Here is a 144,179-nt window from a genome sequence, read left to right as displayed (position 1 = left end):
CTGTATAAAGTTCACCTTCGGACTTACAAACATACCACGGGAAATCATGTCGCTTCCCGTTTCTGATTTAAAAAATTAAAGCTGATTTGGCGCCCGACGTTTCACTAGCTCTGGATAAAGCCCACTCCAATGGTTGTAGTCCATCCGTGAGCTGATGATTTCGCCGTGCACCAAATCATCAAGTAGGTTTGGATTTTTTACTCTTAGCAGTAGAGAATCTGTGTCCCCGTAGCAGACCTCTACTTGCCTCTTCTCCGGCCACTTTACCCTAGCCACATTGTAGTAGAACTCCAACAAGAGCTTTTTATAGATCTCCAAGATTGCACTGCCTGCAGCAATATTTTTATTCAGGACAATGCTTCTTTTTTTCTATTCAACAGTACCATGTCCGGGCCAATGATAGTAAAGGAAGTGTAATTTGGATCGGCAATAATTCGAGCACATTGTTCGGGGTCTGTCACGACGTCACAACGATTCCTATTGCGAACAGTTTCACACATTTTACCAAAAGCCGAATTTAAAATGAGCTTATAGATTTCTTTTTCGGCTGTTGTCTGCGCTTCAGAATGTTTCTTGACAAAAGTGTCAACAAACGTTTTCAGATAGGATTTCTTACTAAAATGGAGGGCTCTATGAACCTTTGTGACGTTGAAACCGTTGTTGCACATCCATTTTAAAGCCACATGATGTACAACAATATTTTTCTTCGGCAGAAGGTCGGCAATAAGTTTTTGTTTTGAAGGTGACCAATGCAATCCGTCCACCTCGACCAAACGTCTGTTGCGAGGACTCAAAGCGTCCCTAGACACCGGTCTATTGATGCATGGAAAAACTAAATCCTTTACCGAATCGTGAAGCTCAACTGGTATCTCCTAATCAATTTAAAAAAACCATCCAACCGGCCAATTCTCCTCAACACTGTCAATGTTGGGGAAATGGGGGCTTGAGGGTCATTGAGCCATTTATAGTCATCGCAGGGTAGCGCATAATGAGACATTGCCGAGGGGTAGAGGGAATTAATATCAAGGAAAACTGCATCTGATTTTGTCCCCGTCTTCTCTCCAGTTGGATCAGTTTCCAAGATACGACCCCCGTGAAAAACGTATCTACCCCTCATTTACCTCTCGATGAACAGGTGCTGATCGATGTCGGTGATCAGCCCGATATTTTCCCCGCTAATTCTTACGATGAGGTTTATTACCAGATGAGGATATGAAAAATAATATCCTTACTCAAGATTAAATTCCCCATAGAATTTGTCTGTATTTTTACACATAATGTCTAACAAAGTTAAGAAATTACTCGATAAATACAGCTTGCAGTAGTCAAACCCATTTTTACACCCTTCATCTGCCCACACTTTTTTAGCAAAACTGTATTCATCAGGTGTGCACTTACGATCGTGTAGACTGTCGTTAAACGATTCGATCGAGGGAATAGTTACCTCGGCAAATCTCGACATGGAACAGTAATAATAATAAGGATATATGCCCTTGACCGTCAACAAATCATACAAATCATTTGGAAATTGTTGCTGGAGAAGGGGGAAAGCGTTGCAGCCGTCATCGTTTTTCTGCACTTGAATTAATTCGCTCAATGGTTTAGGGAAAAAACTGCAGGAATCTAAAAAGCGAATTTTATTCGTGTACTCCATGTCGTCTTCAACATATCTCCACATAAATTCCAAAACAAGCAACTTTTCCGATGATTTAGGAATGATTTTGTAGGAAAAGCTGTCTGATTTTGTAGTTACAATTATGTATAAAAACCGGAAGAAAGAGTTTCTGTTTAATTTTTAAATTACATGAATTGTGAGCCCACCCCCGAAAGTTACTTTTGCCCGTTGAATTGGGGTCAATAAGAAGATTGTGATCCTGAACAGCGTCTTTTGGGGCAAGGGCACCCCTACAAACCCAACAAATTGTCCCCTTTTCTAGTGCCCGTTTCTCCTTATCTGATAATGACATTGGGTAATTGGTGTGACGCAATCGTAGAATTTCACCGTTAGCTGTTTTTATTAAACACACCAATAACTTTTCCATGCCACCCTCCTCATCTATAGTAAAAAAAAACTCTTCCAGTTGCATTTTATTGTCGGAACCGTGACGGGCATGCGCATAGGAACACGCAACTAGTTTGTGTTCCTTGACTATATTTGGCCTTGGTGGGTCCGATTCCTCCACCAGTCTTGATTCACAATCTAAAGATACTTTATCAACCTGTAGCAGGGAATTTTGGAAATTTTTAAATTGTAAAGTATCTTTGCCTTCTGCCGGCATTTCTATTCTTTGATTGCCATGAATTTTTCAATATCTCATGTGATCCGTGACTGTTTGTTCAGTTCTAAATGGGGAAAGACACATGGGGCAATAGTGACGTTCCCCTTTCTTCACACCTTGAGATAAGAGTCGACTTATTGCCGTAACGGGGAAAAAATGACCATAGGAATTTACATCTTTGGGAGGCTCATAGATAATCCAAACCTGATTTTTAACATTATCTACCGACGGTGTCCTAACTGAATATAAAACCCCTTTTTTATTCGGTTTCTTTCCTACATTTACAAATTCTGTGTCATACTGGAGAACAACCACCCCCATCCCGAGATTTTCGTTTGCTTTTTCAAATATGGTTATTTCTTTTAAGGACACCGGATACTTTCCCTCTAAACAATAAAATTTATTTTAGGGTATTGTTTCCACCATTACGTTCAAGTCTGTCGAGATTTTTTATTGCTGAATCTTTTTTTAATGTTTTATGGGCTGCTGCTAAAAATGCATATTTAAAGCATTGCAGCCCTGTGTCAAAATTGAAACCCTGAGCCCCCCCTGTAGCCGACAAATCTGGGTGGCATTTTATTCGTCGAATTCTACCCGCCCCTCCCCCCTTAAACTAAAGTTTTTTTTAAATCTACTGAGATTCAGGTCCATATTTTCAATGTATAAAATTGTGGACCCGCTTCCCCTCTCGTTAAATGTGTCCAAAGTTGATATTAATTTATTGAACCAATTGAAAAAGTTACCCTCAAATTCATTTAGACCAGGGTAAAAAGTTTGGTTGCCAGTTGAAAAATGAACATAAAAATTTCCCCAGATGTCTCCTTTTGTAACTAAACTTTTTGATTGACTGATGCCTTAATCCCTCCCTGCTCCCCCCCCCCAATTCTGAATCTGAATCTCAATAAGTTTTCGAATTCTGTTGATGTAGGTATGAAGAACATTTACATGGTCTGTTAAAATGACCTCCCCGTCAACCAGGTTTTCCTCGGGGGGATTAAAATCTATCCTATGTGTTTGCAAGTGACATAGAGCAGATTCCAGCAAATAAAATTCACGTAGTTGGCGACGCTATTTTCATGTCCTGCACCTATTTGCACAGGACCCAATTCACTAATAATAAAGTCATCGTCAAAAATGTCCCCAGAAACATTAGATCCAACAATTTCCATAAGGCTATTCATTTCTTCCATTGTAAACTGAAAATCCAGGGGGACAGAAAACAACGTACCTTCACTAACATCATCCGATTGTTTTGGCGACAGTGGACAATTACCAATGATATTTTGTAGTCCTGGGCCAGGGAAGGCAGTTGTTGTTGTAGCTTCCCCCTGAAATTAAAATGAATGGATTGAGTTTTTTTTTTCTTTGAGGAAAGTTGTATCACAATTATATCACATTATTTATTTTTTTCTTAGTCAGATATGTATTCATATTAATTATCAAACAAATGTTTTTTTTTCTTAATTGGATTCGTATTTAACGAACAAATGCATAATAAATTACAAATTTTTGCTTATAGCATTATTTATAAGACAATTGCATAATAAATTACAAATTTTGTTAATAGCACACACGCACACACACACACACGCACACACACATACGCACACACACACACGCACACGCACACGTTCACACACACAGACACGCGCACACACACACTCACACACACGTACACGCTCACACACACACTCACACACACATCGCAACGTTTGACTAATAGCAATAAAATACAGTAAAAAAAATCAACTCAATAATTGTCTTAATATCTCATTAAAAAACTGAATCTTTTTCCTACGAATCTAACCATTCATAAAACATAGCGATCAGACTAGAAGTAGATTTCTTTTCCTAAAAATCTACCCGTTTACAAATCTACTATTTGTAATAGCAATCACCTAAAGTACATTATAAAAATATTCGACAAGGAACTGTGATTAGTTCAGAAAGAAGCAATAGCCTTATTTCTCCTGAAGCATTTTAAGCCAGATGTTTACCGGGGGTATTAAATAAGTATCATTTTTACACCCCACCCTCAAAACTCAATTTTCCCCTCCTAGCATTATTTTAACTAAATACTTGCCTCCACTCCCAGAAAGTTCAGAAAGAAGCAATGCCCTATTTATCCTTAAACACTTATAGTCGTATGTTTACCGGGATATTAAATAAGTAGCATTTTTTACATCTCCCTCAAAAATTAATTTCCCCCTCCTAGCTTTATTTTAACTAAATACTTGCCTCTACACTTCATATAAAGAAGCCAAATAGAGCTTAGTTAATTTTTTTTTAATTACACTGAAAAAAAAATTTAACGCCTAAAAAGTTCCCCCCCCCCGATAAATATTCGCTAGTTTGGTGTGGCATAGAAAATGCAATGTTTTGACTAATAGCAAAAGAGTGGTTTCTTTGACAAGCAAAAAAATTACACTATATTTAGGTATCTCTGAGGGGAGCAGAGAAATTTAAAACAATGGTTGGGGCAGGGGATTAATATTATAGCGAAAATAATATTTTAATATCTCTGACACACACGTTTAAAGTGTTGAAATAATGGCGAAAAGAAAAGGCTAAAAAAAAAGTTGGAAAGAAATAGGTAGATATTTCTAAAACCAGGTAGAAGGTAGAGGTAAAAATGCTTACATTTCCAAATTCAGACTGCACTTGTGTGCCTGAAGGACCTGGCAAAGCATGAAGGGGGGCAACCTAACGATCTGGAGTAGACGGGGCTGATGCATTATGAGAAGCCATCCACTCTCTTTTCAATTTTCTGCCAGGTTGCATAGAGGTTTGCGCAGGTAGCGCAGAGCTGGCACTGGCGTGAGAGGCTCCGGGCATTAAAAGTTGAGTGGTCAATGGGTGGCCCAGAGCATGTGTAAAGGAACCGGCACATCTTATGATGGAAGGCCTTGCAGCTTGCATCGTTGTGGAATCGTCCCCTCTTGCTCTCTTTTCAGGGGGAGAGTATTTGTCGGAATCCTTAAAAAAGAAGAAAAATTTAGTATGAAATAATGATCCCACTTTTACAGAAGAAAAATTAGTACCCCCCACCCCATAACCAGAATTTCGTCTAGAAAGTATTTATCGCAAAGAAGCCTCTCCCTTCTTTTCAGCAAAACAAAAAGTAAAAATTTGCAAGAAATATACTAGGCTTAGAAATCAAACGTTTTATTGCACGACTTGTGAAAAAATAAATCTTGACAAACAGTAGTCCGTAGTCTTAGGATAGAAATCAATGTTTCTATTTTTTACCATTTAGGAAATTTTTTTTAATGTTCCAGTCTATAGGCTTTAAATAAGATAAAAGATTGTTAACACACAGCTTACAGGCCTAAAATTTGCGATCATAGGTAAAAAATGCTATTCAATTTACGCATAATAAAGCTATGTATCTTTTTCTTAAACCCCCTCCCCCTTACTTTTCATGCGAAGAAACAGTTTGTTTTCACCTTACAACGAAGGTGTTAGAATTGATACATTGCCCCTTCCCCGCCTTATATTTTTATAAAAGCCTCTTAGTCATCTATGAAATCTTTGAATACGAAAATAAGAGCATTTAAAATGCCCCAACCCTTCCTTTCCAAGAAGGTGAAACTTTGAAGATTTAACTGAAATATTATTTGCTTTCATCAAATACATTTGAAAATAGAATATCTCGTTTAATTTTACAATAATTCATCCCTTTTTCAAACCGTCTAGTATTACGCAAAAGCATGTGGCATTAATCATTTCCGATAACACGCCTGTGAAGTTTGTTTTATGAAAATCACCCTCTTGTATGAAGATCAAACACACATGGTTTTATCTAGACTGCAAAGAAAGCACATTTTAAATGCATAATGGGAAAATAACCTTTTTGAGCGAGATAATTATTTCTAATGAATGAATTAAACTCGTAAACAGAGGGGGGGGGCAAGGAAGATGGGGTTTACGTAATGGAAAAAAGAGCTTTCTATTTTACGCTTTCTATTGAATATACACATTATATAGTAGAGTTTGTATTGTGGGGGGAGGGGTATGCCCTGAATTTGAATTTACTGGAGGGGTGACTATGTAAAATGATTTTATTTGGAAATAAATTAAGAAAATTTACTAAACTGAACTCACATTATAAATCGCTGTAGCCAAAGCTTCCAAGTCAATAATATCAAATGCATTATCCATGGTGTCTTAGAACTTACTGAAAGTTTAATCGTAACGCATGTCCGTTATATACAAAATCTCAAAGCCGAATGCAAATCACTCCTTTTATTTGAATCCAATTACTAATCAAGTTATCGTATATGGAGTAACCTCCGCTCTCTCTGATTGGCTTTAAAAAATGGGTGTTGCCTCAAAAACCAGTCTGGTTGTGTTATACAACCTCGACTATAGTTTCAAAACGTGTTTGACCACTTTATAGGTAAAGGTTTGCTCGCTTTTTGCCATGTGCACGACAAACTACACTGCATATTCCTGTAGGCATGAATGTAGGCGTGAAACCTTATACACTATCATGATGAACGAAGCTGCTAAAGACATGTCTTTTTTATCACTTTGTTTGGAAAGGTACCAAGAAAGTATAGGTGTGAGAGGATACTCACTCTCTTTGAAAAGGTGTAGAGCTTCAAGCAAATAGCAGGGGAAGGAACGTAAGCCAATCAAATAGCACGGGGAGGAACATAAGCCAAGCAAATAGCATGGGAAGGAACATAAGCCAAGAAAATAACACAGGAAGGGACATAAGCCAAGCAAATAGCATGGGAAGGAACGTAAGCCAAGCAAATAGCACAGGAAGGAACATAAGCCAAGCAAATAGCATGGGAAGGAACGTAAGCCAAGCAAATAGCACAGGGAGGAACGTAAGCCAAGCAAATAGCATGGGAAGGAACTTAAGCCAAGCAAATAGCACAGGAAGGAACATAAGCCAAGCAAATAGCATGGGAAGGAATATAAGCCAAGCAAAGTATAAGTTAGCACTCTACTAATAAGAAGTTCCAGTGCCCTTTTTAAGAGTCAAAGTGATCGGAGGGTAGCCAAACCCCCCCCCCCGTCATATTTTTCCCCAAATGAATTTAATGGTTCATGTAAGGTTCTGATGGAACGGGTGTTCGTATAAACTTTGGATCGGATGGAACTCATTTAATTGGAAGTCGGAAGCTTTAGTGCCGTTTTTAAGAGTCAAAAGTGAATGGAGGGCAATCAACCCCCCCCCACCATACCTCTCACTCCCCAAAACACATCTACTCGACCTATTAAGAAGGCTATACTGTGCAGTATTGGTGAAAGGTCCAGTAATTATGTCTTAGAGGGTGTCAACCTCCCTACAGTTCTCAGAGTAAGGGTTGTAAGTTAGACAATTCGTTCATTACTTATATATAGTATATGTTATTGAGAAAGGTATGCTTGTTTGAACTTTACTTTCCAAAAAGACGAAGGGCACTCAGGTGAGCCTTTCAGAGAATGTTGAGGAGAGTGTTGAACTAAATCAAAAGACGTTATGTGTATAAGGATTGCCAAAGGGCATAATTCAAGAACAACTGAATATATTAATTTGGAAAATTCAGGAAATGATAAGGAAGATGATCAAAAAGGCAATATTCGTATGCTGCCGAAATTACTACAACTACCCTTGTTTAAGAAACCAAAGATGCTATGCACATACTACTACTAATGCTGCTACAACTATTCCTACTACGCAAGCTAAGGGTATTAAGGTGAAGGTTTCAAGGAATGTTTAGGCGAATATTGAACTAAATCATAACAAGCTTTGAGCATGTAGACTCTCAAAAACGTGACAAAGTAATATCTCAAGAACAATTTATATTGTTAAGTTAGACCTTTAAGGGTAAGTTGTGGGGGATTTTGAACTAACCAGACAGCACTATGTGTATACGTTTAATACTGCCACCACAGTTACTGTAACTAATGACGCTAAGGGTATTAGGGCGAAACTTTTAGGTAACGTTTAGGGGGAGTTTCAATTAAACGAAAAAACTGTATGCATGCATGTTTTCAAAAGGGCATATAAGCAATGTCATACGCAGGACCACTCTATAATTACTTGAAATATCATTGAAATTTCTAAAGAAGCTAATTCGATTCAAAATACATCTGATAGATATTTTGAGATGGCCATTTGTTGTCGTAGAAACTTCAAAAAGAGCTCATTCAATTGGAAATGGAAAAAGTGGGTGCCCTTTTTAATAGTCGAAACTGATTTGAGGGCAACTAACTCCTCCTCCCACGGCCACTTTTTCCCCAAGCACATCCAATCCAAAGTCTGAGATAGCCAATTTGTTCAACGTAATTGAAAGGTCCGGATATCATGTCATTGTAAATAATTTCTGAGACCACACTGGCTAATCATGATAAACAAAAAATCGCGAAGAAAGGAAGAAAACGAGGACAATTAACAGCCAGTGAAAAAATTGAAAAATTATGCAAATATTTCGGTCAAGACCTCCGCTTGACCGTCCTCAGTGCAGAATAAAACTGATAAAAATATAAAAACCAAACCTTAAAATAAAAACACCAAACTAAAATTGGACGACCCTTTCCTAGTAACGGTGAAAGGGTAACTGAATAAAAAACACAAGTCTAAATGGCATTTCAGAATTTCATTTTGCGTAAAGCACTTTTAAAGGCTGATCGCTTTCCAGTTTGATTGTTATCGGAGACTCTATTCGATTGCACAATATAACTTTGTGGATGTATGTAAAAACGATCAGAATTAATAATTTTGTCATAAATGGGACTTAGAAAAATTACTCCAGTGTCTCTATTGAGAGCTACCTTTTGGTGAATGTGCTTTTTTATTTCAACTGCATCCCTGAAAACTTGCGTGAGACCTTTAAAGGGGGCAACGATAGAGGCCTCGTCAAACAAAATGAAATGGTGTGGATTCTCGTACACATGTTGTGCCAAGGCGGAACCAAAAACCTCAGGCCTGTGGCGTAACCTCATTGCCTTGTCGATTGAGGACTTGTGCTCAGATAACCTCTCCCCCAATTGCTGTTGGGTTCTACCAACATAAAAACAGCCACAAGAACAAGGAATTCTATGAACACCACTACCCAGAATGGGGCTGGTTTTATCTTTGCCGTTGTTAAAAAATTTCTGTGTAATATTTGAATTTTTAAAGGCGACGCTAAGTTTATGTTTTTTAAGGATTCTTTTCAATTTGTCACTCAATTTTGGAATGTAGGGTAGAACAGGGAAAAGTTTCTTATCATCCACCAATGTGACGGTATCTGTTGGGGCTTGTGGACCTGATGCACTCCCCTCTGCCTTTTTTCGTCTTCTGTCTATAATGGTCTCAAGTAATTTTATAGGGTAGCCATTGCAAAATAAAATGTCCTTAATATAGTTCAATTCTGAGTCTATGTGAGGCTCTGAGCATATTCTTATTACTCGGTCAACCAAAGAAATAAACAACTCCTCTTTTTATGCAGGGAGAGTGGTTGGAGGAAAAATGCAAATACCTATCGTTATGCGTAGGCTTTCTATAAATAGAAAATTCAAGGCCAGGAGACTTATTGAAAATTAAAACATCTAGGAAAGGAAGTTTGTGGTTCTGCTCTAGTTCTAAAGTAAACTGAAGGTTAGAGTCCAAAGTGTTTAGATGAGTTAAGAAGGAGTTAAATGACTCTCCTCCATGCTCCCACAGAGAAATAACATCATCCACAAACCTACCCCAGAAATGGTGTTTCATGGGAAAATTTTCCAGAGCAGAGATTTCTATGAATTCCATATAAAAAGTTGCCAAAAATGGTGAAAGACTTGTACCAATGGGTAAACCCCTAATTTGGGTGAAAAATTCAGTTATTCAGTTACCCTTTCACCGTTACTAAGAAAGGGTCGTCCAATTTTAGTTTGGTGTTTTTATATTAAGGTTTGGATTTTTTATATTTTTATCAGTTTTATTCTGCACTGAGGACGGTCAAGCAAAGGTCTTGACCGAAATATTTGCATAATTTTTCAATTTTTTCACTGGCTGTTAATTGTCCTCGTTTTCTTCCTTTCTTCGCGATTTTTTGTTTATCATGTCATTGACCATGACAATCCCCCCACAGCCCTCATTGCAAGGGTTGTAAGCTATGCCCTGGGGGCATATAAGGTTTATATAAGTAGGGGGATCGTAGAAACTTGGGAGGCGGGTTATTGGATTGCTAATCAGAAGTTTTAGTGTCCTTTTTGAGATTCAAAGTGATGGAAAGATGGATACGCCTACGCCTCGTATTTTCCCGAAATGCATCTGATAGAAATTTTGAGATGGCCAATTGTTGTCGTAGAAACTTCAAAAAAGGCTCATTCGATTGGAGATTGAAAGTTCTAGTGCCCTTTTTAATTGTCAAAAGTGAGTGGAGGGCAGCTAACCCCCATCCCAAGCCCATCATTTTCCGAAACACATTTAATCAAAAATTTTGAGAAAGTCATTTTGTTCAACGTAAACGAAAGGTCCGAAAATTATGTCGTTAAGGATGGCAAGCCTCCCAGAGCCCTCAAGGCAAGGGTTATAAGTTATGCCCTGGGGGCACATAAGGTATATATACAGAGGATGATCATATAAACTTTGAATCTGGCTCATTGGAATGGTAATCAGAAGTTCTAGTGTCCTTTTTAAGATTCAGAGTAATCGGAGGGTGGATACCCCCCCCCCAAACTTCATATATTCCCAAAATGCATCTGATAGCAATTTTGAGATGGCCATCTGTTGTCGTAGAAACTTCGAAACGAGCTCATTTGATTGAAATTGAAAGGCCTAGTGCCCTTTTTAATAGTTGAAAGTGATTGTAGGGCAACTAACTCCTCCTCCCACGCGTACCATTTCCCCGAACACATCCAATCAAAATTTTGAAATAGCCAGTTTGTTCAAAATTTGATTGGAAATTGAAAGGGCAAGTACTCTTTTTAGTGGTCGAAAGTGATTGGAGGGCAACTAAACCCCTCCCACGTTCACCATTCCCCAAACACGTCCAATCAAAATTTTGAGATAGCCATTTGGTTCAACGTAATTGAAAGGTTAAAAAATTATGTCTCTTAGGATGACACCCCCCCCTCAAGAGCCCTCAGGGCAAGGGTTGTAAGTTATGCCTTTGGGGCATATAAGGTTTATATAGAAAGGGTGATCGTATAAATTGTGGAAGGGGCTCATTGGATTGATAATTAAATGGTCTAGTGTTCTTTTTAAAATTGAGAATGATCGAAGGGTAGATACCACCCCTCCCCCCAAACCTCGTATTCTACCGAAATGTATCTGATAAAAAATTTGAGATGGCCATTTGTTGCCGTAGAAACTTCAAAAAAGGCTCATTCGATTGGAAATTGAAATGGCTAGTGCTCTTTTTATTGGTCAAAAGTGATAGGAGGGCAACAAGTCTCCCCCCCCCCCGACACCCATCGATTCTAAAAGCACAACAAATCAAAATCTTAAGATAGCCATTTTGTTCAACGTAGTTGATAGGTCGGAAAATTATTTCTTCGAGAACCCCATACCTTCTCAAGACCAGAACATAATTTGTATTTTACTGAAAAAAAAATGGCTGTGGATGGTTAGTTTAGTATACATATACTGATATTTATTCCTTAAAGTTTTAGTATTTTTGTATTTATTAAAGTTAAAACATTTAAACGTAATTAAGAGCCAATTTTAAGAGCCAAAAGTGAATGGAGGTACGTCAGTGCCGCCCCCCCCCCAAGCCGTTCCTTCCCCAAAACATATCGAATCGAAATTTTAAGAGAAATATTTTGCTCAACGTGGTTTAAAGGTCCAGTATTGGGGATGTCAACCTCCCCACAGTCCTCAGGACAAGGGCTGTAAGTTAGGCAACTCATTTATTGCTTACCCATACTTGGCTATTGCTTTATATTGCTTATTGCTTTCATTATTATGAAAGGTATGCATGTTTGAACTTTACTTTCGATGAAGAAGAAGGGTATTCAGGTGAGTTTTTCAGGGAATGTTTAGGGGAGTGTTGAACTAAATCAAATTACGTTATGTTTGAAGCATATAAACATACAGGCTATCAAAAGGACATATCAGCAATGTCATGTCAAAGGCTAATTGTATTAAGTGGAAACTTCCAGGAGTTGATGACAGGGATGTTCAATTTCAAACTGACCAAAAGTCAATAAGTTAATACTACTGCTGCTAGTAGTAACATCGCTTATTCAATACTATTACTAGTAATATCAATACTACTACTGTGATTACTATTACAACTACGCCTAAGGGTGTGAAGGGGAAATTTTCAAGAAATTTTGAGGGGGAAGATGATGTGAATCAGAACAAGCCCTCTGTATGCAGGTTGTCAAAAGGGTGTAGCAGCAATATCTTAGGAACACCTTGGTGTGTGAAGTTGAAACTAACACGGCTTGTTGTGCAAGATGTTGAACTAATCAAAATAAAATATTTGCATCCTAATGCTTCTGCTTCTACTCGCGCTATTATTACTGTTACTAGTATTACTACCTCTATTACTGCTACTGCCACTAAAGCTTAGGCTACTACAGTTAATTCTACAGCTACTACTATTAATACTGCAATTAAAACCTAGGATATTAAGGTGATAAATTTGGGATATATAGAAACTGTATGGAACTAAATTGAAACACACTATGCCCGCACAGGTTTTCAAGCGGACGTATCAGAAATGCTTCAGGAATGGTTGTTGGTGTGCATTAAGCTGAAACTTTCAGCGAGTGTTGAAGGGGATGTTGAAGAAACCAAGGGTGCTATGCCCATACTGCCACTAATGCTGCTACAACTATGCTACAGTGCAAACTAAGGGTATTAAGATGAAGCTTTTAAGGAATATTTCGGCGGATGTTGAACTAAATAAATAAAAAAAGAAAAACTATGAGCATGTGGACTTTCAAAAAGGAGACAATGCTATATCTGAAGAACAACTTATATTATTAATTTAGACCTTCAAGTGTTAGTTGGGGGAGGGATTTTGAACTAGACAGAAGGCACTACATGTATACTTTTAATACTACCACTACAGTTAACGTAACTAATGACACTAAAGGTATTAAGATGAAACTCTTAGGGAACGTTCAGGAATTTCAATCAAAGGAAAAAACTGTTGACATGCAGGTTTTCAAAGGAGAATATAAGCAATATCATAGACAGCACCACTTTATAATAGCTAGATATATCATTGAAACTTTAAAAGAGCTAATTCGATTCAAAATTAAAAGTTCTGGTGCGCTTTTTAAAAGTAACGAGAGATTGGAGGGCAAGCAGCCCTTCTCTCAAGCTCCTAATCACATAAATTTATTATGTAAGGGTATTAATCAGTGGTGGATCCACGGGGACGAGACCCCCCCCCTCCGTAACGTAGTCTAAAGTAGTGTAATTTACTTAATTAATGCAATGTGGCGTTAATTAAACTTGCTCTTAACGCAAGTTTATCAGATCAACCTATTTTGTGCCCCCCCATAAAAAAAAGTCCTGGATCCGCCCTTACTATTAATTACAATAAATAGTCAAGTCAAACTGGCAAAAATAAACATGAGCAGGGCTGATAACCCCCATGCCTTCTCAAGACCAGAACACAATTTGCACTTTACTGAGAAACACGTTTAAAATAATTTCACTTTTCTTTTACTTTCATAAATAAAAAAAATATCAAAACTTTTCAGGAATAAATATGAGTATATGTCAATTAACTGAAAATCCACGGTCATTTGATTTCTATTTTTTTTTTTTTTTCAGTAAAGTGCAAATTGTGTTCTGGTCTTGAGAAGGTATGGGGTTATCAGCCTACTCTTGTTAAAATTTTCTTGCTTTGAGTTTGACTTGGCTATTTATTTTAATTTTGTTCGTTTTGAGTTTCATTTATTTATTGATAGTAATTTGTGGTAGTTTTACGCTTGGAAGATTATTTGACTTTATTTCTGCTCATTCTTGGCTTAATGGAGCTCTTTACTTTTCTTTGAAAAACTTATTTTGTGGAAAAAATTTTATAGATTAATTAAGAGTGAAAAAATATTGAAGGGCAAGCAACCCTTCTCTCAAGCCCATTCATTTTCTAAACACATTCATTCAAAATTTTGAGACAGCTATTTTGTTCAGCATAATAGAACGGTCTAGCAACTATATCTTTAGAGATATTGGCCATGTCAACCCCCATAATTATGGAATTAGCCCATTATGCTTTAAAAATAAATGCTGCTTTAAAACTAAATCAAAACGCATTGTGTTTATGGTGGCAAATAAGTTACCTCAGTAATATATTGAGAACGACTTTTTGCTCATACTATTACTACTTTTGCTCTTACAATTTAAATAAACAGAAAGAGTGCAAGTGTATCCACAATGTCAAAAATCATAGATTGACAGTTTTGGAAATGATATTAAGTTCTATTTTTCAGGTCTACTTGGGGAGGTATAAAATTAAATTCAAAAAAATACTATTTGTGTCAGGATTAAAAATTAATGAAAGTGTTTCCCAAGTATACAAATAGCAAGCCAAGCTATGAATTCTCATAGAAAAAAACCGAAAAGATATAAAAATTTAATTTTCCATGAAAAAGAGTTTGTCAATAAAAAAACGAACAGAAATTAATTAAAAAACTTTTTCCACAAAACAAGTTTTTCAAAAAAATTAAATAGCTCCATTAAGCCAAAAAGAAGCAGAAATAAAGTCAAATAAACTTCAAAGCGTAAAACTATCTCATATCATTATCAATAACTAAATGAAACTCAAAACGAACATAAAGTACAATAAATAACCGAGTCAAATTCAAAATGAGCAAAAATTAACATGAGTAGGGCTGAAAACCCAATGCCTTCTCTCCACTAGAAATAATTTACACTTTACCGAAAACAAAATATGTTTTAAATGTTTTCACTTTAATAAATATGCCATTTTGTGGTAAAGTGGTTTCTATGGTATTAAGGTGAAGCTGTAGTTGTTGCCTTTATTTCTTTCTTTATAGGGGAAATAAGCTATGGCCCTAAGGTAATTAAAATTTGGTAGCGTGCCTTAGGCTATGATCTGACTAATGAGGCGTACCAGCTGGGTATATTCGAGGGACTAAATGTACATTGTAGAGAGGTTGGCTATAATACAATACTTTTATTCAGTTAAGATCCACTAGTACAGGTATTGATAATAGATATATATTCTGCTGGGACTGGTTGTCCCAGAGAGATCACAAGTATCATAAATCTACAGTAATATATAATCCAATAGGATACTAAGACACTTACAATAATCCGACAATATTACAAGGTATTTCTAAATCAACGGACTAAAGGTCAGTCCGACATAAGATTAGTACCATGCTGGCCCTTCCCATAAAATGTATCTTTTATACATTTCCTCAACCACACCAGGACCCACTGACGCACATAGCTATGAAGTGGTAATTTCTCAATTTCCTGTTAAGCATACACCTGCCAGGATATGTTCCTTATCTTAATAAAAAAGTGGTATTTCTAAACTTTTGCATTTGGGTCTTAATATTTTACTAAATTCCAAATTGACTTAATTAGAAAGCGTCACCACAATACTCACTATTTTGAGAAGAGTTGCCTTCAACTATCGATATTTTACTTTTAAAACAACTTATTTTTGTACATAGTTCTTATGCTGCCATCTTTGGGTCATCTGTGCATATACCCTCAATGGGCTTCTGTAGGGTCATATTTATGGCCAAATATATTCCATGGTCTTTGTTCCAAGGATTTCAATTTTTGGAATTTATCTTTGTTCCTCTTTTTTTCTGTCTTTAAGACTGTAAAATTTTCTTTTCACTCTCATCCTAATCTGCATCTTCTGTTTTAGTTTGACCCCAGTGGCTTAAGCATTATATTAGTGGTTCTGCTTAAATTAGATTTCAAGTTATATTAGAAACTATTTGATTAATTTTTTTAGTTTAAATTTAATTTCCATTAATTTTTAATTTATCTGGGTGATTTAATTTATCTGGTTTAACCTCGCCTGCGTATGCAGCCTGTCCCAAGCCAGGATAAAGAGGGAGGGTTGGGCTGTGGGCTTGCGACCCACACCTAGGAACTGAGGAACCTGCTGTCGGGGATAATTCTAACTGAAACCGAAACATCAAGTTTAAGCCTCAGATTTTCGAACCCCCTTTTGATGACGACATCTGCTTGCCCATGGACAAGATTTGTGAATGTAAAACAGTTATTCAAATTTGGTTTCCGGAACGTCTGCAAAACGGCTCAAGACTCCAAGACTGAACAAGTACTGAGAGCACTGGAAAAATATCACCTTAACCTTCTGGCTCTGTCGGAAGTTTGATTGCTAGGGTCTCGATCAAATAAACTGGATGGAGGTGTGACCATTATACACAGAGGATCGCAGCAAAAGCGTGAATACGGAGTAGCCCTAATGATGACAAAACAGACTTCCCAAGCTCTACTACAGTGGACACCGTTGTCACCTAGAATCCTGAAAGCCCGCTTCATCGGCGCGCATGTGAAACTGTCAGTAATAGTATGCTACACACCCACCAATGACGCCACCGACGAAGCAAAAGACGAATTTTACAGAGCTCTCAACTCCATGGCAAACGACATACCACGGCATGACATGGCATGTTTTCTGAGAGACTTTAACGCGAAAGTAGGAAACGACCGATCGTTTTCCCCTGAGGTTTTCCCCTGAGGGCCAGCGAAACGAAAACGGAGAACTACTTATCGACTTCGCGCTCCTTAACGACCTAGTAATTGGAGGTACCCTATTTTCTCATGGGGATGATGGGGAGCAGGAAGTGGAGATTAAGCCTACTTGATATAAGGGGATGTAGAGTAGCTGACGTTGGCTCAGATCATAATCTGATGGCAGCAAAAATCCGCCTCAAATTGAAAAGAAATAGAAAAGCAAATAAGGCTCCCTTAAACCCAGCCTTTGACTCGGAGAAAATGAGGTTGAGAGAATTCAACCAAGCCTTTAAACTAGAGATGCGGGATAGATTTGAAGCCTTGTCTTTACTAGATGATGCTGATAGCAATCAATACTGGGAAAGCATAAAGTTGTGCTTTCTCAATGCCACGAAAGCCACCATTGGGTACCGCAAGAGCCCAAAAGACCAGTGGCTATCCGACCAAACATGGGAACTCATTAAGATAAGGAAAAAAGTAAAAGCATCACTTATCCAAAGACAAACCCCCGACCAACAGATCCTCAGAAACGATGAATACAGAGCCGCGGATAAAGAGGTAAAGAAGAGTGCCAGAAAAGACCAGAGAAACCTGCTGGAGCGAAAAGCAGCGCAGGCAGAAGAAGCGTTGGAGCGAGGTGATTCAAGAGCCGTCTGTAAAATCACTAATGAGATTATTGGAAAGAAATCCTCTATTCAACATGGACCAGTAACAGACCCCTGGGGCATCCTGATAACCCAGCAGTCTGACGTAAGCGAAATTTGGGCCAGTCACTTCAAGAAGCTGTTGAAAAGACCTCCACCAGAGGATCCCCCAGAGATCCCAGCAACAACACTGTTTTGCTTAGATATCAGCACGGATCCGCCGTCATCCACTGAAATTATAGCAGCAGAAAAGACGCTGAAAATTGGGAAGTCGCCTGGCGAAGACAGGATATCCGCGGAAATGATCAAAGCGACTGTTATGACCTGCCTCAAGTTCTGGACAGCGTTGTTCGCAGTAATCTGGATGACCGCCAAAATACCTTCAGATTGGAAACGCAGCACGCTTGTGAGGATCTTTAAGAAAGGCGATACGTCCTTCCCAGGCAACTGGCGAGGAATCTGCATGCCTTCCATACCTAGCGAATTGCTGACGCACATTTTACTGCAGAGAATCAGCTCGCAGCTCAACAGACACCTTCGCGACGAGCAACTTGGATTCAGACCGAACCGTTCATGTGCAGACTTGATATTCACCCTACGGCTACTGACAGAAGAAAGCAGAGAATGGCGCTCCAAAATCAATATGATATTCATCAATTTCGAGAAGGCATTTGACTCAGTAGACCGCCAAAGTCTGTGGAAGATCCTACTGCATTACGGAATCCCTGAAAAGATAGTTTCACTGATTGTTGCGTTTTATGAAGATAGCGAGTGCTGTGTAAAGACACCAGATGGCCAAACCCGTTTCTTCCGCATTATGTCAGGAGTTAAGCAAGGTTGCGTCTTGTCACCGCTACTTTTCGTAATTGTCATTGATTACATACTGTGAAGAACAAGCACAGACGGAATCCAGCTGAATCCAGAAACACGCCTAAGTGATATAGACTTCGCTGACAACATCGCCGTCCTAGAATCATGCAAGCAAAGACTCCAAGAACTCCTTGACAAAGTGAGGGAGAGAGGCGGCCATGTCGGCCTAAAAATAAATAATGAGAAAAAAAAATGCATGGCTACCACAGATTCACCCCTGAGCATCACTTGCGGAGACCAACACATAGAGCAAGTTGTCCATTTCAAATACTTGGGAAGCATAATAGGAATTACCGGATCGACCACAAAAGATGTGCTGACAAGCATCGACCAAGCCGATGAGGCCTTAATAGATTACGGAAAGTAAGGTGGTCCCAAAGCTTATCTATATGGCTAAAGTTATGACTCCTCAATAGCAATGTTATGCCAGTGCAGCTTTATGCAGCCGAAACCTGGCACCTGAACCTGGAACAAGAGCGAAGAATACTTGCTTTTGAAAACACATGTCTAAGAAGAATTCTCAACATCCGTTGGCAGCAGAGAATAACAAACCAATCCATCCGTGACAAGACTGACCAGCCTTTTGTGACACATATCATAAGAGTCCGCCGATCGAGATACCTTGGCTATGTACTACGTATGGACAATCTCCGACTACCAAATACAGTGTTCCATTGGTAACCATTGGATCCACGCCACAGGGACAGACCCAGAAACACCCTGCGTCAAACGTACCAGACAGATCTCCGTAACCTTGACACATCAATCCAACCTCAGTGGGAGGACATACTTGCAGCAGCAAACCGGCGTGAATATTGGCGGCTCCTTCTTGATGCCCTGGGTGCCTCTGGAGGCACAGGCGGATCTAAGGGCTAAGGTAAGGGTGATGTGGTTGATTTACCGTTTATTTTCCGGGATTAGAAATGTCTTGGATAAATTATATATTACAATTTTGGTTTTTAAATTTTCACATATTTTTCCAGCACAAAGCATTTTCACATTCTTTCAATAATATAAAGCCATCTAGGGTACCTAGCACTTTCTTTGATATTTTCTAGGCCTAATTTCAAGTTCTTATTTTATCACCCTGTAGGATGAACTTGTAGAAGTGTTCTGTAAAACTGTATACATTTTCTAAAATATCAGTTGGCCAGTTATGGTTTGGTGTCTGATGGTATGAGCTGTTACAATCAGGATACAATTGATCTGGCTTTGAAATTTGTTACTTCCCAAAAATGCACCAAAGAAATTGATTGAAAAATATGGATCCGAAAGGATGTTACGAAAAATTTCATTTCCAAAAAAAACTAAGGCTGTATCTAAAATCAACATTCACATTAGAATGCAAATAAAGCATAAAGTTTTACATATTATATAAATGAATATTCACATTAGAATGCAAATAAAGCATGGAGTTTTATATATAAAGTTTTTAAAGTAAAAAAAAAACACTCAATTTTGTACATATCACTGCATTCTTTTTTTTTAAGCGAGAGGTTAATTATTTTTAATTACTTTTCTCTCTGGTTGCTCTAAATACAATATGCCGTTTAAATATAAACAATCTGTTCCTTCCCGGCTATTTATTGCATCCTTCTCTACAAACTTAATATAGAATTATTAATCACTTAAAGGATTATTTCACAAGAAAAATATTTATACGTTGACTCGAAGTCAAAAATTTATATATAACATTAAATCACTAGTTAAAACTTAAAGTTATTTCTAAAAATAAAAAGACATAGTATATACACAAGCCTTGTTTAATAAAATTACACGAGCATTGTGAGGTCACAAAACTTAGATAGAACATTCAACTACTGGTTAAAACTTAAAACATTTAAAAAAATAAATCACGGTACAGACTAGCATTGGAATTCATTCCAATTATTGTTTTGTTAATTGCTTATAAAATGTTAATGTAGAATACTTCTTGAATGATACAAAAAGCAAAATAAAAAAACAAAAATACTCAACATATTAATTCACTATATTTACTTGTTTAAACACAAACAATAATTATGTACCCTTACAATTTATTTAGTCACTGCAATATTTGTTATTTGAACAACTTTTGAATAAGTCCGTCAAGACTTTTATCTGATAGGTCTTAACTGCAATTAAAATATTTAACTTCAAAAAACAGATTTATACATTGTAATTGAGAACTGTGATTAGCCTCCATATAAGTGCTTAGCAATATTTCATATAATCATGACTTTGAAGCAATATATCATGAAGCAATATATCATGACTTTGCTATTAACATTTCTATATTTACAATTTTTTTACGATAACAATTCTATATTTATTAAAGGTTTTCAAAATAACTTAATGACTGTATATATTTTCTCAATAACATTTGTTACCGATATATATATCTTCAACATACGATTATAAGTAATTTTTTTTTGCTTCTTTTTCTTATCTGTGACTTACAACCTTGGTTCTATATCGAAACAACTTGAGTCCGTTACTGATTTAGCTTACTCCATATTTGTCTATTTATTCAAGCTTTTGAGCTTTTTAATTCTTTTCGAAATTCAGGTACTTGAGACAGTTTTATAAAATTTTCGCCTTAAATCTCTTTTTTCCGCTTTAAAGTTAGTAGAAATGACCCTATTGATATGGAATGAACACCCTGCTGCCATCTACAATTTAGTTTAATACTGACAGTACCACTTGTTTTATGGTTTTATCACTGAGAATGAAAAAAACAGGAATTTTATCACTTTTAAAAACAGGAACTTTGTTACATTTATGTCTGTTTTCATGGACGGTAATGTGGCTTGTTAGATGTATTTGATGTTTCTCTGGTTTTTGTCGGTGAGAATGGAAATACAGAAACTTTGTCTTGTTCATGGATTATTGAGTCTCCTGGGGGCAGGCCAATGACACTTCCTTCTTATTGTTGTTCGAGTCAAATGTCATGGTGTCCAGAAATAGTATTTGTTGTTGTGGATAAAATTGTTCAATGTTATGAGTTTCCCGGAAACAGTTAGATCACGTGTTTCCTTCTCAGCCAATCAGAGGGCTTGTTTACATATTAGCGGCGGAGGGAATATAAAGAAAGGATTTTTGCTAGAGTTTTATTAGTCTGTGAATAGAATTCAAGGAGTGAGAAGAAGAAGAACAGTTTGACTTTACTCATTTGGATATATATTTGTGTGTGTTGACGAGTGGAATGTTTACCCTATTAGGAGTTGGTAGTGGAGTTGATGATAATAATACAAGAGCACCAAGCATTGCGGTGGAAATCACAAAAGATTCACGGCTCTGTCTGGAATGGGATGAAGTATACGCAAGATATGTGATATCCTTAAGAAAATTCAAAATGTAGGATCAATTATGTTTCACCGCTAAAGTTGATATAGCACATGTGAATAGACTTCAATGTGCTTTAAGTGCATTGGTGAAACATATTGAAGACAATAAACAGTATCGCTAATTCTACATGCTCTGTATTATTGATGTTGTTGTAATTATTCAATAAAATTGTTTCGAAATCGAAAATGTTTTCTTTCTTTTCTGGTTAGGGCTAACGAATCAGGCTCAGTCTAGAGTCAGCAGTCGGAGTGGAAGGATTGAAAAATGAATAGATTTGAGAAAGAGAAAATTAGATCAAATCTAGTGTTTATGGAAAAACATTTTGATTTTAGATGATGATTTTCTCAAGTTATCTCTTAAACACAGGATATTCTCTTGTCAGGAAATTAATGACAATATAATGAGGAGTGATTCCCCCTCAATGGACTATTGTATGAAACTTTTAAAATGCGATTCAAATGAATATAGTCAATTTATTTATATATTAATTGGAAAAACGTAGAATCATATTGTGGACATACTTTTGGAAACATTGCCAGTGGATTCACTGTAGATGGCTCCCCCATCATTCGAAGGAGCTAACGTCACAGATCTACTCATCTCTCCCACATTTAAATCTCATTGAATTTATCAAACGGCGAGGATCAGTTTCGTTTTAGCTGTGAGTGAATTGACGTCAAAAACCGAAAAATTTTTTATTTATGCCCATTTTGCGTGTACACTCTTGGCAGTTAGACTCAATGTGAGAATTGTACAATTATTGATGACTATAGTGAAAAGTGCAAATTATTTAATCCATGTAAATTATATAGAGGATATACAGTACAAATTCAAGGATGTAGTTCATGTTTTGAAGAGGTTTGTGACTCTCAACTTAGCGGACCTCTGTGCACCAATTACCATTACGATCAATTTGATCAGTGGGAGAATACTTACCCCATTATGATTGGAAAAAAAGCCAAACATTATTTTAGTTTATTTCTACGAGATTGGTATCGTCGTGGCTTTAAATTATTCTGGGAGGAGGAATCTGGTCTACGATTAAACTGTTGGGCTAAAAACACAATCTGGTTTATACGTCATCGTTGTGATGACACCACCAACAAAGACTATAAACCAAGTGATTTTTATTTGGCTGTGACAGAATGTGATTCACCATTTGAAAACATTGTATGTGATATTGCTTCAAATAGACAGATTGAAACTCGTGAATTTCATAATATGAATGAAAATAGTATAATTGACTATACAAAGAGATATGTCAAGAATGAAGTTACATTGTACTGTAGAAAATGTGACACTGAATTTTCAATCAATCAAGATCAATATACAGTGAATCCAAATGATTTACCAGCATTAGTGGTTCACGACAGTTGCCTATACATCGAAGATGAAGAAATCTAAAGTGAAGATTTAAAGACATTGTTGTATATATATACATATGCATTTTATTAATAAACAAATTCACAAACATTTTTTAAGCACTTTACTCTTAGGGCACTGAAATCAATACTATATAGGTATGAGAGGATATTTTCCACTAGAAAGTCATTCAGACGTGGATTGTCAACATAAATGTGAAGAAACTGCTTGTAAGTATAGCCGCGACATCGGAAAACAAAATATAGTAGCGTAGGAAAGACACAGCTTTTAGTTGTCAGATCCTGCACCTTCTTTTGATTTTAAATTATATTTTTGTGACTGATCTCACGATCATTAAGTATGTTAGGCACTTAATATTTAGAGTGTTAGCAAAAAGGGTCAAAAATTTCAATCGTCTTCTTTGTTTGAAAGATGCAAAACCAGTAACCTGTCAGCTAAATCATTGGATTGTGATAGACGATGACAAGAGTCTTGTTCACACGTTGAATTTTTCCAAGATAGTCTGAGGGCAGAAAATAGGACTTGTACTGAGACATGTAGGGGTACATATTAAATACATTGATTATTTGACTGGTGTTCATGGTACCAAGTCTAGTAGAACACTGCCTTTGGGAGTGATCTCCCAATATGTTTTATATTGATTTAGTGAGATTAGGGCAATACTTTCAGCCAATGGGTCGGTAAATGTACACTCTAAACGCACACTCCCCGTACGTACTATACTCATATCCTGTGTACCCGACAAATCCAATACAATGATACCATGTGTTTTAGCAAACATATCTTTGGTTATACCATTTTCAAATAGTTGAGAGTCATGATCTAGGGTTTGCATGGTCAACTCGTCCAATGTTCTATAGGATTTATCAAAAGATAGATTGTAGAGTGGGATACCGTTTACTTTGCACACAAGAGATGAAAGCCCAAACATCTCGAATTTATGTGGGCATTCAGTCCATGATCCTATTGCACTGGCGCTTTTTACAAATGCCAAAGCCAATTTCGAGGGGATTTCACCAGTGATAAAGGATGAATCGGTGAAGGTGCGTGACCCCATTGCAATATGACGCTGATTGGTGATTGTATGAGGAACAAGTAGTTTAATATTGTTGCCATTGGCTCTCAGTTTTTCCACAGCCAAAGCAACAGAACTCATGACCTGTTGTTTGCGTACATGAAGTATTGCCGAGGTGAGGGAGAGAGTTACATCTGGATTGGCAGCAAGTTCTTTTATCAATATGAAATTGGATGGTGCAAGAGTTAGTTTTATATCCACTTTAACATTGGGCGGCAGCCAGTGGGGTATATTAAATATTTCATGATATATTTTTCCAACTAGATGTAATTCGCTAGTTGTAGCATTTTTAAGTGCATCTGTACTATCAGTATTAGTAATATATTCATAACCATTGGAGATGCCTCTCAATTCCTTGTATGACTTGGGTGTCATCAGCATAAGTTGCATATAGCTTGTATAATTTGAGAGATCGTTGCTTGTGCTCACCAGAGTGCCATTGATATAGACACTAATTTGACGAAATAAATTATGTAATATACAATTTTCATAGGATATTCCATCGGCCCGAATTGGCATTGTATTATCGGATTTCCGGACTTTCATTTGCAAATCTATAAATGTCGAAGAAATGTCCATAAAGTAGTCTTCATTGGAGTAAATTTGAAAGTGGATATTATCTTAGAGTGGTTGTTGTGGATAGAATTGTTCATAGTATCAATGCTTTACACTCACATCAACATTTTCAGCATTGAATAGATTCAATGAGGAGGTGATTGAAGGTTGAGAATCCTTATGTGGTAGGTAGGACATTTTAGGAGATGAAATCTAGTTTCGATCTGATAATTCTATTCTTCCTGGGACTTCTGTTTACAGCACGTGTCGGCTTTTTCCTTCTTTTCTTTGACAAGAGGGATGATGTCTTTTGTTTCAGACCTGAGTGGAGACTGATGAGTGATGCATTGTTTCTCGACCTTTTTAAGCCTTTACCATTTTGTTTTAATCTCTCGCCAAGGGTTCGCGCACTGGACCTAAGATTTTCCGAAGCATTTTTTTAAAATCCTTGCCAGAGCCCCAATCGTATAGTGTAGAGGATGCAAAATCTGTCGCAGCCGGTACAAGATATTTTCTAGCCAGTGGTAGTGAAGAGCGAAACAGCTTAGCAAACCAACTGCCAAGACCGTAGCCAGACTTGTTCAACAAGAACAGTTGACAAAATTTCTCCGGTGGTCAACATGAAAACTCTATTTGTTCAACATGAACTGCTCGGCGGCAATGATAACACTTCAATAAAAAAAAACACTTTTGTCCATCATCAGCACTTATTGTCTTTTTAAAAACAATTTTCTTTAAAACAATTTTCTTTGAAAAATATTTTAAATCAATTATTTAAAAATTAAACACTTTTCTGTACAAAAAAAAAACAAAAAAAAAAACACTTTTCTATACAACAACAACAAAACAGAAAACACACTTGGAAATTGCTAGTAGCACAGTTGAAAACATTATAGTGAATTTAAAGGTGTGGTGTCCCCCCCCCACCCCCCAGGAACCGCGGGGCCGAAGGCCGGCCGGCCGCGGGCGGGACCCCCCCCCTGGGCGGCCACGGGAAGCCCCCCCTCCCCCGGGGGGGGGGGGGTCCCGCCCGCGGCCGGCCGGCCTTCGGCCCCGCGGGCCCCGGGGGGTGGGGGGACCCGAACCTTTAAATTCACTATAATGTTTTCAACTGTGCTACTAGCAATTTCCAAGTGTGTTTTCTGTTTTGTCGTGGTTGTATAGAAAAGTGTTTTTTTTTTTTTTTTTTTTGTACAGAAAATTTTTTAATTTTACAATAAGTGCTTTAAAATATTTTTTAAATAAAAGTGTTGTACCGAAAAGTGTTTTTAAAAAGACAATAAGTGCTGATGATGGACAAAAGTGTTTTTTTTTTTATTGTAGTGTTATCATTGCCGAGCAGTTCATGTTGAACAAATAGAGTTTTCATGTTGACCACCGGAGAAATTTTGTCAACTGTTCTTGTTGAACAAGTCTGGCTACGGTCTTGGCAGTTGGTTTGCTAAGCTGTTTCGCTCTTCACTACCACTGGCTAGAAAATATCTTGTACCGGCTGTGACAGATTTTGCATCCTCTGCACTATACGATTGGGGCTCTGGCAAAGGTTTTAAAAAAAGTGCTACGGAAAATCTTAGATCCAGTACGCGAACCCTTGGCGAGAGATTAAAACAAAATGGTAAAGGCTTAAAAAGGTCAAGAAACAATGCATCACTCATCAGTCTCCACTCAGGTCGGAAACGAAAGACATCATCCCTCTTGTCAAAGAAAAGAAGGAAAAAGCCGACACGTGCTGTAAACAGAAGTCCCAGGAAGAATAGAATTATCAGATCGAAACTAGATTTCTTCTCATAAATTGTCCTACCTACCTCATAAGGATTCTCAACCTTCAATTACCACCTCATTGAATCTATTCAATGCAGAAAATGTCAATATGAGTTTCAAGCATGGATACTCTGAACAATTTTATCATCAACAACCCCTCTCCGATAATATTCACTTTCAAATTTATTCCAATAAAGACTACTTTATGGACATGTCTTCAACATTTATAGATTTGCAAATGAAAGTCCGGAAATCCGATAATAAAATGCCAATTCGGGCCGATGGAATATCCTATGAAAATTGTATATTACATAATTTATTTCGTCAAATTAGTGTCTATATCAATGGCACGCTGGTGAGCACAAGCAACAATCTCTCAAATTATACAAGCTATATGCAATTCATGCTGATGACACCCAAGTCATACAAGGAATTGAGAGGCATCTCCCATGGATATGAATATATTACTAATACTGATAGTACAGATGCACTTAAAATGATACAACTAGTGAAATACGTCTAGTTGGAAAAATATATCATGAAATATTTAATATACCCCAATGGCTGCCGCCCAATGTTAAATTGGATATAAAATTAACGCTTGCACCCTCCAATTTCATATTGAGAAAAGAACGTGCTGCCAATCCTGATGTAAGTCTCTCCCTCACCTCGGCAATACTTCATGTACGCAAACAACAGGTCATGAGTTCTGTTGCTTTGGCTGTGGAAAAACTGAGAGCCAATGGCAATAATATTAAACTACTTGTTCCTCATACAATCACCAATCAACGTCATATCGCAATGGGGTCACGCACCTTCACCGATTCATCCTTTATCAATGGCGAAATACCGTCGAAATTGGCTTTGGCATTTGTAAAAAGCGCCTGTGCAATTGGATCATGGACTGAATGCCCACATAAATTCGAGATGTTTGGACTTTCATCTCTTGTGTGCAAAGTAAACGGTATCCCACTCTACAATCTATCTTTTGATAAATCCTATAGAATATTGTACGAGTTGACCATGCAAACCCTAGACCATGACTCTCAACTATTTGAAAATGGTATAACCGAAGATATGTTTGCTAAAACACATGGTATCATTGTACTGGATTTGTCGGGTACACAGGATATGAGTATAGTACGTACGGGGAGTGTGCGTTTAGAGTGTACATTTGCCGACCCATTGACTGAGAGTATTGCACTAATCTCACTAAATCAATATGAAACCTATTGGGAAATCACTCCCGAAAGCAGTGTTCTACTAGACTTGGCGCCATGAACACCATTAAATAATCAATGTATTTAATAGGGACCCCTACATGTCCCAGTACAAATCCTATTGTCTACCCTCAGACTATCTTGGAAAAATTCAAAGTGTCAACAATACCTTGATTATTGTTAATAGCAGTCCATCGACTGTGCTGACGGGTCATTGGCTGTGCATCTTTCAAACAATGAAGACGATTGAATTTTTTGATCCTCTTGGTCTACACTATACATTCTACACACCTCACATCAGCAACTATATTGAGAGCAGTGGGAAAACTATTATTCAAAATCGGAAGAGGGTGCAGGATCTAACGACTAAAAGCTGTGGCTTCCATGCACTACTATATTTTGTGTTCCGATGTCGCGGCTATACTTACAAGCAGTTTCTTCACATTTATGTCGACAATCCACGTCTGAATGACTTTCTAGTGGAAAATATCCTCTCATACCTATATACTATTGATTTCAGTGCCCTAAGAGTAAAGTGCTTAAAAAATGTTTGTGAATTTGTTTAATAATAAAATGCATATGTATATATACAACAATGTCTTTAAATCTTCACTTTAGATTTCTTCATCTTCGATGTATAGGCAACTGTCGTGAACCACTAATGCTGGTAAATCATTTGGATTCACTGTATATTGATCTTGATTGATTGAAAAGTCAGGGTCACATTTTCTACAGTACAATGTAACTTCACTCTTGTCATATCTCTTTGTATAGTCAATGATACTATTTGCATTCATATCATGAAATTCACGAGTTTCAATCCGTCTATTTGAAGCAATATCACATACAATGTTTTCAAATGGTGAATCACATTCCGTCATAGCCAAATAAAAATCACTTGGTTTATAGTCATAGTAGGTGGTGTCATCACAACGATGACGTAGAAACCAGATTGTCTTGTTACCCCACCAGTTAAATCGTAGACCAGATTCCTCTTCCCATAATAATTTAAATCCATGACGATACCAATCTCGTAGAAATAAACTGAAATCACGTTTAGGATTCTTTCCAATCATAGCGGTGTAAGTATTCTCCAACTTAACTCAGTTACCATAGTGAAAATTGGAGCACAGGAGCCCTCTAGGATGAGAGTCACACACATCCTCAAGACTTGAATTACATCATTTAATTTGTACTGCATAGCCGCTATGTAATTTACAAGGATTATATAATTTACACTTTTCGCTCTGGTCATCAGTAATGGTACAATTCTCACATTGAGTCCAACTGCCAAGAGTGTACATGCACAATGGACATATATAGAACATTTTTCGGTTTCCAATGTCAACTCACTCACAGCTAAAACGAAACTGATCCTCTTCGTTCGATAAATTCAACGAGAGGGAAATGGCGGGAGAGAGGAGTAGCTCTGTGACGTTACCTCTTTCGAGTGATGGGGGAGCCATCTACATTGAATCCATTGGCAATATTTTCAAAAGTATATCCACAATATGATTCTGCTTTGTTCCAATTAATATATCAATAAATTGACTATAAGCATTTGAATCACATTTTAAAAGTTTCATACAATAGTCCAATGGTGGAGAATCACTCCTCATTATATTGTCAAGTGTTCCCTGACAAGACAATATCCTGCGTTTAAGAGATAACTCGAGAAAATCATCATCCAAAATCAAATGTTTTTCCATAAACACTAGATTTGATCTAATTCTCTCTTTCTCAAATTTATTCATTTTTCAGACCTTTCACTTTGACTGCTGACTCTATACTGACCCTGATGCGTTAGCCCTAACAAGAACAGAAAGACAACATTTTAGACTTAGAAACAATTTTATTGAATAATTACAACAACAACGTCAATAATATATAGCATGTACAATCAGAGATAATGTTTCTTGTCTTCAATATGTTTCACCAATGCACTTAAAGCACATTGAAGTCTATTCACTTGTGCTTTATCAACTTTAGCGGCGAAACATAATTGATCCTACATTTTAAATTTTCTCAAGGATATCACATATCTTGCATATACTGCATCTCATTCCAGTCAAAGCCGTGATCCTTTCGTGATTTCCACCGCAATGCTTGGTGCTCTTGTATTATTATCATCAACTCCACTATCAACTTCTAATAGGGTAAACATTCCACTCATCAACACACACAAATATATATCCAAATGAGTAAAGTCAAACTGTTCTTCTTCTTCTCACTCCTTGAATTCTATTCACAGACTAATAAACCTATAGCAAAAATCCTTTCCTTATATTCCCCCCACCGCTACTATGTAAACAAGCCCTCTGATTGGCTGAGAAGGAAACACGTGATCTAACTGTTTCCGGGAAACTCATAACATTGAACAGTTTTATCCACAACAACAAATACTATTTCTGGACACCATGACATTTGCCTCGAACAACAACAAGAAGGAAGTGTCATTGGCCTGCCCCCATTAGACTCAATAATCCATGAACAAGACAAAGTTTCTGTTTTTTCATTCTCACTGACAAAAACCATAGAAACATCAAATAAATCGATCAACACACATAACCGTCCATGAAAACAGACATAAATGTGAGAAAATTCCTGTTTTTCCAAGTGAGAAAATTCCTGTTTTTTCATTCTCACTGAGAAAACCATAAACCACGTGGTGCTGTCAGTATTAAACTAAATTGTAGATGGCAGCAGGGTGTTCGTTCCATATCAATAGGGTCATTTCTACTAATGTTCCTTTTGGGACATGGCCCTGTTTCAGTTTTGGCTAAATAGATTAAAACTTTTTCTTTTTACCTTTTTAACTGTTACGCTATTTTCAATAGACTCGTGCCTGGACTCTGAAAGTTTGCTTATCACAAGTTTTTTTCCGGTAGCACTATAGAACATTTCAACTTCAACTTAGGTCCTTTCGGATTTTAATGGGCATTTTTTTATTTGTTATGCTTACCATTTATCCGGAAACAACTCCCACATAAGAGAGCATAATTTTTCTTGTCTACATTGAGCATATCTCCAATATTTATATTAACCTCGGCCAGAGTTACACCACTGTCACAGTGGCTTTCTAGTATTAATGCTACTTATTTTGTACTTATTAGTACACATATTTCGTACTAGTCTCTTTCGGTCAGTTCAATATGCACGTCTAAAAGTTGAACTGACTCCATTCAATTTCTTTTCCTTCTATTTCCTCTGGCATTATTTTCAACTTGAACCCTTCTTTTTTTCCTTCTTTTTTGAATATTTACTTCAATGAAGCCTAAGGGGTTCTTTTCTTCAATTGTTTTTCGCTTTTTCAGTACTATAGATCTTTTCTAAGCCTATATTTATATGTTTCCTGTTTTATTCAATAAATTTTACAAGTTTTTATGCCGGTTACCATTCTATGGTCAAATTCATTATCTCCTTATTTTTGAGGAGGGGGCTGTCTATTTTCGCAACCTGTTTTTTTGAAGATTATTTAAATTTCTCCGTCCAAAAATGTTTGTGTTCTAAAAGTACTGTATTCTTCAGTTGTATTTTAGAGCACTTTTAGATAAGTTTGCGCCATATTCTCTAGCCCTCATATCTTCATAAAAATGCAATTTTCACGACATACAGGTTACAGATTTTATTTTGTTTTAAATTATGATCTTATTTTATTTGCCAAAGAAAGAGAGACAACAATTCCCTTGGCAAGGCTAAATTACTTTGAATTCGGTGTTCATTATCTGTGGTTTATTGATAAGCTTTAATCTGAGAGACATATATGAATGAATTTCTGTTTATTACTGCGAGTTTTTCCGTTGTGTAATGTAATGTTTTATTTTCAAAGAAAAAGTGGATACGTTTAGTTTGTGCTAGGGTTCAACGGATTGTGATTTGGGTGTTTGGGTTGGCACAGGTTACAACTAGCTGTTTAAACTAGGAATCTCCTGTGCCAGTTCGTTTTCTCAGATCTAATACATCGCTAGAGTTATAATTATAACCTTGAACTACTGTGGTTTGCTTCTGACGATTGGGTTTATTTTTGGCTTTTTTTAATGGATTTTGTCGTTGGCCCTTATCTGCTGGGTAAGTTTTTAGGTTATAACTTACCTTAAATCGCACTTGCTAGCGATATGGACGAGTTCCAGTGTAACTTATTTTTATATTGCTTTCGGTTCCTTTTACCAAGCACCCTTTTTTCTTTCTAAGCTTATTCTAAGTTTCGCTTTAATCTTTATAGTGCTTAATTATTGTCTTTATTTTTTTCTTTTTACCTTTTGTAACTAATAAGATAAACTATTATATTAGACTATAACTAATAATTAAAAGATTACAACCAGCTTATACATGTAGTGCACTTAATGTAAACTCCCGCTGCCTTTCCTATTATTATTTTTAATTCCCGTCAAATTGTTTTTTAAATTCGACTGGGGATTCTACATCAGAGATCAAAGGTCAGTAGATGTATTGCACGTACTTAACAACGAGAGACCAACAGTGATTGAGCTACTCCCAATTTGCTAGCTTCCAATGACCCTATTTCCGTAGTCTGCCCTCCTTGGTTTTTTTCAACAACCCAAAAAAAAAATTTAATATACTTATCAAAAGAATTGCCTTTTAATGCTGATTCTAAATATATAATGTTTATTAAGTTTGCCTTAACCCGTATAAAGTTAGGAATTTGAGCATTAATTATTGTAATATAAACTGTAACGTCCTGTGTAATTGTTTCCGTAATATTATTTCTATTTGGTTCCTGGATACAATCTACTTGTAGGCTAATTTGAATATAAGGGATTAGTGGCTTCACTCTATTTGATTTGTAGTATCAGACCGTGTTTTATGTGATGTAGACTCTATCTGGTATTCAACTAAACTGTACTGATTTATAATTAGACTAGACTTGAGGAGGGTTCGTCATTTAGTAACTGTAAGAGCGGACCAGAATTATCAATATTAGCTATCCCAAAAGGATGCATTGCCTTCTCTGTTTGTCCTAATGTGGGCTTATATTTTATGTAAGCAAGCATAACAGTTTTCAAACACTGGCTTGTTTTACATCTACAGTGCTCAAAAGCAGCCATGGTTTAAAATTCAAATTTGAACTTTCTTCTGACGCATTTTGTGCGGCTCATTCAGAATTTGAACTTTTTATAATACCATTATTTAGATAAAGGTCCTCTATGTAGGGAAAGGAGGCCCTTTTAAGACCCATCCCCGTGCAAGCATTTTCTGTGATTATCTGTTTCTCTCACCGAATTTTTTGCCTTATGCAGACTTCCCATCATAGCTGGGTAACAATTCTTTTTTTTTCGCTTCCTTCAGCGACTTTTGCTAAGCTTCCACATTTGTTTTCTTACTTATAAGGTTACTTTTCTCTTTTTTTTCATCCCTTTCCTCATGTACTTTTTTTACATATTTATATATCTTTATCTTCCCTTTGGTTGTGATGTTACACAACTAACCAAGTATACGGGTTAGCTTTAACAAAGGTAATTCTACTGCTTACTACGTCATAAAATGCCATATTTTCGAAGCGTCTTTGCTCCTAAAAACACTCGGAAATGGTAGCTTCTAACCTATAATTGTTCGGACCACAATTTATGTGCTTCCTTTGCTAAATTATAGCAGTGTTATCCTTGAACAATAATTATATAGTCTGTACCTATAGTAAGGCTGAATTAGGACCCTATTTGCTACTATTCTGCCTCAAATTCTTCTGTTTCTACCCACGTTTCATCGGTCCAGCTAGATTTTTTTTTCTTTACGTATTTTCTTTTATTTTATTCTTTTTATTCGCAATACAAATACTTTATTATTTAGTGATATACGGCACTATTACATTGCACTTATTACTAACACTAAGAAAACTACTAATTATACACTTACTTTTACTTGCTAAAATCTAGATACTGTATTTTTTTTTCATTTTACAATTCTTAATTGAGCTTTTTTTCGTTTTGGTCCATCTGCAATAGCCAAAGTTAGAGCACAGCTACGCGAAGTTTTGCTAATGCGAGCGACTCTAAAAGCGAAGTCCATTTACTTTCCCTTTTTGACAAAGCCATTTCTATTTCAGTATACAATTTTTATTCAGTCAACTTGACCCAGTTGTTCCAACTTCCACCAGCTGTGGTAAAGTGGTTTTATGGTTGTTGCATGAAGTTGTAGTTGCTGCCTTTATTTCTCCCTTTATAGGGGAGATAAACTATGACCCTAAGGTAATTAAACTTTCTTAGCGTGCCTTAGGCCATGACCTGACTAATGAGGCGTACCAGCTGGGTATATTCGAGGGACTACATGTAGATTGTAGAGAGGTTGGCTATAATACAATAATTTTATTCAGTTAACATCCACTAGTACAGGTATTGATAATAGATATATATTCTGCTGGGACTGGTTGTCCCAAAAATACCACAAGTATTATAAATCTACAATAATATATAGTACAGTAGGATGCTTAGACACTTACAATAATCCGACAACATTCCCAGGTATTTCTAAATCAACGGACCCGAGGTCAGTCCGACATAAGATTAGTATCAGGCTGCTCCTTCCCAGAAAATTTATCTTTTATACATTTTCTCAACCACACCTTATCAGGACCCACTGACGCACATAGCTAGGAAGTGGTAATTTCTCAATTTCCTCTTAAGTATACAACTGCCAGGATATGTTCCTTATCTTAATAAAAAGTGGTATTTCTAAACTTTTATGTTTGCGTCTTAATATTTCACTAAATTCCAAACTGACTTAATTAGAAAGCGTCACCACAATTTTTAAAATAAGTAAATGTTAGTATATGTAAATTAAAATGAAAATCCACGATCATTTGTTTTTTTTCAGTAAAGTACAAATTATGTATTGGCCTTGAGAAGACATGGGGATTATCAGACCTACTCATTTTAATTTTTGTTCGTTTTGAGTTTGACTCAGCTATTTATTATAATTTTTTTTCGTTTTGAGTTTCATTTATTTATTAGTACGGATTTGTGGTAGTTTTACGCTTGGAAAATAATTTTATTTTATTTCTGTTCTTTTTTGGCTTATTGGAGCTCTTTTACTTTTTTTTTAAAAATTTGTTTTATTGAAAAAGTTTTTAAACTAATAACATATAAGTAGGGGTGAATTTCCAGCATTTTTTACTGAAAGGGGGACAAGAGGGGCTCATATCCAAATAGTCAATGGACACTGGCTGTATAACATTACCCCCCCCACCCAAATTATTGGGGGGAGGGGCAATTGTCCCCTTCCCCCTCCAAACAACACCCCTGAATACAAGGATAAGATATTCAGTAAAGCCCCTTCTATCAGCCAAATCAAACGCTTGCTCATAATCTATAAAATTGAAGACTAAAGGAATTTGATGACTCTGACACTTCTCAATTATTAAGCTAAAAATGAATATTTGGTCTAACCATCCATGAACCTTCCTAAGACTGAACTGTTCTTCTCTTAATACTTTGTCTGCGGCATCTCTAAATCTAAAAAGTATTATCATGCTAAGTAATTTGCTACCTAGAGAAACCAGGCTAATGCCTCTATAATTACCAAACTCAATTCTATCATCGATTTTTTCTATAGGTGTTTAAATAAGGTTTTCCTAAAATCTATTCATATTTAAGAAACTCATTTACCAAAATCTCAAAACCTGGGGCCTTAATATTTTTAATCCTTGTAGTACTTTCACTAATTCTTCCTCACAAAATAGATCTTCCTTTGCATCCAAGGTGTCACAACTCACAAATTCATAACTCATTCTCCTCTAAACCTTTTCCTGTAACTCTGTCTTGGTTTAGCACATTCTCAAAATTTTCTGGCCATCTTTCTTTAACTCTATTCTTATTCCTAATTATGGGTCTGTTCCCAACTTCAACTGGGACAAGCCCAGGTTGACAACTTCCTCTCAATTCATTAACATTCCATTACAATATTTTACCATTGTGCCGTCTAGACGCATATCCCACCAATTTTAACCATGGTTAAAATTCCATGGTAAACTCCATTTTAAACTTTCTTAGTTTATATTTTCGTGCTTCACCCCATTCTTTATACTAATCTTGTTTTCAAATGATCTATCACTCAGATAATTGTTATACAAGCCCCTTTTCCCTTTCTATTAAACTTAAAGAATTTTCACTAATATTCTTGGCTGCGCACCTAGTCAGCAATCAGCAACTTCAAAAATTATTTTCTTAAAATTATTCCATCCATCTTCTGCATTGTCAATATCTAAACTCTTTAGTTTAGTATTCAACTGTTCCTGGCAAGTTTCTCTTGAATTCTCATCCTGAAGTCTACCAACGTCATAGCTTCCAAGAAAGTTCTTCCCCTTCCGAAATTTCAGCTTTAAACTAACCCTAGATACTACTTGATGGTGATCTTTACTTTTAACATCAATAACAACACTCCTATATACCCTAGTACCTTGTATTGATGCTGTCAGTCTTCAGTTTACAATTAAATAAAAAAAACAAGTTTTTTTTAACTGAAAGTAAGGAGCGACATTAAAAGTTAAAACGAACAGAAATTATTCTGTATATGAAAAGGGGCTGTCCCCTCCTCACCGCCTCGCTCTTTACGATAAAGTTTTTTTTGGTTTAAAAAATAGAGTTATGAGAAAGAGTCTAACTTTAGCGTAAAGAGCGAGGCGTTTAGGAGGGGACAGCCCCTTTCATATACGGAATAATTTCTGTTCGTTTTAAGTTTTAATGTTGCTCCTTACTTTCAGTTAAAAAAACTTGCTTTTTTTATTTGATTTTTGAACGTTTTTGAATTAATGCAGGTTTTGATTATGGCTCAAGGTACAAGAATTATTAAAACAAATTTTGCATATTCATTTTACTTTTATTTGGTTAAATGGCTTTCTCGAAAGTTGTTCAATTATATTTACAAACGTTTTTATTAGTAATAAATTTACTTAACTTAAGAATTAACTTACGTAACGAAATTCTATATCAATATATTTTTAATATATTACGGGGTCACCATCTAGTCAATACTAAGCTCTTTACGCTAAAGTTCGAATTTTGTTCCAATTCCTTAAAAATGACCCCTTAATCACAAAGGCCGTTAGTTAGAATAAATAGATCTTATGAAAGTACTAAAAAACCTTTGGCTTAAAGAGATGAGGCATTGACTAGGGGGTGAACTCAATCATATACGTATTAATTTCTATTCGTTTTAAGTTCTGGTGTTGCTCCTTACTTTCAGTTGAAAACTTGTCGTTTTTTTTTTTAGTTTCTGATCGTTTTTTAAATAATGCTGGAAAATCCAGCGCCCCCTTCATAGCAATGTCCCTTCCGCCATGAAAACTTCCTCCTTTAAAAATCCTCCGACATAACCCCCGACCCATCCCCCTCCCCATTACAAGAAAAAATCCTCCTGAAAATGTCTGTATACTTCCCAATAACCAATACTATATGTAAACATTGGGTATAGTTCATAATTTTCACCTCTCCCCCAGGGACTTTGGGGGATTAAGTCATCCTAAAAGACATAGCTATTATATTTTTGACCATGCTGAACAAAATGGCTATCTCAAAATTTTGATAGGCTGACTTTGGGGAAAAATGAGCATGGGAGGGGGCCTAGTTGCCCTCCATTTTTTATCACTTAAGAAGGGCACTAGAAATTTTAATTTCCGTTCAAATAAGCCCTCTCACGATATTCTAGGACCACTGAGTCAATACGATCACCCCTGGGGAAAAAAACAGCAAAAAAAAACAACAAATTAACACGCATCAGTGATCTTTCTTTTGGCAAAAAATACAAATTCCACATTTTTGCAGTGTGGAGCTTGAGACCTCTAAAGTAGGGTTCTCTGATACGCTAAATTTGATGGTGTGATTTTCATTAAGATTCTATATCTTTTAGGGGTGTTTCACCCTCTTTCGAAAATAAGGCAAATTTTCTCAGGGGCGTAACTTTTGGTAAGACTCATATATTTGATCGGTAAGACTTATGTATTTGAAATAAGCATTAAAATCTGATTCTTTTGATGTATCTATTCGATGTAAGCCAATTGTTTTGATATATTAACGGCTATCTAGCTTCTTTTTTTTATAGATTTGGTTACTATTAGTCCGAGTAGCTCCTGACATGCAGTTCGTTACGACGAATTGATTCATTCTACACCGTATTTTCTACATGTACCTCGGTCCGTTTTTATAGTTTTGGTTACTATTGAGTCGGTTCACTCCTTACTTAAAGGTCCTTACCACCACTGTATAAAGATAATTAACAGTAAGTTCACCGCAGACGGTTTCTGGCTCTTAATTCTCGGTACGCACAAACAGCTCCTCCAACATACTCTTTCATTAGCGGGTTACTAATGTTAGTATATGTCAGCGGTCCAATTACCCTGGAACACGTATTTTGGCTGAAACTTTCTCAAAATGAGTTTGAAACCAACTCAAGACTTCGAAACCTACTTGTAATTTCTAAAAACATCAAATAATAACATTGCCCTTCTAACTACCGATTTTCATATATGTATTGAAATATATTAATTTAAAATTAGTTTCTTTAAAATTTAGTGTTCCAACGTTGAAGCCAAGTTTCGCGTTCAAGAGATATCTGACTTGTCTACACGTGAAAAGATCTTATGTCGCTTATTTTTTTACGTTCTCCGGAGCACTCGCACCTCGGTCTGGCTTTTTATAATGGCTGAGATAGGGAACAATCATACTGTCTATTATTTACATACTGTGATTACCACGAACTGTTTAATAACTTAATCAATAAAAGTAGGGGGAGAGGTATTATTCCCGTACGAGATGCTGTACGAAATTTAATGTCCATAGTAAAAGTTTGTACGAGATTTAATGTCCTTGGTAAAAGCCTGTACGAGATTTGATGTTGTTGGTAAAAGTGTTATTTCTAGACCAATCAGAAGACTACAATCCGTGTACGAACAAGACCACGTGCCTCTTTCTAGACCAATCATAGGAGTCGGAAATACTAACGGGAAGTGACGCAGACTAGATTTCTTGGAAATTGATTTGCATAACCGACAACGATGAAAATCTGACGGGGAATTCTAATGTGTCATAAGGGGAATTAAGAAACTAAAATGCTTCTCTACTTTAGTGTCAGAGATAAATTCTGGACTTAATATTCTTTCGAAGCCTTTATAACGCGTCTTGGCTCTTGAATTCATCTCTTTGCTAACCTAGATTTAAGATGTTTCTAAGTGCAACAGATACAGAGGGGAATGATTATGGCTTCACTTGGGGAAGAGATGAAGCATTTAGTTTGCAGTGTATATGCGATATGTAATTTAAAATTCTATAGGCTTAGAAATACATTCTGGAATTATTATTATTTCAGCCTTTATAACGTAACATGGTATAAATGTTAGAATAACAACACAAGTATCAATCTTAGGAAACGGTTAACGATGACAAGAAGACTTTGTGACTTAACTTGGCTTTACTTCACGATTGTGTTCTGTATAATAGACATGTAACAAGTCAACAGTGTTGCCAATATAAAATGTGGTTTAGCATTGGGGTATGCTAAAAGTTGAAACTAATAGAGTCATAGGTGCCAAAATGACCTTATGCCTTGACCTAGCTTTACTCCTCGACTGTGTTCTGTATAATGCACAAGTACTATTTGAGTAGTGCTATCAATATAAAATATGCCTTTACATTCGGTTATACTAAAAAGTTGAAACTAATAAAGATGTAGATGCCAAGAAAAGAATTTTAATAGAGAAATTCAGAACAATCCTTAGAAATCCTTAGAAATCAAGTAGTGAGGTCATTATGAGTATGACCCATTAAGGACCGTAAGCACCAATGACCCTAACCACCAAGGACCTCAACCTTAGAAGCCCCCCTACCCCCAACCTCCAGGGGATCCCTTCCCCCCAACGTTTTGGCCTCCTCCTCCCAGTTTTTTATACTTTTTTTAAAGTTTTTTTTGAAGTTTTTTTAACTCTTTTTTCATGTTTTTATGAACTTGATATATTTCTTTCAAAATTTTTTACATATCTTAGAATGACATGAAACATACTTCATGTACATTTTTTAACATAAAAAAATACATTTTTAAACATAAAAAAATCCCATTTAATATTTTCCAAATTCAAAATGAGAATGATATAGAACTGTTAGTCGTGACTTTTACTATAAGAAAAATAATGATTGTAGTAGAAGTTTTTTTATGGACTGAATTTTTTGGACTGAACTTTTGGACTTTGAAATTATTCAACTTTTTTTACGTATCTTAAAATGATATAAAATATGCTTGCGGCTCTACCAATCGCACTCTATGCTTGATCGTAGACACTGCGCCGCTTTCCCACTGATACTCTATTGGGGGTTATTGACACTACCTAGTTTATTGCATTTATTAAATCAATATTTTTACGCAGTGGAACGATAAACACATAAGTTGTATCTTTGAAAAAGTGAAGATGGAGCATTTTAAGAAAGTTCGTTCACATGATAGTGTTATTGTAGCAGTGAATGCCGACAATGAGAAGTATTTGAGCTATGAAACAAGTACAAGTGGTAGCACTATTGGAAATGTATGCGCGCACTGTCATGAAAGTAAGGAATTAAATTTCTTTGGAGTACCAAAAAATTCAACTCTTGTGATGGTGGATTTGCGAGATTGAGATCTCCGGAGATGATCACACTCAAAGAGAATGCAAACATAAAAATAATAGTCGATGAAGAGGGGCATCTTCTTACTAGTGCTTGTGGTAACATGTTACCCAGTGTTACACCCCATCGTCAGCTTTCAGGTATTAGTATTCAACTGAATATCAAAAGAAGACAGGCATACTCTTCTACTAATATCATAAACAATATCTTGTCTACGTGCTGGAACTGTTACATGTGTAAAAATCATGTGATAATAGACAGTGAAATTGCCAGAAAAATAAAAAGGGCGTTGGCAGAAAATATCACTAAGGAATATAAAGATGAGTCGATGAAAAACAAATTGCCAGCAATTGTCACTACCATCGATCAAAAAATTAATGAACCAGATAATAGCAAAGATGAAATGCATATTGAACATGTGGATGACCCCCTAGTAGAAATGTGTTCACATGTTAGTGTTATTGTAGCATTGAATGCTGACAAGGAAAAGTATTTGAACTATGAAACAAGTAAAAGTGGTAGTACTATCGGAAACGTATGCGTGCGTTGTCATGAGAGTAAGGAATTAAATTTCTTTGGAGTACCAAAAAAATACAAATGGTGGATAAGCGAAAGTATCATTTCCAGAGAAGTTAGTATTCAAAGATAATGCCAACATAAAAATAATAGTTGATGAAGAGGGGTATTTTCTTGCTAGTGCTTCTGGGAACATACTACCTATTGATAGAACCTATCGTAATCTTTTAGGTATTAGCATTCAAATGAAAGAAAAGGGGAAAAGAAAAGCCTACTCTTCTACTAATATCACAAACCATATCTTGTCTATGAGCCGGAACTGTTAACTTTGTAAAAATAATGTTGTAATAGACAGTGAAATTGCCGGAAAAATAAAAAGGGCATTGGTAGCAAATATCACTAAGGATTATAAAGATGAATCGATGAAAAATAAAGTGCCAGCAAACGTTACTAGATTTGATCAAACAGTCAATGAACCAAATAATATCAAAGACGAAGAGCATATTGAACCTGTCGTTGACCCACCAGTAAATAATGTGTATGACTCAAAATGGAATAATGATTATTCTACTGATTACGAGTTAAGAGAAGACAATAGCTACAGTATCAAGAGAGAACATGTTGAACTATGTTATTGAACAGATTCAAAATTTCCAAAGTTGCTCAATGATATTAATAATGTATCTTAATATAATTTTGTATTAATATTATACATGACATTATTTCATTAAAAATATATAATGCATTGCATTGTTATGCTTTCATTATTTTTAGAGTATGCTAGCATATCAAACGTTTAGAATGTCTATTACAACATCGGAGATGTAAGAAAAGGAATTTGCATACATCTATTGTCAGACACATGGGATAACATTGACAAAATCTAAGTATCGGAGTGAATAAATTGTTCTATCAACATCTTTGTCAGATACATCGGATAAAATTGACTAAATCTAAGTGTCGGATTAAATAAATTCTTTATCAACACCCTTTATCAGATACGTTGGATAACATTGTCAAAATCTATGTATTAGAGTGGATAAATTCTTTATCAACTTTTTTTGTCTGGTACATCAGATAACATTCACAAAATCTAAGTATCAGAGTAAGTCAGTATTGATTCAGACTTCGTGGTGTTAACACCAAAAATTTTTCGGATATAACCCTGCTGAAGCTGTGAAATTTCCCTGTGGACTTTCATTTTGGATTTATTTTCATAAGCAGATTATCGTTTTGCTGGGTATTTCCAATTCCCTCGGAACATTAAATTTTCATTGCCAGTCTTCAGAGTGTAAACACCTGTTTTTGGACTTATTATTTCACTAACAAGAACTTAATTAATACAGTGACCTCCAGCAGGTATAAAAGTTCACAATTAAGACCGGTATATCTCTTTTTTTTTACCGATGTGCTTCTTGATAGACTGATTAACTAAACAAGAGATGTTTACAATCGGAGATCTTGCTTTAGCAAAGTTTATTAACTACCCCCTTTGGCGAGTTAGAATACTTGGAAGAAATTCTACTAGAAATGGACTGAGTTATCCAGTATTCTGCTACCGTATTCATGACAAGCAGACAGTTAGTAAAGATTGCTTAGTTTCTTATTCAGAGAATATTAATGAAGCAAAGAGATCGAAAACTAAAACGGTGGGACAAGCATTCACAGAAGTAGCGACTTTCTCCAATATATACAAAGAGTTTGCAAAAACAGGGACGTCTGAAAATTCTTCTAGTTCGTCTATTTCTGGACTTTTTCAACAGTTAGCTGCGACCCAGGAAGAAGTTACGATAACTAAGACTAAGCTAGTGGCAGATATAGAAAAACGTGTTGCAGAAAAAATAGCGCAAAACATTGGAACTGGGTCTTTTGGTGCTGTACAGATAAATAGTCAAATTATCACTGCAGAAATTTATGAAGCTATAGTGCTAGATATTAATCCGAGGTTTGAGCGCATTGAAAACTTACTTAAAGGACTAAAGAGTCAAATTGAAGCACTAAAAAATCGTATTTTTACAATGTAGAACAAGCTTGATGATTTTGAACAGGAAGCTATGCAAGACTGTCTGTTATTCTCAGGGATAAGACAGACACCTGGCTCAGATCTTGATATGACTGTCCTAAGCCTTGTTAAGTTAACTATGGGAGTTTCAACTATTACTAGGGAACATCTTGTGTCGATTCAGTGTTTCAGACTCAACTCTATGAAAGATTCTCGAAATTTAGCCCGCAGAAATCCAGATCCCGTAGCCCCAGTTTCAGTGAAGTTAGTATCAAAAGAACTTGCGTACAAACTGTTTAAAACTGTGTTTAAAACTAAATCAAAATTAGCTGGATCCGGAGTTTATGTTAGTGAATTTCTTACAAAACGTAGAAAGGCAATATTAAATAGTGCACGGGACAAGTTCGGTGTGAAAAATGTTTGGACAGACAAAGGTCGCATTTTCGCGAAATTATCCAGCCAGAGCGCACCGCGCCGGCTCTATAGCCTAGCTGATACTTACTGAATTTTTCATAGTTGATTTAGTTAGAAGTGTCCTTTTTTTTATCTCTGTTTTTGTTGCTTTTCTTTTCTTTTGTTGCTCTTTTTTTTCTTCTTTTTTTCAGTGGATTTAGTAAGCTTGATGGGTTATATTTATCGCTTGCATTTTCTAGAGAATAATACTTTTAGAGTGGGAGATGTTCTTTATGATGATTTACTTCCGGAAAGTATAAATGCTGATTTTTCCCTGCAAAGAGATAATTGTTATGTGGATGTGATTTCTTCAGGATTAGAGATGAATGCAAGATTGATTTGCCTGTGTCATTGGAATTGCCATGTGACCTCAACGTATTATGAAATTCTCCAGTTAATTGATAATGTGAATAGTAAATTTGATGTAATTGGCCTTTGTGAAACTTTTTTAACTTCTGAGCATGTTCTGTCTTATATAATTTTCCAGGATACAGGCTTATTGTAAGGAATAGAGAGAGAATGGGACGTGGAGGTTTGGCGTTTTTGGTTAAGGATCATTTTGTGGCTAAAATAAGGGAAGACCTATCAGTTTGGATAGAAGGTAAGGTGGGATATCGTACTCATGAGCTGGAAGCGGGTGGAAAGGATATATTAATTACAGAGGCTTATCAACCACCGAGCACAGTTTGGCAGGAATTTGAAAAGGGTTTTGGTATAGATGCAGTAGAATTGAGTAATCTGGAGTGAATTTGCATGGGGGGTTTTAATTTTGATCTTTTAAGTTTATATAATGAATTTGGATTTTTTAAACCTTTTCTCCAGTTATGATTTTTATCCATTAGTTGGGATTCCGACTCGTGCTACAGGACATTCAGCTACACTTATTGACAATATTTTCGTGCGATCCCGGATATTACATAGCTGTTATGCTGACGTTATAGTAAATGAGGTTTCCGATCACTTTCCTATAGTAGCAGGGACTTCATATCAATATGCAATAAAGCAGAACAGGACAAAGGTTAAAAGAAGGCAACTAAAAAAAGAGAACCTACCGAAGTTTAGAGAGGAACTAAGTATCGTGTCGTGGAAACCAGTTTATGAAGAATCTGAAAGTGCTTCTGCGGCATTCGATAAGTTCATGGACATATTGCAGCCAATATTTGAGAGAACTTGCCCAGTAAAGAGCATAAAGGTGAGGAAAAAGGAACCCCGGAGACCTTGGGTAACTATGGAGCTATTCGACTTAATTAGAAGGAGAAATACATTGTATTTGAGTTACTTAAATAGTAACCATAGTCAATATCTAACTTAATTTAAACAAATCCTTAATAAAGTAAATCGGCTTAGGAGGTCATGCATCCGCGAATATTATGGATAGACATTTAAGGAAAACAAAGACAATACGAAAACGACTTGGAATATTATACATGAAGTCGTAAATAAGAAGAAAGAGACCGCGATTCCTGTTAGTCTGATCTTTGATGGTAAATTTGTTGATGGAAATGAAGAGGTGGCTAATTTCTTTGGTGAATATTTTTCTAAGATTGGTGAATCAATAATTGAGAATCCATACGATGAAAATAATGAAATTAATGAGACATTTAGTGATGAAAGGGGAGTTGGATTGGAAATTTCTGCAGATGAAACGAATGTTGAAGAATTAAAACAGATAATAGGATTGGTAAAATCAAGTTCTCCAGGGAATGATGGAATTAATCTGAAAGCGTTCAAGCATGTTATGGTATATTTGTTGCCTTGTATGGTTTATTTGATTAACCTTTCTTTGAAGAAAGGTGAATTTCCTACTCGTCTGAAAGAGGCTAAAGTTATTCCGCTTCACTAAGGGGGTTCAAAAACTGATCCGTCTAATTGGAGGCCGATTTCAATATTGCCCCTATTTGCTAAGCTGTAGGAAAAAGTGATGCATCGACGGCTTTATAACCATCTGACTACTTACGGTTTTCTTAGTGATACCCTGTTTGGATTCAGGAAAAACCCCTCTGCAATACATGCAGTCCAGCACCTAACAGATTTCATTAATAGTGCTCTCGAAAAACGTGTATTGGTGCTTTCAGTATTTGTAGACTTTCGAAAGGCTTTTGACACGGTGGTACATAAAATTTTATTAAATAGGCTAAGCCGTTTAGGGCTCCAAGGTGTTATTCTGAAATTGTTTGAATCTTATCTTAACCAGCGTATTATTCGAGTCTCTATTAAATATTCTATTTCAAAAGCTTTTATCGTTAATTCTGGTGTGCCTAAGGGTTCAGTGCTTGGCCCACTTCTTTATCTAATTTACGTTGATACCATGCGTTTTTATATATCAGATGCACTTATAACGTCTTTTGCTGATGACACGGTGTTTATGATTACAGCTACTTGTCTGAACCAGTTAATTGAGAAGACAAATAAGGCCCTCGCTGAATTTATTTTACAAATTCTTTTACAAATTCTAGTTATTTGGTAGTGATTATTTCAAAAACACATTTCGTGACATTTTGTAGAAATGGAGTATCATTTGTTTTAGGTAATAAAATTTTTTTTAACGGTGAATTTTTAAAGCATGTAAATAGTGTTAAATATTAGGGCTTTAGTCTTGATTTTAATTTAAGTTGGAAATCACATTGTGATCTTGTGGCAGTTACGATTTCAAGAGGGTTGGGTGTGATAAGAAGACTGAAAAATCAACTACCGTCAATTTTTTTACATTTACTTTATCATTCTATTGTTAGCCCTTATTTATCTTATGGTTGCATGCTATGGACTAGTAGTTTTATTTCAAGTTTTAGAAAGGTCCAAATTTTACAGAATAAAATAGTTCGTATTTTAGGTAATTATATTCAGTTTGAAAATAGCACGTTGAATTGCTTTACAAGTTTGAAAATTTTAAATATTTATCAGTTACGGGATTACCAGTTAGTAATTTTAATTTATCAATGTTTGAATAAGTGTTCACCGGAGGTATTTTGGGAAATTTTTAAAGCTATCTCATCTTATCACTGTTATGAGACTAGAAATGCGAATGACCTTGCATCGGAGCTCCGGAATACTCAACGTGTCGCGTTTCTGCCTCGTTTTGCGGGATCGGGGGTGTGGAATTCCCTCCCGGATGCTATTAGACAAGTTGATAATGTAAGCCAGCTCAAGAGTAGATTGAAGAGTTACCTTTTGGGTTAGAATCTGAATGATTAGAATTTTAAATTTGATTAATGTTTGGTATGAAAATTGTTTGGACAGATAATGGTCGCATTTTCGTGAAATTACCCAGCCAAAGCGCACGGAGTCGGCTCTATAGCCTAGCTGATACTTATTGATTTTGTCATAGTTGATTTAGTTAGATGTATCTCTTTTTTTTACCTCTGTTGTTGCTTCTTTTTTTTTAGTGGATGTCTTAAGGATGATATGTGATATTTATCACTTGAGATTTCTAGAGTGTAATCCTTTTAGAATAGGAGATGTTCTTTATGTTGATTTAGTTCAAATGCGGATTTATCCCCGTAAAGAGATAGTTTTTATGTAGATGTAGAGCTTTATAATAATGGATTTGCAGCCAACGTAAGCAAACAATCGGGTTTTTGTAGATGGCTGCTGTTAATTTGTTTGTATTTTTTATGCTAAATAAATTAATTTGAATTTGAATTTGAAAAATGTCTTTTTGACAGATACGTTTGATAACATTGACCAAATCTAAGTATTATAGTGAATAAATTCTATATCAACTTCTTTGTCGGATACATCAGATAACATTCAGAAAATCTAAGTATAAGAGGGAACAAATTCTTTATCAACATGCTTTGTCAGATATGCTTGATAAAATTGAGAAAATCTAAGTACCATAGTGAATAGATTCTTTATCAATATCTTTTGACATATACGTTTGACAGCACTGACAGAATTTAAGTATCAGATTGAACAAATTCTTTATTAACATTCTTTATCGATATCAATGTTCGGATACGTCGGATAAAATTGACAAAATCTATGTATTAGAATGAATATATGCTTTGTCATCATCCATTGTCGGATATGTCATTATGAACAAATTGTAAGTAAGTAAAGAAATTTTTCTTGAATACTCCTCTTGGATATAAAATATAGAAATTTCATTCAAGAAATTATGAAAAAATTTTAATTTCCAGGATTCATTTACATGCAATATATACCGCGAGTTCTATGACTCCTCCCCACAGTGAATTCTAAGGGTTTTTTACTCCTCCCCACAATGAATTCAGATGGTTTTAGGACTCATTCCCCTAGCCATAACTCCATTCAACCTTGGGCAAAGGTATAAGAGTTTGATGAAGTACATCTCTACTTAAATACTACATTAATAGCTTCCAAGATTATTAGGACAGTATGATACAGAATTTATCGGTTTGAAAAAATCATCGTGGTGTTATATTTGAATGTGTATTTTTATTATTGTCTATGGAACTCGAAGAAATTGACTGTTATCATTGGATAGTGAACTATAATATGTTAGAGTATGATAAAGACTTGTGAAGTACTACATTATGTCGTATAAAGAGACTGGGATTCTACGATAGAGTGATTATACCGCTTAATAATAGTGGTCAGAAACTGAGAAATGTTCAGGAGGAAGTCAGTGAAATTTGCTGCTTTTTCGGGGTTGAAGTACTCTACGTAAAGGGTAATGTACCTAAAGATAAAGTTCTAATTCAAAAGTTTGACCCTAGGATTCCACTTTGCAATGTAGAAGAATTTAAGTGTCCTAATTTTGAAGAGGCTTTTCACCGTCCTTAAGACGAGGTTAGGTTCTTTGCGCAGTGAATACCTAAGGACATACTTGATCGCGATAAGTGCATAAGACATGGTAAAAACTATTCTATATCATAGCATCTTCGTTTCTGGATGTGTAACAGTGAACTTTAAGTACTATTTTTATGTAAATATGGGTTGTTTTTTTAAAAAAAAATCTTTTAGTATGTTTAAGCAATAAATATCTTTAAGCTTAACCCGTCTTTATTCTTTAGAATATTTCTATTCATTCATTAAATTATGAAGAAATTGTAAGTAAGTAACAATCTCTTTCTTGATTTCACCTCTTGGATACACAATACAGATATTTCATTCAAGAAATTATAATAAATTGTAAGTAAGCAACAAACTCTTTATTGTTTTCACCTCTTGCATACACGAAGCAGAAATTTCATTCAAAAAATTATGACAAAATTCTAAGTAAGAAACAATCTCTTTCTTGCAAGTCACCTCTTGGATACACAATACGTTAATTGCTTTCAAAAAATTATGAAAAATTTGTAAGAAAGTAAAAATCTCTTAATTGAATTCACCTCTTGGATAAACAATACAGATATTTGATTCAAGAAATTATGAAAAAATTGTAAGTAAGTAGCAAACTCTTTATTGATTTCATCTCTTTGATACACAATACGATAATTTTATTCAAGAAATTATGAAAAATTTATAAGTGAGTAAAAACTCTTTCTTGAAGTCATCTCAGGGACACACATTGCAGAAATTTCATTCAAAAAATTATGAAAAAATTGTAAGTAAGTAACATACTCTTTCATGAATTCGCCTCCTGGATACACAATACAGACAATTCATTCCAGAAATTATGACAAAATTCTAAGTGAGTAACAAACTCTATCTGGAATTCACCGTTTGGATGCAAAATACAGAAATTTAATTCAGGAAATTAAAAAAATTAAACAAATTCTTTCTTGAATTCACTTTCTGGACAGACATTACAGCAATTTCACCCAAGAAACTATGAAAAAATTGTAAGTAAGTAACAAACTATTTCTTGAATTCTCCTCCAGGATACACAATACAGACGTTTCACTCAAGAAATTATAAAAAAATTGTAAGTAAGTAACAAACTCTTTATTTATTTCACCTCTTGGATACACAATACAGATATTTTATTCAAGAAATTAAAAAAAAATCGCAAGTATGTAGCAAACTCTTTATTATTTTCTCTTTTTTTGGATACACGATGCAGAAATTTCATTCAAGAAGTTATGAAAAAAATTCTAAGTAAGTAACAATCTCTTTCTTGAAGTCCCCTCTTGGATACACAATATGAAAATTTTATTCAAGAAATTATAAAAATATTTTTGTAAGTAAGTAACAAACTCTTTCTTGAATTCACCTCTTGGATACACAATACAGAAATTTCATTCAAGAAATTATGAAAAAATTGTAATTTCCAGGCTTCATTTGCATTCAATAGATAGCGAGAGCTCTATGACTCCTCCCCACAGTGAATTCTAAGGGTTTTTTACTCCTCCCCACAATGAATTCAGATGGTTTTAGGACTCATTCCCCTAGCCATAACTCCATTCAACCTTGAGCAAAGGTATGAGAGTTTGATGAAGTACATCTCTACTTAAATACTACATTAATAGCTTCCAAGATGATAGGACAGTATGATACAGAATTTATCGGTTTGAAAAAATCATCGTGGTGTTATATTTGAATGTGTATTTTTATTATTGTCTATGGAACTCGAAGAAATTGACTGTTATCATTGGATAGTGAACTATAATATGTTTGAGCATGATAAGAGAATGTGGAGTAGTACATTACGTTGTTTAAATAGACTGGAATTCGACCATTGTGATTACACCACTTAATAAAAGTGGTCAGAAACTGAGAAATGTTCAGGAGGAAGTCAGTGAAATTTGCAGCTTTTTCGGGGTTGAAGCACTCTACATAAAGGGTAATGTACCTACAGATAAAGTTCTAATTCAAAAGTTTGACCCTAGGATTCCGCTTTGCAATCTAGAAGAATTTAAGTGTCCTAATTTTGAAGAGGCTTTTCACCGTCCTTAAGACGAGGTTAGGTTCTTTGCGCAGTGAATACCTAAGGACATACTTGATCGCGATAAGTGCATAAGACATGGTAAAAACTATTCTATATCATAGCATCTTCGTTTCTGGATGTGTAACAGTGAACTTTAAGTACTATTTTTATGTAAATATGGGTTGTTTTTTTTAAATCTTTTAGTATGTTTAAGCAATAAATATCTTTAAGCTTAACCCGTCTTTATTCTTTAGAATATTTCTATTCATTCATTAAATTATGAAGAAATTGTAAGTAAGTAACAATCTCTTTCTTGATTTCACCTCTTGGATACACAATACAGATATTTCATTCAAGAAATTAAGAAAAAATCGTAAGTAAGTAACAAACTCTTTATTTATTTCACCTCTTGAATACACAATACAGATATTTCATTCAAGAAATTATGAAAAAATCGTAAGTAAGTAACAAACTCTTTATTGTTTTCACCTCTTGCATACACGATGCAGAAATTTAATTCAAAAAATTATGACAAAATTCTAAGTAAGTAACAATCTCTTTCTTGCAAGTCACCTCTTGGATACACAATACGGAAATTTCATTCAAGAAATTATGAAAAATTTGTAAGAAAGTAAAAATTCCTTTATTGAATTCGTCTCTTGGATAAACAATACAGATATTTGATTCAAGAAATTATGAAAAAATCGCAAGTAAGTTACAAACTCTTTATTGTTTTCACCTCTTGGATACACAATACGGAAATTTCATTCAAGAAATTATGAAAAAATTGTAAGTAAGTAACAAACTCTTTCTTGAAGTCACCTCTGGGATACACAATGCAGAAATTTTATTTAAGAAATTATGAAAAAATTGTAACTAAGTAACAAATTCTTTCTTGAATTCGCCTCCTGGATACACAATACAGACATTTCATTCAAGGAATTATGACGAAATTCTAAGTAAGTAACAAACTCTATCTGGAATTCACCGTTTGGATGCACAATACAGAAATTTAATTCAGGAAATTAAAAAAAAATTAAACAAATTCTTTCATGAATTCGCTTCCTGGACAGACATTACAGCAATTTCACTCAAGAAATTATGACAAAAATTTAAAGTAAGTAAGTAATAAATTATTTCTTGAATTCTCCTCCTGGATACACAATACAGACATTTCATTCTACAAATTATAAAAAAATTTGTACGTAAGTAACAATCGCTTTATTTAATTCACCTCTTGGATATACAAGACAGATATTTATTCAAGAAATTATGAAAAAATCGCAAGTAAGTAACAAACTCTTTATTATTTTCACTTCTTGGATACACGATGCAGAAATTTCATTCAAGAAATTATGAAAAAAATTCTTAGTAAGTAACAATCTCTTTCTTGAAGTCCCCTCTTGGATACACAATATGGAAATTTCATTCAAGAAATTATAAAACTATTTTTGTAAGTAAGTAACAAACTCTTTATTGATTTCACCTCTTTGATACACAATACAGATATTTCATTCAAGAAATTATGAAAAAATCACAAGTAAGTAGCAAAATTTTTATTGTCTTCACCTCTTGGATACACAATACGGAAATTTCCTTCAATAAATTATGAAAAAATTGTAAGTAAGTAACAAACTCTTTCATGAAGTCACCTCTTGGATACACAATGCAGAAACTTCATTTAAGAAATTATGAAAAAATTGTAAGTAAGTAACAAATTCTTTCTTGCATTCGCTCCTGGATAAACGAAAAAGACATTTCATTCAAGAAATTATGACAAAATTCTAAGTAAGTAACAAACTCTTTCTTGAATTCGCCGTTTGGATGCACAATACAGAAATTTAATTAAGAATATTATGAAACAATTGCAAACAAACTCTTGCTTGAACTCGCTTCATGGACAGACAATACAGCAATTTCACTCAAGAAATTACGAAAACATTGTAAGTAAGTAACAAACTCTTTCTTGAATTCTCCTCCTGGATACACAATACTGATATTTCATTCAAAAAACTATACAAAAAATTGCAAGTAAGTAAAAAACTCTTTCTTGAATACACCTCTTGGATACACAATACGGAAATTTCATTCAAGAAATTATGAAAAAATTGCAAGTAAGTAACAAAATCTTTCTTGAATTCTCCTCTTGGATACACAATACAGACATATCATTCAAGAAATTATAAAAAATTGTAAGTAAGTAACAAACTCTTATTTGAATTCACCTCTTTGGTACACAATACGGAATTTCATTCAAGAAATTATGAAAAAATTGTAAGTAAGTAAGTGACAAACTCTTTCTTAAATTCACCTCATGGATACACAATACAGAAATTTCATTCAAGAAATTATTAAAAAATTGTAAGTAAGTAGCAAACTCTTTGGATACATTAGATAAGATTCATAAAATCCAAGTTCTATTTATTTTGACTTTTGGCATCATTACGTTGAATTTAGGTTAGACCGGTTATAGATGGCAGCACACCCGCTCAGACACATAGTCATAGTGAGAGAGACATGCAAAAAGTTGGGTTAATTTAGGTTCACTTAGAGTGGCGCCCTGCTCTAGGTGAACCTAAATTAACCCAACTTTTTGCATGTCTCTCTGTATTGTGCATCCAAACGGCGAATTCAAGAAAGAGTTTGTTACTTGCTTAGATTTTTGTCATAATTTCTTGAATGAAGTGTCGTTTTTGTTTATACAGGAGGCGAATTCAAATAAGAATTTGTTACTTACTTAAATTTTTTTTATAATTTCTTATATGAAGTTTCGGAATTGTGTATCCAAGAGGTGACTTCAAGAAAGAATTTGTTACTCACTTACAATTTTTTCATAATCTCTTGAATGAAATTTCCATATTGTGTATCCAAGAGGTGAAAACAATAAAGAGTTTGTTACTTACTTACAATTTTATCATAATTTCTTGAATTAAATATCTGTATTGTGTATCCAACAGGTAAAATGAATCAAGAGTTTGTTACTTACATACAAATATTTTTATAATTTCTTGAATGAAATTTCCGTATTGTGTATCCAAGAGGGGACTTCAAGAACGAGATTGTTACTTACTTAGAATTTTTTCATAGTTTCTTGAATGAAATTTCTGCATCGTGTATCCAAGTGGTGGAAACAATAAAGAGTTTGTTACATACTTGCGATTTTTTCATAATTTCTTAAATAAAATATCTGTATTGTGTATCCAAGAAGTGAAATTAAAAAAGAGTTTGTTACTTACTTACAATTTTTTCATAATTTATTGAATGAAATTTCTGTATTGTGTATCCAGGAGGTGAATTCAAGAAACTGTTTTTTACTTACTTACAATTTTTTCATAATTTCTTGACTGAAATTGTTGTATTGCCTGTCCAGGAAGCGAATTCAAGAAAGAATTTGTTTACAATTTTTTCAATAATTTCCTGAATTAAATTTCTATATTGTGCATCAAAATGGCAAATTCAAGAAAGGGTTTGTTACTTACTTAGAATTTTGGCATAATTTCTTGAATGAAATGTCTGTATTGTGTTACCCAGAGGTGACTTCAAGAAAGAGCTTTTCACTTAGTCACAATTTTTTCATAATTTCTGGAATGAAATTTCCGTATTGTTTATCCAAGAGGTGAAAACAATAAAGAGTTTGTTACTTACTTGTGATTTTTTCATAATTTCTTAAATGAAATATCTGTATTGTGTATCCAAGAGGTTAAATCAATAAAGAGTTTGTTACTTACATACAAGTATTTTCATAATTTCTTGAATGAAATATCTGTATCCAAGAGGTGACTTCAAGAAATAGATTGTTACTTACCTAGAATTTTTTCATAATTTCATGAATGAAATTTCTGCATCGTGTATCCAAGAGGTGAAAACAATAAAGAGTTTGTTACTTACTTGCGATTTTTTCACAATTTCTTGAATTAAATATCTGTGTTGTGTACCCAAGAGGTGAAATCAATAAAGAGTTTGTTACTTACTTACAATTTTTTCATGATTTCTTGAATGGAATTTCTGTATTATGTATCCAAGAGGTGAATTCAAGAAAAAGATTGTTAGTTACTTACAATTTCTTCATAATTTAATGAATAAATAGAACTATTCTAAAGAATAAAGACGGGTTAAGCTTAAAGATATTTATTGCTTAAACATATTAAAAGGTTTTTTGAAAAAAAACCCATATTTACATAAAAATAGTACTTAAAGTTCACTGTTACACATCCAGAAACGAAGATGCGATGATATAGAATAGTTTTTAACTTGTCTTATGCAATTATCGCGATCAGGTATGTCCTTAGGTATCCACTGCGCGAAGAACTTAACCTCGTCTTCCGGACGGTGATAAGCCCCTTCAAATTTAGGATACTTAAATTCTTCTAGAGTGAAAAGTGGAATCCTAGGGTCACACTTTTGAATTAAAACTTTATCTGTAGGTACATTACCCTTTATGTAGAGTGCTTCCACCCCGAAAAATCTGCAAATTTCACTGACTTCCTTCTGAACATTTCTCAGGTCCTGAACACTTTTATTAAGTGGTCTAATCACTCTATTTTAGAATCCCAGTCTGTTTACATGACGTAATGTAGTACTCCACAAGCTTTTATCATAATCAAACATATTATAGTTCACTATCCAATCATAACAGTCAATTTCTTCGAGTTCCATAGACAATAATAAAAATGCACATTCAAATATAACATCACAATGATTTTTTCAAACCGATAAATTCTGTATCAAGCATATCTCACAAAGCAAGTTGATAGGGAATTTATTCACTCTAATACTTAGATTTTGTGAATGTTATCTGATGTATCCGACAAAGAAGTTGATATAGAATTTATTCACTATAATACTTAGATTTGGTCAGTGTTGTCAAACGTATCTGTCAAAGATACTTTGATAAAGACTTTATTCACTCTGATGCTTGGATTTTCTCAATTTTATCAAGCATATCATACAAAAGACGATGATAAAGAATTTATTCACTCTGATACTTAGATTTTGTGAATGTTATCCTGTGCATCAGACAAAAAGAAGTTGATAAAGAATTTATCCACTCTAATACATAGATTTTGACAATATTATCCATCGTAACCGAGAAAGGATGCTGATAAAGAATTTATTGAATCTGATACTTACATTTAGTCAATTTTATCCGATGTATCTGACAAAGACGTTGATAGAAAAAAATTATTCACTCTGATACTCAGATTTTGTCAATGTTATCCCATGTGTCTGACAATAGATGTATGCAAATTCCTTTTCTTACATCTCCGATGTTTTAATAGACATTCTAAATGTTTGATATGCTAGCATACTCTAAAAATAGTGAACACAACAATGTAATACATAGCATATTTATAATGAAATAAGGTCATGTAGAATTTTAATACACAAAATATATTATGATACATTATTAATATCAATGAGCAACTTCGGACATTTTGAATCTATTCCATAAAATAGTTCACCATGTTCTCTCTTGATATTGTAGCTATTGTCTTCTCTTAGCTCGTCATAAGTAGAATAATCATTATTCAAATTTGAGTCATACACATTATTTACTGGTGCGTCACCGACAGGTTCAATATACTATTCGTCTTTGATATTATTCGGCTCATTGACTGTTTGATCAATGGTAGTAACGTTTGCTGGTACTTTGTTTTTCATCGATTCATCTTTATATTCCTTAGTGATATTTTCTACCAATGCCCTTTTTAGTTTTCCGGCAATTTCACTGTCTATTACAAAATTATTTTTAAAAAGGTAACAGTTCCGGCACGTAGACAAGATATGGTTTATGATATTAGTAGAAGAGTAGGCCTTTCTTTTCAACTTTGCTTTCATTTGAATGCTAATACCTAAAAGATGACGGTAGGTTCTACCAATAGGTCGCATGTTACCAGAAGCACTAGCAAGAAGATACCCCTCTTCATCAACTATTATTTTTATATTGACATTCTCTGCGAGTGCTAACTTCTCTGGAAATGATATTTTCGCATATCCACCATTTGTATAATTGAATTTTTTTGGTACTCCAAAGAAATTTAATTCCTTAATGTCATGACAACGCACGCATACATTTTCGATAGTGTTACCACTTGTACTTGTTTCATAGTTCAAATACTTCTCCTTGTCAGCATTCAATGCTACAATAACACTAACATGTGAACACATTTCTACTGGGGGGTTATCCACACGTTCAATATGCATATCATATTTGCCATTATTTGGTTTATTAATTGTTTTATCAATGGCAGTGACGTTTGCTGGCACTTTGTTTTTCATCGATTCATCTTTATATTCCTTAGTAATATTTTCTGCCAATGCCCTTTTAATTTTTCTGGCAATTTCAATGTCTATTATCACATTATTTTTACACATGTAACAGTTCCGGCACCTAGACAAGATATGGTTTATGATATTAATAGAAGATTATGCCTGTCTATTTTTGATCTTCTGTTGAATGCTAATACCCGAAAGCTGACGATGGTGTTTAACACTGGGTAACATGTTACCACAAACACTAGTAAGAAGATGCCCCTCTTCATCAACTATTATTTTTATGTTGGCATTCTCTTTGAGTGCGATCATCTCCGGAGATCTGAATCTCGCATTTCTACCATCATAAGAGTTGAATTTTTTGGTACTCCAAAGAAATTTAATTCCTTGCTAACATGACAATGCACGCATACATTTCCAATAGTGCTACCGCTTGTACTTGATTCAAAGTTCGAATACTTCTCATTGTCGGCATTCAATGCTGCAATAACAATATTGTGTGAACACACTTTCTTAAAATGCTCCATCTTCACTTTCTAAAGATACAACTTATGTGTTTATCGTTCCACTGTGTAAAAAACACTGATTTAATACATGCAATAAACTAGGTAGTGTCAATAACCCCCCATAAAGTACCAGTGGGAAAGCTGCGTCGTGTCTATGAGCAAGCATATAGTAAGATTTGTAGAGCCGCAAGCATATTTCATGTCATTTTAAGATAAGTCATAAAAAGTCCAAAAATTTAGTCCAAAAAATTCAGTACATAAAAAAAGTGCTACTACAATCATTATTTTTCTAATAGCAAAAGTCACGACTAACATTTCTATATCATTCTCATTTTGAATTTGGAAAATATTAAATGTGAATTTTTTATGTTTTAAGTAGGTTTCATGTCATTCTAAGAGATGTAAAAAAAAGTTGAAAAAATGCACCATTTTCATAAAATAATAAAAAAAAGTTAAAAAAAAAACTTCAAAAAAAAGTTTTAAAAAATGGGAGGAGGGGGCCAAAAAGTTGGGGGGGCTTGGAGGTTGGGGGTAGGGTATTTCTGAGGTTGAGGTTCTTGGTGGTTAGGGTCATTGGTGCTTACGGTCCTTGATGGGTCATACTCATAATCACCTCACTACTTGATTTCTAAGGATTTCTAAGGATTGTTCTTAATTTCTCTATTAAAATTCTTTTCTTGGCATCTACATCTTTATTAGTTTCAACTTTTTAGTATACCCCAATGCTAAGGCATATTTTATATTGATAACACTACTCAAATGGTACTTGTGTATTATACAGAACACAGTAGAGGAGTAAAGCTAGGTAAAGGCATAAGGTCATCTTGACGCCTATGACTATTAGTTTCAACTTTTTAGCATACCCCAATACTAAACCATATTTTATACTGGCAACCCTGTTCAATTGCTACATGTGTATTATACAGAACACAATCGTGAAGTAAAGCCAAGTTAAGTCGAAAAATCTTATTTTCATCGTTAACCGTTTCCTAAGATTGATACTTGTGTTGTTATTCTAACATTTATGCCAAGTTGCGTTATAAATGCTTCGAAATAATGATAATTCCTGAATTTATCTCTATGCCTAAAGAATTTTAAATTACATATCGCATATACACTGCAATCTAAATGCTTCATCTCTCCCCCTAAGTGAAGCCATAATCATTTCCCTCTGTATCTGTTGCACTTAGAAATAACTTAAATCTAGGTTATCAATGAGATGAATTCAAGAGCCAAGATGCGTTATAAAGGCTTCGAAAGAATATTAAGTCCTGAATTTATCTCTGACATAAAGTAGAGAAGCATTTTAGTTTCTTAATTCCCCTAATGACACATTAGAATTCCCCGTCAGATTTTCAACGTTGTCAGTTATGCATATCAATTTCCAAGAAATCTAGTCTCCGTCAATTCCCGTTAGTATTTCCAACTCCTATGATTAGTCTAGAAAGAGGATGTGGTCTTGTTCGTACAGGGATTGTAGGCCTCTGATTGGTCTAGAAAATACACTTTTACCAACGACATTAAATCTCATATAGGGTTTTACCAAGGACATTAAATCTTGTACAGGCTTTTATCAAAGACATTAAATCTCGTACAAGCTTTTACCAAGGACATTAAATCTCGTACAGCATCTCGTACAGGAGTAAAACCTCTCCCCCTACTAATAAAGTTACCGGTCTTACCTTTATGTGAATACCATGTTAAATTATCCATTTTATGACCAATCCTGTATTATACAGCAGTCTGTAGCCGTTACTCTTTTCTTTTCCTACACCAAATTTACCTAGGTTAGAATGCCATCTATTCCTATTTCTATCGATCCGAGCGTTAAATTCTCCGAACAAAAACACCATATTTCTACCTTGGACCCTGTCTATTATTTCTTGTCACTTTTGTAAGATTCATCTGAGTTACGACTATCTCTGTCATTCGGTTCTACAAGGGCATATGCTGCTGTGACTGATACTCTGCACTTTTTAGTCATAAAATGAGCGATTAGTATTCTATTATTAATATCTTTTCAACCTAAACAGGACTTAGCAGCTTCTTTATTCATTATGAGCCCAATCCCTGTCTATTTACATATTTACTATTCAACTTATATGTCGATTCGATAGTTAATTCTAATGTCGTAACATTCCAAGTTGCAATTTTCATATGCTTTAAATCAATGAAATTATTTTGGCCTCAGAAAAAGCAATGGTCCCAGAACCAGTGTCGGACGGGGACCAACACATCTTCTCAAATCTACACAGAAGAGCTTAAGCCGGCATAGAACCTGACAGCAAGAATTCCCCGGGAAATATAGTTGAATGGAGGCTTTATGCAATCCTAGATAATCTCGGGCACAACATGTTTTTCAGCACATTTCGATGCTGGTCTATCAGCAAGAGTTGAAATCTTGCACAGACAATCTCAACTCTACTACCTCCAACTTATAATATATTCGTGCCTATAAATATGATGCTAATACGGGGAGGCAACTTGTAGTAAAAAATCTAGCTAGGAAGAGGTTTCTTAGCCCTAAAATGTCAATCAAAACAAACCAAATCCAGAAGAAATATCCATTAATCAGGATTGAGTGCTAATGCTGTGTGCTATACTCAGCTATAATATCCTCGAGGGGAGCCACTCCTCAAGTGGGAATATAGTTGACCACAAGGTCCCCAGTCTTGCGGATACCCCGAGAGGATTGAGGCAGCCCCTTGCAGAAACTGTTGTCCATGGATCTGCATCTTACGCACTGTAACGGTTGTCCTTCTATGGAGGATCCTCCAATAATGGTGTTCTGCGGCACCATGCAACTTAACCCATTGCAGGGAGAAGGTTTCTAAGTCACAGGACCTGTCCACACACTGGTGGGCCCTACTCAGTGTAATTTTGAGGGGCCTTCTGCCTCCATCAACTGTATTTACACCCATGGGTGAGGGTGGTCCTTTTTTATTATGAATCCCCAGGGACTAGGGGCCCTCTTGGTCCGCACCTCCCATGTAGGTACCCCGAATATCTGTAAGGCCTTCCTGTTTCCATTACCTGGGAATAGGATATAAATTTCTATAATAATTCATATTCAAAACTAACAGAAATTACTATTAAAGAATAAATAAAACCCAAAACGAACTGAAATTAAAATAAACCATCATAGAAAACAGCGATAACAGATACTAATATGGACGAATAAATAAATCTTAAAACGAGCAAAAATTAAATTGAATGTTCAAGCCAAACCTAAAACGAAAGTAGTAAGTCATATAAAGGTTCCACCAGTGATTGCGTAATATGCCTTGCCACGGGTCAGTCACCTATTACAATGAACGATACTTACCTTACCAGACGGGTTTTCTGAGGTAACACCCATTTTTTGGAGGTCAAACAGAGAGAGAGAGAGTGGCGGTCACACTAACTTGATTTGTAGTTGGATTCGGATATAAGGAGTAATTTTCATTGTAGTTCATATTAGTAAGGGACTGCTATTAACAATGATTAGGGTATTGTTAACAATTTGAATTTTTTCAATGAAGTCCGAAGATATGCAAGAGGACTTTTACTGGGACATGTATGGATCCATACTAAATACGTTGATTATTTTGTTTGTGTTCATTGTGCTAGGTCTAGTAGAACACTACCGTCGGGTGTGATTTCCCAATAGGTTTCAAATTGACTCAGTGATATTAGCGTGATACTCTCGGTCAGAGCATTGGCAAATGCACACTCTAAACGTACATTCCCTGTTCGTACTATGGTCATATCCTGTTTGCCTGACAAATCCAAAACAATAACCCCATGATTTTTTGAAAACATTGAATTGGTTATTCCATTTTCAAATAGTTGAGAGTCATGATCAGAGATTGCATGGTCAACTCGTACAGAGTTCTATAGGATTTTTTGTCAAATGATAGAGTGTACAGTGGAATACCATTCACTTTGCACACAAGGCTAGATAGACCGAAAAAATTAAAATCGTGGGGGGATTCAGTCCAGGATCCAACGGCACTGCCACTCTTCACAAAGAACAAAGCCAATTTTGATGGGATTTCTCCATTGATAAATGATGAATCGCTATAGCTAAGAGAGCCGGTGGCAATATGACGTTGATTGGTGATCGTATGAGGAACAAGAAGTTTAATATTGTTGCCATTGGCTCTTAGCTTTTCCACTGCCAATGCAACAGAGCTCATAACCTGTTGTTTTCGGACGTGGAGAATTGCCCATGTTATAATAACATTTGCATCGGGTGCTGCAGGAAGTGTTTTTCTCAACATTAAATATGATGGGGCCATCTGTAACTTTATGTCAATCTTGACATTGGGGGGTAGCCATTGGGATATATTGAATATCTCATGATTTAATATTTCAACTAGATGATACTCCTGGGTCACTGCAGTAGTCAACTCACCGACAGTACCAACACCTGACCGATATTCATAGCCTAATGATTGTCCTCTCAACTCCTTGTAAGCCTTTGGTGTCATCATCATAAATTGTATGCAGCTTGCATAGTTTGATAAATTATTGCTAGTGCTCACCAATGTTCCATTAATAAATACATTAATTTGTTTGAATAGGTTGCGTAGAATACAGTTTTCAGAGTAGAAATCAGCGATGGCATTTGGAGTTGTGTTATCTGACTTTTTCTTCATCACGCTAATTAAATCAAGATATGTTTACGACGAGTCAATGAAATATTCGTTATCTGAAATTATTTGATAGTGAATATTTTACTTGAGTGACTGTTGGGGTTAAAGCTGTTCATGGTAGCCATACTTGACACTGACATCAACATTTTCAGCATTGAATAGATTCAATGATGAACTAATTAATGGATATGATTCCTTGTGGGGGAGATAAGTCATCTTAAAAGAAGAAATCCTTCTTTGATCTAACAATCTTTTTCTTTTTCTTCTTCTTCTGCTTATTGGTCTTCCTTGTTTTATTCCTCAAAGTCCTTGTTGATGTACTTTGCTTCCTGCCTGGGTGGAGACTGATGAGTTAATGACGCGAACGCATCCTTTTCAATCCCTCCCCATTTTGTCGAGATTTTAGTTGCTCACCAACGGCTATTGCTGAAGATCTAATATTTTCCTTAACACTCTCCTTGAAATTCTTGCCCGACCCCCAGTCCTGTAGTGTGGAGGCAGCAAAATTTGATGCAGCAGGTACAAGATATTTTCTGGCAAGGGGTAGTGCAGAATGAAATAGCTTAGCAAACCAGCTACCAAGACCATAACCAGACATTGTAGTACGCCCCTTGTGGTAGTTCAATCCATTGCCTATTTGACGTGGACTCAAAGAACCAACATAGAAATTAATATCGGGGCAGACATATGGAATTCTCTTATCTTTCATTTTAGATGATTGTGATGTTGTTGACAATGGGTCAAAAAAGACATGTAATCACTGCTAGACCTATTGTCATTGTTAGAGTATTACCCAACTCCCTTCTTAATGTTAATTGGCAGAGTTCCAAATATGAAGGTTTTTACAGGAAGATGCTTTATATTATAGTGATGAACAAGCTCATGAGTCATTTTTCGTTAAATAAAACGTAGGAGGGGGACATTTGAATTGCCGACTCTCGATGTTTCCACAAAGGATGCATAGAGAAATATGCAAGAGTCCGAGGCAAAACCAGGTGGATAATCAGCAAAAATAACTTGATTCATCCCGTAAACCGTGTCAGCATTTTTCCCATTGATCGTATTCTCTTTAAAGCCAAGAACATCTGTCAGATTGTCATTGAGAATAATTATTTCAGTGTCAAGAGGTGAGGTAATGTAAATCCTATCATGTCCCAACGAATAATTAAAATGGAATTTACCATTCCTACGATATGAGATTTTTCTATTGATTGCACGAAACAAATCACTCATATTATCATATTCAATATATTTCAATTTGGCATGTGGATATTCACTAGATTTAAGTGCTTCAACCCATTCATAGGCGACATAGTTCAACCCTTTCATTGTCCAATCGAGTGGTATAACTTTTATATCATATACACGATCCTTTCTCAGGATGTCATAGGTATTTTTGAGAATACAGTTGACAAGAGCCACTTCAAATGCACCGTCAAATTTGATGGTAGGGGAGAGTTTTGTCCAAAAAACAATTGTCGTATTCAAGTCATTGTAGAGAGGATCGGAAACGTTGGACATGAAAGTTACATAGAAATCATTGGGCATTGTCAATATCTTCAACACCGATCCAAGAATCAAAATCAGAGTTGTATCCTAGCCACCGAACAAGTAACTGTTTCTTACCTCTGCGAGTATGTGTCTTTAATATCTTTTCAATTTGATAGATTTCACTAGCATTTTTAACTTTTTGTAGTTCATAGTCATAAAAGCCGCCGAGAATCTCTTCATCTTTGGTATTACGCAGGCGATAAGTTATGGGTTTAGTGTCTAGGATTTTTGCCACTTTAAAAAGTTCTGTGGACCACAAGTAATTCCCCTTTTCAAAAACATTAGTTGTCCTATTAATTCGAACAGTATCATCAAAATTGAATTTATTTTTCATCTTCTTGACAGCCGACGATTCATTGGAATACTGTTTAAGATAGGTGTCAATTGTATCATGATCAGAATGATGAACTTCCGTTGGCCTAGAGTTGGACAATGATAGATGAGGTCGTTGATTATAAATCAACATGATTGTATGAAGATCATGAATAAAAGCCGATGTATTTTTTAATGTACAATATCTTGACATTTAAAGGCGAATAGTTCTTATCAATCGTTCGGCCAATGCAGCCTTTATAGGACTGTGACTATAATAGAGCAGTGTACTATATTTCTCTAGTACTTTTGGAACATGGGGATTAACAAATTCACTACCGCGATCTGTTTGAATTTTTTTATATGAATCCTGTTCGAGAATACTTTCAATGGCCTGAGCAACTTCAACACCTCTCTTTGATCCTAATGGAATTGCATATGCATAGCGACTATAAACACTGATTGCAAGTAGAATGCACTTATACGGTGTATTGTGACGTCTTTTAATCTCATCTAGAGTCAATAGATGTGCGTGCATTATATGCAATGGGTAAAAGGCTTCAGTTTTTCGATATTGATTGGCACGAAGTCTATGATTTCTATGCAGAGTGTAACTTGATTCATTTTGTAGATAGTCTTGTACACTTTTAGTATGAACACCAGTGACTTTGGAAAGAGTGGTGGGGTAACTCGAACTCCCTGCCTTACCAATATTTTCATTAGAACCCGTCATAAATTCAGCACTTTTAAACGTAAAAACGTTGTGGAACGTCTACTATCCTGGTTAGCAGGGGCCGTTGGGTGGGGTGACAATAATAACATTGGATCGTTGCGTCGTTGTATTAGTCTATCTCTCGGCGGAGGCTCGTATTTTCCAGAATTGCTTTAAAATCTTCTTCAAGTTCATTTTTTATTGGTGTCAATGTTGTTGATGATGATGATAATGCATGTTCATTTAATTTTTTTGAATATGTCTATTGCCAATAAGACTTTTAGGGAAGTTTAATGTATTTAGATACTTGTATAGATGAGTGTCAAATGATAATAGTCCTTTACGATTTGTTACCATATCATAGATTAAATCAAGTAGATTATAGCTCTTGCCCTGAATTTTAATCCCTGTCCCATTACTCTCAAATTGAATATGTTCTTGATCACTTTCCATGAGATGGGTTAGGAGTCGTGTTATCTTTTCACGAAAATTTTTGGGGCTTTTATTTCCCAATTTCAAAACAAACTTAAAAAATTCCAACATAGTCAGATTTGTTCCAGCAGCAGCAGCAGCAGAAAACAGAGGAGATGATTATTTTTTTGGATCAGCAGCAGCAGCAGTGGGCTTCGAGCGATAGGACTTGTGTTTGTCCACTCGGCGAAGTGCATCTTGAAGAAAAGGCAGTTTTTTATCATCCTCAATATTTTCATTGTCAAGGAATTTAATCAGATTGTTCTCAAAGTGTTCCACGGTTGAGAGAGCGAGCTTTATTGGAGTCGCTTTATAGGGTTTTGCAATTCTCTCTCTTTAGAGAAAACTGTTTACAAGTTCTGCAATTATTGGCAGTAAAAGTGTGAAAAAGCTACCGCCCGCCTGAAGAAGTCGTTTCCTTTTAAAATTCTTTCCTTTCTTTTTAGAGGCCCCTGTGCGCACAATGGAATGACGTTGCTTTGCCTGTTGCTTAACTACTTCTGGCAGTAAGACATTACCCTCGGTCAAATTTAAATAAAGGTCGGGTATTATATAAATGAAATGATTGTCAATACCGTCTTGGAGTATTACTTTCCTGAGCGGAGGTTTTGAAGTGTTTAGAACTGAAAACAAATGTCTATTTTCATGTAGTTTCTTCAGTGTCATGATAGCAACTAATAGGTCTTTTTAGTGTTCACAGGGAGATATACTGTAATTTCATTGTCGAAAATATCTGTGACTATACGCAGATCCTCGGGTATATTTTGATTAAGATCCAATAGGATGTAGCCGTAGGGTTTATTACTTGCCTGATTGTATGCTGAGAGCAGATATTTGGGGGCTCCCGGATAGATTTGTTTATTGAGAGTTATTAGCGAGCTAGAATCACGAACAACTCTGTAGATGATATAGTAGGTGCAGTTCAATGCAAGTGTTCGCATACATTTGCTCTCATGAAAGAGATTGTATAGAACCAGAGTAATGGAAATCTGTTCATGATGAAAGCGAACAGTGAACAGTTGTAGCATTTCCTGGGACCACTGTTCAATAGATTCAGCCAGATCGTCAATAATCAGCCGCGAGTTTGGTTCAATAATGTTGAAGACGTCAAGCCCCCGTATGAATTGTATCTGTACCAATCCCGTCGTGGCAGTATTTGCTTTTATTTTATTATATGACTCCTGCCAAATACTGTAACAATAGTAGATTTTTTTCGGCTTTTCCACAAACGTTTTACCGCAATTTTTAAATATTTTAGTTAACAGTTTTGTTTTGCCCGACATTGACGGTCCACACAGAAACGATCTGAATGGTGTTTTAAATTGATACATCTTCCCTTCAACAGTTCACCTGGACAACTAACTGTAGACTATGGCTGTCTAATGACTAAATAATATCACTATTACTACTACTCTGTTAAATAATAATAATTAGGATAAGAATAATAGGAATAATATTTTCTTTTATTATATACATAAAAAAGGTTACAATACTTAAAAAAAAAATACTACATTGAAAAAGCAAATTAAAAATGAATAAAAAAATACACTTTTTTTTTAATTTATTTATAATAAAAAAAATACAACATTTAAATAGCCACTAGAAAAAAAAAAAAAAAAAAAAAACCACTTAAATAAATAAACTTTTTTTTTGTTTATTTAAAAAAAAAATATAACATTTATTGGACTAATGCACATTTGAAATAATATCATACACTTTTACTTACAACATTTTAAATTTTGGGGTCCCCCCTCCCCCCCGGGGAGCGGCTGCTGCGACAGCCGGGGCCGGGAAGCGCCGGGTGCCGGGAAGCGGGGGGCCCGCGGCGGCAGGCCCAGGCCGGGATTGGCATTAAATACTGGAAATTGATCTGCCTTGCACACACACACACACACACAAACACATTGAAAATTGTTTGTGATAAAGAAAAAAAAAGAATTTAAAAAAAAACACCTAATTACCCAAAAACCCTCCCACCCAATTTATACTTTTTTTAATGAATTTAAGTTAATTTTTTTATACCGAGTTGTTTTCTGTACTCTGTACATTAAACTCGGTCTGAAATTAAATAATTACCGTGTGGTAGTACCTTCACACCATCCTCAAGTACATAGACTTTGTCCGATATGGCCGACATGGAGTTTTTCTCAACTCTAACTGTGTAGTTTTTAAATTGTAAAGAGCGAATCGCCATGACTTTCGCCCTTGGCACCAGACTACTTTCTACACAGTTTCTATATACACTCATGTCAAAATTATTTTTTACAAAGTGTGTAGGTACCCCCTCGCCAACTTGTTTGATATCCTTGCCGTGCGTTTCCACAAAGTATACTTTCAGACCAGGAAACACACAACTGGATATCAGATCGCTACCCGTTTCAGATTTTAGCATTAACAATTGATTTGGGGCCTGGCATTTCACTAGCTCCGGGTAGAGGGATTCGTACCAGTTAGTGTAGTCCATTCTTGAGCTAATGTACTCGCCATTTTCCAAATCATTCAATAGATTTTCAGTTTTGACTTTTAACAGGAGTGAATCAGTGTCACCGTAGTACACTTGAAATTGTCACTCAATCTGCAACTGTAACTTGCATACATTATAATAAAATCACAAAAAGAGTTTCTTGTATATTTCAGTTATTGTACTTCCAACTGTGATATTTTTATTTAATACAACGCTTTTTTTCTTGCGATGTAGGAGCACCATATCAGAGTCTATGATTGTGAAAGATCTTAAATTTGGATCCTCAACGATTCGAGCACAATCATTTGGGTTGGTTACAATGTCACATCTACTTCTGTGTCGTAAGCTCTCGCACATTTTACCGAAAGCTGAGTTCAAAATGAGTTTATAGACTTCTTTTTCAACCTTCGTTTTCGCTTTTGAAAACTTACTGACAAAGGTGTCAATAAACTTTTTTATTTAAGGCTTTTGATCGATTTGGAGGGCTCTATGAATCTTCTTGACCTTGAAACCATAGGACACCATCCATTTCAATAGCACGTTATAAACAACGATATTCTGTTTTGGGTTGAGGTCGGCAATTAGTTTTTGTTTTGAAGGTATCCAGTGCATACTCCCATACTCTACTAAAGATGAATTGTAGGGGCTCAGAGAGTCCCTACCCACTGGCCAATTTATGCACGGGAAAACAAATTATTTTGCCAAGTTATGGATGTCCATGTGTATTTCACCGTCTATTAAAAAAAAACATCCCTGTGCCCCATTCTCCTCAACAATGGCAATGTCGGGGAAATTCCAAGCACAGGGATTGTTAAGCCATTTATAAATGCCACACGGCAATAAGTAGTGAGAAATTGCCGATGGGTAAAGAGAATTCATATCCAAAATACTGCGTCCGACTTTTCATCGGTGTACTGTCCAGTCGGATCAGTTTTCATGATGCGATCCCAATGAAAAACCTACCCACCCCACATTAATCTCTCTACAAACAGATGCTGATCCACATCGGCGATCAGACCTATTTCTTATTTGCTGATTTTAAGTATCAAGTCCATAACCAAATTGGGAGTGGAAAAATAATGACCTAAATCCAACCCAAAGTACCGATAGATTTTATCCGTATTTTTGCACACAATATCCAGAAGAGTGAGTACGTCACTGGCCAAGTAAATTTTACAATAATCCCACCCATTTTTACATCCGCCCTTTGCCCAAACTCTCTTAGCAAATTCGTAGTCGCTAGTGGTGCACTCACTCTCAGTAAGAGAATTGTAAAAAGCTTCAATGGGCGGTAGTGACATCTCATCTAGCCTCGAGCCAGAGTTGTAATAATCATATGGATATATACCCTTACTCGTCAATAAATCATACATTTCATCATTGGGGACGCTCTGTTTGAGGAGGGGGAAGCTATCAAAATTGTCACTTTTCTGTACCTGAATCAATTGACTTAAGGATTTGGGGAAGAAGCTGAAAGAGTAAAAAAACGGATTTTATTCAGGCACGTGTAAACCCTTGTCAACTGTTTTCCACATGAATTCTAGCAGCAGTAGCTTCTCCGATGATTTGGGTATGATATTATATGAAAAAGAACCATCTATCCATGCGTCATCTACAACTCCTCCCTTGGCAATGCGGGCCAACGCCGGAAGAACAAACTTTAAGTCGTAATTGGAATTCTGTATAAAAACAGGTACGAAATATTGTTGTCTAACGTTTAAATTGCATGACTGGTGTGCTACCCCTCTAAAGTTATTCCCTCCTGATGAAATTTCCTGCCACAAATGATCATGGTCAATCTCCTTCCTCTTCCCCCCATTCCCAGCACCATCATCAAATTCTCCCTTGCAAACCCAACAGATTTTACGATATTTAATGGCCATTATTTCATCTGGTGATAGGAGCACAGAATAGTTTGTATAACGAAGGCGCGAAATTGCAACGTTCGCTGTTTTGATTAGACTGACCAATGCCGAGCGCATGCAGTCTTCACCGTCACTCAACATCTCAACTACATCCAACACTTGCATGGTATTATTGGAATCTCGTTGCGCGTGAGAGTAAGAGACCCCTATAATCTAGGGTGCTTTCACACAATTCAAACGTAATGGGTCGTACTCGTCTGACAGTTTATCTTCACTGACCAAAGCGATCTGTGGGATCTGTGAGGGTGTGTTTTGGACTTTTTTAAAACGCAAGAATGTCCTACTTCCAATCACCGACCTCACAGCCTGGTATTTCTTACGTTTACAGAGTGTCATGGGATGCTCTTGGTGTCAATTACTCCAACATCTGGAAAGGCAGGTTGGGAAGTAATAACGTACCTCATGTTTCTTACCCTCACTTAGAACCCTACTAATATCCGTAATTGGATTAAAATGACCAATTGAATCGGAGTCTGTGGGTTGGGTGTATAGAAGCCACACCCAATGTTCTACTGATTCAATTGAGGGAGCCCGCACTGGAAATAATACACCCTTCTTATCGGAACACTGACCCTCTTCAAATTCTGTTTCATACTGTAACACCGTGACACCAATCGTTAAATGTGCATTAGCCCGCTCAAAAATATCAATTCCTTTTAGTGTCACGGGAAATTGACCATTTAAACAATTAAAATTTACTTTGGGGAACTTTGAACCCTCCCTACTATTAACTGCCATTTTATCCAACTTTTTCTTCGATGCATCTTTTTGAAGTGGTCTGTATGCTGCAATTAAAAAGGCATACTTGAAACACTGCAGCCTCGTAACGAAACAAATTCGTTGTATCCCCCTACACCCCTCTAAATCTGAATGATATTTTAATTAAATATTTCCCGCTCCGCCTCTTACAAAAAAATCCTTTTAACACATGAATATATTAACACTTAAACATTCAATAAATAAAATAACAAATCCACTATCCCCCTCGTTGTAACTGTCCCATGTAATTTGAATACTATTAGCCCAATTTAGAAAAACCTCCCCATAAATCGATAGATGCGGGTGTATTGACAACATCTCTGTTTGCAAGTATTTAGAATACATCTCACCCGCACTTTCATTAAAAAAAAATATTTTTAGTGCTATTGATGCTTTTAAACTGACCCACACTCGCCACACCCCCATTTGTTGTTCAAGAATGGCTCGAATCTTATCAGTATATGAATTTGTATTGAACAAGGGATGTTTTATTATCTCCCTCGACACTAATTTGTTGAAAGGAGTAGTTGACTTTGGTGCTGGTATGCAGGGATTGGTGCAATGTAGAGTCAGACAGAAACAAATCCGATCGATATGATAATAGTTTTGTTGTATCTATACTTCAGTTTATATCATTAATTGGTATGGCGGAATGTGACAGAGAATTGTCAATAGAACTACCACTCCCAGTCTGTTCAATCACATTCGGTGGAAGTGGCATGAAGTAGTCGCCTAGTACATATTCCAAGGTGTTTGGGGACAATTGGTCGAGCCAGCCTGTATTGTCCTGTGATAGGATTTCACTATGAGGACCCGGTTCAGGTGCACTAGTAGCATCACCTAAATGTCCGCGCATAAGACTATATGTCCACTCCAGATCCTAAAGCATGTCAATATCACAGCTTAAGTCCTATATGCTAGCCCTTTCCTCAAAAAAATCATTAAGAAGCCACCTACGCCACTCCATATCCTCTAGAACTAGTGTAGGTTCATCACTGAACTCCGGTGGTCGCGACAAAATTGCTCCTGTAAATGCACTTGGTTCATCACTCAATAGTATCGGTGGTTGTTATTTATAATTAATCTACAGATAAAAAAAGTTTTATTTTTTATGTAAAATAATCCGTATTTTTATAAAGTTAATAAACTGTTTCAATTTCTCATTGTCATTGTCCTACCACCTGAGCAATTAAAAGAAGAAGAAAAAAAAATAAAAGTTACATTGCCACATGTCTTTCATTATGATAACTGAACATGTTAAAAGAAAAAATATGTTGTTTTAGTCAGGAAAATGTAGTCTGATTCTTAGAGGGTAAGTTAGAACAAGAGAATGATAAAAAACCTAGTGGTTTTATACCAAAACTTTTAGAATAAAAATGCAAAATATGGGTCTAACTCCAATGCTTGACCCTCTTCAGTATAACTCTCAAAGAAATTTGACCATCGTTAAAGCGATGCAGTATGCTGTATGAAAACTTGCTCCTCAGCTTCGGTTAATAGACATGAATCCCATACTTCAGCGGTTGGTGGAGCAACTCCCTCAAATCCGAATTTTCCTATGTCTTTTGGCAACGGATATGTTTGAAGTTGTGGACGTAGTTGACCTGGACTAAATAAATCGTTGTAAGAGAGAGAAGAACTTTTTTTTTCTCCATCCATATCAACAATTAAAGTGCAATTAAAATGTCTGATGGTCCTTTTTAGAGCCCCCCCCCCCCTGGGAGAACCCTTGGGAACCGGGAGCTTCCTTCGAGTTAGGAGGCTCGATGCCCTTTCGAGTTGGGATATCGGAATTCATAACACTGTTCAAATTGAACAGCCTCAAATTCTTTCTCGAAACAACTTTTAAAATGTACCTAAGTGTTTCAATGAAATAGTTGCTTGAAATGGGTTCGCTCAAATATTATTTCTTCACATCATTGTGAGGACATAATTGGAAATTATTAAAAACCTTCTTCCTATGTGTTAATATATCTTATCAGAAATAAACGTCCTGCCAAAATAACCTCCCTCAAAATTCAAATTATATAGCTCGGGCAGATTTAAACTCAGATGTATTGATGGGAGATTTTGATAGTTACCGGATATATGCATAGTCTGACTGCGAAAACAGATCCCAGTGTAAAAGTGGTTGTCAACTGTAAACTAGCGAATTTTCTGTTTTTATATAGTTAGTTTGTTTAATGGAATATTTGATTATTGCACTAGAAGATGTCTAGGTTAGATGAGAAGTTACAAAGTAGGGTTTTTTAGAAATGTATGTTAATCTATTCCGGTTTTAATAGCAGCCATTTATATTTTGCTAATGATTATAATGAAAGAAAATGTAGTATAATTATTATAGGATGCCTTCTAAAAAAATTTGTGTTCTAATCATCAAGATTCACGCGCCTGAGAAAATTTACCATTTGTTTGTCCATAGTGATAGAAAAAATTATGTATATACTTACAAATTCTAACTGAACTTCTACACCTGAATTCCTTGGGAAAAAATGAAGGGGGTCAAGCTCACGATCTTGAGTAGGCTGGGCTGAGGCATTATGAGAAGCAGTCCATTCTCTTTTCAACTTCCTTCCAGCTTGCGTGGAGCTAACACTGGCGTGAGAGGGCCCTGGCACTAAAAGTTGGGTGGTCGTTGGTTGGTTCAGATCGTGTGTAATTCTACCAGTAAATTTGATAATTGTTGGCCTTGCGGTTTGAATTAAGGTAGCATTACTCAATATCGGTTCCTTTTCGAATGGGTGTCTTTTGCACTTATCAAATACCTTTAAAAAAAAAGGACAATTTGAGCATGAAAAAAACAACTCCCCAATTTACATCTTTTTGGATATAAGATTAAGATGTCAAATTTTGCTCAACTCTCTTGTAAATGCAAAACGTTTATTGATCAACAAGGCGTGATGCATATAATAGCTTAAATGTGTTCCTATTATTAATTCCCTACTGATCAATAAAAACAAACAGAAATTATAGTGTATGTGAGGAGGTTCTCCCCAAGTCAATACCTAGTTCTTTACGCTACAATTTTTTTTTAGGGGGGGGGCCTTCAAAAGAGCTATTTATTCTAATTAAAACGACCGGGGTGATTCAAGGTGTTGTTAATCAAAATTTTTTTTTTTAGAATTTTGATGTAAAGAATATGGTATTGACTAAGGGGGAAACCCTCCCTCTCATATACGTAATAAGATATACGTAATAGAAAAAAAAACAATAAAAAAACAAGCGATACGGCTCAATAGTAATCCAGAATTTTAAAAACGGAATTTTGATGTTAATAAATGTATCAAAAGAATGTGTTTATAATACTGATTCTAAATATATAAATCTTATTAAGTTTAGTATTACTCATCAAAGGCTACGAGCCTGAGAAAAATTTACCTGATTTTTTTAAAGAGGGGGTAAACATCCTCAACAAGTGAATGAATTTTAGTAAAAACCACACTATCAGATTCAGCAAATCAGAAAACCCTATTGCATAGCTTTCAAGCCCATATCTGCAAAAATCTGCAACTTTGTATTTTTTGCCAGAAGAAAAATATACGAATATCGAAGTTAGTTACGTAAGTTGATTTGTAAAGACATACATTTGTCAAAGGAAAAGTAAAATTTTTATGCAAATAAAAGCTGCATTAACTAAAAAACTACCAGAAATTAAATAAAAAAAAACAAGTTTTTTAAAACTGAAAGTAATGAGTATTCTTAAAACCAACTGACACGATTCTCTCTATTACAGGAGCTTCCTCCTCATCAGCGCATCTCTCCTTACCGTAAAGTTTAATCTTGTCAGACAACTTTATTTTTTAAAACAATAAAAAACTTTATCGCAAATAGCAAATCCTTATGATGATAATTTCAAATATATCAGTTTCATCAAGTTTAGCTATACCGGTCAAAATTTACGCGCCTGAGAAAAATTTGCCTTGTTTTCGAAAAAAGGGGGAAACACCCTCAAAAACTCATAGAACTTTAATGAAAATCACACCATCAGAGAACCCTACTATAGACGTTTAAAGCTCCTATCTGCAAAATTGTGGAATTTTGTATTTTTTGCCAGAAGAAAGAACACGGATGTATGTTTAGGCCTACATGTTTTTTTGTTTTTTTTTTTCCCTGGGGTGATCGTATTGACCCAGTAGTCCTAGAATATCGCGGGAGGGCTCATTCGAACGGAAATTAAAAGTTCTAATGTCCTTTTCTAAGTAACCCAAAAAAAATGGAGGGCGACTAGGCCCCCTCCCACGCTAATTTTTTCCCAAAGTCATCCACCGCGACATCGGAATTAGACAAACCCCGTTTAGAGCCTGTGAAATTTAAACCCCAAAACTCTCACACTCTTTGTAACACGCAAGATCTTCATTCAAACCAGAAAAATACAGCATGTTTGGAAAAAGCTTGTTTCTTAATAATAAAGTACTGTTTTTCAAAACAATTAAAAATTGTAAACACAGCTATGGAGAAGATATTTTATTTACATAATAGAAAAAGAATTCTTTGCCGTTTATATGGAATATACTCTTCATCTTCTTAAGATTTGTATTGTTGGAGGGGAGGGGGGCTAAGTCCAACTGACAATTGAAATTACTATAACAACGTTTTTCTTTATTTTTTTTGGGGGGAAATAATAGAATAAAATGTTTACTCACATTGAAAATAGACGAATCCAATGTTTTCAAAGTTAACAGTTTATGGTGTACTATTAAGATTGTTTCAAAACATAATGGAAATTGGGATTAAATGTTCGGACATTATATCGGGTTTTTTAATCGAGTACATTATAGCTTGGCAAGTTTTTTTAAAAAACCGACCAATCAAGTTATCATATGGACTAACCACCAAGTTTTCTTTAACCGTTTGACACACAAAAAATTAGTCTCATAATAGAAAACCTTTCTGCCAACCCATTTAGGGTTCATAGTAATAGGTCACTGGCCGTGGTAAGGCATATTACGCAATCACTGGTGAAACCTTTATATGACTTACTACTAACGAAAAAAAAATGTTACAAACGGGTTGAAAACAAAAATGTTGTTTCAAATTATCGACTTTAGACAAATATGAATACACCATAGTAATAAAGATGAATGTAAAGTACTGATCAAAATAAACTGAATATTCAATATCTAATGTTATAAATTCCTCGAAAATCAGCTATCAAAATTTTATTTCACTGTAAATTCTATGTTTCAATGTTGTAAATATAAAAGAGAAAACTATAATATATTTTGTTTTCAGGAAAGCGCAAATGACGCAACAAGCTTTAGACTTTTGCGGTTAGGGAAAGGGGGATATGGCAGTAGCCAATATCCTGTTCGCAGAGGTTTAGTGAAGTGGGGGATTTTATTTCTATGTTTTCTATGATGGTTTTTTTTTTATCTTTAATAGTAATGTCTGGTTGTTTTGAGTTTGAATCATTATAGAAATGTATTTCTGCTGGCCTTAAGTTTACTCTGGCTCTTTACTTTACTTTGAAAAACTTCTTTCCGAAAAGTTTTTTTTAATTGATTTCTGTTCATTTTTGGTTGGCAAAGCTTTGTGTTTGGTTAATATAGTTATTGTTTCTCGAATTTTTCATTTCCCTGACATCAAAATTAAAACATCCGATTCTAGTTTGATAGATCTAATAAGCGGATTTTCATTTATTTCAACATCCCTCCTCGACATTCCCTGAAAAGTTTGAACTAATTGCCATCAGCCGTTCATGGGATATTTCAGATACACACTTCTGACAGCCGAAGTGCACATAGTATCTTTTTCCTAGGGGAACAAAAATACAAAATTTTATATTTTTGTAGATAGGAACTTGAAATCTCCACAGTATGCTGAATCTAATAACGTGATTTTCATTAAGAACATTTTCCTTTTTGGAGTTGTTTTCCCCATTTTTGGGAAATCATGCAAATTTCTTCAGGGTTATAGCGTGTGATGTATAGCATTACACTTATTAAGTTTATATATTTGGAATCAACAAAAAAGCCATTTATTTTGATATATTAACGGTTATCAAGCTTCCTTTTTTATAGATTTGTTTACTATTAGCCCGAGTAGCTCCTTACATGCAGTTCGTTACCACGCATTGATTCATTCTACATTGTATTTTCTACATGTGCCTCGGAATATTCCGGAATTCCATCTTTTCTTCATTTTTTTTATTAGTCTCAATTTACTTTTAGCTGTTCAATTTTTCATGTGGAAAAAAGGAATCATCAGGTGAGACTTTTTGTGGCGGGAAGGGGGTTTTTTTAGGTTGGAATTTTTCAGGGGTAATGGGCAAGACCACTCAGCCCTATAGACGACCGAAAGTTACGCAAACTTTCAATTCATACATAAAAGTGTCACCCTTCCTAATCCACCTGAAAATCTATGGTAAATTTAGTTTTGGAAAATTATTAATATTTTTCCCTTCGCCCATTTCTGCTTATGATTCTGCCGTATGGTGGCATGAATCTGTTTTCCTCTCTTTGTTTTTTTTTCTTCTTCTTTCCTGCTATCAAGGACGTCAACTGAGTGAGGGGAAGATCATGGGTAATTCATTTTTATATCCCCCCCCCCCACCCTATGTTTTTAAAAGTACTTTTCTCAGGGGGGGGGTCCTTAAAAAAAGGTTTTGTCGTCTGTTTCATTTTAAAAGAAAAACAGCTAAGTTGTCCCTTTGGATTTTTAGAGGTTCTTTCTCCCCCCCCCTCCCCATACACATTGTCGTAAATTAACACACCACTGCCTGTTATTTATATTTTTTATTCCAATATATTTGCCTAAAATTGAATTTTAGGCAAAATTTAGGCTAAAATAAAATTTAATTTATTATTAATATTTTTCTCCTACTATTTCCGCCAATAAATACATCTAGCATTTAATTTAGCTACTATGTAGGGATTCTTTCAAGTCAATTAGATGGATTGCAGCCTGTAGAGGTTTACCCTCATAACACATGATTCGAGATGCCCATATAAGTGGGTAGTCCAATAGGAATGTGTCTTAGCAACTTCTTTTCACACGTTCCAATTATGGAGGAAATGCATGTGGCTTTGACAGCTTTTAGATGAATTCTGTCATGATAAATCTGATCTACGTGAGTTGCAGTCATTTTTTCATATATCGAATAATGTATGAAGAGATTCACTTTAGCTAAGATCTGCAGCAAATTGTGTTCTGGAGTATATGGAATAAATACCTTCGAGACGCCAAATAAAAATAAAAAAAAAAAAAAATAATTTTCATTTAACGTCGAGGCATCACAATAAAAAATTTAGAATTACCAACGTTAATTAAAGTGAAGGAGTTGTGCAAATTTACTTTCAAACATGTAGCATGCATTTATACACATCTAAGGGTATCTTAAATAGGAGAGGTCTCTGAAATAATTGTTGAAAATGAGGTCTAGACGCAATCTAAAATATAATTGAATGAATAAAAGTAAAGAAAAATATAAAAGAAACTATTTTGCTTTGAGAAATAACCTATATGTTCGTTTTAAAAAAGTAAGTACTGTCTATATAAGATAGGTCTCAAAGTAACATTTTAACTTCAGAACTTCCAATTATGTTTACAGTTACAGTAGCTTTACATCAGAATAATTAACTAAGGTTATCGTCAAGAATTAAGGTATGCATATTTTGGAAACCTTTTTAAAGTGTCTTAAATATTGATAGTATGAAGATAAGTATATAAACACGGTCCCTATTGAAACACTAAAAAGTATTCGATCATCAGAAACAAGCTTACTTGCTTGATGCTTAAACTCTGTGACGTCAGTTCTTAAGCAGCACATGTGGACGGAATATTTCAAGTTTCAACAAAGTATGGGATTTTCTCAGGAAAAACGATTTTTTTAGATAATTTATATCTTAGTACTTACTTAGATACTTACGGCTCTTGGCTGGGCGGTGTAGAGAAAGATGAGACCAAGCACCTGTATTGCTAGGCTTGCGGCTTCTTTTACCGGGAAGTGGACTTAGGAAAGGACTTCGTTGCTTTGTCTTTCCACCGAATGGGGGGGGAGCGTTCCTGGGCTTTTCCACCCGTGCAGGATGGGTTCGAAGTCAAACAAAATCCATATTGGGGCGTCTGGTGGCCGACGAAGGAGGCGGTCCTACCACCAAACAGTGGGCTGGGCAAGCTGAGTCAAGGTAGGAGTTTCCGAAGTATGTGACTGTAGAGACTGGTAGGTAATAAAGTCAGTTCAGTGAAGACCCTTGATTTTTCAAAGATATTTGGTCCGAGTGACATTGAAAGTGTAGAGAACAGATTTTGGGGCTGGCCACGTCTCTGCTCCATGCAGAAGCACGGTGCTAACTGAAGCGTTGTAAATAGGCATTTTAGTATGGTGACTTATATTTGGTTTTCGTCAAATGCTATTAAGAGTCACAACAACTGCTGACGTTTTGGCTATTCGAGATGCAAGCTCTTTTGTAATCAAATCATCCCTTGACAGCGTGGATCTTAGGTACGTGAGGTCTTCAGCTACATCTATTGAGTTTCTCAAGATGGTGACTTCCTTTGCAGTACAAAGTGAGGTGGGGGCTCGATGGGCACACTTTTTGTTTTCGGCCAACTGATCCACAGACCCACTTTCGGGGCTTTATCTGAAAGCAACTGGAGAACTTCAGTGACTTTTTCCACATTGTCCATGACTAAAGCTATATCATCAAAGAAGTTAGCATCAGTAAGTATCAGGTCACCAAACTGAAAACCAGGCCGAAGGTGATTGAGCGTGCAAGTCATAATGTAGTCTATAACGCAGTTGAAGAGCTCGGGAGTGGTGGTGCAACCTTGCTGGACCTCTGTTTTCGCTGATAATTTGGGGCTGCGTCTTCTATTGGATTGCACACAGCTCTCAGTACCATCATATAGCTTTTTGAAAAGGAAAAAAGTGTATGGGTTAGGTTTGTGGTTCTCAGTATCAGCTAGAGTGAACGGTGTTTTACAGATTCAAAATTTGCCCTAAAGTCTACAAATGTAATGTATACTTTTTGGCGAAACTCTCGCGTCCTCTCCATCAACTGGAGTAGACTAAATATTTTTTCCATCGTCGACCTAGCGGGCATGAAATTGACCTGCTGAGCTCTTCTATTTCTACACTGGTAGGCAGAAACTTTGTTCAGTAGTGTGATGGCTAAAAGTTTGCTGGAAACGGAGAGAATCATAATCTCGTGATAGTCAGAGCAGATTTGGCGACTCCCCTTTCGTTTCCAGATTGGTGAAGTTATGCCAGCACGCCAATCTTTCGGTATAAATTTCACTGCCTATATAGCTGAGAAGATGAGCTGGACCTCAGTATTATTGCTGCACTTCCCCACTTGAGGAGTTCTGCAGAAATACCGATGAACGACGGGCTCGATTATTTTTTCGATTTATTTTTTTACAGCATTTTGGATCTCAAAGATTCTAAGGCGTTGCGATACGAGGTTGAAAGTCCCCTTGGGTGTTGCCTTGGCTGCATTAATTAGGTCTGGGTTTGGAGGTACGACTGCCTCAGTGTTCAGAAGCTTAGAAAAAACGGTGCTTCAGGCGGAAAGTTGACCTGCATCATCATCCAGCATATTATCATCCAGAGATAGAATACGGCTCCCGGTGGAAGGCTTCCCTTCAGTCAGCTCAGGGAGGTGCTTGCATTCCGAGAAGGTGCAAACCTCTAACCTTTGGCTGATGTCAGGGTTGAATTTAGTAGGCATTGGGTAAGCTTATTGGTAAGCGTAGCCAAATCATTCAGAGTTGTGGGTCCTCGTAGAGGAGTAAGATGAGTCTCTTTACTATAGACTGCATTTATTATACAAAGTCTCTATACAATAGTTTTAAACACTCAAGACAAGAGCTTGATCGAAGAACAGTGCTGCCAGAAGGTGTAACAAAAAATACACCAGACTCTTTGAAAAACACGCCGAAAACACGCCAGAACTTTTGAAAACCATGACTGCCAACACGGTCAGTTTTTAAAGTGCTAATATTGCCTAAACTTCAGTGTTTCACAACGATTTTTCGTGATACAGTAAAAAAAAATTGCGCGTGTCTCAGCTTGCGCCGCGACGCGCGCATGGCCTTTTTGATGTAGTTGGAAGTAGTAATCAAGGTTATACTTTGAGGACTTTATGTTCCATCAGGTGTATTGCGGCCTTTACATTTCATGGCACCTTTCCATGGCAGATTACCAGACTAGTTATTTGGCAGTGTATAATGTGGTCAAGCATGTTTTGAGAGTTTAGTTGTAATAATAAAATGTCCTCAAAAAGTTTTTTTTTCCGTTTTTGTTGTCATTTGCACAATGAATGTATGTCTTGAGATCACGTGTACATTGTTAAAAAACTGATATGATATAAAGTAGTCAAACATGTTTTGGGGGCATGCACGAAATTATATAACTCAACCGAACTGGTTTTTCAAGGTAACATCCATTTTGCTAAATATTCAAAACAGGGGTCAGTCAGTCAGTTTCACTATAATAAAAAAGAAATCTATTTTTTTTTGTCTCGTCATTAGATATTAGTAAGAGAATTGAATTCAGAGAGAATAGTTTATTTAGAAATGTCTGAAAAGTAACGATAGAATGACATTGTGACTTGACCTAGCTTTACCTCTCCGATGTGGTCTGTATAATACACAAGTAACGTTTGAAAAGTATTTCAATTTAAAAATAAATGGCTGAACAGTGTTTTGAGGGGGATGGGTTGCATAGAGGGTTGAGTTGCATGAGGGTTCAGTCAAAGGGGGTATAGTTACACGGGGGTTTAGTTAAATTGGGTGAAGTTGCACGAGGGTTCAGTAGCATGAGAGTTCAGTAGCACGGGGGTTCAGTTGTACAGGGTTTCGGTTCTACAGGGGTGCAGTTACATGGTGGGTTCAGGGGCACGGGGGTTGAGTTAAATGGGGCTTGAGTTACACGAGAGTAGTGCTTTGTCGTGGTTTAGCTTGTCACAGTTACATTCTCTTGATCTTTCAAAGTTCACTTTGATTTTATTTCATTGATTCTTTTTGTTTGCATGTCCGGGCTGGTGTTTGCAAGTCCAAGTTGGGTTTTCAGACCTACGTTTTTTAAATTTTCGTGGGTGTTTTGATGTTTCGCCAAAAAAAAAACATATTTTTACCCTAAACGCCTCACTCTTTAGGCAAAATTTTTTCATTATTATAGAAATAGAAATTATGAGGAAGCTAATCTTTAATGTTAATAACGAGTCGTTTATGAAGGGGAACTCCCTTTTCTAACCAGAAAAATTTATATTAGGTTTAGATTTTGAAACAGTTACGAAAACTATGTTAAAAAAAAACTTGTTTTTTACTTAGCTAGTAATTGAACATTTAGTTTTCTTTCCTAATTTAGTTTGTTTTCTTAAGAAAATGATTCGGGGAAACGCTGTTTGAGGAGGGGGAAGCTATCAAAATTGTCACTAATCTGCACCTGAATCAATTGACTTAAAGATTTGGGGAAGAAGCTTTTGAAACAAAATTTTAGTAACACATTCTACACTGTGAGCAGTGTAAAAACAAATCCTCTTGATATTATTTGAAGAAATCATTACATAAAAATTAAATTAAAAAAACATATTTTTCCAACTGAAAGTAAGGAGCAACATTTCTGAGGCTTGGAGCATTTGGTGGCTAGATATTAAACGTAATGAAATTTATATATTTGAAATCTGCATAAAAACCCAATTCTTGTCAATTGTTATCAAAATTTCATTTTTGAGTTTCGGTTTCAATTGAGCTAAGTCACTCCTTCATTACAATTTAACACTATGAACTATTTGATAAAGCTTATTGGGCTAAAGTCCTATTTTTAATTAATCCTGTGGCAAACCGGAGTTTTTGAAGCACGATTCACGCTATTAAAGCTTACCATTTCTGAGTCCAGTTTAAATCTGTACCATTTTAGAAAATTATCTTTTTGGGGGAAGCTTTTGGTTCCTTTAAGTGTACGTAAAGGACTGAAATACCCTTACAGGTGTCTTCTTTTCTTCGATATATTTGCTTACTTGGTTATTCAGCGTAAGCAGCGAATTTATGGCAAATCCAGGGAAGAACTTTTTTTTTTAAACGCTTACAATTTTTTCATAATTTTTTTAATGAAATTTCTCCATTGTGTATGCAAGAGGTGACTTCTAAAAAATAAACATTTTCAACAAGGAATAAGGAGCATCATTAAAACTAAGACAAATAGAAATTATCCGGTATATGAAGTGAACTGCACCCTCCTAAATACCTTGCTCTTTATGGTAGACTTTAACTTTTCATCCCAATTAAATTAAAAAATAAGCATTTTCAACTGGAAATAAGGAACATCATTAAAAACTAAGACGTATGAAAATCATCCCGTATATGAAGCGAGCTGCCCCCTCCAAAATACCTTGCTCTTTATGCTAGACGTTTTGCTAATAGTTATAAAATACATTAAAAAAATATATCTGTCGATGAGGTATTCTTTAACTGAAGCCCAAGCTTCTGAATCCCCTATGCAACTGAACCCTCCTTAACTGAACCCTCATGTAACTGAACCCTCCTTAGCTATCTGATAAATGGTGCTTACCATAGAAGCTGCACGGGCTTACACTGAAAAAAAAATTTTTTGACGATCTTTTTAATACATTATCTTTATATATATAAGTTTGATCGTGAAGTAATAACTTTTGCCCTTTACAGCTTATACAAATTCCATATATTTTAAGCCTTTTAATTTTCATGTCTAGATTAAATCATGAATTAGAAAAGTTAATTAGCTGTTTGGGTTTTCAGACCTAGTTTTTTAGATTTTCGTGGGTGTTAGGTTCCTGGGATTTATTATTTGAGAAGTTTCGGTCCCCAGACATTGTTACTTACTTACAATTTTTTCATAATTTTTTGAATGAAATTTCTCCATTGTGTATGCAAGAGGTGACTTCTAAAAAATAAGCATTTTCAACGAGGAATAAGGAGCATCATTAAAACTAAGACAAATAGAAATTATATGGTATATGAAGTGAACTGCACCCTCCTAAATACCTTGCTCTTTATGGTAGACTTTAACTTTTCATCCCAATTAAATTAAAAAATAAGCATTTTCAATGGAAATAAGGAACATCATTAAAAACTAAGACGAATGCAAATTATCCCGGATATGAAGCGAGCTGCCCCCTCCAAAATACCTTGCTCTATTTGCTAGACCTTTTGGTAATAGCTATAAAATACATTAAAAAAATATATCTGTCGAGGAGGTATTCTTTAACTGAATCCCAAGCTTCTGAATCCCCCATGCAACTGCACCCTCTTGAACTGAACCCTCATGTAACTGAACCCTCCTTAGTTATCTGATAAATGGTGCTTACCATAGAAGTTGCACGGGCTTACACTGAAAAAAAAAAATTTTGACGGTATTTTTAATACATTATCTTTATGTACATAAGATCGGTCGTGAAGTAATAATTTTTGCCAATTACAGCCTATACAAATTCCATATATTTTAAGCCTTTTAATTTTCATGTCTAGATGAAATCATGAATTAGAAAAGTTAATTAGCTGTTTGGGTTTTCAGACCTAGTTTTTTAGATTTTCGTGGGTGTTAGGTTCCTGGGATTTATTATTTGAGAGGTTCCGGTCCCCAGACATTGTTACTTACTTACAATTTTTTCATAATTTTTTTAATGAAATTTCTCCATTGTGTATGCAAGAGGTGACTTCTAAAAAATAAGCATTTTCAACAAGGAATAAGGAGCATCATTAAAACTAAGACAAATAGAAATTATCCGGTATATGAAGTGAACTGCACCCTCCACATATATTGATATTTAGTAATCAAAATGTTAATATCATTTGATTTATTAAAGGTGTAAAAGTAAAACCATTTGTATTTTTTCAGTAAAGTGCAAATTTTGTTCGTGTCTTGGGAAGGCATAGGGGTTTTGCGCCCAACTTATGTTAATTTCTGTTCGTTTTGAGTTTGAATCGGTTAATTATTATTGTTTTTGTTCGTTTTTGGCGCGCCACTCTAAGTGAACCTAGATCAACCCAACTTTTTGGATATCTCTCTCACTATGACTCTGTTTGTGTGTCGTGTCAAATTTTGACTGTACGATTACGGAAAAAAGAGGCGTGAGAGGCGGCGTAGTTACTATTCAATCTTTTTGGCCACTTAAAAATGGCACTAGAACTTTTAATTTCCAGTCAAATGAGCCCTCTTACGATATTTTAGTACCACTAGGTCGATAGACCAAAAATATTTTGAAACAAAATTTTAGTAGCACATTCTACACTGTGAGCAGTGTAAAAACAAATCCTCTTGATATTATTTGAAGAAATCATTACATAAAAAATTAGAAAAAATTAAAAAAAAAACTTTTTCCACAAAATAAGTTTTTCAAAGAAAAGTAAAGAACTCCATTAAACAAAAAATTAGCAAAAATAACATCAAATAATCTACCAATCGTGAAATTGCCACAAATCAGCATCGATAAATAAATGAAACCCAAAATGAACAGAAATTACAATAATTAACCGAGTCAAACTCAAAACGAGCAGAAATTAACATAAGTTGGGCGCGAAACCCCTATGCATTCCCAAGACCAGAACAAAATTTGCACTTTACTGAAAAATACAAGTGAATGTGCATTGTCAGTTTAATATTATTATATATAGAACATCATTAAGAACTAAGACGAATGCAAATTATCCCGTATATGAAGCGAGCTGCCCCCTCCGAAATACCTTGCTCTTTATGCTAGACGTTTTGGTAATAGCTATAAAATACATTAAAAATATATATCTGTCGAGGAGGTATTCTTTAACTGAATCCCAAGCTTCTGAATCCCCCATGCAACTGAACCCTCTTTAACTGAACCCTCATGTAACTGAACCCTCCTTAGCTATCTGATAAATGGTGCTTACCATAAAAGTTGCACGGGCTTACACTAAAAAAAAAAAATTTTTGACGGTCTTTTTAATACATTATCTTTATGTATATAAGATCGATCGTGAAGTAATAATTTTTGCCCATTACAGCTTATACAAATTCCATATATTTTAAGCCTTTTAATTTTCATGTCTAGATGAAATCATGAATTAGAAAAGTTAATTAGCTGTTTGGGTTTTCAGACCTAGTTTTTTAGATTTTCGTGGGTATTAGATTCCTGGGATTTATTATTTGAGAAGTTCCGGTCCCCAGACATTGTTACTTACTTACAATTTTTTCATAATTTTTTGAATGAAATTTCTCCATTGTGTATGCAAGAGGTGACTTCCAAAAAATAAGCATTTTCAACAAGGAATAAGGAGCATCATTAAAACTAAGACAAATAGAAATTATCTGTTATATGAAGTGAACTGCACCCTCCTAAATACCTTGCTCTTTACGGTAGTCTTTAACTTTTCATCCCAATTAAATTAAAAAATAAGTATTTTCAACTGGAAATAAGGAACATCATTAAAAACTAAGACGAATGCAAATTATCCCGTATATGAAGTGAGCTGCCCCCTCCGAAATACCTTGCTCTTTATGCTAGACGTTTTGGTAATAGCTATTAAATACATTAAAAAAATATATCTGTCGAGGAGGTATTCTTTAACTATATCCCAAGCTTCTGAATCCCCTATGCAACTGAGCCCTCTTTAGCTGAACCCTCATGTAGACTGAACCCTCCTTAGTTATCAGATAAATGATACTCGCTATAAATGATTCAGGGGCTTACACTGAAAAAAAAATTTTTTGAGAGTCTTTTTAATACATTATCTTTATGTATATAAGATTGATCGTGAAGTAATAATTTTTGCCCATTACAGCTTATACAAATTCCATATATTTTAAGCCTTTTAATTTTCATGTCTAGATGAAATCATGAATTAGAAAAGTTAATTAGCTGTTTGGGTTTTCAGACCTAGTTTTTTAGATTTTCTTTGGTGTTAGGTTCCTGGGAGTTATTATTTGAGAAGTTCCGGTCCCCAGACATTGTTACTTACTTACAATTTTTTCATAATTTTTTGAATGAAATTTCTCCATTGTGTAAGCAAGAGGTGACTTCTAAAAAATAAGCATTTTGAACAAGGAATAAGGAGCATCATTAAAACTAAGACAAATAGAAATTATCCGGTATATGAAGTGAACTGCACCCTCCACATATATTGATATTTAGTAATCAAAATGTTAATATCATTTGATTTATTAAAGGTGTAAAAGTAAAACCATTTGTATTTTTTCAGTAAAGTGCAAATTTTGTTCGTGTCTTGGGAAGGCATAGGGGTTTTGCACCCAACTTATGTTAATTTCTGCTCGTTTTGAGTTTGACTCGGTTAATTATTGTAGTTTTTGTTCGTTTTGGGTTTCATTTATACGAGTTACACTTTACTTTCACCTTGTTTCCCAAAAACTGTTTAAAGTTAGGGGTTTTTTTGTAGTTGTTTTAGTTTTTTCTTTATTATTCGAGTTGATAAGAATTCTGAAACTGGACTTCAATTATTCAATCAGATAAACGTTAGCACTCAAAAGAGAAATTTGACTCTTATATGCTTGTTATATTAATCGTTTTAATATGATAAGAATAGGTTTAATTTTCTTTTAATTTCCAAGATATAGATTCCTCTCCCTTATGATTTTCGTAATAATTAACCGTTACCGCATATGCTTGGGGATATTAAGCGTTTTGAATCTGATAAGAAGGGGCTTAATTTCTTTTAATTTCCAAGATATAACGTATAAAATGCCTTAAAAATGGAGTGATGTGTGTTCAGTTCCTTCTTACAATTCGAATCATGAAATGGAACGCAAATATTTTTTAATTTAATTGGGATGAAAAGCTAAAGTCTAGCATAAAGAGCAAGATATTTAGGAGGGTGCAGTTCACTTCATATACCGGATAATTTCTATTTGTCTTAGTTTTAATGATGCTCCTTATTCCTTGTTGAAAATGCTTATTTTTTAGAAGACACCTCTTGCATACACAATGGAGAAATTTCATTCAAAAAATTATGAAAAAATTGTAAGTAAGTAACAATGTCTGGGGACCGGAACTTCTCAAATAATAAATCCCAGGAACCTAACACCAACGAAAATCTAAAAAACTAGGTCTGAAAACCCTAACAGCTAATTAACTTTTCTAATTCATGATTTCATCTAGACATGAAAATTAAAAGGCTTAAAATATATGGAATTTGTATAAGCTGTAATGGGCAAAAATTATTACTTCACGATCGAACTTATATACATAAAGATAATGTATTAAAAAGACCGTCAAGAAATTTTTTTTTCAGTGTAAGCCCGTGCAACTTCTATGGTAAGCACCATTTATCAGATAGCTAAGGAGGGTTCAGTTACATGAGGGTTCAGCTAAAGAGGGTTCAGTTGCATGGGGGATTCAGAAGCTTGGGATTCAGTTAAAGAATACCTCCTCGACAGATATATTTTTTTAATGTATTTTATAGCTATTACCAAAATGTCTAGCATAAAGAGCAAGGTATTTCGGAGGGGGCAGCTCGCTTCATATACGGGATAATTTGCATTCGTCTTAGTTTTTAATGATGTTCCTTATTTCCAGTTGAAAATGCTTATTTTTTAATTTAATTGGGATGAAAAGTTAAAGTCTACCATAAAGAGCAAGGTATTTAGGAGGGTGCAGTTCACTTCATATACCGGATAATTTCTATTTGTCTTAGTTTTAATGATGCTCCTTATTCCTTGTTCAAAATGCTTATTTTTTAGAAGTCACCTCTTGCATACACAATGGAGAAATTTCATTCCAAAAATTATGAAAAAATTGTAAGCGTTTCAAAAAAAAAATTCTTCCCTGGATTTGCCATAAATTCGCTGCTTACGCTGAATAACCAAGTAAGCAAATATATCGAAGAAAAGAAGACGCCTGTAAGGGTATTTCAGTCCTTTACGTACACGTAAAGGAACCAAAAGCTTCCCCCAAAAAGAGAATTTTCTAAAATGGTGCACATGTCAACTGGACTCAGAAATAATAAGCTTTAATAGCGTGAATCGTGCTTCAAAAACTCCGGTTTGCTACAGGATTAATTAAAAATAGGACGTTAGCCCAATAAGCTTTATCAAATAGTTCATAGTGTTAAATTGTAATGAAGGAGCGACTTAGCTCAATTGTAACCGAAACTCAAAAATGGAATTTTGATAACAATTGACAAGAATTGGGTTTTTATGCAGATTTCAAATATATAAATTTCATTACGTTTAATATCTAGCCACCAAATGCTCCAAGCCTCAGAAATGTTGCTCCTTACTTTCAGTTGGAAAAATATGTTTTTTTAATTTAATTTTTATGTAATGATTTCTTCAAATAATATCAAGAGGATTTGTTTTTACACTGCTCACAGTGTAGAATGTGTTACTAAAATTTTGTTTCAAAAGCTTCTTCCCCAAATCTTTAAGTCAATTGATTCAGGTGCAGAAAAGTGACAATTTTGATAGCTTCCCCATCCTCAAACGGCGTTTCCTCGAATCATTTTCTTAAGAAAACACACTAAATTAGGAAAGAAAACCAAATGTTCCATTATTACCTAAGTAAAAAACAAGTTTTTTTAACTGAAAGTAAGGAACGATGTCAAAACTTAAAACGAATAGAAATTATTCCGTTTCTGAAAGGGGCTGTCCCCTCCTCAACGACTCGTTCTTTACGTTAAAGTTTGACTTTCTCAAAACTCTTATTTTTTAAAAAATAAAAAAATTTAGCGTAAAGAGCGAGGCGTTGAGGGTACAACTATGTTTTTTTTTTTTGGCAAAACATCCAAACACCCACGAAAATCTAAAAAACGTAGGGTTGAAAACCCAACTTGGACTTGCAAACACCAGCCCGGTCATGCAAACAAAAAGAATCAATCAAATAAAATCAAAGTGAACTTTGAAAGATCAAGAGAATGTAACTGTGACAAGCTAAACCACGACAAAGCACTACTCTCGTGGAACTCAAGCCCCATTTAACTCAACCCCCGTGCAACTGAACCCCTGTATAACCGAAACCCTGTACAACTGAACCCCCGTGCTACTGAACTCTCATGCAACTGAACCCTCGTGCAACTCCACCCAATTTAACTAAACCCCTATGTAACTATACCCCCTTTAACTGAACCCTCGTGCAACTTAACCCTTCATGCAATTCATCCCCCTCAAAACACTTTTCAGGCATTTCTTTTTAAATTGACAATACTTTTCAAACGTTACTTGTGTATCATACAGACCATATCGGAGAGCTAAAGCGAGGTCAAGTCACAATGTCATTCTATCGTTACTTTTCAGACATTTCTAAATAAACTATTCTCTCTGAATTCAATTCTCTTACTAATATCTAATGACGAGACAAAAAAAATAGATTTCTTTTTTATTATAGTGAAACTGACTGACTGACCCCTGTTTTGAATATTTAGCAAAATGGATGTTACCATGAAAAACCAGTTCGATTGAGTTATATAATTTCGTGCATGTCCCCAAAACAAGTTTGACTACTTTATATCATATCAGTTTTTTAAGAATGTACACGTGATCTCATGACATACATTCATTGTGCAATTGACAACAAAAACAGAAAAAAAAAACTTGTTTGAGGACATTATATTATTACGACCAAACTCTCAAAACATGCTTGACCACATTATACACTGCCAAATAACTAGTCTGGTAATCTGCCATGGAAAGGTGCCATGAAATGTAAAGGCCGCAATACACAGGATGGAACATAAAGTCCTCAAAGTATAACCTTGATTACTACTGTTGGATTAGTTTTAGGTCAATTTTTGTCTTATTTTTTTCTGCTTCTGATTCTTGTCTGCTTCTGAAGAAACCCAATTCTGAACCTTTACGACGTGCGCAGAAGAACAGTGTTAGGCCTTGCAGAACTTTCCGGCAAATATTGCACTCCGATGATGAACACTAGGCTTCATTAAGTGGGCAGCCACTCAAGCTACCGTACTTTTGTTTAAATTTAGAGTTATTTATTTATGGTCAAAAACTGGTTCACGATCTGAAACTATATCTAGGAATTAGGGGGGGGGGGGTATACTAGATAAGACTCTGAACTCTCAACAATTAGAAATTTTCTATAAAGTAAGTTTTTTATTATAGTGTTCAGTTCGGATAAGAAATCTTTCAACAAATTACCAAATTTAGCGATACCAACCACTGGCGAAAATAAACGAGCATAACGGTCAAAATATGCACAAAAAATCAAAATTTGGCTCCACTTTAAACGAAATATAGGGTGGCCTGCGTAGACTCATAGGACAGAAACCAGAAAAAAAAAAAACAATATTCATTCTTTTTCCCTATTCAATACTCTTTCCAAATATGTTTTACATAATTTCCAAGTTGTGTTAAATTGATTAACAATATTTAAAATATTTTCCAGAACCCCCCACGCCTGATAATACCACTCATTACATGACTATATATTATGGCTATATACGAAAGTTTATTGATTTTTTTATAAAACTATTACTTTTTGTGTGCCTATTTCTATTTTGCAACAGTTGGCTGTATAGCCTAGGCCTATATGGCCTTATTAGTCCTAAGCCTAGCAAATTCTCCTAAATCACGCCGACAAATTACTGAAGGCATTAGATTATGCTCTATTTTTATACCCTTTTTCTTTAGCTAGCTAAATTTTTCGATAGAATAATCCCTATGATCTCAGCAGAACTTTAAGCCACAGCTACACCTGACACTTATTTCCCATTTAAGAAACAGAAGTTAAAAGTCTTTAAAACAGTAAAAATCAGGATTTGAAAAGGGCATGAGGCTCAAAACACTTTCCTTCTGTCCATATGAACTGCAAATCAATTTTGAAAGTTTCACTTTAATACCATGAAGAATTTCGATGATCATCAAAGGTAAATGCGATTTGGAGAGAAACAGGGTGGAAATACTCAATCGTGGAGAACCACTAATCGTGGAGAACCTTTACCCTTTATATATTAAAGCCCCAAATCTCCAGCACAGGAGCTTATTTATATAGTTGCCATAAAGGGTTTTATAAGGCTTATTACCTTTCAAAGCAAAGTATGGATATCCTCAACCCTGTAATAAAATCCGCACTAGACTACTGTATATTAGGCTAGCTAAGTTTCGCCTTTCAAAAGTAAAGAAAAGCTCTAAAAAAGAAAAAAACTTCCACTTACAAAAAATAAAGTTCTAATTCATACTGAAGAACAAATCCTTTAAAAATTTTCAACTAAATAGTGGGCTTGCAGTGTCCGAGTCCTAATGAAAAACAATGATTAATGGCATTGTGTTATCTAGAATCACTACAAGTTTTTTAAAAATCAGGAAATGATGCTCTTATAGTCTTACAAGGGGAAAATGATATGGATATATGGTTAATTCCTTTGTCTGGTTTTCGATAGTAATAAGATTATAATGAAAGAAAGAATATGCTGATACTGTTGGATATTACAGCTTCTTTACATGACAAAAAGTAATTGGATTCAAATGAGGAAAATAATTTCTTTCAGATAAAGCTTTTCACGCCAAAACTACGCCAGTTCAGTTAAAATACGCCAAGATTTACACCCGACGGGATGACTCAAAATTTTCCCGCCAGTCACCATCAAACCGTTTGATGTATTAACCCCTCACCACTCACGCTTAAGTTTTTAGTATTTTTAAAAGAGCATCTGATTAAATCAAACGGCCCTTGTGTTTCAGAAATCGTTCTGAAAGAAATGGGGCAAAGGGTCGAACTTTAGCGTGAAGAGCGTGGTATAGAGGAGTGGTATCCCCCATCATACACGGAATAATTACTGGTCGTTTTAAGTTTTAACGTTACTCCTTATTTTAAGTAGAAAAACGTATCTTTTTGTTTATTTTTTATCGTTTTTAAATAATCCCAGGAAATCCACCTCCCAATCCATGGAAAATCCCCCCATGAAAATTTTCTATAGAAAATTCTTCTGACGTAAAATCCTTCACTCCCCCAGGGAATTACTCCAGGACAATCCTATCATCGCTACGAATTCCTACTAGAGAACTTCTTGCGGATGATTCTGCCTGTAAAATTCTCCTTAGCATACTTTTATTTTAAGAATAGACTTTTTATTTAATTTCTAGTCGTTTTTGCTGTATGGAAAACATTTCCCTGAAATGCCCCCCCCCCTATGGAAAGTTCACCCCAGAAAATTACTTCCTGATGGAACATTCTCCCCCATAGAAAAACCTCTCACCCACAGAAACCCTTCCCCCACAAAAAAAAATTATCTGTATACTTCTCAATAACAAATTCTATATGTAAACAATAGGCAAAGTTTATAGCTTGCGGTCCCTTCCCTCGCGGGCTTTTGGGGTAAAATTCATCCTGAAAAACATAGCTATTAGATCCTTCTACTATGATGAACAAAATGGCTGTCTCAAAATTTTGTTCGGGTGACTTTGGGGAAAAAAGGGTGTGGGCTAGCTGCCCTCCAATTTTTTTTGTCACTCGAAAAGGGCTCTAGGAATTTTAATATCCATTCAAATGAGCCCTCTTAAAATTTTTTAGGACCACTAGTTTGATACGATCACCCCAGGAAAAAAAAAAACACACATCTGGTATCTTTCTCCTGGCAATCATACAAAATTCCACATTTTTAAAGATGGGAGCTTGAAAACTGTAGAGTGGGGTTCTTTTATACGCTGAATCCTATGCGTAATCTTTAATAAGATTCCTTGAATTTTGGGGATGTTTCCCCCCTTTTCAAAAATCAGGCAAATCTTCTCAGGCTCGTACCTTTGGATGGGCAACATTAAACTTTAAAATCCTATATATTTGGAATCAGCATAAAAAGCCAAATCTTTTGATCTATCTATTATTTATTAGAGTTTCGGGCCGAGTCACTCCATACTTACAGTTTGTTCCTACGAACTATTTGATAAAGAGTACCTTGATACTTTTTTTATAGATTAATCAAAAAAACTTCTGGCACAAAATAAGTTTTTCCAAAAAATGAACAAAACCAAAAATGAACAAAAATAGAATCAAATAATCTACCAAGCATGCAACTATCACAAATCAGTATCAATGAATAAATGAAACCCCAAACAAACAGAAATTAAAATAAGCCAAACTCAAAACGAGCAAAAATTAATCTGAAAAGGTTTCTAAACTCTAAGCTTTCTAAAAGACAGAATATAATTTGTACTTTAATGAAAAAAATTTAAATGAATTAACAGAAAAAAAATATGCATTGTCAGTCTAATATAGATATGCTGATATTTATTCCTATAAATCTTAATTAGTTTTTGTTTTTCTAAAGTTCTAAGTGAAAACATTTAAAAGAATTTTTTTTAAGAAACTTATTTGAAACTCAGTTGTCATAGAAACTCATTTGATTGGAAATTGAAAGGGCTAGTGCCCTTTTTAATAGTCGAAAGTAAATAGAGACAAACTAACCCCCCTCTTACGCCCACCATTTCCCCAAACACATTCAATTACAATTTTGAGATAACCATTTTGTTCAACGAAGTTGAAAATTCTGGAAATTATGATATTGAGGATAGCAAACCCTCAAAACCCTAAGGGCAAGGGTTGTAAGTTATGCCCTGGGGGCATATAAGGTTTTTATAGAGGGTTTTTTCGTAGAGACTTCAAAAAGGGCTCGTTGGCATGGAAATTGAAAGGGCTACTGCCCTTTTTAATAGTCGAAAGTGATTGGAGGGCAACTAGCCCCCCTCTCAAGCCCACCATTTCCCCAAACACATCCAATCAAAATCTTGAGATAGCCATTTTGTTCAATGTAGATGAAAATACTGGAAATTAAGTCTATGAGGATGACATTCCCCCCAGAGCCCTCAGGGATAACGTTGTACGTTAAAGGACTAGGGATAAGTGTCAAGTATAGGTCAGGGCTAAGATTGTAAGGTTGTAAGGTTCTTATAGAAAATATTGTCGTAGAAACTTCAAAAAAGGCTCACTCAGTTGGAAATTGAAAGGACTAGTGCCCTTTCTAACAGGCTGGTCAAAAACTGATTGGATGGTAACTAACATCCCTCTCACACCCATCATTTCCCAAAACACATCCAATCAAAATTTTGAGATAGCCATTTTTTCAACGTATTATAACTTGCAACCCTTGCCCTGAGGGCTCTGAGGGGGGTTGTCATCCTAAAAGACCTAATTTCCAGAACTTTTAACTACGTTGAACAAAATCAATATCTAAAATTTTTATTAGATGTGTTTGGGGAAATGGTGGGCGTGAGAGGGGTGTTAGTTGCCCTCCAATAACTTTCAACTATTAAAAAGGGCACTAGCCCTTTAAATTTTCTATCGAATGAGCCCTTTTTAAAGTTCTGTGACAACGCTTTCTATACAAATCTCATATGCCACAGGGCAAAACTTACAACCCTAGCCCTGAGGGCTGTGTGGGGTTGTCATCCTCAAAGAAATAATTTCTAGAAATTTCAACTACGTTGAAAAAAATGGCCATCTAAAAATTTTGATTGTATATGTTTGGGAAAATGGTGGGCGTGAGAGGGGAGTTAATTGCCCTCAAATTACTTTTAAATATCAAAGAGGGCACTAGGCTTTTCGATTGCCAGTGGAATGAGCCATTTTTGAAGTTTCTACGAAAACGCTTTCTATAAAAACTTATATGCCCCAAGGACATAACTTAGAACCCTTGCCCTGAGGGTTGTGGGGGGAGGGGGGTTTTCATCCTTAAACACCTAATTTTCAACTACGTTGAACAAAATGGCTATCTCAAAATTTTGATGGTATGTGTTTTAAGAAAAGGTTGGCTTGAGAGGGGGGTTAGTTACCTTCCAATCACTTTCGACTTTGAAAAAGGGCGCTAGCCCTTTGAAGATTTAATCGAATGAAATCCTTTTGCAGTGTCTTTTGCAGCATGTTCTATAGGAACCTGGCCGACAACCAGGATGCAGCTTGCGACACTAGCCTTAAAAGCTTTGGGGGGGGGTGTTTCCTTTAAAAACGTGATTTTCAGAACTTTGAAATATGGTGTAAAGCATAGCTCTATCAAAATTTTAACTGGATGTATGTGGGGAAATGCTGGACGTGAGAGGGTGGTAAGTTGCCCTCTAATCACTTTCGACTAGCAAAAAGGGAACTAGCCCTTTGAATTTCCAATCGAACGAGCCTTTTTTGAAGTTTCTAAGACAACAATCACTATAAAAATCTTATATGCCCCCAAGGCCTAACTTACAACCCTTGCCCTGAGGGCTGTGGGGGAGTGTCCTTCTCAAAAACATAATTTCTATCTGGAAATCAACTACGCTGAACAAAATGGATATCTCAAAATTTTGATTGGATGTGTTTGGGGAAATGGTGGGCGTGGAAGGGGTGTTAGTTGCCTTCCGATTACTTTCGACTATTAAAAAGGGCACTAGCTAGTCCAATTTTGAATCAAACGAGCCCTTTTCGAAGTTTCTACGACAACTTCCTTCGATACGAAGTGCCCTGGTCTAGAACCAAAAATAAATATATAAATAAATAATGCATTGTGCCAACATCGTTCTTTACCAATCGGCAGCGCGATTGCGCCGCCTTTGACAAAAACCTCCTATATTCGTGACATGCTTAATACTTTGCTGCAAAAGTGTCTCTAATACATCTTGAAAGCAGTGTTATCAGATGAGTGGTATAAATTAACGCAGCCATGAAAGCGATTACTTCACAGGTGCCATTTTAATTTTCAGAGAAAATGTACCGGAGGTTTAATTTTTCTACAATTTTACTTTTAAAAATGTGCTGGTAGGAGGAGTTCAATGCGCACCCACCTATAAAAAGGGTCTATTCCCGATCACGCAATGCGTGAACTAAGAAACTTTCTAAAAGTGTGTACTGGCCAATTTTGAAGCCCTTGTTGAAGAATAAGTACAATTACAAGGTAATTCTATAAGCACAAATCATAGTTTTATAATCGGCACGCCGTTTCAGTACATTTTAGATTCTAAGTGAAATATTAAAATATGATAATCTTCAGAAGATGATATTTTTTAATGTCATATAAAGTTTTTAAAATAAGGTGTGTGTTGCACGAAATGTGTCGCATTTAGTCTCAAACGTGAAACCTGACTTAAAAGATAAATCTATTGATACAAGCTCCATAGTTATCTGAATTTTCTAAAAATTTTGACTGGCAGAAATGGTACTTTATACTTGCCCAGCAATAGTTCAAAAAATTAGTTACCAAAAACTTAGTATAACAAGCGTAAAAGATTAAAATTATCTCAATTCAGCATCAGTGCCGAGTTGAATGTAAATTCGATTTCTGTCTCGGTGTACATTTGTTAATTATCAAATTCTTTGTAAGGAAACGAGGAATTTAAACTATAATTATTTTTCAGTTCTTTACCTGCTGTGCTCCTAGAGCTTTGGTTAATACCAGAAGCTCAATATTACTTCCTGCGCATCATGTTTTATATGCACAAAAGGGAATATCCTATTAGATATGCACAGAATGCGTACTGGATAGGCACTATGATTAATTATTTGAAAAATACTTGTTCCTAATTTAGTACAATATATTCATAAGACTAACTTTTTCATTTCGAAGTGGAATCATAATTTTAACTGACTTGGCTAGAAAACGATATTAATAACGATTCCTCAACTTTGCTGCCTTTGCGGAGAGGAGTTTTTAAAAGAGCTAATTGACACCCATCATAGCTGGTGGCCACAAACCAAGCACTTCTTTGCTATCCCCACCATTGGCGTGTCGAAGCAATCCTTGGATGACCAAAAAACATGAAGATACTTCCTGAGACATGGTCTCAGAGGAAACAAGAACGGTCAGAGATACTCAGTTTAGTTTCCGCCAAAATATCAACATAATCAAAGCAAGTAATTCCTGTGTTAAGGAATCCTAAGCCGGATGGAAAGCCATACGGTTTCTGCAGTAAGTAAGTGCTTACCCTTGACATCAGAGAGAAAGCAAGTGATGCAGAACCTCCTTCCCCCCCGGACAACCCTCTCTAGAAAATCCCATTGCAGATCATCCTCCTACCCTGCAGACAATTACCCCCAATATGCAAAATTGAGCAGCCAAAGGGAAAGTATGACAAATAAAAAGAATGAAGAAAAGAAGAGATTTTGGAATGTTCCAAAATATGAAAAGAATATAGATTGCAGAATATTCTATAGTGTTTATTTCTATGTACTTTAATTTATTTTTGTTGTGTGTGTTTTAGGGAATTTATTTATTTTTGTTGTGTGTGTTTTAGGGAATTGAGCTATCATAACATGGTAAGATAAAAGTTAAAGAAAGTAATTTAAAAATATGAAAGTACTCTTAACTATAGAAGAATCGTTTTATGATAGAAGCGCGCAAAGACACGGGTAAGGATTAAGAAGCAAGAGTAATTACATCCTGTGGACTTGCCCTGGCACCGACATCTATATTAGGTTCCAAGATACCAGTTCGGCTCCTGGGATCGAGAATGCGTCCACTAGGCCAACATCAGAAGGTTTTGTTGCCTGAAGTACCTTTAAGGGGTGTCTTTTTTTTTAATTTCAATATTATGGAGTCAAGTTCCAAGTCAGAACTAAGAAAATATAAGATGGACAGAACTCCTCGTTTAAAATAAACAATTAAACTAATTTCCTTTATCTTACCCTGCTATGATAAATCAACCCCCCATCCCACACAAAAAACACAAAAAGAAGAATTGAAATAAGTTAAAATATAAAAAAAAAATCCTGTAAGATACTCTACACATCTATTCGACCTATATTTAAGATTAGTGGTAGAATATTCCAAAATCTCTTCCTTTCTTCATTCTGTGCATTCGTCTTACTCTTCCTTTGGCAGCTCAGTTTTATACATGGTGGGGATTTTCCAGGGGGTACTTGATTGCGGGGGCCATTCTGTGGGTGGGAATTTTCCGGGGGAAATTATCCGGACACCCTTTTCCTGGCTGCTTTGCATAATAACATGATAGTAGAAACCTAGTATGGGGCTCTTGAAATGGGAAAGAATTAATCTCCACTAGAGGCTCGAAAAACGATAGGAGGACAACCGTTCCCGTCTGCCATTTTTGAACCCGGGCACCCAGTAGCCCCCGGACGACTTCGTATCCAAGGTTGAAGATATTTATTTTACTGACAATGTTTACTAGTTCCAAAATTTGGGCTTTCAAGTCAGTCAGGAACTATAGAGGCCAAAGGAAAGGGGATCTACAATGTACAGGTGGCCGTATCCTCTCAGAGATACATTTTAGTAGAAAAAGGTAGGCGAGCTGCCCCTTGTTAAGACCAGAATCATGTACAGAATCCAAGTTTGCCCGATTGGAGGTACAAATTGGAGCTTAAACCCTCCAGTCCCCACCTTCTGCCTAAACTGCCAAATTTTTAGCAGAAAGGTAAACAAGTTGCACCGTGTTAGAACTAGAATCAGAACAGGATGATCGACGTCAGTGCAAAAACAACCGAAGCCCAAGACACTGACTGACTCGGTGGTAAAACGTACAAGTTCTGTCTCAGTGCAAGTGAGCTAAGTCTTGACTCAGTGCAAAAACAAGCTAAGTCCTGACTCAGTGCAAAAACAAGGCATGTCTCGATTGGGGAAAAAATGAGCTAGTGCTTGGTTCGATGTGAAAACAGTTAAATTCCATCTGGGTACGGAGGTGACCCAAGTCTTTATTCGATGCAATAACTAACCTAGTTCTTATTTTTTTTTTTTTTTTTGCTAAGTCGAGCTCAATCCACACTTGATGCGATTATCAACTAGATCTTGGTATGAAAATAAGCTAAGTCGAGGCAGTGGGATTTTGTTAACGAGATGAGAAAACAATTCAAGTCCTAATTCAGTGCGATAAAGAGCTTTGATGTGCAGTAAGCTGCAAAATAACAACAAAACTTCAAGCGATAGGCATCAGAAAAGTAGGCAGTGGGCAATGGTGAACGGAGTTTAATCTTTAAGATTGGCAAACCACAGAGTGCTATTGGTTCACCCTACACCAAAGTTCCCCACCACATAACCCTCCATTTCAAGCAAAACAGTAGACATGCTCATGGGTGACCAAAAGCTGAATTTTAGGAGGGGGTGTACCTGGTCTAATCGGCATTTCTACTGCTTTATAGGCGTAACAGAACAAAATACAAAACAAAATACAAGGCAGAATAATTCAGCCAGGGGGGCTGGAGCTCCCATCTGTCCCCCATATTGGCACCATAGACATGTTGCATCTTGCTTGAACCACGATTATACATAACTGTCTTTTTTTTAATTATGTAGAAATGCTTTGGGCCAATTAAACACAAGTAATGATCTACAGAGGCATACATCCTACATCTCTTCTCCAAGCTTTCCACAAATTGTTCTCCGATTACGCTAGGAGCTTGCGGGACAATGGGAAGGGGCCAGGCTCTTTGCCAGGCCCCTTCCGATATTCCCCTAAAATTATGACTACGAGGGCTGCTCAAATGGCTAGAAATGTCAGTCCTCTGATGGGTAACACCCTCTTTTTATATAGTTCCCTTGAATTAAGTCAAAGGCCTACAACAAAAATGATCAATAGCTTCATTTTCTACCGTGCGGATAGTGCCTGTGCAGGCTGAAGACGGAGGTCTTATTATAGAAGTAAAAATGAGGGTCTCGTCGTTAACAATCAGTTAATTTCAAAACCAACACTCCCTGATCTTCTTCCACTCTCAATCCTTTTCTCTGTTAGGGACTACTAAAAAAAAGACACTGAGGAGTTTAGTTGAATGAAATTAATTCTTCTCGACTTTTTTTTGGCGACGGGTTGAACTAAGTAGTACCTACTCAAACCTACCTTCGAAAGCTTGAATTCGCTTACACTGCCACTGTTGTTAAATATAAAATCTAATCATCTGTATCCAGGGCCTTCACGTATGGGGAGTAGGATGGGAAGCTCCCCCCCAATGATTCAGGTCACTCGGTAATAAAAATAAGTCGATAAAATTTTTTGTTCGGTTCAATAAAGACTACAAGAATATTGACAAGTCATCTACAGAAATTTTGAACTTGGTCAGTAAACGCAGCAGTTTTACCGACTCCTGCCACGATTTCGTAGATGGTGCCACAATTGTCCATTTGGTTACATAAACAGCATTAAAATAGTGACATGATATATACCGAAATATGAATCTCGGTTGGTAAATGCACTGGTTTTACCGACTCGTGCAGTCATTTTACATATTGTATTTGAATCAGATATTACGTTAATTAGTGATAAAAAACAGTCGATAAAAATGACCAGCCAGTCAGTAAAATCTCTAGCTCCCCCCCCCAATATTTTGGCTAGTAACGACACTGCCTGTACCACAGATATACACATATTAATTACTTCAAATAAAGTCGACACATATCCTGACATTTGTTAGGTAATGTGTAAATTGTTTGGAGCAACATTGTTGCCAGAAATTTCCCAAACCAAAAAAAAAAGGATTAAACAAATTTAAATAGTACTTTCGGTTGACTGCTTCTGCTTGGAAAGTGCTCGACTATTGCTTAAAAGGCATTGTATTATGACTTCTGTTTCTATTTTTGTCCGCTCAGTTGTAGCTTTAATGAAAACAAAACCGAATAGAATTGAAGACTAAAGTCATAGGAAGCCGAAATGATTGCGCAGACGGAATTGTGAATCTTTGATTTCGCCGCTGAAAGATTTCATCTTTTAAATTTAAAAGCCTCCTGTTGATCTTCTGTTAGAATGAAACAAAGAGATAACTTATCGAAAAGTCCAGTTGAATATTAACCAAGAGGCATGACCAGTGAATAGAAGGTTACAAATTAACTTCTTTTTGCAGTTTCTACTGCTCAAGCTGTATCAATTGTGAAAAGGCTTTAAACATGCCCCCCGTTGACAGCAAATCAAATTGTTGAATTTTTACAGACACGAAGTATTAAAAAAATTTTCGACTTGAAACAGAGTTTTTGCCTTTTTTCCAGTAAGAATGCACGTATATCCTATGCCCAGTTAGAACAGCTCTCAAGGGCTATTTTCAGCAGCAATAAAATTTTATTACACAGATCGTGACAAAAAAGTACAAAATTAAGCCTATTGTTTTTAATGTGTCAGAGATGGGTATTTCTAGTCAGTTTCAGGGGGAATTCTTATCAGTATCCCTGCTTGTGCGTAGGCAAGGCCATAAAATAACCCCCTATCTTTCTATTTAAACGAAAGGGAGACGAGAACAATTAGATCCACTTGGGAATTTAGAGCTGGAATTTAGTTGTAAGCATTGATCATGAAAATAGTCGTTGCAGTTATATGACAATTTTGTACTTCCATGCAATAATGTTTTTGCTTAACCAGCTGTTCCTGGTAGGGTACCCACCACAGCAAATGTCAGAGGGAGAGGTGGATTCGTCTAAGCCCCCTAAATAACCAACGAGTTGCATCAACATTATAAAATAATGAAAAAATTGCAAAACTCATAGAATTTCAAAGACAGTGGTCCACTGTGCATGCATTTTGAGCAGGAATTCGGACCCCCGGGCCCCGCTACTATCAGGGGCGTTTTTTGGAGGGGGCAAGGGAGACACTTGCCTACAATAATTTGGAGAAAAAATTATGGTACTCTTCTATTAACCTGACCCTTTTTATATCTCAAACTCGAGACGCGTTGAAAAACCCGTTTATACGGGATGATACAAGACACCGCTGTAGAGAAATACAATGTATAGCGCGGTTTTAATTGCGTATACAATATAAAAAGTGTTGTTTTTGGGAGTTTTGAGGGGGGAAGAGGTACCTAGGTTAGATTAGGTTAGGTTACGTGTTTAATATATGCTATCTTTGCCCCCACCCCCCACCCCTAATGCGCAAATATATAGCCCAAATTTGTTTCTAAACTATTATATAATCATCATATTTTGTTTTATTTCATTAGCATTAACCAAACTAGCACTATATAAAAGAGTCCGGTTAATAGAAGAGTACCAAAATTATTATATAGCCCGGCCCCTTGAATCTCCGTATGTAGACCCCTCTTGCCCCCCCCCCCCTCAAATAACATTGCCGGGGCTATACCCCTAGCTACTATGGACAAGGCACTGTTTCTTTGAATGCAATTTAGAAATTTGTCACTATGGTATCATGCATCATGGTGGAGAGGGACAATGGATTAAGCAGCAGAGGGGCGCAACCAAACCATAGCTACATTTTTCAGTGGGTCATACTATTTAAAATTTTAGAACACGGACAAATTAGAATTCACCGTCACTCGAAAGTGCACTTCGATTTGGAACGGTCTTCCCTGGCAGATTTTCTCTAAAAGTTCTTTTGTCGAATCCTCCAAAATAAAAAATTCAACAGATATTTGCAACCTCATGAGGGAATGATGTACAGGCATAGTGGCATGTCAGACACTTAAAAGGGTGATTGGACAGTTCACCACAAAACTGTTTTGCCATCACGTTTTCTGTTACTAATTTTATGGTCATTGCCAAAAGTGTTATTATAAAAATTGTTACTGTTTTTCTCTATCATCAGAAAAATTACATTTTTTTTGTCATTCAAAAATGTCATCACTTTTTTTCTGTAATCGAAGAAAGCATTGTTATTTTCTGTCACTGGAAGAAGTGTCATTTTTTACATCGGACTCAGAGCCATTGTGTTTTTGTTTTTTTCTATCCTTACTATTGTTTTACCAGTAATTGACATGGGTAGTCATTGACATGGCTACCACGAAATATTGAATCCATAACACATTGGAACAAAAACGCAAATATAGAACATACAAACATACGGGTCTAGGCGTTTCCTTCCGGAAAAATTTCCCCTTCCGAAAAATTCTCCCGCAGAAAATCCCCCGGAAATTCACCCTTGCGAAAAATTCCCCCTTTTCTGTAACTAAATTCCCCTGGAAATTCCCCCCTGTGAAAAAGAAATTGATAGGGAAGGTGGAGATAGAAATTGATATTTAATACCTCTTAATTTCTGGGAATTAGAAGTGCTAGGTCTACGTTGTTATTATGAAAGTAGAGAGTAACATTGAAGCCCAAAATTAGCAGAGTTTATTCCGTATAGGAGGGGGGCTGCCACTTCTTCGTCTCACCTACTCATTCGATCGAAAATTGAGATTTCTACTCCTTTTTATAAGTCGAAAGTGATTGGAGACCAACCAGCCCCAGTCCTAAGGAAGAGGTGGGGGGTGGAGCCAGAAATTGATATTTAATCCCTCTTAATTTCTGGGAATGTTTCTGGTCTATGCCGTTATTATGAAAGTAAAGAGTAACATTAAACCCCAAAATTAGCAGAATTTATTCCGTATAGGAGGGGGCTACCCCTTTCTCATCCCCAACCTCCCTCTCGTGGTTATAAAAGCTTCGGAGGATGCCAATTCGATCGAAAATTAGGAGTTCTAGTCCTTTTCTTATAAGTCGAAAGTGATTAGAGACCAACCAGTCCCGGTCCTAAAACTGTTTTTGATATCTGGCCCTTTAGTCACCTCTTAGGAAATCTGATCGATATTTTGAGGTACCTATTTTGTAATTTCTCTTTTGCTGCTCAATTTTTCGGTTGGTGGATTTTCCATGGGGAGGGAGATTTATACGGAGGGAAATTTTCCGCGGGAGAGGGAGGGATTTTCTGCGAGGGAATTTTCAGGGGTGATTTTCCACAGGGAGAGGGTGGAGAGAATTTTCCAGGGGGATTTTCTGAGGGGAGTCTTCCGTGAGGGAATTTTTCTGAATATTCCAGGGGAAACGCCAGCTCCCCAAACATACAAATATACAAAAATAAAATTAATATATATTAATAATCGCCAGTTTTTCCAACAATAGCTACAAACATAGCACCCAGGGCAGTGTCGTTTATTCACGAATATTATAGAGGGGTGTATTTTTCAAAATATAGGGGGGGGGGGGGGTAATTTTGTTGTTTTTAAGTTTTCTGAATGGAAGTGCCATAAAAGGCCTTTTCGACGAAAATATAGGGAGAGAGATATTTTTCAAAATGTATGGAGCAAAATGTGTGGGGTAGCAGTACCCCTTTTGCCCTTCTCATCATCTCCAATGACCTAGGGATGATTAAATACACACTGTATTGCGACAGACAGGCACACAGGAACATGTTTTGGTGGAGGCACGAATTTAAAGAAGTAAAGAATAACCACTAGCTAGATACATATATTATTAGTATATACGTATATATATATATATATATATATATATATATATATATATATATATATATATATATATATATATATATATATATATATATATATATATATATATATATATATATATATATATATATATATATATATATATATATATATATATATATATATATATATATATATATATATATATATATATATATATATATATATATATATATATATATATATATATATCTGTGTGTGTGTGTGTTTGGGTGTGTGTGTTTTGTGTGTGTGTTAGCTAGCTGCAATCTCCTATGGACTCGACCATCACTGGTAGTCATGTCTATCGTTAGAAAAATTGGCGATTATGAATTAGCCTACAAGTATGAAAACGATGGCTTGTTTGCAATTACAGAAAGTTAATGGTGCTTTGCTCGTTGACAGAAAAAGCTATGGGACTTTTGGCAATGACAGAATAAGAACACTGACACTTTGTCGGATGACAGAAAAAAAGATACTTTTTTTAATGAAGTTTTTGGCAGGACCGAAAGTCTATTACAAAAAAACGGACGCAAAACAGTTGTGTGACAAATTGTTATAGAAGAACTCAAAAGTGCCTGTTGACGTGAATTTAGATATAAAAAAAAGATCAATAAATATTACTATAGGTTTATCTCTTATTACCATAATTTTGTGTTTCATTTAGCCTTTTGAAAATTGCATAGAAGTTAAACAGTCAGTGTACATAATATCTTTTCAGTCAGTTAAAGCCCATTCACTTCAAACTTTCGAGTGGAATTTGAAGAGGTTGCCATGCCTCTTCTGGAAAATAAATACTGCTGTGATAAGCGTGACAGGCATAGGGACACTATTTTACATACGTTAATTTTTACCATCTGCTTGTTTAGCCAAAGGTATAACCGCCCGCACTACAAGATATAATCAAGATAAGCTTATCCATTGTTACCCCGAGAAAAGATCACTGAAGAACTACCATGGGTAATGAGGGTCGTTGTCCATAAATCCATCAAGATCAAATGAAAAATATCTACTTGGGGTGACACTTTTGCCCTTGCGACAAAAGGTACCGTAGACCCCCATTCGTAGAAGGACAAGATTATCAGGCTGATAAGACAATCGAATCAACTATCTTAAACTGCCACTTCAATGTTGGGGAAATTACTTTTGTATATTATCTTCTTTTACATTTTAAAATTTCATTTTCCAATTATTGTGTGGTAGCCTTAGCTTTAAAACTAATTGTAACAATTCGAAAGCTGTAATGAAATAGAATATAAAGGATTCTAGGTAAATCGTTGAAATTAATTTATTTTATATATGATTTTATAAAACAAACTACGACAAAGCATCATTAATTAAACTAAAATACAGTTGTGAGTGTAGTTAATTACAATTGAACTCATTACTGTTAGGCCAATTATTTCAAATTAGAATCCACTACTCAGAGAGCCCTGTACTGCTTGTTTTCTCTGGCTAATAGTTTTCGATATAGGCTATATATATATAAAAAAAAATGCTTGATAACGCGGATTTTTACTGATAGAGGGTAAAAGTAATATGGTTACTACTACTACTACCATTACTACTACTAACAACTCACCGCAGCACCAAGGCGCCTGAGGCCAACACAGCTACACACGCTCCTTCTCCATCCCAAGCTATTCAAAGCCTCCCTTTTTACAAACACCCACGAAGTTCCCATTTCCCTTTACATCTTTCTTTATGACGTCCTGCTTTCTGTAAAATGGTTACAGAAAGCATTAATGCACAAGTGCGTGGGAGGGACATGGGGGGCTTGGAGAAGGTACACTCCCAAAAACCTTAACATCATGACAATTCTCTCATACTTAGATGATTTGGCCATTTAATTAAAAAAAAAACTTCACTTTTTTGTGTGCAACCCCTCTGTGACATTGGGTTCTCCCGAAACAACCTGCCATCTACATGCCCAGCTTGAGGAGCCCCAATGGCCCATTAAGAAGGGACATTGTGCTTAAGAAGGCTCAAGCACACTCTAGAAATATTGAGTGAACCGACTCCATCTCACTTAGGTTTTGGAACATTGTCCTTGACTCTTACACTGGCTCCTAAATTCCAGCTACCCAACTCAGAATCCTGCTTTTTATATTATTTTCTACTACTTTCTTTTTATTTAGGGTGAAATTTCCTCAGTCACGTTTAAATCAGTCGAGCGGTATTCTATCATTCAAGCCGTGTTTGATACACCCGTACTAAAACGTATGTTGAATCCATGTTCAGAACACAAGAAGAGAAGGTAATTGTCAGTTATGGCGCCTATGTTAAGTTCGTCATCCATTGACGCACTGTAGAACCGGTTTCTTTCGTTACTTTCTTTCAGCTTAGCTCGAGACAAGACAAAGACAAGTGACAGAATAGATGGGAAATATATAATTTGGGCTATATATTTGCACATTATCGGGGTGGGGTAAAGTATTTGGACAGTGTGAAGTTAGCAAACAATTCTTACTTCTTAATATGCAGAAAAATTGTACCTAACGCATTCCGCATGTAGACCCGTTTACTTTACTCCCCCCCCCCCCTCTAATGTGCAAGTATATTGCCCAAATTTGTTTCCAAAGTATTATATCTTTATTATATTTTGTGATATTTCATTAGGATTAGTTAGAGAAACAGGTTCTACTAATATGAATAACTTTACCTAGGCGCTATAACACACAAGTACCGAACAGATGAACAATTAATCTCTTCGATCAGGCAATTAGATCATGATATTCAGGGGCGTCGTTCGGAGGGGGAAAGGGGGGCATTCCTCCCCACAATAATGTGGGTAAAAAATATTACGTATCCCATGCCCCTTGGATATCCGAATATGGACCCCTCTTGCCCCCCTCCTCCAATTATAATGCTGGAGATTCGCCCCTGATGATAGTCATAACTACTATTAAGATAAGATTTTTATTAAGATAAGATAAGTTTTATTCTTCATTAAATACACATATAATATTACATGTTATTAATCCCTCAAAGGCTCATTGGCCTGTACAAAGAGGGATTACAAGTTCTTTGTCAATTTTCTCCAAAGGAAAAAATTCATTTACCATCAATGTCAGGGCGAATCTTCAGCATTCTATTAAGGGGGGAAGAGGGGTCTATATCCGGCTAGTCAAGGGGCATGATATATAAAAAAAATTATCCGCATTATTGGGGGGCACCCCTCCCCCCAAAGACACCCCTGATCAATGCAACCGATTTCTTACTCTTTTGTATGAGTAAGCCTTCAAAAGTTATTCTCGGTAATTTAGTCAGACAAAATTAGTTTCTTTTAGGCCTACATATTATTAAGGATACAATAACATTTAATTGACGCTTGTTTTTCTCTAGATACGAATGTTTTCTACTGAAAAATATCCTCACCATATTTTTTAATTTTGAACTTTCCTTTGGACAAAAAGCCAGCAATTAATTGTTGACAGGCAACGTCTTTTCTTCTCCGCTTTCTGCTTCTAACAACTTTGATGGAGAAGCGGATATATCCGGCGGCTAGCCATATCACCATAGGCGGTGGACTCTTCCTGTTTCTAGAAGCCACGGCTCATTGGTTGCAGGGATACCAAGGAAACATGAATCATTGAACAATTTGATTGCCGCGGGCAAATAAAAACTTTTGGATGAAGGAACTCTGGTGCTGGTCCAAATAGGACAGACTGCGATGGATGACTTGGAAAAGAAACAAACCTGGTTATAGGGGGTGAAATAATAGGAACATTCTTTGGAAGGATGACTTCTTTGATAAAAATGGATAAGTTCCAGATAAATTTGGTTTCATATGGCAGCTTTATTTTTCCCTTGGATAAAAATAGCGCTTTTTTTCTTTTGTCTAATTATGAACTCAACTGCTTTAACTTCAAGATTTGTTAAATGTAGGATTTCTCCTTGGTTTCTAACTGGTTAGTAAATAGATGTCCAATTAAATTTGCGGTGTATTCGACCTAAGGGAACCACCTTCAGTTCGTTGCGAAAGAAAGTTATTCAGGTAAGTTAAAATGTGTTTCTAATAAAACAAATTAAGTTTTGACAAACGTTCATGCTTTTCTTAAACAAAGATCAGAAACTTCAGCATTCAAGCCTTTTCCTATGCATCATTTTCTTTTACTGTGTAATCAATATTCTCCATGAATAGCATTTTTTTTTCTTGCAAAAATTTCACTAGCAAACCAATCCTGCAAAGAGCGAGTGTCTGTCTCCAATCAATCCCTGTAAAACCTTGTCAGTCAATTGGCCAAGCTTAATCCGTATGTGGGATAGATAGTTGTGTAAAAAAAAAAGGATAGGGGTTTGACCCTTAAAAAATATTGCATCTTTAAAGTTTCCTCATTGGCCTTAAGGCCTAGTACGGATGCTTTTCCCAATAAAATTATTTGAAGCGGTTGAAGTATTCTTACTTCTGAGAATTTCATTTTCAGTAAAACAAAAAAAGAAACTAAACACTATTGAACTCAACCCCTATTTAACTTAACCTTATTCGACTCAAACTAATGTAACCTAACCCCCATCGAACTCAACCCCACTTTAATCAGCCCTAATTCCGCTCAACCTTATACCTCCTCGCCTGTTGTGGGGATTGAATTGCATTCGGATTGACTTGAATGAGAATTAGATTGAACGGGGACTGAGTTGCATCGGGGAGGTTAAACGGGGGTGATTTAAATGGGGTTGGGATTAGACCCCGGCGCCGCGCCGATGAGGGAAGAACTGCGGCGGCGGGGCCAAAACATCACGCCACCGCCGCGCCGTCGGTAAGATGTAAGGGGCGCGCTGCCGGTAAAATGTCGACGGCGTGCCGCCGGCGCGATCAATGTTGAACGCAAAAATTAATGTTTTCATCAGTCTTTCTCAAATCACAGCTTAAATTTACAACAGATTCGAGCCTATTTATGAGTTCAAAAGTTCACGAGTCGCTGGCTGGAAACTGGTGTTCTTCGTTATTCATCAAGAGAAGTAGAAATCTGGTAGAAACGAAATGGCTGTTGCGTTTCAGAACCCTTGCATAGTACGATTAGTTGAAATATCTATTAGCTATGTATTATTAACATAAATAATTAGTAAGTTTTTTTCATTGAGCATTGCTGTATACAAAACTTCAAATACTGTACCAAAAAATTCGTCAGTTATCTGGGTAAAAACTTTGAATATAAGTTTGAACTTATAAGCTTAATTTTTTCATAATGCCCTTTGCCTATATCTGTTTTGTCACCTTTAAAACAGTTGAAATGGGTGACTTCGATATTGATTGTTTTTTTTTTTTTTGCTCTTTCGGATTCATAAAAAGCCTTATTGTATTAAAAACTGGTTTTTAATAACAATTTAAAAAATAATGCATTTTAGAGTTTTTTTTTGGCTTCTTTATAGAATATATGTCATGTAGGCTAAGGCTGAACTGCTGCTTTTTTATTGCTTTTGGCTGCTCTTTTGGATATTATTCATTTTTTCTTTTGGGGATTCATTCCAAATTATAAACTCATAAATACCTAATATCAGTCAAGTTATAAACTGCATCTAAAAGGAGTAAATTTATCAAATTGAAAGATACATGATGAACACTTCGCATGAGAACACTTCAGTTACAATGAAACAAAAAACACTTAATGGTTTATTCGGTATGAAGAAAAATGAAGTGCCAGCTGTTTTCTTAGTTAAAAAATGAAAAGCTCATCCGTTCTAAATGTAATTAAATGAAATAATATGCAGACTGAAGTAGCTCCAGGAAGATGTTGAGATTTTCTTCCTAGTTCGTCACTTTTGATCCAAGCAAAATGTCAGGACACTTAGTATCAGTTACTGAGTTTAAGCTTTGATTTCCAAATGCTCACAAAAATTACCAATTTTAAGAAAGTCGGAACAATATGTCACCTGTGGTCAAAATACTCAAAGACTCCTCTTTGATCCCCACCCAGGCTCAAAGCTTCTGCTATGGTCATTTCCATGGAAATATCCAAAGAGTTTCTTTTTAAAATAGCTTTCAATTGTAGTTAGGGGGATTTAGCCTTTTTTGCTTTTCTTCAAAGCTTTGAAAAAAGTGGTATAATATTCCAAATGTTACATGTTATATTTGTGCATATTTTTGGTAATCATTTGTGCGGTGATCAAATTTTTTAAACCACTGTAGATACGTAAGAACGTTGCAACATCTTGCAGCCTGAGGTCATAAGACTGTCAAAGACTCCTCCTTGAACCTCCCAAATTGAAAGGTCTTATTATGACCTGACCTTTTAATGTAACTTGGGCACTGGACCAAGGGTGCCATTGTCACTCGAGCGCAACGTTATGTGGGGATGTCGATATCGCTATCGTCACATCAATTCGTTTTGTGTGAATCTGCCTGCTACTTATGACTGAATGTTTTCAAAGTAAACCCGTTTCATCAATAAGAAAAACGGGTTGGACGCATAAGTCCCTTAACCTTTGGACGATAAAACTATACAAGTGCTGTATCAAGTATAACTCACGAAAATCTTGTTAATATTTGTCGACTTTTCAACTTTTTGGTATCCTTGTTTTCAATAAAAAAAAATCAAGGTACTATCACTTAAATATAGTAACTCCCTATGCCCCCCTCTGGATACCATCTTGATAGGATACCGTCTCTGCTTTAAATTTAAAAAAAAAATTATTAACTTGTTGGCATCCCTGCTTTCAAAAAAAATCGAGGTTTTATCATTTAAATATGATAACTCACTACCCCCCCCCCCCTCCTCTGGATACCACCTTGATTGGATGCCGTCTCTGCTTTAAATTAAAAAAATTAACTTTTTGGCATCCCTGCTTTCAATAAAAAAAATGTCGAGATATTATCATTTAAATGTAATACCTCCCTCCCCCCCCCTCTGGATACCACCTAGATAGGATACCGTCTTCGCTTTACATTAGAAAAATAATTTACTTAATAATTAACTAGGTCACTGTATGGTTCAAACAACCACGCAAAATAAAGTTAAACAGCTTAGTATTCCTTGAAAAAATTGAAAGGGTATGAGTAAAGGGGTACGAAGACAACAACAAAAATGTCGAAATTATTCAGATACACCTCAAATTATTGGAAAACTAAGTCAGAGATTCGCCGTGGCATTCGATAAGATCCAAAGAATCTAATTAAAAGGGAGCACACACAAAAGCCAAATTAGGCCAGTAACCTATGAGAAATCGCAAAATACCCAAGACAATGAACAGGCCAAATGGGGGGCCCTGGGTCTATCAGAATATTTCAATGATCTCCCAGGGAATTTGATATCATTTTCTTCTGTCTCCACTTTAAATGAAAAAATAACTATCTTTTTGGCATCCCTGCTTTCAATAAAAAAAAAATGAGGTATTACCATTTAAAAATGATAGCCCCCTATCCCCTTCTATATGCAATAGTTTACAATTTATTTATGAATAATATTTTTGGATAACTTCCGTTTCAATTTTTAATTCCCCAACCTTGTAAATAGCTTAGTCTATAGCTATATTTTGTCTCAATAGAAGGTTTTTTTTGGGGGGGGGGGGGGTAAAAATGTTTCATAAAAAATATTGTATTTTATATCAGGCGTTGAACAGTTGAGTATTAAACATTACGAAAATATTATATAAAAAAAGCAAAAAAAAAAAAAATTATGCAAAGTTACAATTCAGCTGTAGAAACAATATGTCGGCTGTCAATTTCAAAATCCACCTGAAGACTGAATCTTTTTAATCTTTAATTCCCCAACCTTGTACATTGCTTAGTCTATAGCTAAATTTTGTCTCAATAGAAGGGTTCTTTTTTTTTGGGGGGGGGGGTAAAAATGTTTCATAAAGAAGATTGTATTTTCTATCAGGCGTTCAACAATTGAGTATTAAACATTAAGAAAATTTTATCTAAAAATAGCAAAAGAAAAAAAAATTCTGCAAACTTACAATTCAGCTGTAGAAACAATCTGTCAGCTGTCAATTTCAAAATCCAACTGAAGGCTGAAGCTGTACAGTAGTAAATGCGTTCTATAATTCTATTAAACTTGAAAATAAAATTCTTGACTACGAATGATGTAAGAAATAGCAATTGGGAAACTGCATTCGCAATGATTTAAACTCATTTCATAAAGACGATACTTTTTTTTTATCAACATATGAAGAACTGTGTATATTGCAATATTTGCAACTGTATATTGCATCTGTCTGGTTTTTATGCAAAGTAACAAAAGAGACGAAAACTAATAAACAAGAGACTAGTGAAGAATTATGGTATGCAAAGTAATGTTTGGCAGGGAAAGTCACTCGTGATAAATCGCTAGGGGTGGCACCATGATTGCATGATTTTCAGGGAACCAAATTTTTTTCGTTTTGACGCATAGATTTTCGGGGAAACACCCGAAAATTCGGGGATAGTGCAAGCCCTGCTTGATTTCTAATCAGGAAAATCGAAATTCTAAACCACACGAGAAGGAAAAGCTCCGACTTTGCGGTTGACGCAAAATTAATTTAAAGTCAACCGAACACCGCAACCTCTACCGGCAGCGGCATACCTGTGGTGCGCCGGCGGCGTTGCAACACTTCGGTGGCGGTCGACCGGGCCTCTTGTCGGTGGCGTTCGGTCGATCCGCCGGCGCGGCGCCGGGGTCTAGTTGGGATGAATGAGGGGGGTTGAGCTTTATAAGATTTAAGGTTAAACAGTGGTTAAGCTGAATGGGACTTAAACGGATGCTGAGTTAAATGCGGGTTGGGTTGAACGGCCGATTGAGTTGAACGAGGGTTGAGTTAAACGGGGGTTTATTTACTTGGGAAACCGAAATAAGTAAAACAAAACTTACGCAGGGTGACAATAAAGGTAAATAAACAAAACACATCAGAGAAAAAATGCGTTAAATGGAGTGAAAATAAAGAGGAGGGAAATTTTATTGGCAATCATTTATTGAGTAGCTCGGTAATAAAGGTGCCCAAACTTTTTTATGTCACTATGTTGGTGTTAAAGGAGGTATGGGGACAACGATCAGCAATGGGGATATGGGGACAACGATAAGAAACAGAGATAAATGATTAGTCTTAAACTGGATTATGGAGCCCAGGAATGTTGTTTTGTGGTCATACATCTTTTATACAAAACCTAAACGAAGGCCAGCCATTTTCTGGATTTTAAAAACTAATCTAAAAATTTTTTGTAAAACTTTCAAAACTTTATCCAAAGATTACCAGAAATAAAGTCAAATCGTAATTCAAACCAAAAACGAATAGAAATCACTATTAATGAATAAATTGAACCTAAAACGAACAGAAAGAACAATGAATAATTAAGTTCAACTTCAAACAAACAGAAATTACCACAGCAAGATTTGTTTCTAGGTCCTTGGGTTTTGAAACTTTAATTAAAGTGTCTTCATTGCCGATAAGTTTCAGCGATCAGCATAAAAACAGAACGTTTTGCACTAAGAATTTTACAAAACCACATTTTTTTCAGACAATTATTGTCCTTGATATAAGATTTTCCTCTTAAAAAGAGCATCAAAAATTTCGATTTCAAACCCAATGAGCTCCCCTCCGACGTTTCTGTGGCAACTCTTTCTGTGCATAGTGACGTTGGAAAAAGATATGATATGGAAGCCATTTCGCTCTTTACTTAGGCAGTGCTACTAGGCTGCCTCTGATAACACTACTGTGCTGCCTATGATTAGCTGTCATAGCTTAGTTTTATTTTTGTACACCAGGGATTTGGAGTAGATGCAGAACCATGACACAAAATCCAGGGACATGGGCAGTGTTAAAAGCAAAGAACCATGATCATCGTTGAAGTGCAGTTTGCGATCCATCATGGCTGCAGCGGTAGCTGCAACCTAGTAAAGAGCGAACCATAGCCCATAGTAGCCAAAAGTTAAAAATCGCGTTTAGAAAAAAGCTACCTAGTGAAAAAAATTGCCATTTGAGAATGATTCAGGAATTATGACTATTATTTTGGCTCATCTTAAAAGTAAAAATTTATTGCAAAAACAAATTTAGGGTGATTTCGAAACAAGCCTGAAATCCCTTGAAAATGGCGTTATATCAAAATGAAAAGTGAACCATTGGAATCATCATGGTCGAAAACATTGTACAAGGAAATTACAGTCCCCCTCCTTGAACATTAAAGAAAATCGCTTTTTTGCATCGGTAGCACTGATATGTCACCCGTTTCTTTTTTCTTTTTTTCCTTCTTTTTTTCCTAGCAGGTCTAGGGGTTAGCCAGAGCATTATAGAGAGATGTAAAATAGCTCATTCGAAACGAAATTAAATTTATAAGTCCCCTTTTTAAGTGACCAAAAAGATTGGAGTGCTACTAGCCCCCTCTCCCTTAAGGCTCCCTCCCCCCAAAGTCATCCAATCAAAATTTTGAGATATCAGTTTTGACAAAATAGTTCAAAGGTCAAATATCTATGGTTTTAGTGATGATATGACCCTCCATAGTCTCTAGGGAAAGGGCTGTACGCCGTATTGGTATCTGACGTATCGTTATACACGTATGGTTATGGGCGTATTGTTATTGGGCGTTTTGGTATCGCCTATATCTTAGACAAATTTTTAGTAGCTCATATAAAAGATATTGCACATATATGTGTCCGTCCTTCCTATAAATTTCACCATCAGCAAATTCCAAGTGGCAATAAAAAACGGTATTTTGGGTGCTTTGTCTCAAGTGGAAAAGCCGGGGCCACAGGGCCACCAGAACATTTTAGAGTGACGTTTTATGGCTTATTTGAGTAGGAACCTATAATGAGTTCCGAACAATACATAATTTATGCATGTTTTTATAGTTTTTCTCACTGAGAATGTTTTTTCATGGTTTTTCTCACTGAGGTTGTTTTTTCATGGTTTTTCTTACTTTGATGGATGTTTCTTGGATGTCAGCAACAATTCCTGGATGTTTCTTGGATGTCAACATCCGGTTGTAATACTATGATAACAAGGTGACATCATCAGATAAGGAAATTTCAATATTGGAATATTCTTAATAGAGAGTTGAAAATACAGATAGGAAAAGATAACTGATTCACGCAATTTCTCCATGAGACAAGATAAATTTGAAAGTAGAAACGAAAACGGTAAACTATCTGAGGGAATGCTAACTCCTATTAAGAGATACATATTATTTTTTTATTAGGGCTGTTCTCGGCTGTATTCGGTATAATACACAACTACCTTTTGAATAGTGTTATAAGGTCCCCTACCCCAACCCAAAAGGCCCCTGGAGCCCCCAGAAGGCACTCCGGGCCCCCAAAAGCCCCCTGGGCCCCGAAATGCCCCGGGCCCCCAGATGCCCCGGGCCCCCAAATGTCCCGGGCCCCCAAAGGCCCCCCGGGCCCCCAAAGGCCCCCGGGCCCTAAAGAGCCTCCTCCAGTAGTGTTTTTTTTTGTTTACCTGTTCACTCTTACATTCTCTTGATGTTTCAAAGTTCATTTTAGATTTTTTTTTCCTTGAAATGTAAGAGTTGGAATATTTCAGTAGTGTTTTCTCGTGGTTTACCTTGTCACTGTTAGATTCTGAAGATGTTTTAAAGTTCATTTTGCATCTTTTTCGTTGAAATGCATGAGTTGGATTATTTCAGTAGGGTTTTCTCGTGGTTTACCTTGTCACTATTGCATTCTCTTGATGTTTCAAAGTTCATTTTGGATTTTTTCGTTGAAACGGAAGAGTTGGATTATTTCAGTAGTGTTTTGTCGTGGTTTACCATGTCACTGTTACATTCTCTTGGCGTTTCAAAGTTCATTTTGGATCTTTTTCGTTGAAATGCAAGAGTTGGAATATTTCAGTAGTGTTTTGTCGTGGTTTACCTTGTCACTGTCACATTCTCTTGATGTTTCAAATTTCATTTTGGATCTTTTTCGTTGAAATGCAAGAGTTGGATTATTTCAGTAGCGTTTCCTCGTGGTTTACCATGGCACTGTTGCATTCTGAAGATGTTTCAAAGTTCATTTTGGATTTTGTTTTCGTTGAAATGCGAGAGTTGGATTATTTCAGTAGTGTTTTGTCGTGGTTTACCATGTCACTGTCACATTCTCTTGGCGTTTCAAAGTTCCTTTTAGATCTTTTTCGTTGAAATTCAAGAGTTGGAATATTTCAGTAGTGTTTTGTCGTGGTTTACCTTGTCACTGTTACATTCTTACGTTTCAAAGTTCATTTTGGATCTTTTCGTTGAAATGCAAGAGTTGGATTATTTCAGTATTGTTTTGTCTTGGTTTACCATGTCACTGTTACATTCTCTTGATGTTTCAAAGTTCATTTTGGATCTTTCTCGTTGAAATGCAAGAGGTGGATTAATTCAGTAGTGTTTTGTCGTGGTTTACATTTCACTGTTACATTCTCTTGATGTTTTAAAGTTCATTTTGGATCTTTTTCGTTGAAATGCAAGAGTTGGATTGTTTCAGTAGTGTTTTCTCGTGGTTTACCTTGTCACTGTGACATTCTCTTGATGTTTCAAAGTTAATTTTTGATTTTTTCGTTGAAATGCAAGAGTTCGAATTATTCGGTAGTGTTTTGTCGTGGTTTACCTTTTCACTGTCACTTTCCTTGGATATTTCAAAGTTAATTCTGGATCATTTTCCTTGAAATGTAAGAGTTTGAATATTTCAGTAGTGTTTTGTCATGGTTTCTCTTAACACTGTTACATTGTCTCGATGTTTCAAAATTAATTTTCGATCTGTTTCGTAGAAATGCATGAGTTGGTTTATTTCAGTAGTGTTTCGTCGTGGTTTACCTTGTCACTGGTACATTCTCTTGATGTTTCAAAGTTCATTTTGGATCTTTTTCATTGAAATGCAAGAGTTGGATTATTTCAGTAGGGTTTTGTCATGGTTTACCATGTCATTGTTACATTCTCTTGACGTTTCAAAGTTCATTTTGGATTTTTTTCGTTAAAATGCAAGAGTTGGATTATTTCAATAGTGTTTTGTCGTGGTTTACCATGTCACTGTTCCATTCTATTGATGTTTCAAAGTTCATTTTGGATCTTTTTCGTTGAAATGCAAGAGCTGGATTATTTCAGCAGTGTTTTCTCATCGTTTACCTAGTCCCTATAACATTCTCATGATGTTTCAAAGTTTATTTTGGATTTTTGTCGTTGAAATACAAGATTTGGATTGTTTCAGTAGTATTTTGTCGTGGTTTACCATGTCACTGTTACATTCGCTTGACGTTTCAAAGTTCATTTTGGATTTTTTTCCTTGAAATGCAAGAGTTGAATTGTTTCAGTAGTGTTTTGTCGTGGTTTACCTTGTCACTGTTACATTCTATTGATGTTTCAAAAGTTTATTTTGGATCGTTTTCGTTGAAACGCAAGAGTTGATTTATTTCAGTAGTGTTTTGTCGTCGTTTACATTGTAACTGTTACATTCTCTTGATGTTTCAAAGTTCATTTTAGATCTTTTTCGTTGAAATGCAAGAGTTGGATTATTTCAGTAGGGTTTTGTCATGGTTTACCATGTCATTGTTACATTCTCTTGACGTTTCAAAGCTCATTTTGGATTTTTTTTCGTTAAAATGCAAGAGTTGGATTATTTCAATAGTGTTTTGTCGTGGTTTACCATGTCACTGTTCCATTCTATTGATGTTCCAAAGTTAATTTTGGATCTTTTTCTTGGAATTGCAAGAGTTAGATTATTTCAGTATTGTTTTGTCATGGTTTACCATGTCACTGTTACATTCTCTTGACGTTTCAATGTTCATTTTGGGTCTTTTTCGTTGAAATGTAAGAGTTGGATTATTTCAGTAGGGTTTTGTCATGGTTTAAATTTCACTGTTACATTCTATTAATGTTTCAAAGTTCATTTTGGATTTTCTTTTTGAAATGCAAAAGTTGGAATATTTCAGTAGTGTTTTCTCATGGTTTGCCATGTCACTGTTACATTCTCTTGACGTTTCAAAGTTCATTTTGGGTCTTTTCCATTAGAATGCAAGAGTTGGATTATTTCAGTAGTGTTTCGTCGTGGTTTACCATGTCACTGTTACATTCTATTGATGTTTCAAAGTTCATTTTGGATCTTTTTTGTTGAAATGCAAGAGTTGGATTATTTCAGTAGTGTTTTCTCATGGTTTACCTTCTCACTGTTACATTCTATTGATGTTTCAAAGTTCATTTTGGATCTTTTTCGTTGAAATGTAAGAGTTGGAATATTTCAGTATTGTTTTGTCGTGGTTTACCATATCGTTGTTACATTCTATTGATGTTTAATAGTTCATTTTGGACCTTTTTATTAGAAATGCAAGAGTTGTATTATTTCAGTAGTGTTTTCTCATGGTTTATCTTGTCATTGTCACATTCTCTTGAGGTTTCAAAGTTCATTTTAGATACTTTTCATTGAAGTGCAAGAGTTGGAATATTTCACTAGTGTTTTCTCGTGGTTTACCTTGTCACTTTTACATTCTATCGATGTTTCAAAGTTCATTTTGGATATTTTTCGTTGAAATTCAAGAGTTGGATTATTTCAGTAGTGTCTTGTCTAGGTTTACCATCTCATTGTTACATTCTCTTGATGTTTCAAAGTTCATTTTAGATCTTTTTCGTTGAAATTTAAGAGTTGGAATATTTCAGTAGTGTTTTGTCGTGGTTTACCTTGACCCTGTTACATTCTCTTGACGTTTCAAAGTTCAATTTGGATTTTTTCGTTGAAATACAACAGTTGGAATATTTCAGTAGTGTTTTCTCATGGTTTACCTTGTCACTGTAACATTCTTTGGATGTTTCAAAGTTCATTCTTGATCTTTTTCATTGAAATGCAAGAGTTGGATTATTTCAGCAGTGTTTCCTCATGGTTTACCTTGTCACTGTTACATTCTTTTGATGTTTCAAAGTTCATTTTGGATCTTTTTCGTTGAAATGTAAGAGTTGGAATATTTCAGTAGTGTTTCGTCGTGGTATACCTTGACACTGTTACATTCTCTTGACGTTTCAAAGTTCATTTTGAATTTTTTCATTGAAATGCAAGAGAAGGATTATTTCAGTAATGTTGTATCGTGGTTTACCACATCACTGTTACATTCTCTTGGCGTTTCAAAGTTTATTTTGGATCTTTTTCGTTGAAATACAAGAGTTGGAATATTTCAGTAGTGTTTTTTCGTGGTTTACTTTGTCACTGTTAAATTCTCTTTACGTTTTAAAGTTCATTTTGGATCTTTTTTCGTTGAAATGCAAGAGTTGGATTATATCAGTAGTGTTTTTACATGGTTTACCTTATCACTGTTACATTTTGAAGATATTTCAAAGTTCATTTTGGATTTTTTTTTCGTTCAAATGTAAAAGTTGGAATATTTCAGTAGTGTTTTTTCGTGTTTTACCTTGTCACTGTTACATTATATTGATGTTTCAAAGTTCATTTTGGATTTTTTTTTTAGTTGATATGTAAGAGTTGGAATATTTCACTAGTCTTTATTTCATTGAAATGTAAGAGTTAGAATATTTCAGTAGTGTTTTGTTATGGTTTACATTGCCATTGTTACATTCTCTTGATGTTTCAAAGTTCATTTTAGATTTTTTTTTTAGTTGAAATGTAAAAGTTGTAATATTTCAATACTTATTTTTCGTGGTTTACCTTGTTACTGTTACAATCTGCTGATGTTTCAATACTCATTTTGGATTTTTTTCGTGGAAATGTAAGAGATGGATTATTTCAGTAGTGCTTTATCATGGTTTACCATGTCGCTTTTAAATTATATTGATTTTTAAAAGTTAATTTTATATTTTTTAGTTTAAATGTAAGAGATTGAATATTTAAGTAGTGTTTTTTAGTGGTTTACCTTGTAAGTGTTCAATTCTCATGATATTTCAAAGTTCATTTTGGATTTTTTCCTTCAAATGTATGAGTTGGAATATCTCAGTAGTGTTTTGTCGTGGTTTACCTTGTCACTGTTAGATTCTCATGATATTTCAAAGTTCATTTTGGATTTTTTTTTTAATGTAAGAGTTGGAATATTTCAGTGGTATTTTATCGTGATTTACCTTGTCAGTGTTACATTCTCTTGATATTTCAAAATTCATAGTGAAAGAGATACGCAAAAAGTTGGGTTAATTTGGGCTAGGTTAGGTTAGGTTAGGTTGGGTTAGGTTAGGTTAGCCTATGTACGCGCTCGCACTATGAACTTTGAAATATCAAGAGAATGTAACAGTTACAAGGTAAATCACGATAAAATACTACTGAAATATTCCAACTCTTACATTTCAACAAAAAAAAAAAAAATGAACTTTGAAATATCATGAGAGTGTAACAGTGACAAGGTAAAACACGACAAAACACTACTGAAATATTACAACTCATACATTTGAAGGAAAAAATCCAAAATGAACTTTGAAATATCATGAGAATGTAACAGTGACAATGTAAACCATGACAAAACACTACTGAAATATTCCAACTATTACTTTTCAACGAGAAACATCTAAAATGAACTTTGAAACATCAAGAGAATGTAAAAGCGAAATGGTAAACCATGATAAAACACTACTAAAATATTCTATTTCTTACATTTCCAAAAAAAAATCCAAAATGAGCTTTTAAACATCAAGAGAATGTAACAGTAACAAGGTAAACCATGACAAAACACTACAGAAATATTCCAACTTTTACATTTCAACGAAAAAAAAATCTAAAATGAACTTTGAAACATCAAGAAAATGTAACAGTGAAAATGTAAACCATGACAAAACACTAGTGAAATATTCAAACTCTTACATTTCAACGAAAAAAATTCAAAATGAACTTTAAAAAATCAAGAGAATGTACCAGTGACAATGTAAACCACGACAAAACACTACTGAAATATTCCAACTCTTACATTTCAACGAAAAAAATCCTAAATGAACTTCCAAACATCAAGAGAATGTAACAGTGATAATGTAAACCATGACAAAACACTACTGAAATATTCCAACTCTTACATTTCAACGAAAAAAATCCAAAATGAACTTTGAAACATCAAGAGAATTTAACAGTGATAATGTAAACCATGACAAAACACTACCAAAATATTCCAACTCGTTCATTTCAACGAAAAAAAATCCAAAATGAACTTTGAAACATCAAGAGAATGGAGCAGTGACAAGGTAAACCACGACAAAACACTAGTGAAATATTCCAACTCTTACATTTCAACTAAAAAAAAAATCCAAAATGAACTTTGAAAGATCAAGAGAATGTAACAGTGACAATGTAAACCACGACAAAACACTACTGAAATATTCCAACTCTTACATTTCAACGAAAAGAATCCAAAATGAACTTTGAAACATCAATAGAATATAACAGTGACAAGGTAAACCAGCACAAAACACTACTGAAACATTAAAATTCTTCATTTTCAACGAAAAAAAAATACAAAATGAACTTTAAAACATAAAGAGAATGTAACAGTGACAATATAAACCATGACAAAACAGTAATGGAATATGACAACTCTTACATTTCAACGAAAAAAAAATCCAAAATGAACTTTGAAACAACAAGAGAATGTAACAGTGACAATGTAAACCATGACAAAACACTACTGAAATATTCCAACTCTTATATTTCAACGAAAGAAAAATCCTAAATGAACTTTGAAACATCAAGAGAATGTAACAGTGATAATGTAAACCATGGCAAAACACTACTGAAATATTCCAACTCGTTCATTTCAACGAAAAAATCCAAAATGAACTTTGAAACATCTAGAGAATGTAATAGCGACATGGTAAACCACGACAAAGCACTACTGAAATATTCCAACTATTGCATTTCAAGGAAAAAGATCCAAAATGTTTTGAAACGTCAAGATAATGTAACAGTGACATTGTAAACCACGACAAAACCCTACTGAAATAATCCAATTCTTGCATTTCAAGGAAAAAGATCCAAAATGAACTTTGAAACATCAAGAAAATGTAACAGTGACATGGTAAACTACGACAAAACCCTACTGAAATAATCCAACTCTTGCTTTTCAAGGAAAAAGATCCAAAATGAAATTTGAAACCTCAAGAGAATGTAACAGTGATATGGTAAACCATGACAAAACACTACAGAAATAATCCAACTCTTCCATTTCAACGAAAAAATCCAAAATGAACTTTGAAACATCAAGAGAATGTAATAGTGACAAGGTAAACCATGAGAAAACCCTACTGAAATAGTCCAACTATTGCATTTCAACGAAAAAGATGCAAAATGAACTTTGAAACATCAAAAGAATGTAACAGTGAAATGGTAAACCACGACAAAACACTACTGAGATATTCGAACTCTTGCATTTCAACGAAAAAGATCCAAAATGAACTTTGAAACGTTAAGAGAATATAACAGTGACAAGGTAAACCACGACAAAACCCTATTGAAATAATCCAACTCTTGCATTTCAATGAAAAGAATCCAAAATGAACTTTGAAACATCAAGAGAATGTAACAGTGACAATGTAAACCACGACAAAACACTACTGAAATATTCCAACTCTTTCATTTCAACGAAAAAAATCCAAAATGAACTTTGAAATATCATGAGAATGTAACAGTGACAAGGTAAAACACGACAAAACACCACTGAAATATTCCAACTCTTACATTTCAACGAAAAAAATCCAAAATGAACTTTGAAACATCAATAGAATATAACAGTGACTAGGTAAACCACGACAAAACACTAGCGGAATATTCCAACTCTTACATTTCAACGAAAAAAGAATCCAAAATGAACTTTGAAACATCAAGAGAATGTAACAGTGACAATGTAAACATGACAAAACACTACTGAAATATTTCAACTCTTACATTTCAACGAAAAAAATCCAAAATGAACTTTGAAAGAACAAGAGAATGTAACAGTGACAATGTAAACCATGACAAAACACTACTGAAATATTCAAACTTTTACATTTCAACTAAAAAAAAATCCTAAATGAACTTTGAAACATAAAGATAATGTAACAGCGACATGATAAACCACGACAAAACACTACTGAAATATTCCAACTATTGCATTTCAAGGAAAAAGATCCAAAATGAACTTTGAAACGTCAAGAGAATGTAAAAGTGACATGGTAAACCACGACAAAACCCTACTGAAATAATCCAACTCTTGCATTTCAAGGAAAAAGATCCAAAATGAACTTTGAAACGTCAAGAGAATGTAACAGTGAAATGGTAAACCACGACAAAACCCTACTGAAATAATCCAACTGTTGCTTTTCATGGAAAAGATCCAAAATGAACTTTGAAACGTCAAGAGAATGTAACAGTAATATGGTAAACCACGACAAAACACTACTGAAATAATCCAACTCTTCCATGTCAACGAAAAAGATGCAAAATGAACTTTGAAACATCAAGAGAATGCAATAGTGACAAGGTAAACCACGAGAAAACCCTACTGAAATAATCCAACTCTTGCATTTCAACGAAAAAGATGCAAAATGAACTTTGAAACATCAAAAGAATGTAACAGTGAAAAGGTAAACCACGCCAAAACACTACTGAGATATTCGAACTCTTGCATTTCAAGGAAAAAGATCCAAAATGAACTTTGAAACATCAAGAGAATGTAACAGTGACATGGCAAACCCTGACAAAACAATACTGAAATAATCCAACTCTTGCATTTCAACGAAAAAGATCCAAAATGTTTTTGCTAATTAACCAAAAGCGTTTTAATGTGAAAAAAAATATGGTCCATATTCGTTTTTTTACTAATTGCTTTCCAAGACATTTCACCATTTATGACCAAAAAAAGCCACTTGAAAATTGCAACAGAAAACGAGTATATAAAGATAAACAGACTTACGTAATTGCTAGCCAGAAACGTATTAAAGCTTTTAATGTGTTCCAAACTTCTTTTGTTTCAAATCAGAAACACTTCTGTAATAATGAGGGAGCCATCTCTCCCTAGCATCCATATTAAATGCTTAGTCCCAATATATTACTCCAAATGAAAACAACGCAACAGGTTAAATCCCCATTCCACAGTGACCTGAAGGGTCTCTTACAACAAATTGAAAATGAAGCTCTATAAATGCACTTTTATATGGTTAGAACGACTCTTCCCCTTAATAAGAGCCACTGAGCCTACCCGTCCTGTTATCTCTGGAAGGAAAAGTAGCGTCGGGCAGGACCTTTCACGAGACTTCTAACCAAAATCGTGACTGCAAACAGCACTGCAGGGTGACCTCGAGGAACGAAACCCCTTGAGGAAATTGGTTCTAGGCGTCCCCCCTCCACGGAAAATACCCCCTCGCGGAAAATACATCCTCGTTGACAGGAAATTATTCCCAAAACTTTACTCCCTACTGAAAATTCCCCCAGACAATCCCACTTCCCAGCAGAGAACTCCCCAGCGAAAAGTGCCCCTATGTTTCCCAATAAGAAATACTATTTGTAAGCAATGGCCAAATTACAAAATTTAAAAAGGCACTTAAACTACTGCAATTGGGTTCTTTGGTTGTTTTTTTGGTTTGGGAGGCAGGGAGATAGGTTTAAGGTTGCAGTTTATTGTCAAAATATCCCATCTCTCATTCAGCCATCAGATAAATCCAAAATCAGTTCTAAGGGAGTGACCAGGCAGTGGAGGTAAAAATGGATTTATCCCCAGGGCTTTAACCTGAATTTTTGTTGGGGGGGGGGTACAAAAGGAATTAGAAAAAAGTATCAAAAATACGAAATTGATATCTACTCCCTTATGATTTCTGGGAATGTTTCTGGTCTACGTTGTTATTATGAAAATAAAGGGTAACATTAAACCCCAAAATGAGCATAACTCATTCCGCATAGGAGGGAGACTGCCCCTTCCTCATCCAGATCTCCACCTCATGGTCGCAGAAACTTCGGAGTGTTTTCATTAGATTTAAAATTGAGAGACTTCAAGTCCTTTCAAACTGTTCGTGGTAACGATTTGTAAGTAAGGAGCGACCCGGCTCAATGGTAACCGAAAGTCTAAAAACGGAATTTTGATACCAACAGATACATCAAAAGAATCAGATTTTAATTATGATTTCAAATATATAAGTTTCTTCAAGTTTAATTTTACCCATCAAAAGTTACGTGCCTAAGAAAATTTGGCTTATTTTCCAAAAAAAGGGGAAAGACCCCCTAAAAGTTATAGAACCTTAATGAAAATTACACCATCATATTCAGCGTCTTAGAGAACCCTACTGTTGAGGTTGAAAGCTCCTATCTACAAAAATGTGGAATTTTCCATTTTTTCCAAGAAGAAAGATCACGGATGCCTGTTCATTTGTTGTTATTTTCCTTTTCCCAGGGGTAATTGTATTGACCCAGTGGTCCTAGAATATCGTGAGAGGGCTCATTCGAACGGAAATTCAAAGCTCTAGTGCCCTTTTTAAGTGACCAATAAAATTGCAGGCCAACTTGTCCCCCTCCCACGCTCATTATTTTCCCGAAGACACCCAATCAAAATTTTGAGATAGCCATTTTGTTCAGCATAGTCTAAAGTATACTTAATATGTCTTTGAGGATGACTTAATCCCCCACTGTTCCTGGGGGAAGGGCTGCAAGTTATAAACTTTGCCCATTGTTTACGTATAGTGTTGGTTATTGGCAAGCATACAGGCGTTTTCAGGAGGTTTTTTTTCTAGTGGGGGGTCGGGGTTAGAGTAGGGGTAACGTGGGAGGATCTTTCCATGGATTATATTTCCTTGGGGGGAGTAACAATGCGATGAAGGGGGCATCGGTTTTCACAGTATTATTGAAAAAATGGTCAGAAATTAAATAAAAAAAACAAATTTTTTCAACGCAATACCTGGAGCAGCATTATAACTTAAAATGAGGAGAGAATATTGCGTAAAATAGGGGGGTCACCCCGTAGTCAATACCTCGCTCTTTACGCTAGAGTGTTTTTTTTAGTACTTTCAAAAGAGCCATCTATTCTAATTAACCGACCTTTGTGATCCAGGGGTTTGTGATTCGGACAAAATTCGAACTTTAGCGTAAAGAGCGAGGTATTGACTAGGGATTGAACTCCCTAATATACGTAATAGAAACATACGAATATAGAAAATCGTTAAGTAAGTTAATTCATAAGTTACGTCAGAACAAAACTTCGACGAAGCCAATTAGCCAAAAAAAGAAACTAAATATTTAAATTTCGTTTTAATTATTCATGTACGGTGAGCCAAAATCAAAGCTGTATTAATTCAAAAACATTCAGAAATTAACTAAAAAAACAAGTTTTTTTAACTGAAAGTAAGGAGCGACATTAAAACTTAAAACGAACAAAAATTATTCCGTATATGAAAGTGGCTTTTCCCTCCTCAACACCTCGCTCTTTACGCTAAAGTGATTGCAGACCAGCCAGCCATGGGAAGGAGTATTTTCCGGGGAGGTAAATACGCCGCCCACCGAAGAAATCATAGCCTAGTAAACAATACAACATTTGCACTGGATTCTGATTCATGGATAATTCTTTTGGGTCTGTTTTGTTTTGGCGGGCATTTTCGGACCGAAAAATCTCTTCCTAGTTAAGTATTAAATAAAAAAGACATGTTTTTTTAACTGAAAGTAAGGAGCGACATTAAAACTTAAAACGAACAGAAATTATTCCGTATATGAAAGGGGCGGTCCCCTCCTCAACACCTCGCTCTTTACGCTAAAGTTTTTTATTGTTTAAATAAAATAAATCTGTGAGACAGAGTCAAACTTAAGCGTAAAGAGCGAGGCGTTGAGGAGGGGACCGCCCCTTTCATAAATAATTCCTGTTCGTTTTAGGTTTTAATGTCGTTCCTTACTTTCAGTTAAAAAACTTGTTTTTTTTATTTAATTTCGGAACGTTTTTGAATTAATGAAGCTTTGATTTTGGCTCACTGTACATGATAATTAAAACAAAATTTGTATATTAATTTTAATTTTTATATATAAATATCTTTCTCGAAATTTTGTTCTGACGTAACTTAAGAATTAACTTACGTAACGAACTTCTATATTCGTATGTTTTTGTTACATATATTAGGGAGTTCGCCCTCCTGGTCAATACCTCACTCTTTACGCTACAGGTTTATTTTAGTACTTTCAAAAGAACTATCTATTCTAATTAACCGGCCTTTGTGATCCAGGGGTTTGTGATTCGGACAAAATTCGAACTTTAGCGTAACGGGCGAGGTATTGACTAGGGAGCGAACTCCCTAATATACGTAATAAAAACATACGAATATAGAAATTCGTTAAGTAAGTTAATTCTGAAGTTACGTCAGAACAAAATTTCGACGAAGCCAATTAGCCAAAAAAAGGAAAATTAATATGCAAATTTCGTTTTAATTATTCATGTACGATGAGCCAAAATCAAATCTGTATTAATTCAAAAACGTTCAGAAATTAACTAAAAAAACAAGTTTTTTTTAACTGAAAGTAAGGAGCGACATTAAAACTTAAAACGAACAGAAATCATTCCGTATATGAAAGGGACTTTCCCCTCCTCAAAACCTCGCTCTTTACACTAAAGTTTTTATTGTTTTAAAAAATAAAGTTGTGAGACAGAGTCAAACTTTAGCGTAAAGAGCGAGGCGTTGAGGAGGGGAAAGCCCCTTTCATATACGGAATAATTTCTGTTCGTTTTAAGTTTTAATGTCGCTCCTTACTTTCAGTTAAAAAAACTTGTTTTTTTTAGTTAATTCTTTATAAGTCGAAAGTGATTGCAGACCAGCCAGCCATGGGCGGGAGTATTTTCCGGAGAGGTATATACGCCGCCTACCGAAGAAATCATAGCCTAGTAAACAATACAACATTTGCACTGGATTCTGATTCATGGATTAAATAAAAAAAACAAGTTTGTTTAACTGAAAGTAAGGAGCGACATTAAAACTTAAAACGAACAGAAATTATTCCGTATATGAAAAGGGCTGTCCTCTCCTCAACGCCTTGCTCTTAACGCTAAAGTTTTTTATTGTTTAAAAAAATAGAGTTGCGAGAAAGTCAAACTTTAGCGTAAAGAGCAAGGCGTTGACGAGGGGACAGCCCCTTTCATATACGGAATAATTTCTGTTCGTTTTAAGTTTTAATGCCGCTCCTTACTTTCAGTTAAAAAAACTTGTTTTTTTTTATTTAATTTTTGAACGTTTTTGTCTAAATGCAGGTTTTGATCTTGGCTCACAGTACATGAATAATTAAAACAAAATTTTCATGTTAATTTACTTTTATTTGGTTAAATGGCTTTCTCGAAACTTGTTTCTTTTTATTTACGAACGTTTTTATTAGTAATAAATACACGTAACTTACGAATTAATTTACGTAACGAAATTCTATATTCATACATTTTTAATACGTATATTAGGGGGTTTGCACCCTAATCAATACCTTGCTCTTTAAGCGAAAGTTCGAATTTTGTTCCAATTCTTTAAAACTGACCGCTTAATCACAAAGGCCGTTAATTAGAATAAATAGCTCTTATGAAAGTACTAAAAAATCTTTGGCTTAAATAGTGAAGTAGTGACTAGGAGGTGAACCCAATCATATATGTAATATATTCTGTTCGTTTCAAGTTTTGATGTTGCTACTGTTGCAGTTGAAAAACCTGTTTTTTATATTTAATTTCTGATCATTTTTTAAATAATGCTGGGAAATCCGGCTTACCCTTCATAGTAATCTCCCTTCCCCCATGAAACCTTCCTTCATGGAAAGATCCTCCCACATAAACCCCGACCCCCCCCCCCCCACTACCAGGAAAAATCTCCCCTGAAAACGTCTGTACTGTATACTTCCCAATAACCAATATTATATGTTAACATTGGGTAAAGTTCATAACTTTCGGCCCTCCTCCCGGAAACTTCGGGGAATTAAGTCATCCTAAAAGACATGCTTATAATATTTTCGAACATGCCGAACAAAATGGATATCTCAAAATTTTGATCAGGTGACTTTGGGAAAAATATGAGCGTCGGAGGGGGCCTAGTTGCCCTCCATTTTTTTGGTAGCTTAAAAAGGGCACTAGAACTTTTAATTTCCATTCCAATGAGCCCTCCCACGATATTGTAGGACCACTGGGTCAATACGATCACCCCTGGAAAAAAAACAAAAAACAAATAAACACGCCCCCGTGATCTTTTATCTGGCAAAAAATGCAAAATTCCACATTTTTGTAGATAGGAGCTTGAAACCTCAACAGTAGGGTTCTCTGATAAGCGGAATATGATGGTGGGATTTTCATTAAGTTTCTATAACTTTTAGGGGGTCTTTCCTCCTTTTTTCGAAAATCAGCCAAATTTTCTCAGGAGCGTAACTTTTGATGGGTAGGATTAAACTTGGTGAAACTTATATTTTTGAAATCAGCATTAAAATCCGATTCTTTTGATGTATCTATTTGTATCAAAATACTGTTTTCTAGAGTTTCGGTTACCATTGAGCCGGGTCCCAATAACCAATAGGCCTACTCTATGTTAACATTGGGTAAAGTTCATAACTTTCAGCCCTCCCCCTGGGGGCTTCGAGGGATTAAGTCATCCTAAAAGACATAGTTATAACATTTTCGACCATGCTGAACAAAATGGCTATCTCAAAATTTTGATCGGATGACTTTGGGGAAAAAATGAGCGTGGCAGGGGGCCTAGTTGCCCTCCATTTTTTGGTCACTTAAAAAGGGCACTAGAACTTTTAATTTCCGTTCCATTGAGCCCTCCCGCGATATTCTAGGGCCACTGGGTCGATACGATCACCCCTGGGGAAAAAAACAAAAAAAAACAAATAAACACGCATCCGTGATCTTTCTTCTGGCAAAATATGGACAATTCCACATCTTTCTAGATAGAAGCTTGAAACCTCGGGGGGGGAGTTTTATGATACGTTGAATCTGAGGGTGTGATTCTCCTCAAGGTTCTGCAGCTTTTAGGGGGTCTTTCCTCCTTTTTCAAGAATCGGGCACCTAACTTCGGACGCTTAACTGTTGATGAATAGGATCAAACTTTATAAAAGCTGTATATTTGAAATCAGCATTAAAATCTGATTCTTTTGATGTATCTATTGGTATCAAAATTCCGTTTTTTAGAGTTTCGGTTACCATTGAGCCGGGTCGCTCACAGTTCGTTTACAGTTCGTTACCACGAACTGTTTGATAATCCTTTTGGGTCTGTTTTGTTTTGGCGGGCTTTTTCGGACCGAAAAATCTCTTCCTAGTTAAGTATTAAATAAAAAAGACAAGTTTTTTTTAACTGAAAGTAAGGAGCGACTTTAAAACTTAGAACAAACAGAAATTATTCCGTAAATGAAGGGGGCGGTCCCCTCCTCAACACATCGCTCTTTACGCTAAAGTTTTTTATTGTTTAAAAAAATAAATCTGTGAGACAGAGTCAAACTTAAGCGTAAAGAGCAAGTGTTGAGGAGGGGACCGCCCCTTTCATAAATAATTTCTGTTCGTTTTAAGTTTTAATGTCGTTCCTTACTTTCAGTTAAAAAAACTTGTTTCTTTTTATTTAATTTCGGAACGTTTTTGAATTAATGAAGCTTTGATTTTGGCTCACCGTATATGAATAATTAAAATGAAATTTGTATATTAATTTTACTTTTTATATATAAATATCTTTCTCGAAATTTTGTTCTGACGTAACTTAAGAATTACCTTACGTAACGAACTTCTATATTCGTATGTTTTTCTTACATATATTAGGGAGTTCGCCCCTCTGGTCAATACCTCGCTCTTTACGCTAAAATTAGAATTTCGTTCGAAACAAAAACCCTGAATCCCAAAGGCAGGTTAATTAGAATAGATAGCTCGTTTGAAAGTACTAAAAAAAATCTTTAGCGTAAAGAGCAAGGCATTGACTAGGGAGAAACCCCCTCATATACATAATAATTTCTGTTTGTTTTAAGTTTTAATGTTGCTCCTTACTTTCAGTTGAAAAAACTTGTTTTTTAATTTAATTTGTGATCGCTGGGAAATCCGGCACCCCCTTCATAGAATTGACCCTTCCTCCAAGGAATCATCCTCCATGGAAAGATACTCCCCCTTTAACCCCCTCCTCCGACCCCTCTTCCCACCAGAAAAAAATCCCTCCTGAAATCGCCTGTAGCCTATACTTCCCATTAACCGATACTATATGTAAACAGTGGGAAAAGTTCATAACTTGCAGCCCTTCCCCCAGGAATTGTGGGGCATTAAGTTATCCTCAAAGACATATTTATTAGATTTTTGACTATGCTTAACAAAATGGCTATCTCAAAATTTTGATTGGGTGACTTCGGGAGAAAAATGAGCGTGGAAGGGGGCCAAGTTGCCCTCCAATTTTTTTGGTCACTTAAAAAAGGGCACTAAAACTTTAAATTTCCGTTCGAATGAGCCCTCTCACGATATTCTAGGACTACTGGATCGATACGATCACCCCTGAAAAAAAAAACATAAAAATGAACACTCGTCCGTGATCTTTCTTCTGGCAAAAAAATTCAAAATTCCACATTTTTGCAGATAGGAGCTTGAAACTTCTATAGTGGGATTCTCTGATACGCTGACTCTGGCGGTGTGATTTTCATTAAATTTCTATGGCTTTTAAGGGTTATTTCCCCCTTTTTTTGAAAATAAGGCAAATTTTCTCAGGTGCGTAACTTTTGATGGGTAAGATTAAACTTGATGAAACTTATATATTTGAAATCAGCATACAAATCAATTATTTTGACGTATCTATTGGTATCAAACCTCCTTTTTTTAGAGTTTCAATGCTATTGAGCCGGGTCGCTCCTTACTTACAGTTCGTTACCACGAACTGTTTGATCTATTGTGAGTTGCCTCTCCGCCATGGCATAATATTTTTATGCATGAATGTGTAGTAAATCGGAGGCAATAGGCTTGAGATTGCTAGTGCAGGATTTTGACTCTTTTTGATAGAAGCTAATTTCCAAGTGCGGAAAACCATGTTGTTACCAAGATGGGCCTAAGATTGCAGGAAGTCTTCATTCATACTGGAGGTCCCAGGAAAAAAAAAGTTTACCGCCTATTTAGGGGTAGGACCAATATATTTCTACTTTTTCTTGTGCTTTTGCAATTCCCTTGACCCAAAGCCATAAGGACACTAGCTTTGGGCTGGTCCGAAGATATAGTTGTCGACCATTTTCAAGTCGATCTTTTGGGGGGTCTATGCCCTGAAATCAATTTCTTTTATGTTAGGTTCCTCTTGGCCCAGGGACTGACGGCTGCAAGCTCAAAACTGACCAAAGAAAACAACGTTTGTGGCCCATTACTGAGCCGAGTTACACCCTCCTCCTAATAAGAAAATGTGTAATCACCTTAGCTCAAACAATAACCCTTGTAAGCGTCCAGCCAATCGGGAAAAAGATTTTTGACCATTTTTGGCGCACAATTTTGACTTTGGCCCAAACTAAAACTTACCTATGCACAAGAGTCCTCTAACGCAAGGCCCAGTGAAAGCAGAATATGATGAAATGTCATCTATTTAAAAAAAATTGGTGTTATGTTTTTCTTTTCTTTATTTTTTATTATTTGTGTAAATGTAGTGAAAAGTGTTTTAAGGAAAGTGAAAGTATTTTAAAGTTCAAAAATGTATATGTATTGTAAATTTGTATTTTAATGTTATATGTTATAGGCCTAATGAATGGGAGCAGCCCCTTGCCACCGTGGGTAGCTAGAATGTGATTTTTGAAATTGTTGTATAGTGAATTAATGGATGGAGAATCGTATGAATCGGGAAATTGATAAAAAATAAATATAGAAAAAAGGGAGATAAAGTGTATTAGGAAAGAAAAAATTAGGTATGTGGGGAAATAGAAAGGTAGAAAGCTATGGAATGCCAAATAAGAGGTAAGGTAGATAAGTAGTAAAGTAAAGGAAATGACAGTGAAATAGTGATGAATTAGATTACAATTTCGCTAAAAAAAAGCGAAAGAAATTAGATTGATTTTTTATTTTATTTTTCAGAAGTAGCAGAGGAAAAAAATAAAACTCGGTTGGATTCTGGCCATTGCTTGAGGCATCACCAACCCATCGTCAAGAGGGCGAAAGAAAAAAGGAAACCAGAAAGGGAATTACATCCAGGATGTTTCAAGTCCTGTGCTCCAGCTAACAAGAAATTCTTCGCCCTTTCCTACCAACACTTTGAGGGGGGGGGGGGGGTAAAAAAAATTCGTGAATTTTTTCTGGTGCATTGGGGGGTCTCCGTTGACTGAGGGCTTAAAAACTTAAGTTTCAAGCCAATCGTAAAATCTTTTGGCCCCATTTTTGGGTTGTCCATGCCCCAAAACAAAATTAGTTTTGTGGATTAGGCACCCCTTAGCCCAAGGTCTTAAAGTTTTAGGTTTCAACCTGTTCAGAAGAAAACCGATTTTTGGTCCTTTTTTTCTCCTTTGGTTAGCCCTGTTTGTGAGGGAGCTGCTATATTTTTTCTTCAACATTCGGGTCCACTTAAGCCAAAAACTTAAGGATACAAGTTTCGAGATGACGGGATAAAAAGATTTTTGTCCATTTCTTGGACCTTCTTTTTGGGGGGGCTTGTGCCTCCAAGCAATAACTGTGTATTAGGCTCATCTCGATCCAAGGACATTGCGTCAAGGACTTTTGCGTCAAGAACATTGCGTGTAGGACTATTTAAATGACTCTAACTTTCAAAATAATTAGGAACGAAATGTTTTTTTTTTTGTCCATTTTCGGTCCCACAAACATTCCCCTCTCAAAAATTTATTTCACAGGATCAATTTAAGAAACTTTAGAGCCAATCGGAATTTAAATCAGACAGGTCACCGCGTTTTCCACTGTGCAACCTGTCTGGAGAAATTTGAACTTTGCATAATTTACAGCTCTTCCCCCATGATCCGAGAGGTGGGTCAGATCATCCCTAGAGCGATTTTTTTTTATACCTTTCAACAATTGTGATCAAAAGTACTATCTCAAAATCTGTGTCTGATATCAAGGAATGGGGCTAGTGAGGGAGTTATTCGGTGAAAAAGGGCATGGAACAGGGGTTGTCTGTCCTCCAATCATTTTCAACCATTTATAATGGCACTAAAGCCTACGTTTTGGACTGGGTGAGCCCCCTCCGATGTTTCTAAGATCCCACTTTCCAAACGAAGTGGCCGAGGAAAAAAACCCTAATGACTGAGAGGCAGATTTTAACAGATAGGCCTATGATAAATATTATATCGTATGTTATTACATAGTGTACCTTCGTAAAGTTATAAGTGGCGGGCATTCATGATCAATATCTTTCTAATGAGTCTTCCCCTAAAACATCACTTCCTGAAAAATCTGTTTTTTAATTCAGGCCCCTCTTAAAAGTGTTAAGGTGCAAGGATTTTTAGGGGCGATTTTCGCTCTCGAAGCCTTATTAGGCAAAAGTCAAACTTTTCCGTAAGGACCAGGGCCAGTTGGGATGGAGCCCCTCTTATACTCTTATACACCAAAATTTAAATTAAAAAGGTACAGCCATTTGACACAAAAAAACAAGTTTTTCTTAAACTATGAAAGTTTTCTGAGGTTTGTAAATCTTAAAGAATAATTTTGAATTATGGTATTTATACATTTGGAATCACCATAAATGGAAGTCTTGTGATATATTGATTTTAAAGACAGAGCATTTCAGATGAAAGTAAAGAGCGAGGTTGACGCTTAAACTAGCAAAAATTGTGATTTGCTGGCTATGCAACAAGTCTATAAAACTAGCTCCGATAAATTGACTTTTGATATTTTTCGAAATTTGTAAAATTTCAAAAAAACACCATTTTGCAGAAAAAAACAAAGCAATATATGATTTTTGTACAATAGAAACATAAAGCGGCATCAGAATGTTTTTACAGTAGAAAAATAAAGCATTATAGCTGTCTTTACATGATCAAAGGCAGCGCAATAGCGCTGCCTAAGTAAAGAACGATGTTGGTATAATATATTATTTTTTCTCTCTCTAGACCAGGGCACTTTGTGTCGAAAGAGTTGTCGTGGAAACTTCGAAAAGGGCTTATTCGATTGGAAATTGGAATTGCTAGTGCCCTTTTTAATAGTCGAAACTGATTGGAACGCAACTGACATCCCTTCCAGGCCCACCATTTCCCCAAACACATCCAATCAAAATTTTCAGATAACCATTTTGTTCAACGTAGTTGATTTCCATATAAAATTGTGTTTTTGAGGAGGACACTCCCCCCAGAGCCCTCAGGGCAAGGTTTGTAAGTTGCACCCTGGGGGCATATAAGGTTATTATAGAAAGCTTTGTCGTAAAAACTTCAAAAAGGTCATTCGATTGGAAATTCAAAGGGTTAGTGCCCTTTTTAATAGTCGAAAGTGATCGAAGGGCAACTAACCCCCTTATCACGCCCACCTTTTCCCCAAACACATCCAATCAAAATATTTAGATAGCCATTTTGGTCAAAGTATTTGACATTTTTGGAAATTAGGTCTTTAAGGATGACAACACCCACAGCCCTCAGGATAAAGGTTGTAAGTTATGCCCTTGGTGCATATTAGGTTTTTATAGAAAGCGCTGTCGTAGAAACTTCAAAAAGGGCTCATTCGATTGGAAATCGAAATGGCCAGTGCTAGACCCCGGCGCCGCGCCGGCGGAGCGACCGAACGCCACTGACGAGAGGCTCAGTCGAACGCCGCCGAAGTGTCGTAACACCGCCGGCGCGCCACCGCCGGCAGAGGCGGCGGCGTTCAGTCGACTTTAAATTAATTTTGCGGCAATTCTTTATTGCGTCAACCGCAAAGTCGCAGCTTTTCCTTCTCGTGTGGTTTATTATTTCGATTTTCCTGATTAAAAATCAAGCAGGGCTTGCACTATCCCTAAATTTTTGGGTATTTCCCCGAAAATCTATGCGTCATCGCGAAAAAAAAATTGGTTCCTCGAATCCCCGAAAATCACAGTGCCACCCCTAGTGATTTATCACCACTGACTTTCTCAGCCAAATATTACTTTGCATACCGTAATTCTTCACTACTCTCTTGTTCATTAATTTTCGTCTCTTTTGTTACTTTGCATAAAAATCAGACAGATGCAATATGCAATTGCAACTATTGCAATATACACAGTTCTTCATATGTTGACAAAAAAAAGTATCGTCTTTATGAAATGAGTTTAAATCATTTCGAATGCAGTTTCCCAATTGCTATTTCTTACATCATTCGTAGTCAAGAATTTTATTTTCAAGTTGAATAGAATTATAGAACGCATTCACTACTATACAGCTTCAGCCTTCAGTTGGATTTTGAAATTGACAGCCGACCGATTGTTACTACAGCTGAATTGTAAGTTTGCAGTTTTTTTTTTTTTTCTGTTTTTAGAAAAGATTTTATTAATTTTTAATACTCAAATGTTGAACGCCTGATAGAAAATAAAATCTTCTTTCTGAAACATTCACCCCCCCCCCCCAAATAAAAAACCTTCTATTGAGACAAAATCTAGCTGTAGACTAAGCTATGTACAAGGTTGGGGAATTAAGGATTGAAACGGAAGTTACCCCAAAACTATGATTCATAAATAAATTGTAAATTATTGCCTATAGGGGGAGGATAGGGGGCTATCATTTTTAAATGGTAATACCTCAATTTTTTTATTGACAGCAGGGATGCCAAAAAGATAATTATTTTTTTTATTTAAAGTGGAGACAGAAGAAAATGATATCAAATTCCCTGGGAAACCATTGAAATATTTTGATAGACCCAGGGCTCCCCATTAGGACTTGTTCATTGTCTTGGGTATTTTGCGATTTTTCATAGGCTACTGGCCTAATTTAGCTTTTGTATTTCCTCCCTTTTAATTAGATTCTTAGGATCTTATTGGATGACACGGCGAATCTATGAATCAGTTTTCCAATAATTTAGGTATATTTGAATAATTTCGATATTTTTGTTGTTGTCTTTGTACCCCTTTACTCATACCCTCATTTTTTTTTCAAGGAACACTAAGCTGTTTAACGTTATTGTGCGTGTTTGTTTGAACCATACAGTGACTTAGTTAATTATTAAGTAAATTTTTCTTCTAATGTAAAGCTGATACGCTATACTATCAAGGTGGCGTCCAGAGGGGGGGGGGTAAGGAGGTATTACATTTAAATGATATATATCTCGAATTTTTTTTTATTTAAAGAAAGGTATGCCAAAAAGTTAATTTTTTTTTTATTTAAAGTAGAGACGGCATACAAGGTGGTATCCAGAGGGGGGGGGGTAGTGAGCTATCATATTTAAATGATAATATCTCGATTTTTCTTGGGGTGCCAATAAGTTAATTATTTTGTTTTATTTCAAGCAGAGACGGTGTCCTATCAAGATGGTATCCTGAGCGGGGGATAGGGAGTTATTATATTTAAGTGATAGTACCTTGATTTTTTTCTCGAAAGCAGGGATGCCAAAAAATTGGAAAGTTGACAAAAATTAACAAGATTTTCGTGACCTATACTTGATACAGCACTTGAATGGTTTTGTCGTCCAAAGTGAAAGGGACATGTGGGTCCAACCCTTTTTTCTTATTTATGAAACGGGTTAACTTTGAAAACATTCATTCATAAGTACCAGGCAGATTCACATTAAAACGAATTGGTGTGACGAAAGCGATATCGACATCCCCACCTAACGTTGCGCTCGAGTGACAATGGCGCCCTACGTCCAGTGCCCAAGTTACATTAAAAGGCCAGGTCATAATAAAATCTTTCAACTTGGGAGGTTCAAGGAGGAGTCTTTGACAGTCTTATGACCTCAAGGTACTAGATGTTGCAACGTTCTTAAGTATCAACAGTGGTTTAAAAAAGTCGATCACCCCACAAATGATTACCAAAAATATGCACAAATGTAACACTTTTTCCAAAGCTTTGAAGAAAAGCAAAAAAGGCTAAGTACCCCTAACTACGCTTGAAAGCTATTTTAAAAAGAAACTCTTTGGAGATTTCCGTGGATATGACCATAGTAGAAGCTTTGAGCCTGGGTGGGGATCAAAGAGGAGTCTTTGAGTATTTTGACCACAGGTGACTTATTGTTGCGACTTTCTTAAATTTGGTAATTATTGTGAGCATTTGGAAATCAAAGCTTAAACTCAATAACTGATGCTAAGTGTCCTAACATTTTGCTTGGATTAAAAGTGACGAACTAGGAAGAAAATCTCAACATCTTCCTGGAGCTACTTCAGTCTGCATATTATTTCATTAAATTACATTTAAAAAGGATGAGCTTTTCATTTTTTACCTAAGAAAATAGCTGGCACTTCATTTTTCTTCATACCGAATAAACCATTAAGTGTTTTTGTTTCATTGTAATTGAAGTGTTCTCACGTGAAGTGATCATCATGTATTTTTCAATTTGATAAATTTACTCCTTTTTAGATGCAGTTTATAATTTGAGTGATATTAGGTACTTATCACTTTATAATTTGGAATGAATCCTCAAAGGAAAAAATTAATAATATCCAAAAGAGCAGCCAAAAGCAATAAAAAAGCAGCAGTTCAGCCTTAGCCTACATGACATATATTCTATAAAGAAGCCAAAAAAAACTTTAAAATGTATTTTTTTTTAATTGCTATCAAAAACCAGTTTTTAATACAAGAAGGTCTTTTAGGAACCCAAAAGAGCCAAAAAAAAAAAAATCAATATCAAAGTCGCCCATTTCAACTGTTTTAAAGGTGACAAAACAGATATAGGCAAAGGGCATTATGAAAAAATTAAGCTTCTATATTTAAAGTTTTATTCAAAGTTTTTACCCAGATAACTGACGAATTTTGTGATACGGTATTTGAAGTTTTGTATGCAGTAATGCTCGATGAAAAAAACTACTAATTTTGATTTTAAACAGTCGAAAGTGATTTGAGAGCAACTAACCTCCATCTCTCGCCCACCATTTCTCCAAACACATCCAATCAAAATTTTGAGATAGCCTTTTTTTCAACGTAGTTGAAAAATCTAAAAATTATGTCTTTGAGGACGAAAAACTCCCCAAAACCCTCAGGGCAAGGGTTGTAAGTTATGCCCAGGGGGCATATAAGGTTTTAATAGAAAGAGTTGTCTTAGAAACTTCAAAAAAGGCTCATTCAATTTGAAGTTAAAGGGGCTAGTTGTCTTTTTAATAATCGAAAGCGATTGGAGGGTAACTAAGCCCCCTCTCACGCCCACCATTTTCCCAAACACAACCAATGAAAATTATGAGATAGACATTTTGTTCAACGTAGTTGAAAAGTCGGGAAATTATGTCTTTGAGGACGAGACTCCCCCTTTAAGTTACAAGGTTGTAAGTTATGCCCTAGGGGCATGTAAGGTTTTTATATAAAGCGTTGTCGTAGAAACTTCAAAAACAGCTCATTTGATTGGAAATTGAAAGGACTAGTGCCCTTTTTAATACTCGAAAGTGATTGGAGAGCATTTTTTTCAACGTAAATAAAAGTTCTGAAAATTAGGTCTTTGAGGATGATAACCCCCTCAGAGCCCTCATTGCAAGGGTTGTAAGTTATGCCCTGGGGGTATATAAGGTTTTTATAGAAAGTGTTGTCGTAGAATTACTACTACTACTACTACTACTAACAACTCACCGACACACCAAGCCGCCTGAGGCCAACACAGCTACGCACGCTCCTCCTCCATCCCAATCTATTCAAAGCCTCCCTTTTTACACCCTCTCACGAAGTTCCCATTTCCTTTAAATCTTTCTTTATGACGTTCTTCCAGCCCAGACGAGGACGACCTGCTTTCCGTTTAGCCCTAGACGGTTGGCCGAAAAGAACAATCTTCGGCAATCTGTCAACATTCATCCGCACAACGTGCCCTAACCACCTCAACCTTTCTTTCATTATAGCCCTAGACAACGGTACTAACCACATTTTTCGTACAGCCGTATTTCATTGTTTGAAATACGGTCAGTCAGTCGGGTACCCAGAACAATCCTTAAGCAATTTCTCTGGAAAACATCTAGTAAATCTTCATCCGCTTTTCGGAGCGCCCATGCTTCAGAGCCATATTTGACAACTATCCTCACTGTAGCTTCCACTATTCTAATCTTGGTTTGCAGACTTATCTTCCTTTTCTTCCAAACTTTTTTTTAACTGTAAAAAAACACCCTGAGCCTTGGCTATTCTATTTTTAACATCTTCACTTCTCCCACCATCTTTACTAATAATTACATCCTTACAACTATGCTTTTCATTACCCAACGTCACCTTTTTCATCTTCACTTATTCCTAGCCTTAGTGACTTACTCTTCTTAACATTAATTTTCAAACCTATTCTAGCACCCTGAACTCGCAAAACCTCTAAAAGTTCATTCATTTTGCTCACACTTTCATCTAGGATGCTTAAATCGTCAGCATAATTTAGGTCCATTAGACTTTTTCCTACCTATTTGATTCCGTGGTCTTCCATTGCCTTTCCTGTGCTCCTTAAAACAAAGTCCATCAAAATAATCCATACAAACGGGGATAGAACACAGCCCTGCTTAACTGCTGATTTAATACAAAACCAGCTGCTAACCTCATTTCCTACCTTAACCGCAGCAGTGTTATTCTCGTACATAGCACTAATCACTTTAATGTATTTGTCTGGTATACCATACAATGATAAAAACCTTTACTAAAGCTCTTCTGTCAACAGAATCGAACACTTGCTCATAATCTATAAAACTGAGGACCAAAGGTGTTTGACAACTCAGGCACTTCTCAATTATTAACCAAAGAGTGAAAATCTGGTCGACACATCCTCTACCTTTTCTAAAACAGCAATGTTCTTCTCGTAAAACTTTGTCTTAGGTATCTCTCAGTCTAGAAAGTATCATATTACTAAGTTATTTACTACCCACAGAGACCAGACTAATGCCTCGACAATTACCACACTCACTTTTATCACCTTTCTTATAAAGTGGCTTAATTAAAGTTTTCCTAAAATCTTTAGGTACTTCCCCTTTTTAAAAATCATACTCATTATCTTCAGTAACTTATTTCTAACCTCAACGCTACCATATTTAAGAAACTCATTTACCACCCAATCAGCACCTGGAGTCCTATTATTTTTCAATCCTTTTAATACTGTCGCTAATTCTTACTTACATAACAAATCTTCCTTCACATCCAAGGTATCACAAACTTTATTATTTTACTCTATATCTTTTCCTGCAACTCTTTCTCGGTTTAGCAAGTTCTCCAAGTGTTTTGCCCATCTCTCTTTAATTCTTTCCTTTTCGCTAACTATGGCCCCATTCCTATCTTTAAGTGGGCGAAGTCCGGATTGACTACTCCCGCTCAATTTATTAACATGCAAGTACAATATTTTACTATTATGCCGTCTTGCTGCATCTTCCAGATCCTCGGCAATTTTATCCATGGCCTCCACTTCACACTTTCTTGTTTGATATTTAAATACTTTCTCCAGTTTCTTTACATTCCTTTTGTTTTCATATGATCTATCACTCAGATAATTAGTGTACAAGCGCTTTCTCCTTTCTATTAAACATAAAGCTTTTTCACTTAATGTTTAATAGCTGCAGTCCTAGTTTTCTACCCTAAGACACATTCGGCAACTTCACATATTATTTTTCTAAGATTATTCCAACCATCTTCTACATTATCAAATTTTAAACTCTCAAGTTTAGTCTTCAACTCTTCCTGGAAATTTTCTCTCTAATTTTCATCCTGAATTCTACCAACATCACAACTTCCCGGGAGGTAGTTACCCTTCTGAAATTTCAGCTTTAAATTAACCCTTGACACTACTAAATGGTGATCTTTACTTTTAACATCAATAACAGCACTCCTATATACCCTAGTATCTTGTTGATCCTGCCAGTCTTCGGTTTCAGAGGCAACGCTATAGCGTTGCCTATAGTAAAGGCCATACGGCTCCAATGTTTTATTATTATTTATTATTTTTTTCCCAGAGGCACTTCATATGGAAGGGGTCGCCGTAGAAACTTCAAAGGGGCCTCATTCGATTGGAAATCGATAGTTCTATTGCGCTTTTTAATGGTCAAAAGTGATTGGAGGGCAACTATCCCCCCCCCACGCCGATCATTCCCCCAAACACATACAATCAATGTTTTCAGATAACCATTTTGTTCAGCGTAGTTGATTTCCAGATAGAAAATATGTTAACATCAATAACAGTACTCCTATATACCCTAGTATCTTGTATTGATCCTGCCAGTCCTTGGATTCGGAGGCAACGCTATAGCGTTGCCTATAGTAAAGGCCATATGGCTCCAATGATTTATTATCATTAATTAAAAAAAACTTTCCGAAAAATATTTTTTTAAAATAAAATTAAAGTCAATTTTAAACTTAAGCTCAGGATATAAAAATACATTTTAAAATTAAAACTCAAAACGACCAGAAATTACTATTAAAGAATAAATGAAACCCAAAACGAACAAAAATTAAATAAACAATCATAGCAAAAAACATACAACAAGTGAATATGAATATGAAAATCAAGCTTAAAACTAAAACAAATATTTTGCTATTAAAGTATAAATGAAACTTAAAACGAACAGAAATTAAATTAACAATCAATGCGAACAAATATACAATATATATTAATGTAAATGAATAAATGAATCTTAAAACGAGTGAAAGTTAAATTGAGTATGCAAATCAAGTTTGAATCGAATAAAAATAACTACAAACAAGAATTTGGGTATCGTCTCACTGCAGAAGCCAAAAACCTACTGCGTCATCTCAAAATTTTGATTGGGTGTGTTTGGGGGAATGATGGGCGTAAGGGGGCTAGTTGCCCCCAATCCCTTTCGACTATTAAAAGGGACACTAGCCCTTTGAATTTCCAATTGAATGTGCCTGTTTTGAAGTTTTTACGACAACGCCTTCTATAAAAACCTTATATGCCCCCAGGGCATAACTTAAAACTCTTGTCCTGAGGGTTGTGGGGGAGTGTCCTCCTCAAAAACATGTTTTCTATCTGGAAATCAACTACACTAAACAAAATGGCTATCTCAAAAGTTTGATTGGATGTGTTTGGGGAAATGAATGGTGTGGAGGGGGCTAGTTGCCCTCCAATCACTTTCGACTATTAAAAAGGGCACTAGTCCTTTAATTTCCAATCGAATGAGCCTGTTTTGAAGTTTTTAGGACAAGACCCTCTATAAAAACCCTATTTGCCCCCAGGGCCTTACTTATAACCCTTGCCCTGAGGGTTGTGGGGGAGTGTCCTCCTCAAAAATATATTTTCAATCTGGAAATCAACTACGCTGAACAAAAATGGCTATCTCAAAATTTTGATTGGATGTGTTTGGGGGAAAGATGGGCGTGGGAGGGCTAGTTGCTCTCCAATCACTTTCGACTATTAAAAAGGGCACTATCCCTTTGAATTTCCAATCGAATGAGCCTTTTTTGAAACTTCTACGACAACACCTTCTATAAAAACCTTATATGCCCCCAGGGCATATCTTAAAACCCTTGCCCTGAAGGTTCTGGGGGAGTGACCTCCTCAAAAACACATTTTCTATCTGGAAATCAACTACGCTGAGCAAAATGGCTATCTCACAATTTTATTGGATGTGTTTGGGGAAATGATGGGCGGGGGGGGGGGGCTAGTTGCACTCCAATCACTATCGACTATTAAAAAGGGCACCAGCCCTTTAATTTCCAATCGAATGAGCCTATTTTGATGTTTCTACGACAAAGCCTTCAATAAGTTCCTTATATGCCCCCAGGGCATAACTTGAAACCCTTGCCCTGAGGGTTGAAGGGGAGTGTCCTCCTCAAAACTATATTTTCTATCTGGAAATCAACTGCGTTGAACAAAATGGCTATCTGAAAATTTTGATTGGATGTGTTTGGGGAAATGATGGGCGTGGGGGGGGGGCTAGTTACACTCCAATCGCTTTCGACTATTAAAAAGGGCACTAGCTCTTTAATTTCCAATCGAATGAGCCTGTTTTGAAGTTTCTACGACAACGCCTTCTATAAAAACTTATATGCCCCCAGGGTATAACTTAAAACCCTTGCCCTGAGGGTTGTGGGGGAGTATCCTCCTCAAAAATATATTTTATATCTGGGAATCAACTACGCTGAACAAAATGGCTATCTCAAAATTTTGATTGGATGTATTTGAGGGAATGATTGGCGTGGAGGGGGGGGGCTAGTTGCCCTCCAATAATTTTCGACTATTAAAAAGGGCACTAGAACTTTTGATATCCAATCGAGTGAGCCCCCTTTGAAGCTTCTACGACGACCCCTTCCATATGAAGTGCCTCTGGGGAAAAAAAAATAATAAATAATAAAACATTGGAGCCGTATGGCCTTTACTATAGGCAACGTTACAGCGTTGCCTCTGATTTATTATTTATTATTTTTTCCAAGAGGCACTTCATATGGAAGGGGTCGTCGTAGAAACTTCAAAGGGGGCTTATTGGATTGGAAATCGATAGTTCTAGTGCCCTTTTTAATAGTCGAAAGTGATTGGAGGGCAACTATTCTCCCACTTGAATCATTCCCCCAAACACATACAATCAAAATTTTCAGATAACCATTTTGTTCAGCGTACTTGATTTCCAGATAGAAAATATGTTTTTGAGGAGGACACTCCCCCACAACCCTCAGGGCAGGGTTTTTCAGTTATGCCCTGGGGGAATATAAAGTTGTTATAAAAGGCGTTGTCGTAGAAACTTCAA

This window comes from Artemia sp. Qi Xiang Cuo, chromosome 18 (genome assembly GCF_049724085.1).
Source record: "Artemia sp. Qi Xiang Cuo chromosome 18, ASM4972408v1, whole genome shotgun sequence".
NCBI lineage: Eukaryota > Metazoa > Arthropoda > Branchiopoda > Anostraca > Artemiidae > Artemia > Artemia sp. Qi Xiang Cuo.
Note: the sequence above shows the minus strand (reverse complement) of the source record.